The sequence below is a fragment of the Gadus chalcogrammus genome, chromosome 12 (assembly GCF_026213295.1).
Source record: "Gadus chalcogrammus isolate NIFS_2021 chromosome 12, NIFS_Gcha_1.0, whole genome shotgun sequence".
Classification (NCBI taxonomy): domain Eukaryota; kingdom Metazoa; phylum Chordata; class Actinopteri; order Gadiformes; family Gadidae; genus Gadus; species Gadus chalcogrammus.
Window position 1 is genome coordinate 2,877,189 of NC_079423.1, and position 142,351 is coordinate 3,019,539.

At 43.9% G+C, this 142,351-nt stretch overlaps 7 protein-coding genes across 9 annotated transcripts; 4 read left to right on the top strand and 3 right to left on the bottom strand.

The window, feature by feature from the left end:
- Nucleotides 1-10,763: 10,763 nt before the first annotated feature.
- Nucleotides 10,764-52,614, top strand: exoc2 (exocyst complex component 2). The gene is made up of 28 exons (XM_056603350.1): nt 10,764-10,914; nt 18,335-18,512; nt 20,426-20,602; nt 20,702-20,828; nt 23,477-23,590; nt 24,977-25,101; nt 29,927-30,007; nt 31,758-31,903; nt 32,668-32,749; nt 32,902-33,004; nt 34,043-34,161; nt 38,479-38,589; nt 38,717-38,841; nt 39,272-39,340; nt 39,549-39,706; nt 40,699-40,820; nt 41,135-41,196; nt 42,011-42,091; nt 42,351-42,410; nt 42,679-42,734; nt 42,879-42,945; nt 44,626-44,742; nt 45,800-45,941; nt 47,387-47,442; nt 47,836-47,958; nt 48,251-48,312; nt 49,291-49,350; nt 49,731-52,614. Exons 2-28 carry the CDS (start codon nt 18,395-18,397, stop codon nt 49,822-49,824), a joined length of 2,757 nt encoding a protein of 918 aa, XP_056459325.1. The 5' UTR covers nt 10,764-10,914; nt 18,335-18,394; the 3' UTR covers nt 49,825-52,614.
- irf4l (interferon regulatory factor 4 like) lies at nt 50,842-55,053 on the bottom strand. 2 transcript variants are annotated; one of them, XM_056603352.1, is made up of 8 exons: nt 54,856-55,053; nt 54,572-54,758; nt 54,119-54,186; nt 53,795-53,927; nt 53,348-53,449; nt 52,812-53,186; nt 52,346-52,458; nt 50,842-52,234 (listed from the first exon to the last, which is right to left on the bottom strand). In XM_056603352.1, exons 1-8 carry the CDS (start codon nt 55,051-55,053, stop codon nt 52,064-52,066), a joined length of 1,347 nt encoding a protein of 448 aa, XP_056459327.1. In that variant the 3' UTR covers nt 50,842-52,063. The 2 variants fall into 2 exon arrangements, with proteins under 2 accessions (XP_056459327.1, XP_056459326.1); XM_056603351.1 differs by having other exon boundaries at nt 53,348-53,452.
- A 57-nt stretch (nt 55,054-55,110) lies between these two features.
- LOC130392853 (dual specificity protein phosphatase 22-B-like) lies at nt 55,111-61,997 on the bottom strand. Of its 2 annotated transcripts, none has more exons than XM_056603353.1 (7): nt 61,641-61,997; nt 61,450-61,483; nt 60,119-60,201; nt 57,516-57,568; nt 57,308-57,397; nt 56,809-56,980; nt 55,111-56,241 (listed from the first exon to the last, which is right to left on the bottom strand). In XM_056603353.1, the coding sequence occupies exons 1-7, from the start codon at nt 61,725-61,727 to the stop codon at nt 56,095-56,097; spliced, it is 666 nt and encodes a 221-aa protein (XP_056459328.1). In that variant the 5' UTR covers nt 61,728-61,997; the 3' UTR covers nt 55,111-56,094. The 2 variants fall into 2 exon arrangements, with proteins under 2 accessions (XP_056459328.1, XP_056459329.1); XM_056603354.1 differs by having other exon boundaries at nt 55,116-56,241; nt 57,308-57,382; nt 57,519-57,568; nt 61,641-61,995.
- A 571-nt stretch (nt 61,998-62,568) lies between these two features.
- On the top strand, nt 62,569-65,257 carry bphl (biphenyl hydrolase like). Its single transcript, XM_056603905.1, has 7 exons — nt 62,569-62,944; nt 63,317-63,420; nt 63,529-63,695; nt 64,035-64,188; nt 64,293-64,424; nt 64,698-64,821; nt 64,947-65,257. Exons 1-7 carry the CDS (start codon nt 62,865-62,867, stop codon nt 65,035-65,037), a joined length of 852 nt encoding a protein of 283 aa, XP_056459880.1. The 5' UTR covers nt 62,569-62,864; the 3' UTR covers nt 65,038-65,257.
- Nucleotides 65,258-65,466: 209 nt separating this feature from the next.
- Nucleotides 65,467-66,758, top strand: psmg4 (proteasome (prosome, macropain) assembly chaperone 4). The gene is made up of 3 exons (XM_056603906.1): nt 65,467-65,760; nt 65,936-66,011; nt 66,357-66,758. Exons 1-3 carry the CDS (start codon nt 65,584-65,586, stop codon nt 66,476-66,478), a joined length of 375 nt encoding a protein of 124 aa, XP_056459881.1. The 5' UTR covers nt 65,467-65,583; the 3' UTR covers nt 66,479-66,758.
- Nucleotides 66,173-82,531, bottom strand: LOC130393265 (solute carrier family 22 member 23). The gene is made up of 10 exons (XM_056603904.1): nt 81,427-82,531; nt 80,039-80,142; nt 79,405-79,559; nt 72,649-72,835; nt 72,245-72,372; nt 71,430-71,532; nt 70,900-71,126; nt 70,472-70,504; nt 70,148-70,271; nt 66,173-68,716 (listed from the first exon to the last, which is right to left on the bottom strand). The coding sequence occupies exons 1-10, from the start codon at nt 81,853-81,855 to the stop codon at nt 68,287-68,289; spliced, it is 1,920 nt and encodes a 639-aa protein (XP_056459879.1). The 5' UTR covers nt 81,856-82,531; the 3' UTR covers nt 66,173-68,286.
- A 14,015-nt stretch (nt 82,532-96,546) lies between these two features.
- Nucleotides 96,547-142,351, top strand: LOC130393433 (plectin-like; the record flags this gene model as incomplete). The annotated part of the gene is made up of 25 exons (XM_056604116.1): nt 96,547-96,886; nt 98,254-98,338; nt 98,453-98,565; nt 99,011-99,164; nt 100,789-100,914; nt 101,343-101,402; nt 101,491-101,658; nt 101,933-102,037; nt 102,167-102,262; nt 103,140-103,265; nt 103,364-103,516; nt 116,713-116,867; nt 117,329-117,455; nt 117,571-117,781; nt 117,923-118,203; nt 118,297-118,692; nt 119,569-119,747; nt 119,946-120,084; nt 120,408-120,601; nt 120,721-120,883; nt 120,976-121,059; nt 121,152-121,259; nt 125,405-125,503; nt 125,710-127,389; nt 129,401-142,351. Coding segments are annotated over exons 1-25 (18,159 nt in total), but the record flags the coding sequence as incomplete, so codon positions are not given.

A 142,351-nucleotide genomic window follows, 5' to 3' on the forward strand; every position in this document is an offset into this window, starting at 1 on the left:
CGGACAGAACGTGCACGGGCTCGGGTCAGGTCGGGCTTGATTTTCTAGGCCCGATCTAAGCTCTACTACAGAACTAGTGGCCATATTGGATAACTGGATGGACAAACCTTGAAGAAACTTTGGAAACAAATGCATTATTGTTTAAGCCTGCATTGCCAATGCCTCACCCAGGTAGAATGGAGAGTGCACTTAGATTGAGTTCTGTCAAGATTGCAGAAGGTTTATCCACCCAAATGACCAATATGGCCGCTAAGGTGATTTAGTGAACAGTGAAAGACAGGACATGGACCTTCACTGTGGTTGACGCTATCTCACAAGGAGGTTGGCAACAATGTGCTTTTGAAGAGTCACTGATCCCAAGATATACAGAACTGTAAAATATGTATAGCAACAAAGGGACACTATCGAGATAGGTCCCTTTGTTCCATAGGTCCCATAGATAGCTTGTGAATACGTTGTCAGAAGAGGGGTCAATGTGGATGGGGTTATACTCAGTTCCTAATTCTTAAATCTCATTGGTTACGTCATTTTTCCCAGGTCTCAATGCCAAACTTCCGTAGTCCTGAAACCACATTGAAATCAATACAAAATAAATCTGAACCACAATATAACCTTATTTATATTCATCCACAGGTCCCCTTTGGCAGTTTGTAGTACCGTTTGGAGGACAACCTTGTCCTCAGAGTCAGAGTTCAGCTCTCCGGTCCTTTAGTCAAATCAGGAGTGAGCAAAGAAATAGCCCACGGCACTTGAGGGGATAATCTCAGGGTGTGTCTGCACTTTCCAATTCCCCTGCATTGTTTAAGTGACGCAACCTAAACTCTGTGAGAGCTTTATGGTTATTCAATGAGATGAAACATGTATTGTATATCTGGACTTTTAATTCTGCGTACTTTCCGAAATAAAATTCTCAAACTTATATTTCAATGTACTATTCATTGAATAGTTGACATTTGGCTATACAACAATGCTTGATAAGATGTATCAGGAAGGTCTGAACAGCCCTGACTAACACACCTCCCAAGTATTGAAGGGAGATAAAGTCAGTCCATTACAAAGTCAGGTGGGAAACCATTCAAATTCAAATTCTTTACAGCTACAAGTCATCAATTACAGTAACACCTGTACTGATAAGTCATGATAAGTTTTCAAAAGTTTACCTTCTAAAATCTTGACAGACAAAGACACAGAAATGCAAATAGTCTTATCAATGTGTGGATTTTTTTTCAGTTGACACAATGGCTCTAATTGTAACCCTTGACGATGACTAACTGTACACTGTTATTATCGCTGAGCAGCACCCTATGCTTTGGCAGTGTGAAACGATTAGCCATCTATTTCAAGTTTTTTCTCATACCACCCTTTGTATTTCCTCTGATGTTTCATGATTTTGCATCACTGATGTGAATTCAAATGTTTTGTATTATTTGCAGAAGTTGCTGTGGAACCTGTATCCACAATACAATGCAACACACTGACTTTGACTTCAACTTGCCACCTGGTGATTGAATAAACCGCTGAATGAGGCTCTCTTGTGATGAACCAATTAGTCTGATAGTCTAATTTCTACATAATTGTACGCAAAGCCCTGGATCTTTAACAGGTGCATTATCTCTATGAGGCATCTCCTCCGTACATTCAAATACAAGGATAATGGCTTCATTGCTTGGCCCGTGCCCAACATTAGCACTTCATGGCACTCATTATGCGGGGAACGTGTGTGAGCAAAGTGAAAAACAACCAAGCAGAATTAAATAAGTTGTTTCAGTATGTCTAGATCTTGGCATCAAGCATTTCTAGCATTGAGTGGCAGAAGAGAGACATATATTCTTAAGTGCACCGCAATTTATTAAAAGTCTTTCACAATTTATTTAGAAAACGTACTTATCATAGCTTGCTAAACATCCTGAATTTATATTTTGTATCGCTTCACAATTCATAGTTTCTTCGGTCAAAGCCATTTTCAGGGACTGGGTGGGGACAACCGATAACGTTGCTCTCTGTGTTCGTTTTGAGTCGATATTTCTGGAAGTTAGATAAACACAGCTTTAATAGCAGAATCTTTCAAACTTTTGAATAGTAAAATTCAGAAACTATAATTAATCTTTAACCTCAAAACTTAAACCATACACAGAATCTTTAAACTTTTAAATTATAAATTAAAAGATATGCAGAATCAAGATTTTCCGCTACGGGAGTCACATGTTCTGTTGTCCTCACTATGGTAACTTGAATTATTTAAAAAATGGTATATCATCCTAATGGGGCAATTGAATCCTCTTCGATAATCTGCTCATCCATTTGTAGGTCAAATAACTCTCAAATATCAACAAATCATTTCCAGCCACCATCTTGGAATGAAGTCACAAAATAATCGCAAACCCCCTGGCTGTTTTGATATTGTTTTGAATGGTAATTGATTTATCTTTTCACTTATCTTGTTTGGCTTCTTGTGCTTTGCTAATCTTGTCTTTGATGAAACACCGTTACCCCATAAATAAAAGGCCTTTACAACATGTTAATTGTTATCATTATTAGCAATAAACGTCCCTGACAATAACAAGTTGAAGAATGTGGAGATAGGGAATGAAGACGGACAGGCCGGGACAATTAAAGGAGCAAGAGACACCAGGGAAACTCAGCTGCTGCCATGAGTCGAACAGGTTTGTGCGTGCGTGCCCCAGTGTGCGTGCGTGCGTTTGCATTATATCGAGAGCTCACTACAGAGGCAAGGAGTGAGACAACGGAAAGTGTGCCTGTGCATGCTCGTATGAGCCACTGTATTGGAATGCTGGCCTGGGGCACTCAGCAGCTCTCAGCTTCAACTTCTGTAAACAAACTAATAGCAGGAGGCTGGGGACCACACAACCTCCTTCAGTTAAATACTAACTGCAGGCTGTGGTGCCAAGCTGCTGTCCTCCAGATGGGAAGGCCGAGCCATATGTACGGATGCATAGGAGATCAAGAGAAGGAGATGTGAAGCCTAACACGGGGTGGGGAGAGGGGGGGTGGGGGGGGGGACACACCAGCTCTGAGGGTTGTCTGAGCAAAGTGCTCAGTACTCAGTCATAACAAAGCTCACCGTTTCAGGTCGCCCCTCTTTATTATTTTTCAATATGCGTGTATTCACGGGAGTTCCCTGGTTTTGGTGTTAACCTTTATTCCACGCCACGGACCAAGGCAATCCTACAGGCTATCAAACGAGCTATGTGCTGTCAGACTTTCTAAATCATTTCTTTGTATTCCTCCCCGATAACAATCCAACTGTCATCTTATTGTACGATAAACAGGTTGGATGACATGGTCAGCATCTAAGGAACCTCCCTGTGTGCTCACATTCACCAGCAGCATTGCACGCGATGGGCATTCTGTGGTAAGGGCATCGATAGTTCTCTGAGTCATAATGCGTGCGTGTGCCAGCCTGCGTGCACACACGTGTGTATGTTTGTGTGTCTCTGTATTTGTTCACAGTGTGTGTGTGTGTGTGTGTGTGTGTGTGTGTGTGTGTGTGTGTGTGTGTGTGTGTGTGTGTGTGTGTGTGTGTGTGTGTGTGTATGTGTGCGTGTATGCCTCTGTGTGCGTTTGACAGGGGAAATCACAGTGTTGGTGTGTACATAAAATAAACTGTACATGACAGTGCTTTTGGGACAGTGCAGTGCAGTATGTGCATGTGTGTCTGTGTTTTTGCGGATGGGACATGGAAAAGGATCTACTGAGCTGGTGTGTAGATCAACTAAACTGTATATGCCAGTGTTGTGTATTCGGGACAGTACAGTGTGTATTTGTGGTTTGCGTGCGTGTGTGGGAGGGGGAGAGTGGAGTGTGTGCGTATGTGTTATGACGGATGTGCGTTTAGGAAATCGCTATTCTCTAATGACGTTCAGAAGCCAGTGCTTATAAGATAAATGAGCTGAAGTTCTTCTCTAATATTCCATTTCCTATTCCCTACAGGGGCAAGGGGCTGAATCAATTGTGCTTGTCGATGGTATTGATTTTGAATTATCCTATTTGTTTAGTCACCAGGACAATGCAAACAACATGGTAAGGGTTAAGGTTAGCCCCATGCAATTATGTCGCTCTCTCTTGGTTTAGCAAACCCTGAATGAAGAGAGTTGAGAGAGAGATTCCCATTTGTTTGGACTTGTCTCATGACATTATGCAACGTAGTTGTGTCTTTATAACTAATTAACGGAAATATTGCTGCATGCAAAGAATTTGGCAGTTGACGTTAATTCACGCCTGTAAGAGGGTGATTTAACCTGGTTAAAGCCTATAGCCATGTTGATCCCAGATATAGTCCTATACTGTACAGTCAATCTTCAGGTTTATCTGGATCATCACGCAATGACTGTGGTGTAGTGTCACCAAGAAAATAAACATTTTACAATGACGAATGGCATCCCATTATTTTGTTCTGAAAAATAACTTTGCTAAAATGTATTGTCCGAGAGTTGTATAAGCTGTTGAAAAAGGGGACACTCCGTAGGTATTCATTTGATATGGCAGTCCCATGAATTGTGAATTTTACTGAACGCACATACAAACACACCACACAGTTCAAAATTTGAAAAACATACACACACACACAACCACACACACACACACACACACACACACACACACACACACACACACACACACACACACACACACACACACACACACACACACACACACACACACACACACATTCTAGGCTTGTCTACCTTTTTTAATACTATACGTTCTCTAAATGAATTGGATCATAGTTAAAGATATAGATGTCTAGGCCTGAATAACAGGAAGGCATCCCACAAGCCTACCGCCCTCAGTATAGGTCCAACCCCACATGTAAAAAAGGCCAACCACTTTGTTCTCATGCTCTATTGTATTTCAGCTTGTTGTTGCATCCGTCGTCATGTAGGCTTCATTGCTGGGCTTCCACTGAAAAGAAGAAAGAAAGAAAAAACTTACCAAGCCTAAAAGTGCTTTGAAGTGTCCCACACCGAGGGCATAAGACAGCGAGAGCCAGGAGGACCAAAAAGGAACCGGGAAATACGTGACGAGATAGGGAGAACGTCGTCACAATAAATCAATAAAGATTTGCGTACCAAATAAGTTATGAGTTACAATTTTTATCAGACTCAGATTCAGTGCACACATTAAACCATGGATCACACATTGGTAAGCCATTGAGGAAATCCACCAATTATCCTCCTTTAAAGTGTCAACATACATGTGATTCAGCGATCAATGACGGGCTATTATTTAATAGTTCCCATTATTGGTCTTCGTTCCATGGTTTATCTTGGCAGGGACACTGGCAAGAGTTCCGGGCATGTCAGTCCACAGCATAGACCTTTTTATGCATGACCGTACACATGCAAATAATCACACACACACACACACACACACACACACACACACACACACACACACACACACACACACACACACACACACACACACACACACACACACACACACACACACACACACACACACACGCACACACTTTCTATAGAGGTTGCTCCAGGCCTTGAATCATGATCCCTGGCCAGTCCTGGGAGGATCAAAGTTCAGATTTTGATTGTCAGACACAGACCCAGGGATGAGCAGATATATATAGGGTTGACATTATCAGGATTTGTATTGAGACTACAAAACATTTAATAACACACAGGGAAGAAAAGAATGATCGTGGGAGAATATTCACATTTGGCTGCCGCTGGACACTTGGGGATGCCGTATCAAATCATCTTCTTCTATCAAGTTGGACCATCAAAGCCAAAGTTTCTCTCTCTCTCTCTCTCTCTCTCTCTCTCTCTCTCTCTCTCTCTCTCTCTCTCTCTCTCTCTCTCTCTCTCTCTCTCTCTCTCTCTCTCTCTCTCTCTCTCTCTCTCTCTCTCTCTCTCTCTCTCTCTCACTATATATATATATATCCACTATATATATATATTTATCCACTATATTTATATATCCCTCTCTCTCTCCCACTCTCTCTCCAGTTGGCAAAGAGGAAGCAGGATGTCTTTCATCCAGTCCAGTTGAAGGATCAAAGCTCTGAAGGCTCCTTGGCTGAAACTGACCTCAATTTGCACTGCCTCGCACGCCGCGCTCCTCCAATATACACAATTCCATACTGCCCCCCAGTCCCCCAACCTCCCACATATCACCCCCACCCCCCTCGGTTACCCCCCGCTGTGCCTTAACCACGAAAAAATTGCCTCCCCACTTAAAACACACATTCTCCTTCCTTCCCCCCGTGGGCTGCGCCGCCCCACCCACTTAGGAGGGGAGATCTCTCATCAGACCCCCCATCCCATTAGCGGAGCAATTTATAACATCCATGCAGGGGGGACCACTTGGAAGTTTGGAAGTATGATGCTATTATGTCAGAAAATGTTGTAGCCACCCATCACGGAGGGTACCCCCCACACACGGATCAGGTTTGATCCTAGATATCACATGCGTTCCACCTCCTCACACTCAAACACGTAAACATGTGTGCACTTGCACACACGTGAGCACATGCACACACACACACACATGGGCGTGCATAAACATGAATACACGCATATGCACACATACACACACACAAACATGTACACACACACACACACACACACACACATGCATTAGCACACACACACACACACAGACACACACGCATATACACACACAGCCACACACACACACACACACACACACACACACACACACACACACACACATATACACACACACACACACACACAACTCCCTCTCTTGCTCTTGTTTGTGGGATAACTGGCTCACAATAGCTTCACGGTGCTCCTCACTTCAAAGAGAAGTCTGTGTTTAGCTTCCCCTCTGTGTCTTCGGCCCCAGTGTTTTCACTACAAACACCCCCTCTCTACGAACACTTCCCACCCACACACGTGTGTACGCTGTACACATATTTGTATACACATGTATGGTGTATGAACAGAAAACTATAAATACCTATGCGCACACATTGACCTAAAATAGTAAGCTCTCTTAAATCATTGTGTAAGATTGATCTCAGACCATGTTGGTATTTTTTACAACTTTACAACTCGACTGACATTTTTGTTTTTATAAATTATGTAAATAAATAAAATGGTATTCATGGACAGAAAACTCTAGATTGTTTCTTTATGATTTATCAAGAACCAACACTTATAACTTATACAATATTAAGTAAAAATGTAAAATATGGAAGTTTCAAGAAATGCAGATGCAAGTGGAGTGTTATTATAACAGTTACCACTTTATTTTAATAAAAAATGTAATGTGTTTTTTCAACTATATTGAACAAAGCATGGAATGCTTAATTATATTCGATGGTAGCTATGTTAGTCCTCTATGCTATGGGAATCTTGATATCATACGTCACTTACATTACATGTCTTCTCATTAAAGCCGCTGACTTCATGCACATTTAACTCAACAAGATCAGGGTTCAGAAACCCAAGTGTATCGGGATCGATGTTCTCCGGCGCCCCCTTCTGGTTAGCAACAATAGTTTAGAAATAGTCTGAAATATTGACTGCGAATAAATAGTACCTAGTTTCTCTTAAACTCACTGGCCGCCTATTATACTATATTTTCATTGGCATCGTAAATTATATATATAGATATTTATTTCTAATGAACATCTTCTGCATTGATAAACTTAATAAACTGTTTAACCCTGAAGCCTATTTCAGGTCTAATTTAGTTAGGTCTCTCCGTGAGATAGACGGGATGGAATCTGTCAGACTTTCATCGTCATAATTATTCATAATTTTAGTTTTTCGAAAAAGCATAGCAGCATGGAAAGCAATATATAATGCACTGGAAAAAGAACAAAACCTTATTCATTTATACAATTATTTGTATATTTTCAAGACAACATGTTCTTAACTGCTCTGCAAACATTTGTTTTTATATATAGATCTGTTTCAGGTTGTAAGCAATATATATTTAATATATGTATATATATTCATAATGATAGTGTTTCTATTTGCAAGTGCCTTTTGAAATTGACTGAAACACAATGTTGAATTACAAAAATAGATACTGCTCGTCAGTAAGATTACGGTTACGCTGGCCTGACGACAAGAACAGAGCTGAGCTGACCATTTCATCTGAACACAGTGAGATCATGACTTTGCTCTGGTCTCTTCCTGATTGCGTTTGGCACTGGCCCATCCAGTACACATACAGCCCCAATCTGTAATGAGCCCCACCTGTTTATAAACACAAACAGTTATCCGCACACGCCGGTCTGTCAGAAGCAATCATAGCAGGGCTGACAGATGAGCACCTACTACGGTCCTGGGGACTAGCTCAACAAGGCCTCAAGGACCCCTTCAGAGACACTGCATTCTGTAGCCCTTCACATTGAGTTGACTCGGGCAGCAAAAGCCTTGTGCGGACCTGATAAAACAAAAACTGCTACGGGTCAATGTACTTTTCTCTTTCTCCAATGTGCAAAGCCGCACTTTGAGCACTAACTCCTGGTACGCCACAATGTCTCAGGATAATGTTGGAGGTCAAGAAAGGATACAACGTCCAAAAACAGTTGTTAGTCAGATGTTTCACTGTTGTCATAATTACATTATCCACTTCTCCAGCTATAATGCTGGAGAGGTGGATATTTTCTTCTTTCTCCCGCTCTCCATCTCAGCCCATCTGGAGACATGGAGTTTGTTATTCAGCCGCTTTGAACAGAGTGTCAGCAGTCAGACTGAAAGACCCTCTGTTCACCGTGAGGCTCACTCTCTCTCTTCCATGGTGTCCATCGCAATGCTTTTCCAGACTAAGCCTGGTAGACCTGGATTTCCTTCGGGCCAAACACTGAGCCCGGCGAACCAGACTCCTCTGGGAAGCATGCAGAGCATAATGGAGCACAACTCCAAAACAAAACAATCCATGATATTAGGGGGTTTAACTGAAATCTCCCTTACAGCAGTGCTACAGGCTTCTGATTAGCTGCACAGGAGTCATGGTTTTTAAATCTCGCTTAATTTCCTTTGCTACCCACCTTGTTTTGAATTGAGAATTATCAGTAAGAGTTTAGGCCGGGGATTTGTGCATAATGGTAAATTAGTTGGTGCTCATCATAATGATGGTGGATATGTACAAAAGATATGTGATGATCTGCATTCTGAATAGAGGCAATTATTATTCATTACGATCATATTTTGCACTAATATATTCTTTGCATTGTATAAAACCTGCTAGTATGTATACTTAATGAGTGTAAACCTCTGTGAGATTATGAATTACTTTTTTTAAATATATAACTATATAACTCTCTAATATAGGCTACCAACTGCCTCTATTATACAATTGACAAACAATGCAGTGCCAAACCCCATGCCATTTTGAAGAAAACACGAGCCATGTGATCTCACTGCAGTGATCTTTGACATTGATGGATTCGTGGCTGTTTGATGTCGCCTTTTGATTCCGAGCACTGCGTTTAAATACCTCCCACAGGAAGGAAGTGCTCACCCACCGCCGCCTGTTCCTTCTTCAGGAGCTGTTTGGTCGGGGTTGGGGTTCATAGGAGGAGGGAGGGGCAGCGTGTAGTGGTGGGGGCGGGTCTGTGGGGGGGGGGGGGGGGGTTAGTGCAATATTTACAGTGACCTTTTCCTCTGGCTGGCTAGAGGCCCATGGGAAAAAATTGGAGAAGACAAACAATGAACAATAGGGTTTAGAGATGAGCCACGATGCCAGCGCAGCATGTGCCATGGAGGGATGTGGATTACAAAGGTATGGGAGGTCCCAGAGAGAGAGGAGCTGACCGTTAACTGTCCCTTAGAAGTCGACCTGGGACACCTGCTCGAGAGCGCCCGGTGGCTGTTCAAAGACATGCGCGTTGCCACACCAGGACATGTCGCTGCGTGCTCGTATCCGGCACGTCTGACATAATGTACTGAAAGCATTGTCCGCTGTGCTGCTATAGGTTGAGAAGGAGGCATCTAGAAAACACAAGAGGTTACGTGCGGTGGGAAACACAGCAACAAAACAAATAATTGCACTTCAGGGTACTCTGCCATACTGTATATGCAAATGCCTGAAACCCATGGGGGAAGCAAAAGATCTGAGAAGGACCACTTAGTATGCATAATGTGGTGTCTAGTGTTCATTTGAAAAGGCTTCTGCTCCCCTCTCGGGACCAGATCAAAATCATCCAGGGTCATTGACCTGAATTGATGTTTATGCAGCCAAATAGACCCTTTGCTGCATCAGTCAGGGAGCTGAGCAGTGACCAACTGCCCAGATCTTTGATTCATCAGATTAAGCCTGTCTAATTGGAAAATAATGCTTCCTCAGAGATTGGGTCTTGGCTTATCATTCAAATTATTTCTGCCCTGCACAATTTGATGGGATAAATGTAATGGTATCAGTATTATAGAGTGTGCCTGGGTGGTCTGCCACAGTTCTAATGATGCTTTGCCTTTCCCAGAACAAGTGGAAATGCCTTGTTGATGCACCATGAAAAGGGAGAGAAGCAAAGGAGAAAAGATCCCACTGGACCTCTGTAGTTTATATCCGAGGTCTGAGGTTGTGACATTGTAACCTTTTTATAGCTCAACCTATATGAATGCTTTCAACCTCAATAAATAACACATTTATATCAAACTTATAAAAAAAAACTAAAACGAAATGAAAATGTAAACAATAAATACAAATTTAAATACACATACTATAGTTACAGTTAATGGTGGCTAATAATCATTTGCGTTATGTACCTTATACTGATATTGCTTGTACAGCCCACCTTTCCTATAGTTGGCAAGCAACGCTAGTCCAGACCTGGTCCAGACTCATGGGTCGTGGCTAGATGCTGCGCACGAGTCAAGTCTCCATTCCGGAAGTTTATAACGGAAACAGGAACATCTATCTGTCAGCTGAAATTCACTGGTTGTGCACAAAGCTGTAAGTAGTTTTTTTCACCTGTATTCAATTGTGTATTGCTCTGCAAAAGCCGTTTCTGTATGGCCTCAAACATATATTGTTTTGAGACCAATGCCATTCGAGTGCTTCTTCTAAAATGTAAGCTTACGATGTTACCTTGACTGCAGGCTAACGTCAAGCTAGCCACGCTAGCCTGTCAAAATTGTCAACAAAGTGTCTTCTTTTTGATTTCTCGTCAAGGCTTTCTTTAAATTACAGCCTTATATCCATGGTTTTCACATACGTAACCACCGATATAGATCACTAATGAGCGCTGAAATGCTAGGGAAATGCTAAATCCAAACAGCAAGCTATGTTAGCCAAACCACAGTAGCCTTCAATAGGTTTGTGTTCGCAGACATATTTTTTCAGCATTCAGAGGCTTACGTTTGTGACCGTCACATTTATGTAATGTTTTCATTTAAACAATAACCTATTCCAAAAACCGGACATTGTAGAACATGTTTATTGGTTTGTAAACGTTGGATAGACACATTGAAACGTACGCCCATACGATCAAAAAAAGTAAGGAGCTGTCGACAATAGTAAGGTGGGTAACACTTCGTATTGAGGGTAACGTTACCTTAATTATCCATTGATTAACATTAGTTAATACAGTAATGAGAATTTACTTGATAGAACCTAAGCTTAGTGTTCTTTGCCGTAAGATGAGTACACATCTTTCTTATTAAATTGGGTTTATTCATACATTTGAGTAAATTAGGACAAACAGGGATAAAACCATCCGAGGGAAGTCATTCAGCAAGCAGCCTTGTTACAGCTAGATGTTATTATTGTGGATTCTAAGTTTATGCCGGTATTCACAGAAATATATTTTCTTACTTAGCGTAACCATATAGGAATTGGGGTTAATGATGTCAAACATCAGACATCAGATTGTTCAACTCTAGTATTTTGAGATTAAAATAAAACAATTGGCTATTTAACGAAGGGGATATAATGGTTATTTTGTTAGATAGTGAGACTTTAATTTAAATCCAAACATTATTCTACATTATTCTACAAAAAAAGATAGGCCTATCATATCATATCAAATCACATTGTCACAAACAAATAATCTCAGCTATCTACCAAATAGAAGTCAGATTTGTATTTAGGAAACGGGAAGCACATATCGCTGTAGGGGAGATTTTAAAATGAACCCCATAGTAATTTACCTAATGTAATTGGAGAAAGACATTAAAAATAAATGATCTCAAGTTCAACAACAAATCTGATTGTCAAGCACATTTTGAAATGAAAAAAGAAAAATACACCAGAGAAAGTATTTAGATAAACGTAGCTGTCTTCTAGCAGGGCATAAAATATGCTACACAAAATATATCTGTAAGTGGTCAGCGGAGCAGAAAGGTCCACTCGTTAAGTAACTAAAGTGTGTTGTGCTGTGTTTGTATATTCATGAGTCGATATTGTTCTGGATTTGAATTAGGCTTTAAACAAAAGGGATTTAGTACTTGGACATATAAGCTTTGTTTTGTATTTTATGTTGAAATAGGTTGGTATGCCATTGCTTAAAAATATTCAACGTAAATGATCTGTCCAGTTTTGTGTATTTTGAATTACTGTATACAATTTTGCATTTGCCGTGGCTTTGTATTTGCTAAGACAACAGTTATATGTTGTAATAGGAGCAGTCTATGTTTTTACCTTAAATCTAAGTAATTAATTGTGTAAGTAACTAACGTTTTTCAGCATTGCATGTTTTTGTTCACAATGGTTGAATTGCAACCGTTTACAGTGTCAGACTAAGCCAAATTCAGACTGAAAGCCAATGACTCAATGAAAGCTGTGAATAAGTATTTTGTTTGTATCTATTTAGTTTAGGTAACTAATAGTATTGAAATAATGACAATTTTATTCAACATTGTGGTTGATGAGCTCCATTGATTGCTAATGACAATTCTTAAACTTAACGATTTCAGAATCACCTTTAACCAATTATTTGTATTAGTACATTATAGAACCAAGAACATAATATATTGGCATGTGTGAACCGAATGCAGCATTCTATGGTCAGAGGAGCATGCTCTCTTACTTGAACTGCTCACCTTGTTTTTTGGGGAGTTCATCAGATGGCCATACTTAGTGCTTTTTTCTAAGCCCAAATTGTCTTCTGTGTTGTCGTACTCTTAAACATAATCCATACACATCTACTAGTGTTTCCTATTAAGCCTCATTAAGTGTAACTGTTTTCAAACAGAATATAGCCTAAGCCTCGTACTCCCACTTCTGTGGGATTTTGTAAAATATTGTTCCAACATATTTTCTTTAATTATACCTTTCCATGGGGAAAATACCTTTTTTATATGGTGTGTTTGTCTTACTGATAGCTTGTGTGAGTGGGAGCTATTGATTGACAGGCCATGAGCCAGCTGGCGCCGAGCCTCCAGAACAAGTTGTCATTGAGCTGCTCCATCATTCGGGTCTGTGATTATGCTAGTGAGTCCAAGGTCTTTCAGTGAGAGCCTGAAGAGTTCTCCTCCTCACCCTGTGACACACAGCTCTCGGTACCCCCTACGATTGGGGATGTAGGGGGCGAGAGGGGCACAAGCTAGGCGATTTCCTGCTCCCCTTGTGGGCCTCTAATTGGAAAATTTGGGTGGCCCTGTTTGTTTGTTTTAGTGGAATGCAGTGGGCTGTGTTTTTCAGGCATTTTCTCAACACTGCTCCACCATAGAGGCAGGGGTGAATTAAACGACAATATGGGTCAAGGGTGGCCCCATGTGCGCGTTGCCCCTACGCCAGTCCGCTCTCTCCGGTCTTCCTTGACAGTTAGCCTACTACCCGCAGGCAACCTTGCTGAACCACTGGTTATCACAGTCGTGTTTTTCCATGACCCAGTCGGGCAACAGACCTAGGTGGACCACACTGGAATCTCAGACGGAGAGGCGGACATAATGGCAGGCAGACACAAATATTACAGGATCATGGGTTACATTGATCGATGCTTTGTCATTTAAAATCGAGCCATTGCCCCCCCCCCTCCCCCCGCTCCTTGACCACCTTGACTAAGACATTTTCTGGGGGAAACACTGCATTCACATGTTATCTATTATTGAGGTGGGTTCTTCTGTTTTTATAAAGCTCCCCCACCCAAGATAGCGGAATTATAAAAGTTCACTAAGTCTTAAAGATGTTTTCCGCTGCAGTTAGAGGAACTCTGTGTCTCCAGTCACTAAACCGTCTGAAAGCACAATCCTAAATCTCCACGTTTCTATTTGTTGTTCCAGGCTTTTTAAATGAGATGTTGGTTCCTATTTGCTTTAGTTGGGCCTACATTTAAAATGAAACTTGAAACCAACAAACAGATAAATAAGACCCAAGGATAATAAACCCTGGGGGCGGACAGGCGAAGAAAGAGAGTAGGCTGGAGAACCAGGCTGACGCCCAGTAGACTGGTTATCCAGTCCACCATCGGCCACAATGTGGCCTGACTGACTGCATCTCACTGCTCACAGAAGACATGCTGACTAATCTCCATAGCTGATTGACTGGCCAATCTGAATTTCATTTGAGAATGCATTGCTAAACAAGTCAATGCTACTACTGCTTGACTTTTAGTATATTTCCCTTGCACAATATCTTGTCAGTTCATGTGTGCCCTCGTTCTTTGGCTGTTGATTGATCACCCTTCTTTTATTGTCAATTTGATCATTCATTTGTAATGTCCTCCTCTCTGTTGTTTACAGTTTTCTTTCCCCGGTGTTTACTGAAGATCAAATTTAAGGCTTTTGCAGCTGGCCCTGGTGCGAGGAAGAACTGCGGGCGAGCTTTGAGTTGTTAGAAAGCTCTGGTCAAGACGTCTGATCAGACCTGTCATTTTGTGCAAGGAGATGTTTGACTTGCTCTGTGCATTCAGCAGCAAGGGGCGTCTGAGGGGGTCAGGGGCAGGGAGTAGCCGGTGGTGATCTTTGAAGGAATCTGGTGTTTGTGTAATGTTGGGGAGCACTGAGTGGTATGGTGTTAGTGTCCGGGGTTCCATGCCGCCACTGTGGTGGACTAGCACTGATGATATCCTGGGCGACGGGGTGGGGGCTGTGTTGAAGGTAGTTGGGGTGATGAGTTGTCTCAAAGGGTTTCTCTGTACACACACACACACACACACACACACACACACACACACACACACACACACACACACACACACACACACACACACACACACACACACACACACACACACACACACACACACACACACACACACACACACACACACACACACCGCTACCTGCCAATCACTGCCACATGAGTAAGAGAGAGAGGGCCTTTGAGCTCCGGCCACCATTGGATAATCCAATCCCTAGCCATGAACACCTCTTTCTAGGGGCTGACACGTGTGTTGACATGGATGGTCACAACTGTTGTTCAAATACATGTTGGCCACATCTTGGGGATGCTCTTTGGTCCACTGAGCTTCTTCAGGTCACTATATGATTACCTGCTTTGGGGTTACCCTCATGTCCAGGGGCATCCGACAGAACCTCAAAGCCCATTGAAGAAATCCCTTGACGTGACATTAGAAAAAATGCTTTGATGTTAGTACATAGGGTGATGAAATTGGGCGTCTCTTCCAAACCCCTAGCATATAGTTCCACATGGTTGTAAGGGTAAGGTACGCAACAACGGCAGCTACAACTTCTAATGTGGCTTGTGTGTCGGAGCAGAGTAGTCTAGTTTTATGTGGCTGAACATCCAGTGAATCTGCAATTTGCCCTACATTACCGTCAAAGTACGTATGAAAGGAAAGCCTTTCCTCATGGTCAAGCAACACAGCATGGTGAGGCAGGGAAAAGTCCTCCAGCGTTGGCAGCATTGCTAGGAGTTCCACAGCTACCACAAGGAGTAGTTAGAGCCCTGCTGTTTATTAGTCAGCCTCCAAGGAAAACAAACCTGCCGTTTCAGCCCAATTACTAGATGGAGGGAGTGATACAGGGGGTGGGGGATGTGCTTGCCTGGGTGCGTGTGTAGGAAAAGGAATAAACCTGGTTCTGGTTCTGTCATGAATTCAATTAAGCCCATAGTACATTGACATGACCCGACACCAGTTGGAAACAAATGGGTTGATTGGGTTTTTACGTGGATCCTCTTGTGCCCCCTAGAGTTTCAGGTGCTGCATTGAAAGTCCTGTGAATACAGGACAACTTTTTCCAGCCTGACTTATTACAAAGAACGTAAAAAAATAAAATAATCCATGCAGTGTATTTTAAATGCTGGATTCTAAGTTACTGACAAGGTTTTATTTAGCAGAAAGGTCTTGATGCTGTGTGTGTGTGTGTGTGTGTGAGTTAGAGAGAGAATGAGAGAGAGGGGTCTGGGCAGTGTTCCCGTGTCCATGCATGGCCCCCAGAGTAAAGTAAACACAGCGGCTCTTTTCTCATCCCAGCCGTCAGCAGGCTCTCCCCTGGCCTGCGCCAGAGACCACACACCCAGACCACACACACACACACACACACACACACACACACACACACACACACACACACACACACACACACACACACACACACACACACACACACACACACACACACACACTGCCCAGACCTCGCCGCAGATCCCTCCACACACTCGCATGGGCTACACACAGACCACACAGCGCCAGCTCGGTCTCTCGCACGCAACCTAGTCGACCTGTCATTCTGCCCAGCCTCTTGGTGTGTTTGTGTGGGTGCGTGTGTGTCTTGGTAGACAGGCCAGCTAGCTATCTTTGTGCACGTGTATTTCCAATATGGGGTTGTTAGGGTAGGGAGGTAGGGGGGTTTGTGGGTTAAGGATATAACTCCTGGAATCAGCGATTCCATACCATTTTAAATGTTTTCAAAATAAAAGCCTAGCCCTCTGGCCCTCCTTGCTCCCTTTCTAAACATTTGTGATTGATGAAGGATACGGTGGGCACTTGTTTTAGGCCTGTTCACCTCTGAGAGAGAGAGAGAGAGAGAGAGAGAGAGAGAGAGAGAGAGAGAGAGAGAGAGAGAGAGAGAGAGAGAGAGAGAGAGAGAGAGAGAGAGAGAGAGAGAGAGAGAGAGAGAGAGAGAGAGAGAGAGAGAGAGAGAGAGAGAGAGAGAGAGAGAGAGAGAGAGAGAGAGAGAGAGCACGCGCGCTTGTTCTGAGGTATAACATTTCTAGGTCAATACATTCCCCTTTGCACTTGTGTATACAGTCATTCAGAGTCCGACTACGAGGTTTCACCAAAGACAAAAAAGGTTCCATGCTAATTATGCCTATTTAAAGACACACTGCACAATCAGTGATGACTTCCACCCCCATTTCAAGTATGGATCTCACACTGAACAAATAAAAAGGCATCTGCCTGAAGCAAATTGGTAATTTACAAATTTCTCTTTGGTGGTGCTCTGGTTTTTATACTTTTTTTTTTATGATTAAAATGAAAGCTTTCTTTTAATTTAGAGTAGAACAAGTCGCAGAACATCTTCTATTGGTCGACGATACCAAGCGAAAGTTCGTAAGAGAGCCGTTGAGCCGATGTGAACCTGGCCACAGGTCCGAGCCGTGTGAACCCTGTGAATTGTTTGTGGCGAACGTGTTTTGGCTCCGTGGCAGAGAGGGATGAAGCTTCACTCATGCTGCTTCAGACACTCTGGATTAATCAACCCTAGCATGACCTGGCAGTCCTTTTATTAACAAACATCTGTGCCGCTGACATACATCCGTTCATTATTTTTCTTACATTTTTTTTTTCTCTTCGCATTTTGGAAATGTTCCTGTCTTTTTTTCTTGTGTCTTCCAAAAGCGCTCCAGCAGATCTCCGTAAATGCTTCCCTCTCAGGTACCACAAGCACTCAGCCAGCCCTCGATTGTGTTGTAGAGGTGGAGGAAAAGAGGGTGGAGGGGAGGGGGGAGGGGAGGGGGGGGCTTCCATGAAATGATCCGGGAGACTAGGTTTATTTATCCTTCACCGTGAGGTTTACATTCCTCCTTCCCTCCCCGCTCGCTCTGTCCGCTCCTCCATACTTTGCGCCCTACTCCATTTCTCCCCTATTATCTGAGATAACTTTTCCAGTGCTGTGCAAATGGGCCTTCGTTATTGCAAGACCTGCTCTGGCCCTTACTTTTTGTTTTGGCGGTAAACAATATGTATCGCTTGGCGTACAGAAAAATACAATGTCTCTTTGTGTTTGTGCTTGATTTTTGGAAATCGCTCGACGCATGAGATAAAATGTCCAGTAATGTCTGTGAGATAAATTTAGCCAAGAAGCTTTTTGTATTCTCTAAAAATGAATATAAAGGTTTACCATCCCTCTTTAGTTTGTCATGTTTGCGCAATTGATTGTACCTTTCAACATTTTGCAGCTTTCTTAAAATGAAATGGTTTTCCATGTGTGCCTCATGTTGCTTTTCTTCTTCCTTTTTGTTCCAGCTCCCAGGGATAATTCTCCCTGTATGAATATATATATATTTCTGCCTGCCTGACTCCACCATGTCCCGTGCCCGCCCGCCCCCTCTGGTCACGGGTATCTCGCCCAACGAGGGCACCGCCTGGACCAAAGTCACCATCCGGGGGGAGAACCTCGGCATGGGCGCTGCTGACTTAATCGGTAAAGACTTTGTACAGGATTAAACTCCCAAACACAGAAGCACCTTTTACATACCTTTTTATTTGTGCTTTTGACCTATTTATTGGATCAAATTCATAATAGTAATCAAATTAATTACCCAGTGTGATTTGAAAAAAAATACTAACATAAATGAAGACCAAATATTAAATTAGTAAGCTAATAAATACGTATTTTGTAAATACGTTTTTTGGACTTTGAATTTTCTATTTAAACTCATTTATTATTTTGTAGGGTATGAAGGCCAATATTAATAAATGAAAGAGATTAGATAAATGTATTGTTTGTTTGCTCGCTTTGTTTTGCTACAAAGACATATACACCATTTCAAGCAGCGTATTGTAATACGCTGCTTGAATATTTGAATTTCAAATTTTTGTTGGACTAACTTGTGTTAAAGTAAAAATTATTTGACAGCACAAACTCACACATCATCCCAAGCAATTGATGTGTTGTTTACATTTTCTCTGAAGAATCTAAGATTTATGTTATTTTCAACTTTTAAATCAATTTATGAATTACTGTTACATTTTCAGATTTGTGAAGACACAATTAGAATTTACGCTATATATATAATTAATATACATATAATTAATAAATTGGGTAATAATTCATTAAAATAAAGAATTTCTCGACTAAGAAAATACCAAAAAAAATATATATAATTCTGGACTACTGCTATAAATAGAAAAATAAATCTATATTTGTTTTGAATAGCATAAACCTTTTCCTTTGATCGTATGCTGAACATTATGCCTCACTAGCTACTCGTTATTCGCCTACCACACACATACAATGTGGAAATAACCTTCCCACAAATATTTACGCTGCCCCACATAGATTGAGAAATTCAAGAGCTAATCACCTCACGCATATTACATATGTTGAACCTGAAAAACTATAATATCTACAGAGATTTATCATCACCCAATTTGTGAGTACGCTAGGGTTGTACGTTCTCATTTCTGTGGTAGGCTTTCCTTTTTTCCCTTATAGATACTTTCCCTGTTCACTAATTCCCCCATGCTCCATTTCTCTGGCATGTTGGCGGGATGGAGACCAGCCCAGCATGTGGTCACACATACACACACACACATACACACACACACACACACACACACGCACACGCACACGCACACAGAGCGCGAGAGAGAGAGAGACCCATGCTTGGCATGTGGTCTACCCGGCCAATGATGCATCTCTATATCTGACCATGAAACTTCCCCGGGGACTGGATTCAGCCAATTAGATGCAAAGAAATATGTGCTCTGCGAGCGCATATGTATTCAAACAAAGTGGCCGAAGGAGGAGAAAGGAGATCAGAAGCAGGAAGTAAGCTCTAATGGCCATGCTATGGTTTTATGAGCCATTTGTACAATTATTCACGCAAGCCGTTTGATTAAGTATAACCCCCCCCCCCACCCTCCCTGGGAGCCCTCTAACTTCCCTTAGTTTGAAATGTTGAAGCAATCTCCCTCTACCTTAACTCCAATCCACCAATTCTACTGCCTGACACTTTTCAAGAGGGTCCAGAAAACAAAGAAGAGCGATGTAAAGGGGTGATAGTGGCAAGCCGATAACAAGCCACTTAACTGTGAAGTGTCCTGAAGTTGTGGATGTCTTGAGTTAGAGAGCGGGGGGATGGGTGGCGAGAGAGTCACGGCCACCCATGCCCATACACTTCAGCCCCCGCCCAGCCAAACTTCGACCCTTACACTCGCAGCTTGACTAAACTTATCCGCCGTAGCACCGACGCCGTCCACGCGAGCACCTCTTTCACCCAGCACGCTTTGTTTATTGGCCTCGTCTAATGTTGTGTCCATCGCCCTCTCCGGCTCTGACTGCATGAGTAGCTCACTCTTTCTCCTTTTCTCTCTCCCCCCCCCCCCCCCCAGGCCTGTCGATCTGCGGCCATAGCTGTCTGCTGACGGCCGAGTGGATGTCCGCAAGTAAGATAGTGTGCCGTGTGGGTCCAGCCAAGGACGACAAGGGGGAAATCATCGTCACAACTAAGTCCGGAGGCAACGGCACCTCCACGGTCTCCTTCAAACTCCTCAAGCCCGACAAAATTGGTGAGACACCGCAAGCACACGTGTCTCGAGTCGCAACATCTGGGCCGAGTTGCAGGGATTACTGAGCAGATTTGTTTGCCTTCTACTTTGATGGTGCAGGTATCCTGGACCAGTCCGCCGTGTGGGTGGACGAGATGAACTACTACGACATGCGCACGGACCGCAACAAAGGCATCTCGCCGCTCTCCCTGCGACCCAGCAACCCCCTGGGCATCGACATCGACAAGTACGGCACAGGAACACGTGCACGCATGTGGCGCGCACATGCACGCGGATTCAGAAACGGGCCATTTCAGAAACAGGCGCATGCCTTTAGGATAAATCCATGGTGGTCCTCTGGTCTAGCCTCAAGATCCAAAAGTTTCGTTAGTCAGTCATTGAAAACCCAAAAATGATTTACCAATAATGTCAATACTCAACAATGTACCCTGAAAACAACATCGAGGGGAAGAAAAGCTACAACAACTGGGGCTAAACTCAATGAAACAGTAAGCCATTAAAACAAGTATTAAACTTTGAAACGTTCGCAAAGTCATGGCTTCTTCATAAGATTAAGGTTTGGAATATGCTCTGCATCCCATTCCTGTGGACCCACCAGTTGAGAATGGCTGCTCTAAATCAATCAACACGGCCTCGCATAGCCATAAACACGGGCACACGATTCATGTGAGACATGGTTTTCATCCCGAGAACAGAAACAAACTCTTCCCTCTGCTAGTGCCCGGCAGTTAGAGGCTCAGCCGCCTCTTAACGGCTGGCCATAGAGTGGAAACTTGACGATTTATTCACAAAGCGCTGTGAAGGACGGCAGAAAGGGATCTTGGAAACAATAAATTGAGCAACCCGAACCCACCTCTGCCACCTCCCCCCTGTCAGACGGCACGTGGGAGGGCAGTAATGTATGGTTTGTGTAGTCAGGTTCTGGCCTGTCTCGCTTTAATGTTTGTTTGGATTAGAAGGGCCAGAGGGCAAGTGACCACTCGTGGCCGAAACTAGACCTCCATTAAACATGAACGCTGCCCAGGGCTGATCCCTGCTGCTGCCAGGACCTAACCCCTCCCAGCATGTTCAATGTGTACAGTTTAATTTGACAGGCATTTATGAGCCCTCTTCGTGCTCAGTGGAATCTGGTTTTGACAGGAAAGGCTTTTCGGATAAATGAAATCCTCCATTGGCACAGTGTTAGCGAGGGAGTTTTAGTAGGTATTCAGCATTAACCCACCATGATTTGAATGAATATTTCGCCTCCCTTTTAGCTGGTGTTATCCCAGGAAGATAATTCAGACCAGAGGCCGTAAAGAGGAAGCCTTATCCAGTGATGTCAACAACCTGTTTTCATTCCTTTCGGCCCACACGCCGGAACTACTAACTAAAACACTAATGTGTAACCAGAGCCACCCAACTTATTTGAATTTTCTTCAGTTTTCGAACATACAATTATAATGTCTGACTGTCTCTGAAGTATGAACAAGGGACAGGAAGGCTTTAAATATGTGCCAACTTATGCATAAGAATTTGGGTTATGGTTGGAGATGAATGGCTCCTGTTGCTCTAATTATTACATGATGACATTATCTGTATCCATTTTAGTTGTTGTAATGTAATAAATAGAGCAGGGGAATTATAGTCCAAAAATGCCAAAATGTTATCATTTGCAGAAGGTAGTGCTTATGATATTATGACATTTGTTTTAACCCATATACCGGTATTTGTCTTTCAAACCCCAGATTGTAAGCGCTATAAATTCCCTGTTCTTTTGACGTCCTTGGTCATCATCCATTTAGCATGAGAAGAATATAGTATAATATACTTTGAAAGGGTCTCCGTTTGTGTGCAATCTTTCACTTAAAAAGGTACCAGGTACCAGGTACGGCACCTGGTACTTACACAGCGATGGAAACGCAAAGATAGATGGGCCGAGGCGAGTTGAGATGTTACTGTCGGTGGACAAGGGGCATTGGTGTCTGCATAGGCTGCTACAGCAAAATAGATGGTAAAAATGTAACCGGAAAGGTTAACTTGGCATACGTCATTTTTCAAAAGTTGCCTGAACAGTTAAGCTGAATCTTCCACTATGTTGTTTCTAAGAGCATTCCTTGTAAAAACTTCTAACAGTTGTAATGAAGAGCCGAACAAATTTCTCTTAATAATAGAATAACAGATTTGAATCGTGTGTGTGTGTGTGTGTGTGTGTGTGTGTGTGTGTGTGTGTGTGTGTGTGTGTGTGTGTGTGTGTGTGTGTGTGTGTGTGTGTGTGTGTGTGTGTGTGTGTGTGTGTGTGTGTGTGTGTGGTGGAGGGTTTGTTTGTGTAGGCCATGGGTCATTAGGAGAGATCAAACTTCTGTAATGAGTCCTGGGTCCTCCAGGGGCACCCAGGCGTCACAGTGGGCGCTTCCCACGCCGGGGCTTAATAGCTTGGCTTCCACTTGGCTATAGACTGCCTCCTGCTGGAAGTCATGATTCAATAATACATTCCAAATCAAAAACGTAGGATCTCAAGATCGCATTCAAAGCTCAAAACTAAATTTTGTATAAAAGTTGGACTGATTTACATTTGTAGATATGAAAAAACAATTCTACTTGATTTAAAAGTTAATAATAATAATAATAATGATAATGAATCAGTTAACATAAAATAATGCTGTTATTTTGCTTTTTTTTTTATTAATAATAATATCATATACCGGTATTATAAATCCATATATCTATCTATAAAAATAATGAAAAAATCTTGTTCAAGTGTCAGTCATGCATTAACTTGTGCACTCGGTTCATTCATAAATTGTTATTCTTTATCAATCTCATGCACACATTTTATGGTTTGTGTTCATGTATGGATTTTATTATTATCCTTTCATCTTCTCTTCTCCCAAGGGGTAAACTCCTTCAGACGGACATGGAGCAGACGTTTCCGGGGATGAGTGGGGACTTCACCAGTGAGAACTTCTCTGCCACCTGGTACCTCATAGAGAACCACTCGGGCACCGGGTATGTCCTACCACAATAACAATTGTGCAACATGTTGCATGTACTGTAATCTTTAATAGAAAAAACATATGAGGGCAATGGCTTTTTTTTTAATAAGGCTTTAGTGTATGCCACTATGCCGTGTAGGTCTACACGCACTGTGTGGGCTCATCTAACGGATTGTAAAAATAAATAAGAAGCAAACACACATTTTACGAACTTTTTTAATGTTCATTGTTAGCATGTATAAACAATTAAACAAATGTCAATTTATATCTATATTCTGAAATGAACTGAAGGATCTGTTGGTCAACGGTACAGAAACAGAAAACAAAAGAAGCAGTGTGCTGTATCATGTATCGAGACAACAGCCAGCCAATAACAAAGACTAACAATAAACAATGAAATCGCTGTTAATGTTAGCGCAAGCTCCTTTTTTTATCAACCTCCTACATCATTTTGAAAGACAACAAGTCCCTAAGAGTATTGCTTTAAGGCATTACGTTTATTGTGTGTTTGTGGAACTGTACACTTTCCAATGGTCAACTTTCTAAAGAACTCTGCCTTCACCTCTGACCATGCAGGCAGTTGTTCTAAATAGAAGCTATTGTCACAATATATTATCTTATTTTTCTATTCCTGTTTACAAATCATACCTTCTACTTGACTACAATTCATTTCACACTTTTATCCAAAGGATTGTTCTTTGTTTGCAAAGAACCATTTTGAAAAACGAAACATTATAAAATAGTACCTAAATAACAAATAAACACCTATTTGGACCTCGTCGTCTATTAACGCTGCATAGAGACAGAGCCCCTTAAATAGATAGAGGTTGAACTGTTTAAGTCCCCCTTGGGCCTGTTAAATTTAAACCATTCTAACGGTTAATAATTATCAAAACACCTGAACCTGAAATCGGTTCTTTGCAAAAAATATTGTATAAAGGGCCCACTGTGGTTCATTGATTCTTCCAGAACCTAGAGTTGACCCCTTAACCCCAGCGCTCTGTAGCGCGTGTTCTCTGCCATGTCAGCTCGGTGCCAAGCTATTTTGGCCTGTCTTGGCTTCCTCCGTCCTCCTCGGCGCCCTCCCCCTCCTCACGTACCCTCTCGGTAACCCAGACCCCAGGATCCAGCCTGGACAGGGGGGCCCTCTGTTTGGACCTGGCTGGGTGGCTGTTTCTTCCTGCCAAGGACGCCTCACTCAGGACACTGACACAAAGACAAACCTGCGTGTCATTGTTTTTCTCTTTTGCCTGTTGAGCCCATCAAACAAACCCTCGAACTCACACTCACACACGCACACACAGGATCCTCTACGTCACACATTACCAAGATCAAATGCAATCCTAAGAGATCTTTTAATGTGTTCTTTGTTTTTGAACGTTATTATTATTTTTTTCAGATTCGACCAGTTGCGCTTAGCAGCTAACAACCTGAAGAAGCAGGCCACTAAGAAGAACGAAGGCAGTCTGGCTTATGTCAAGGGAGGCCTCAGCACCTTCTTTGAAGCCCAGGACGCTCTGGCAGGTGAGATTTGTATTCCTTCGCGCGTCTGTTGGGCTGGCAGAGCGAATGAGCGCTAATGAATACGCATATTTCAAAACTGTTATTCTTTAGCCCATTTATTTTTTGTTGCTCTTGTTTGGAAAGAGTGCCATGTGTTAGGTAAGACCCCCTTGACTACACCCACAGTCACAACAGTACGCGCTTGTGCACGATCTAAGAGACACATACACACAGAGAAACATAGTTACCCCCGTTCTCCCATACACACTCACATACGTGAGTTAAACACCAGTTGATTAAAGAGCCCCATTTGGATAACATGCAAGGACCCTGCCGCAACGGGGGCGAGGTTTGCCAACTTCAACAGGCTTTATTTCTCGTCCATTAAATGGAGATCAGCAATACCTGCCATTCAGTGCAGTGCAGCTCATCTCTACAGCTGCTCCCGGTCTCTAGACCTACTCCTAGTCTCTCCAGTGGCTGTTGTTCCGCCAGGTAGCTCCAATCATTGTTCCACTTTATCATTCATATGCTTTGTCTGTTTACTTTCCGCTCCCATATTGCCATCCTGTTACTTCCCTCGCACTATTTATAAGAAAATATGCTGCCTCTTGTCATTATTATTATTATTTCTTTCTCTGTTTGTGGCCCGTTTGGGGAAAGTAGCAGTGTTTTCATTGTTGGTAGCTGAATGTAAATAAACTGAGAAGCCAAACACAATGCAGGGCCCAAGCATTAGGACTGATAGGGCTGATAACGGGCGAGATATGAGCAACGGGAACAATACGCAGCCGTTCTCACGACGTCCCCTCTCCTGAGCGTGCCCAATCTGTGCCCATCGCCTCTTGGGAAGCGACAAGGTCAGTCACTGTACCACTGACGGACTCGGATGACCCGTTACCCAGGGAGTGGTTTCATGAAGGTGGTTCAGTGAATTGATTGCGATAATGTTAATGCCTGACCCAAGAGATTTGGAAGAGTGGTAGCGTGCTACCTTGTAGACAGCAGTGTATTCACTCCTAGCCAGGCGCAGTTAGTGTAGAACATGGTTGAATCCTTTCTTTCTCTGTCAAGTGTCTGGCAGTTCTCTCTGCGGTTTTTGAGTCTTCCCAATTAAACCTCAACTCCGGCGCAACTACAAAATACTTGGGGAAACCATACGTCCTCAGCCCCGTGGTTTGGGGTTATGCTCAGTCAGTTTTAAAAGTGGTGCGGGCTACTAATTGATGTTTAGCCTGTAGTGCTTCCAGCCCTCTCAATCACCCCATAAATTCCTGTATTTCTGCTCTCGTCCCATGTTTGTTTTCTCTTCTGCCTGCATGTGAGAATTTTATTGATGGCTCTCAGGAAAGTCTGGGTTTTTATTAATAGTGCAGTGCAGTGCCGATGGCTGGCTGGAAACGTACAGTGGCTGGCCAGATCTGGAAAGCATAACAAGCTACACGGAAGAGAAAAGTCAAAGAAGGACGCAAATAGTTGCCTTACATCTTACGCATTGCACAGTTTCTCTCTTGCTCTCCCTGGCTGTCTTCCCTTTTCATTGATAGTTTCCTCTCGTATTTGCACTCGTTCAGTCAGAGGGCTGATGTGGGTCTCTCTTCCAATTGCATTAATGTGAAATATTTCCATTCACTTTTAGAAACAGACAACTTGCTGTTCTATACTTACCCTCGCCATTCGTTTTAATGTTTGCTACTTCCTATACACATTGCTGTCCATCGTCAGCCAGGTCTAAATAAGGCTACATTAACAAACACAATCATGACTTTTTCTTAATAGTTTATAAAGATACATTGGACCTTCACGACGACGGCAATTCACAAGGTGAATTGCCTCTCCGCAAGAATACGAGTTGGAAATGTGAATAGGGCACTCAGGTAAACTTATTATTGGGGCATGGGAATAGGGGGGTCTTGGAGTCTGCTCGGATTTACAGGGGATCAAAGGTCAGATAGTGAGAGGGGGGTTACACAGGAAACAACTTGTTCTATAAACTCTCCATATGAGCCCCAGCAGAAAGTGCTGAAGGAGAAGGGGGGGGGGGGGTTAGGCAGTGGGGTAGGTTGGAAGAGGGGGGGACTGTTTTGTCAGCAAGCTTTGGGGAACAAATTGAACTATGCTCCTCAGTGTCTCCTGGGACACATCCGCCTGGGCCGATTGACTGACTGACAGACTGTCACGAAGGGGGAGGGGGGGGGGGTCACAAAAGAAATGTTGAAACTGGACGTTTTTTTCTCATTGTTGTGTGAAGAGGAAGTCTCCCGACAATACAGGAAACGACAAGCTACCGTGTTCAAGAAAAATGCCAGATTCCCAGGACCCGCTCCCTCAGTCAAAACATCTCCAGCTTTAGAATCCAGGGACGCTGTATTCTTATTCAATCTTTTTCCTCGGGAGTCTCGACAGTACCAGGAAGTGGAAGCAGAAGCGCCATCTCTTCCTCGGGGTCCGGGCTGCGCGTGTCATCCGGAGCCTGACCCGCCGCTTAGGTTGTTTAGGTTAGCTGTGACGTTGACGCCCACCCACCACCATCCCCCCATTCCCCCCCTCCCCCCTCTCCTGGATGCGTGTGTGACCGCTTGCAGAGGACACACAGCTGGCAGCGGAGTGGGGGGATGCTGGTAAGGGGAGGATGGAGGGGGGCGCAGACAAGAAGCAGACCTACCACGAGGGACTGAGACCGAGATAGTGTGTGTGTGTGTCTCTTCTTTTTTTATTTCATGCATATGTATACAGTGCCTTGGATCCCTTTTTTCCCCTGTATAAACTGACCCTTCCTTACACGTCGTCTATGACTGCTCCACAGAGACTAGACAGGACTTAGAAGGGTGGGGGCTCCAGTGTCTCTGCCGATCCCTTCCTTTCGTAGCTTTCCTCGAGGCTCCAACCTGTAAGATGTGGCGCTGCATATGTACATACAGAATGCTTCTGTTCCCTTGTTGATTTCCCCAACATGAATGCTGAATGCGCAATATTCGATTCTCCCTGACTGTTTGTTATAAAGGTGTACTGTTACATGTATTTTTGTACGGTCGTACAGTGTAGGATCGTACAGTGTAGGGCTAACGATTCGGTGTGCTGCTGAACCGTAGGGTTTAATTAATAATGAATGAGAACAATATATATTGTTAAAATAATAACAAAAGATGTATTGAAACGTGAATTAAATCTTGCGTATGCAGTCGATTTCCTTTTGTTATTTGTCACATTGCTGCTACTTTGACCCAACACGTAAGGCTGCTACACACTGTCGGCCATCTGAAACGTTTGTGGATACTCGGACTAGTTCGGGAACAAATCTTTTCCGTGTGTTCAGCTGTGCTGGAAACTTTTGGAACCACGCGGACAGTGTCTGGTCCGATTCAACATGCAAAGTCTGAGAGCGTTGGCATCTGAGGTTTCTGGCCTTTGATTGGTTGTGTGCTACTAGCACACAACCAATGATTCGCTAGCACACAACCAGCAAATCAGCGGGTGTGTGGGAGGTGCTAGCTTCACGAAACTAGCGCCTGCATCTCGCGCAAGCGCAAAACGTAAACACTACTGTGTAGTTGGCAGTAGTCTGCGTAGTGTGTTTTAATGCAACCTTACTGCCGAACGGTTTAAACGAGAGGCACCAGAGTGGTCGGATATAGGCAGTTGGCTGTTGGTTTGAGTCTGCAGTGTGTAGGCCCCTTTAGTAGGTAGCCAATCACAAAAACTTCTTGGAATGTCAACAAAAGCAAGTTAGCACATCGCTAATGTAGAGCCTGTAAAATGCCAGAAGTTTAGCCAGAGCCTAAAGACCCCTGTTCTGTCTCGGGTCTGGGAACACTTTTGCTTCCCTGTAAACAGTGACAGCATCGGCCAAAGAGTTGTCGATACAAGTGTCACGGTATGTAGGCTCTGCTCGGACAACCCACACTATGACTCAGCTGCGTGCCGACCTCAACCCCAGTGTGTCGGGGGAAATAGGAGAGAACAGCCAACGCAAAACGGGTAGCATATGTGTAATTTGCTATATAAAAAATATGAATAAAGTCAGCGATAGGTATGTTTTTTCGATTTTCCCTGCCTAGTTTGTAATGGCATTACTGAAATGAGAAGATTGTCATCGCGTGGGTTTTTTCTTGGATCGTCAGGTATGTGTTTAGTGCATAGTTGAGCAGGCCTCCCAAACCTCCTCCAGTCCTCCTTCACTCTGTCAATAAACCCACCACTGCCCCTCTCCCTCACTACTGCACATGGTTTATTTATTCATATGGACAGCCAGGGTCTCTTTCTTCGCTCTCGCTCTCCATCGCTCTCGCTCCCCTGCCCTCCCTGCCAGTAAAGTCACATGTCCCCTCTTGGCATCATTTTTGCTTCCTAGCTCTCCTAGGGGGCCATGTTGAAAACCTGGTGTGCTGACCGGGGATGGTCAGGTGAACCCAGGAGGCCGTGTGGTTACGGTGGGAGAGAGAGACATGCTTTGGGCCAGAGTCGCGTGGGAAACTGGCGCGGACCAGAGGGGGGAGGGAGAGGGCTGACGGAAGTGTCTCCAGGCGTCTTGAGATCTTTGGGTTTGGGGGTGGAGGGGGTGGAGGTTATCTACCATCAACCACCGGGGTTGGAGCTGTTTATTGTTTTACCTTCACTTGCCGAAATTAAAATTGTTCCGGAATAGCTGGATGCAAAGCGGAATTTAGCATGACAGTGTGGGGAGTTGCTTCAGAACACAAAGAGAGCCATCAAAATAATTGTTGTAATATTTGTTTTTAATATGGCCTACCCTCTCTGCTTCCCACACACAACGTTTATGAACGCCTACAGTTATGCTCATGTTTATTCCCAATTGATTATTGAATAATAGGGACTTGTGTTTCAGCGATCCACCAGAAGCTGGAGTCAGACGGCACGGAGAAGGTGGAGGGATCCATGACCCAGCGTCTCGAAAACGTCCTCAACAGTAAGAAATCCGTCTCTCCAAGTGCCTAACCTCAAGGATAATTAGAAAGTCTCTTTAGTCTCAGGACAAATAGGCATTCATGATGCCAGCAGATGGCGTGTGGATCTGTTCCAAATATGGTATTGTACAAAAGAACTGGGTTATTTTGTCCTAAAAAGTAGATTCATACATAGACATCCATGTCTATATCGCTTTGTTTTCCTGCTGCAAAGCCCAGAGTTCCTTTCTTGAAGTTATCCATTTGGTGGATTGCTGCAACTTTAAACATTTTCTAAAGTTTTCAGATGTACACATTTTTATTCTCTTGCCACATGGTAGATCCCTCATTTCCGTTGTATTTATTTGCTTGCCATTTGCATACAAGTAAGCAATTGCTCCCACTGCCTATGGGAATCTTTATATAGGCGTCAGCATACCAGAAGGATAATACCATACTCGTAAAAATACATTGGCTATTATGGAATAAAAGGCCGGCAAGAAAAATATATGGTATTTTCTAATATGATAATCTTAATGAATTAACACTTGAAAGCATAGGAAGTTTAGGTTTATTCTAGCAGCATAAGTTCAGCCTCATCCATTCAACACATTTGGATCTCACACCACTCACACACACATTATTAAAGTCCTTTGGCTGCACACCGAGCTTCATGTCAGCAGATCCATGGCCCTGTATGTGACTGCCATAACGGAGGGTCAATAAAGCTGGTTCCTTCTCCTCCCTGGGTCTAGGGTAAATAAACCACCCCGGCAGGACAAGGCTTTTCATCCCACCCGCCACAGTCATGTGGGTCCTCACCACACACACACACACACACACACACACACACACACACACACACACACACACACACACACACACACACACACACACACACACACACACACACCAATCAGCCAATCCCACAGTGTGCCCCGGCCGAATCGCAACCTCATGACAGCTCGTCAGTAATGCCATGCACGAGAAATGTGAACTAGTCGTCTTTCCCCTCAGCCCCGTCTCTCACCTTACAGGGGACAGGGTGGTTTGATTTAAACAATTTGTTATTTGGGGGTTTCCCCCCCCTAGCCCGCCACAGGCCACCCACAAAGCGGAGGCGTAGCATGCATAGTGTGGTCCGGTCGAGGTGGCGGATTATCAGAGATAGCCGTCATATCGGTGCTCTGTGGCTCGGCCTGTCTCCTGGGTCAGACAGTCTGGACCATCAGGAGGAAAACCAGAGAGCCCCTATTTCAGGAGGGAAATATGGTGTCCATGTTTATTTCTGCAGTACCCCCCCTCCCCTCCTCTCCTCCTCCCCTACCGTCACCCAACACATACAATTACCAGCCCCTTGTTTACTCTGTGGCTCCTCCGTCACTCACTCACTTTTGTCGCTCGCTCTCTCTTTGTCTCTCTGTCCCTCTTTCTCTCTGTCCGTCTGTCTGTGTGTCTCTCTCTCTCTCTCTCTGTCTGTGTCTGTCTGTCTGTCTGTCTGTCTGTCTGTCTGTCTGTCTGTCTGTCTGTCTGTCTGTCTGTATCTCTCTCTGTCTGTCTGTCTGTATCTCTCTCTGTGTCTGTCTGTCTGTCTGTCTGTCTGTGTCTCTCACTCTCTGTCTCTCTGTCTTTGTCTCTCTGTCGGTCTATCTCTCTGTGTGTGTTTCTCTGTCTGTCTGTCTCTGTGTGTATGTGTCTCTCTGTCTCTGTCTCTGTGTCTCTCTCTCTTTCTGTCTGTGTCTTTCTCTATGTGTCTGTTGCTCTGCCTGGTAGGGGCGAGCGACACTGCAGACACTCTGTTCCAGGAGGTGCTGGGACGGAAGGACAAAGCGGACTCCACCCGCAACGCCCTCAACGTCCTGCAGAGGTTCAAGTTCCTTTTCAACCTGCCACTCAACATAGAGCGCAATATCCAGAAGGTAAACACACACACAAACACAACTAAGCACACCAGGGTCAGAATTTAATGGGGCTTGGGGCGTTGTGGAAGAAAATATAACTGCCACCAAAAGTGGGATGACAAAGGCTTTTAAAGGCCCCTGTGAATCAAGAAGATTTTCGTTTCAAAGTTATCCAAATATTTGTTAAATGCCCTGGAAATGTATTGCACTGAGGCAAAGAAATGTATAAATATTTGTCATCCATTAGGTGGGGCTAAAGGGGCTAAAATGAAAAGTGATCACAGTTGCTTGGCAGTACAAAAATCAAAATAAAAAAAAAAACTAATGGTCTAGGGCTGAACGATTCGGGGAAATAATCGAATTGCGATTATTTCGACCAATATTGCGATTGCGATTTTCTTTTTAAAGTTCCTTATGTTCCCTTATATTCACTAAACAAGCAATTAATCCTTCTGGTGTATGACAAACATAACACAACATAGGAAGCAGTCAACATATAAACTACTCATTCCTTTTTGCCAGGCCTATGTGTTGAGATGAGTTGATATTATAATACCTTTATTTAACTATTAAATTGTAAAATAAGAATGAATACGAATCTTACTAATCCCAAGTCAGTAACAGAAACAAATCCCCCCCCCCCAAAAAAAACCGCAGCCTTTGCGATTTGCATATCTCGTTCTATTACATCGCAATGTCGGTTTAAATTCGATTAATCGTTCAGCCCTAGTCTTTACCAGCCAAAGCTTGTAATATCCAGTCACAATTCTGTCCTTTCCTAGGGCGATTACGACGTGGTGATCAACGACTATGAGAAAGCCAAATCCCTGTTTGGAAACACTGAGGTGCCCGTTTTCAAAAAAGGTGAACCCGTTTTACCAAAGTTAATTATTTTCAGTATTATAATTTGTCCTGGTTTCTTCCTGAATTATCCCCGCCGACAAAAGACCTACAAAAGGATCACATCCACCTGCCTTTCATTAAACTCTGTTGTGGCTCCCTGTGTCCTTCCGTAGTGTACGCTGAGGTGGAGATGAGGATCGGGGCTCTGAGGAGCCTGCTCTTGGAGAAGCTGTTGGAGACCCCGTCCACCCTCCACGACCAGAAGAGATACATCAGGTCTCTGCACGCATGCGCTCTCTCCGTCAATGTAACAAGGAAACAATATTCACACATCCCTGCTCATGATTCATTTGGTCTTTTCTGAAGCCCTGCAATACATGTTGGTGCCAGGGCACGGTCAACATATTTTTAACCCAGTTGGCCATGACTAGTGTATCCTTACAACTCCTAGAACCACTCCATTGAAGGCCCTCTTGTTTCCTGAACCCCGCCTTTCCATTGTCCCTGGGTCTTCACTGATCCCGTCAACCTTCTGTTCTTTCAGTCCCTCTTGTCTTTCTCCTCCTTCTTGCTGCATGTTTCTTTGTCTTTTCATGTTTTCTCTGCGTTCATTTCGTTTTGTCCTTTCTTTCTCTCATGTTCTGTCTTTTCTGTTCCTACTTTCCTCTCACGTTCTAGATTTTCTCGATCCCACCTACCCGTCCATAGTTGTGGTCTCTGGGCTGGTTTATTATTGTTGAGAGCGATCCATCGGGAACAGAGAGAGAGAGCGGCTATCGACCGCACGGCCCATCTTTCATGCCGGCGCATTTAGCGCGTCTCTGAACGCCCACGGGGCTCCTGTTTACTCTCCTTGTGGCGTGAGTGGGTTGGCGGGTTGGGTGGGTTGGTGGGAGTGATGGACGTGCACGCATCCCAGGCACATGTCCGCGCACAACAGGCCTGTAAGAACTGCCTCTGCGTGCCTGCGTCCCTACGCAAGGATTTTGAAGGACGGCCCCTAACGAGGAACAAACGAGTGAGCGAGCAGAGGCTGCTGCGCCAGGCGACCGGAGCCAAGCCGCAGCCCTGGGAGTGACTCAGCCCTGCGCCCCACGGATCACTGGGGGGATGCCCAGGACGTAAACATCGGCTGAGGGGATGATTAGGGCTGGGATGCGATGAGATGGGATGTTTGATGTGTTTTTCCCTGAGGTCTTGCCATAAGAAAAGAGATTCTGTTGGGAGAAACCCATAGCCTCGTTTTCGATGCGTTTTTTTAAAATCATTTTTTGATTGGTTTTGATATTCTGTGTGTTGTTTTTTTTTGTCCAGGTACCTGTCTGACCTCCATGCTCCAGGGGACCCCGCCTGGCAATGCATCTACGCTCAGCATAAGTGGATCCTGCAGCTCCTGCAGAACTGCAGGGATGAGTTCATTACTGGCCAGAGAGGTAACTTACTATAAACACACACATTTACACACTGGAATTGACTCACCCTCAGAATGTAAAGTCCCTATTTAGCATTTCTCATCAGTGTTGAGTGTCATGTGAATCTCGTTCTGGCTCAGAGTGCCGCACCCCAGCTGCTATTCTGCTGCAGTGGTTCTCTTCTGACCTCCCTTTCCCCACTCTGTCATCCCCCCTTTCTCTCTCGCTCGCTTGCTCTTTTTCCCCTCGCCATGCCTGTGCTGCTAGAGGCCGCAGCATGTTTATTTTCTTACATCCGAATGGATCAGATGAAAGTGTGTGTGTGTGTGTGTGTGTGTGTGTGTGTGCGTTGATGTGGTTGGGGAGGGGGTTAACTTGGATTTAGGTTACATGGCCTGGCATATTAGCGCATACAAACACACATGCGCACGCACATGTACATTGAATGCGGCCGCACAGATGATTTGGAACAATTAATCCCAATTAAGATGTTTCTCGCTTTGAATTATCAGACCAGGGGGGGAAATGTGGATGTAAAACTGTCTGTTCAGGAGAGATCCATGAGATACTCTAGCAATATGTCCGTACACACACACACACACACACACACACACACACACACACACACACACACACACACACACACACACACACACACACACACACACACACACACACCGTAGTTTGACACACAGACTCATACGTACGTGCAGAGTGCGTGCTCTGTGGGTGGCTGGCTCACATAGTGGAGGTGGAATATAAACATGTCAGATGCTAAGGCTAACAGTAGTTTCCGGGGCTCAGGTTGATTGATCAGCAGTGCTGATCCGCTCGCTCACTGCTGTTGCTGCTGCCTCAGTTCAAACAAACCCTCCTTATCATGTCCGGGGAAAGGCCCCCTTGGTGGGGGCACGATAAACAGTCAAATGAATCTTCAGATTGCATACTTACTTACATACTGTACATATATTTGGGCTCTGTGGGCCACTTGTACATACCTAGCTCCCATGCGCACGCAAACACATGCATGCACACGCACACACATGAATGCCACTGTCTTGTAATTTCTTAAAAAAATATTATGCTTCATGCTTTGAATGCCCCCGTAACATAGTTATATATGATTTGCAAAGCCTTTCTGGTTTTATATAATTTTCTTTCATAAATCCCCAAGATTCTATCAAATGGAAATAATAAAAATGCCCAAAATGAATTACAAAGGGGCAAAAAAGCCCATTAAAAACAAATGTGAATCTCCTACCCTGGTGCACAAGCATGTTAACACACATACGAACGCGCGCACAGACACACAAGCAGAGCCCCCTCCCACCAGGTTTTTTTTTCTGCAGCAGCTGTCTCCTGTCGCCCCTCTTGTCACACTCTTCAGACGAGGACCCTCTTTCCTCTAACACATACACACCTGGTAGCTGTTTACCGCACTGTCCCTCCTCGCCCATCCTTTCCCCCTGCCCTTCCACCACCAGCCCTCTTCCCCCGATCTGTCTCCCGCTCTCTGCGTACCCTACCCTGGCCTGGGTACAGAAAAACGCTCTCAGGAACATCCCTCAACCTGAGCAGCCCACAGATACCCACCATTAGAAACCACATCCACCCACCCCACAAACCACACACACACACACACACACACACACACACACACACACACACACACACACACACACACACACACACACATGTTTACCACGCCTGCTCTAACAGAGGGCGTTAATATCTCCCCCCCAGCATTCTCTCCCTCTTGTTCTTCATTCTTGTTCCACAACCGTCTGCAAAACCTCTGCCCAAGCCTGCATTAAAAAGCAGATAAAGGGATTTACAAATTAATATATTTTGACTTTCATCCTTTGCGGACAATGTCCTTACTTAATCTGTAATTGTTGTGAGAGAAAACGGCCAGATAAATGTAGCCAGATGTTATCTTGATGTCAAAAGCCCAGAATGTATTCGTTCTATAATTGAGCAGTATGCACTACATTCAATCCATTGCAGGTGTAGCTAGAGGATAAGGTGGTGTTGTCCAGATCCGGTTCTGCAGCCATGTTAGCTACCCTGACTCCTGGGTCCATCTGTCTCTGTTTCAATGTAAATCCTGAATCTGGGATATGAGGAAAGTGGAGCGGGCCTGGAGTTGCTTCCGAAGTGTCTCTAAATGCTTCCATCGTGCACGCTCTTGTTATGGCAATCTGGCTGTGCCCGATCCAATTATACACTGTGGTGATCTGATTTCCTGTACAACGCCATGCCTGCCAAGGTCAATACAATTAGCGGCAAATTGTGTCTATAGGAAAATAACTTTGTCAATGCACACTGATCCCGGTGTTGATACGCTGTGTCGGAGCAACATGTGGTCACAGTTAAAGGCTCAGCCCGTCCTACTCTGGGGTGAATCTGTTAATTATTACCAATCAATTAGCAAATTATTAAGGTGTGTGTGTGTGTGTGTGTGTGTGTGTGTGTGTGTGTGTGTGTGTGTGTGTGTGTGTGTGTGTGTGTGTGTGTGTGTGTGTGTGTGTGTGTGTGTGTGTGTGTGTGTGTGTGTGTGTGTGTGTGTGTGTCATAACCCTAACCCTGGTAGAATATAATTGTGGTTATCTATTCGCTGTGATATATAGTGTATACAAACGACATTGGGGGATGTGTGTGTGTGTGTGTGTGTGTGTGTGTGTGTGTGTGTGTGTGTGTGTGTGTGTGTGTGTGTGTGTGTGTGTGTGTGTGTGTGTGTGTGTGTGTATATAAGCAGAAAGTAGGCATGTGTGTGTGTGGTAGAATAGGAGTTGTGGTTATCTATTCGCTGTGATATATTGTGTATACAAATGACATTGGGGGATGTGCGTGTGCCTATCTGCATGTCTGTGTGTGTATAAGCAGAAGGTAGGCATGCGTGTGTGTGTGTGTGTGTGTTGGGGGTTGACGACCTTACGGGGAACAGGAAGCCCATCACCCTGCAGAGGAGCATCAGCCCCAGGAAGTCTGCAAAGACAGAGGCTCATTTTTTACACAAATACAAAGAGCAAAGAGATATGTAAATATGTCATTTGATCAATTAGTTCAAGTAACAATTCAGAATACTCCATTGCAATAGAACACGCGCGCACACACACCCAGCCACACCCACCTACACCCACAACCACGCACACCCAAACATTGTGCACGTTGTAGGTTCAACCCCACGTTAAATCTATGCACATGCTAGTATGGAGGACGCCATGTTCAGCCCTCCGACACCTGGATCAACAGCAGTTCTCGGGCATGTAAAAAGAGCAGAGGAACTGCTCCTGGAATGAGAGGACTGTATTGTCCCCTAAGTGGGGTTGCGTGTGTATGGGCTTATGTCGTGATGTGTGTCTGCACTCGCTTTAAGTGTGCCTGTGTTGCACCTCAGTGAAGAGAATGTCTCATGGTCTTTAGCCTGACTCATTTGGGGGTTTCTTCAGAAATCATATCTGCATGCATGAGACTGGAGCACCAAAGAAACAACGTAATTGCAAATCTATTCGGCTTGGTATTTTGCCACCCCAATGTGTGCATTTACAAGTGTACGTGACTCATCGGCTCGCTGTGCATGAGTGCGAGTAACTCGTGTGTAGGAGAGCTGGGAGCCGCCTGCCGCTGGGGTTGCAATAAGGATACATAGGCGGTGTGCGTACTGTAGCCAGTCTCCTTTGGTTTTTTTCTTTAGCTGGGTAGTAAGACGTACGAGTTTCACTTTTGCATCACCATTAATGCATTTCCTCTAGATGCTATTTTCTTGGGAATCATTCCAACGGAACGGGGTAGTGGGAGTGGGAATTGCTGTTGGGATAAGTCCATGCAGCTTTGTTCCACCGTGTGATCTTATATCGCCATCTAGTGGCGCCTTGCTGCACCTCATTCGTGAACGGGATAGGGTCAGATGTTTCCCGGAGCCCAGCGAAGGCGATCAAAAACCAGGCTGACACCCCGGTGTGCACAAACAGCCCAGTTCCCCCCTAGCCTACCCTCCTAGTCTCAGGGTCGAAACAGCGGGACATTCTCTCAACGGCTTGCCAGAGGAGAGGCCGGACCAGAAGACAAATAAAGAGAGGTGGGGAGTGCCTGGGGAGGTCTGTTTGGTGTGAAAGCCTGCCGAGGCTCAACCAGGAATGTGGAGTTATGAAATTGAGATATTTGATTATTTGATATCCAAAGTATGTTATCTTATTAATGCGAGTTCACTTCTCAAATTAATCTCTCTCTCTCTCTCTCTCTCTCTCTCTCTCTCTCTCTCTCTCTCTCTCTCTCTCTCTCTCTCTCTCTCTCTCTCTCTCTCTCTCTCTCTCTCTCTCTCTCTCTCTCTCTCAGTGGGTGTCGGGGCTTTGGACCTCGACGGGGATACCCGACCCTCGGCTCTGAGGATGAGCCACACGGCCTCGTTGAAGAGGGGGGGCAGCCTGCGTACGCCACGTCCCAGCAGTGAGTCCCTGTTTCAGAACTTGTGTTTGGGTATAAAAATGCCCTGTGCTGCACAGCAGGTATACTGTATAGAATGTATTTTTGTTAAAAAGTGGTCTGTCTGTGTGTGCCTGTTTGCGTGCCACAGCCTGGCGTTTTGAGACCCCCCAACAGGTGCAGTTTGTGGAGAAGCTGTCGGACGTGGTCATCGGTCAGCTGCCTAACTTCTGGAAGCTCTGGATCTCCTACGTCAACGGGAGCCTCTTCAGCGAGGTCAGGCCCAAGCGTCTTTATTCATGTGAAGAAATCCATGCCAGACTCAACCAATTGGAAAGCAATGAATGAATGAGTTAATTAAATATTTATTCAGTATATGATGAGTGGACGATCAGTATGTTCAATGAGACACTGTTCAACGCACATGCCAAGTGTGAGGATTGAAGACAATAGGCAGTCTACCTTGCAAGCTACAAGGCACTACCAGACTCCTTAACCCAACACATTCTGTCATGTGTTAAGGACCAAAGGCTCATGCAGCTTATGGAAGTTTATCATGGAACAGTTTCATGTAGTTATTCCGTTAACATAATGACACACTGATAATGTGGCGAACCTGTCTGGAATGAATCAATGGTAGTTGTTTCCATCCTGCTATGACTTAAACTTTTCATATTGGGATCCTATTCACACCCTGAAACTGCAGACCGGAGAGAAGTCCGGCCAAGTGGAGAGGTCCAAGAAGAATGCCCGGCAGAGACAGAATGATTTTAAGGTGTGTTGCACTTTGCACATATTCATTCCCAAAGCATGTTCAGATTCTGTCTGCATCACCTGTTTCTATAGCAAACACAACCGTGTGTGTGTGTGTGTGTGTGTGTGTGTGTGTGTGTGTGTGTGTGTGTGTGTGTGTGTGTGTGTGTGTGTGTGTGTGTGTGTGTGTGTGTGTGTGTGTGTGTGTGTGTGTGTGTGTGTGTGTCTAGAAAATGATAGAGGAACTGACCCACCGGCTTGTGAAGCTAGTGCGGGGGGCCCTCCTGCCGGCCACGCTTCCCCCGGGGGAGCTGGGTCTCTACGGGGGCTGGGAGAACAAGACGGAGCTCACGGGCCTCTGGGTGACGCAGGTCATCCACACCGTCAGGTACGGCACCACCACCACTGCGTGGAAACTGACATGTACCGTGGTTGCTTTTCTGTTTCCAATTGACCTCATCCATCCCGGCAATGTTTTGATATATATATTTTTCAAACTGAACCGTTATTTGTGATTATTCGTAATTGTCATTAAAGGGTAGGTAAGTCTTTTTTAAGCTGGAGAACTTCTGCCTATGAGGAAATAAGTTACATACAAAGCAGTCGTTTATGATGCAGTCGTTATGACTGTCCTTACAGTCATAAAGGTTGTAGATCAACTGAAACATTGGGTGGCATAGGACCAGATGAGCTTGAGATTCTTGAATTCAAACGGGATTTCCCCCTATTATTAAAACATTACTTTAGATTTTATCAAAATAACCCTCAAAGGTTCACCAAGACCCACTTATTCAGTTTTCTCCTGAATTAGCTGTCAAGCGATTAAAATATTTAATCGTGATTAATCGCATTAATGTCATAGTTAACTCACGATTAATCGTGATTAATCGCAAATTATTTTTCTATGCTAAATATCCCTTGATTTTTTTGTCCCATAATTCTTCTCATTTTAATTCTCTTATCAACATGGTGAATTGCATCGGCTTGCCTTGTGCAAATGATTTTTTATTGATAACAACATTGGCATATACTGATCAAAACAGGACGATACAAAAAAAGAGCCTATAGTGCAATTAAACGACTGCTTTGAACAAATGTCATTTGAACATAGCAGTCAGGCTACTGCTTCTTTGTTTTGAGCCAAAGAAAAAAAAAATGTTTTATTTTTTTTAATATAAAATAATTACGTTAATCGCGCGCTAAAATTTTTAACGCCGTTAAATTTGGTTTGCGTTAACGCCGTTAATAACGCGTTTAACTGACAGCTCTAGAATTAAGTGATTATGGGGCTTTAGATTTAGCCATTTCTCTGACTATGGCTCAATGAACCATCTCTCTCTCTCTCTCACTCACTCACTCGCCAACTTCTTCTCCCTCCAGGTGTTGCCATGATGCTCTAGCCACACTGGAGATTCCCAATGATCTGTTGCAGGTGATCCAGGACCTGCTGCTGGACCTGAGAGTGCACTGCCTGCTGGTCAGCCTGCAGCACACCACCGAGGGTGAGGGCCGCCTCACCTGCATCGGATACTTCATCATTTGTACAAGGCCTCAGCGGCTGGTTGCTTGCAGAACTATTGGTTGATAAAAGCGTTAATAATAAAAGTGAATGGTTAATATAATATTACATAAAATTAATTAACCCCATGTCGTAAAGGCTATTATTTTTTTGAATCACAGTGATATAGGGTTGTACATGCGTATGTATGTGCCACTGTGCGTATAAAAATGTAAAATCGAACCACGTTTATTGTTAGGAAACTATCCGTGACTTCAAGGGTAGTTGATCGGATGTTCTTGTTTTTTCCCTCTTCAGATGTGAAGAAGCTTGCTGAGAAAGAGGATTGGGTGGTTGATAATGAGGGACTCACCAGCCTGGTAAGGTCACTCCACCACAACAGACAACCTGTTGTTTGATGTAGAGCAAACCCTGATAACCAGAGAATACATTAGAATAAGGCCTGTTGTTCTTGACTAAGTCAATGAGTTAATAATGCCTTTGCCATCACATCATGATAAGTTGTATACATGTTTTTGATTATCTAAATAATTTAGATAATCTCGATTTATTTAGATGTTAGTTTTGTACTGCATTTCTTTGAAATTAGTATATACTTAATTGTGTAGCATCTGCAGCAGCTGCTATCATTGCTGTACACAGGGAATGGGTTAGCCTAGCGATTGTTAGTACTTGCACTTGGTTTTATGAACATCTTCACTGTACTGACAGCGATATATTGTTTCACTTCTTATGACAAATGTACTTAATTCATACATTTTATTGTAAAGTAACTACCAATAATGAAATTTTACTAACACATTTAAGCTTAACCACTGTGGCTACTTTATAGGTCATACCCTTTTTTTTATGTATTCATTAAAATTACTACTTCTCAAAACTAAAAAAACAGGCAAAGCAAAAGCAATTGACTTGAGTTGCAACATTGCATATGCATAGCCTTTCAATATAATGTCCCAGAGCAAACTAAACTGCTGAGGGCCGAGACATTTCTTTATATTAAACCGTTTGTTTTGTGTGGAAACAGGAAGAGTAACGTTTGTTCTTAATTATGACTCCGACACCTTACACAGATAAATGCTTTGCTGTTTCTGTTCATCGGTGGTATATTGATAGCAAGACGTTATTAATGTCCTCCCTGTTGATGTTCTTTGTGCCTGCTGTCCTGTGCAGCCCGCCCAGTTTGAGCAGTGCGTGGTCCAGATGCTACAGTCACTCACAGAGCCCATGGAAACCAAACCTGGGGAGATCAATGTAAGATTACCACAGATGGTTCGGAGTATCTTCTCAACTAATCATCCTGCCTTCATCATTTTAATCCTCACACCGCCATAAGCAACCGTCTCTCTATTTAATGATATTTAAGAGAGATTCAAAATCTTTGAAGCAAGTAGAAAATACCCAATAGCTGGGTGGAGCCCAAGTCACTTTTTAAACTGAAGCATCCATCCGACTCTTATCTGATGCCACAGAGTGTCTGTTCCATGTGGAACTGTTTTTGTGTCTCCTGTAGGTTCTCCAGCTGGATCTGGCCCAGGACCGTGCATCAGAGCTGTGCGTGGTCATCATGAAGGTAGGCCGTACGCCCCCCCTCCTCCTAGCCATGCATACAGGGCATCCCATATGTTAAACGAGGCTAAGGCTGCCCTATTACGATTGTAACACAGCCATAGTCTTTTTGAGGGGATTCCGATTAAAGACCTACCGCTCGATGATTAATACAAAGGCGAGTCAGAAATTGGTCTCATTAATTCTTGAGACTGGTTGAAAACTAAAGATGCGCTCTTTTATGAGGATGTCTTTCCATTCAAATGAGTAATGTGTCCCATGGTGAAATTCAGGCCTTCATCAGCTGCATGGAGCAGCTGAGTATGAAGACGGACAGCGACAGTTCCCAGTGAGTGCCCCCTGTGTATATCCCTGTCTGTATTCACATGTACATTTGAATGCAGTAGAATCACAAACATGACAATCAAAATAAATCTGCACTCATTTGTGTGGGTGTTTGTGTGTGTGTGTGTGTGCGCGTTTTTACTATCAGCACGTCGGTGGACCTCGCCTCTCCGAACACCTTCAGCAGCGCTCAGGAGGAATTCAGTCCCACGCCGGTGAGTTTCTGGGGGTTCCTCAACAGTGTGCTTTGGTTTGTGTTTCCTGGTCGTTGCATTTCGTGTAATCGGCGTTTGACGCAGAGGCTGAGCGAAGGGCAACGGAGGAAGGTGGGGGAGGGGTGCAGGGAACATCGGGGCGCCTGGTGTTTCTGGTAAGGGGAAGTCAATGGAGGTGGGGGTTTCCCGTGGTCTCATATTCGAGCTGGGGGGTAACAGCACCAGCCGGGCCATGTTGTGAAGGTCTGAGACTCAGACAGCACACCATGATTCCTCACCTCACCGCACTCCTTTTTTATATTCAACCTTTGTATTAGGGCTGTCTCTGAGAAGCAATTTCGTTTGTCATCTGAAAGCAATTCACCCACACTATGAAGTCGACCATTAGTCATACGATAATTTTTTCACAAGTCATAAGCGTGGTGTTTATTATGAAACATTTATGTTTACTTTGTTTCTATGTAATTTTATATCTAACATTTGGATGTCAGAAATACCTCTACAAGTAGGCCCAGGGTTATGGCCTACAGCAGCGGTTTATTTGGTGCTGAAAAATCTGAAAATCTGCCAGAACCCAGAGATTTTCACAGATCTTAAATCAGTTTGAATATACTTTATACTGTCTAAGGGCGTTACACCCACTGTTAGGGCAATTTTGAAACAAGAGACCTATGTGGTTGAACTGCGTTTTTAGTTTGGCTTTTGTTAGGCGCAGGGTACTTTGTAATCGGCCTATTGTTTAGCAGTATGGAACAACACAAAATTGTGTGTTTGTTTGTCACTCTGTTGAAGCCTGCACGAGAGTTCAATGTTGTCATTAGCTGTTACGTCTTCCTGACCAATCGCAGTTCAAGGCCCACCTGGGGTGTACCACTTCGGGAGGGGCCGCTCAGTTACTCCCCTCTAGACAAAATCGACTTGGTTGCGACGTTGACAGTTTGAGTGTTGCATCTGTTGAGGTTGCAGGCGCACAGCTCAGGCTGCCAGACGGCGCTGCAAGGAACTTTTCTGCAATATTGTTATCCCGCAATAATCAGCCCGACAGCCCCGAAACGTTAACGGCCCACCGGGAATTCTCCCGTCTCTCCCGATTACGTGTGTGTGTGTGTGTGTGTGTGTGTGTGTGTGTGTGTGTGTGTGTGTGTGTGTGTGTGTGTGTGTGTGTGTGTGTGTGTGTGTGTGTGTTTAGGCGTTATTCGATAGCCTGGTAATGTGTATAGGCCTACTTACAGTAGGAATATTCATACTGGTTTAAATAATAAATGTTATAGTATTTCCCATCTTTGCTGAGCAAGAGTTTTGTTCGAAAGTTCAGTGATTGAAACAAATAAAAGCCTGGGCTATTGAAGTTTTACGGTAGGCCTACCACTGTCCTGCACCGACCCGATGTCAAGTGGACCGGGTTGAATTCAATGCGGCTCTTCTAACTGTCCTTCTCAACACTCTCTGATCTCACTAAAAGGCTAGCAGCAAGAAATGAAGGGATATTTAGAATAGAAAAAAAAAGTGATTAATCGCGAGTTAACTAGGACATTAATCTGATTAATCGTGATTACAATTTATAATCGCTTGACAGCACTAATATATATATATATATATTATATATAAAACCTATTTATCAAAATAGATTTTGTATGATGTATATTGAATCATCTTCCCTTCCTGTCTATGTGTGTGTAGGAACAGCGTCTGCTGATCATCCTCAGCAACTGCCAGTACCTGGAGAAACACACCTTTATCAACCTTGCCGAGCACTTTGAGAAGCATGGATTCACAGGCACAGAGAAGATCACACGGGTTAGTGAGGGATCAATTGGGTTGAATTGACCGCAAATTACCTTGAGTCTTTCGTCTTGTGTAGCGAAAGAAATGGATAAAAAATGCATTTGTGGTGATGACTGTAGGTTTGACCCGCTGTTTGCATTTGGAGCTTGTGGTGCGACCGGTGCTTCGTGGAAATCACTTTGGTTTAGATTGGTGGGAAATGCTCTGTGTGATGCTGCATGTATGTTGCCAATGAGATGGCATCGCTCTGCCCAGCAAGGGCATAAATATTAGTCATGTAAGTCACATTGAGCTAAAGGTCAGTTGAATCTCATTTCCACTCATCTTCAACTCCCATTTCTCTTCTCTCAAAACACACTCGTTGACACTGCACGTATACAAACACACACACTCAAACATTATGACTAATGGGGGATGAATCGCACAGCAAAAGTGAGTGTCTGTTTTGCCTTCTGGTAAAAGCTCATTTGAAAGTATTTATTTCATTTTGTAACCTAGTAACCTAACCGATTGATAACAATAACAAAGGGTGTGATTTATTTTTCAACAACGGGCCATCTCTGCCTTTTAACAGTGTGTGAATCAATGCACTACAAACCCAACATTAGAAGTGAAATATATCCACCAGTTGTTTCCTCATTGATGGTTGCTGCGGAACAAATGCAATAAAACGCATAGTTGGTCTTGAATATATTTGATGGTCACGTGAATAATGCATCTGGATGCAGTTTTATTGAATTCCTTATTTTATTTTTTTATTTATCAATTTGTTTTATCACTATCACAGCCTTCCTAAGGCTGCAGTTTCAGTCCTGCAACTATGGAAGTATCCTTTTAATGTCATTCCCTTGCTCTGCTGCAACATTCACAACCTAGATGGGTTCATTCATGATGGTTTAGGGTTCCTCCCACACATGGCAGCCGTATGAATGAAAAGGTCTTTGCCTCAAGCACGTCCTTTATGCTGCATCGAAGAGCCAGCGCTCAGTGAATGTTAACACACCGGGAGCCGGTGGGCAAACGGCACGCTGATGCTCTCTAACCCCCCTGTCTGTTGCCGCGGGAGCAGGCCAGCAGGGAGGCGGTGCGTGACCTGGACCAGACCTTGTTTGACGCCTACATCCAGAGGAAGTCTGACCCCATCGTGGGCTCCCTGGAGCCCGGCATCTACGCCGGATACTTTGACTGGAGGGACTGCCAGCCACCTACAGGTACGCCAGGGCAGGGCTTCCCAAACTGCCTGTGAAGAGACGCACGGCCCAGGACACACCAGGTGTTGTTTTTTTTTGCAGTAAAATTAGTACTTCATTCTGATCACAGATTAGAATGACCGAAAAAAACAGGCAACAGGCAATACTAGCCTGCTAATAAAACAGTCTTACCCACTCCACAGTACACCCGAGGCAAATCAACTTTAACGCCAGACGGTCGATGTAAATGTCTGTGTTGATAGAATAATGTTAGAAATAAAACCAACCTTGCATATTTTTCAGATTAATAGATTGATCATTTTTTTTATCATAAGTTCACAACAGATAAATAATTTAGTCTAATTTCAGTCTTCAGTAATAGCTCAAAGCGTGACCAACAGTTTGAATCCCAATAATCCCAAAATAAAATTTAAAAAAATTCAGAAGGGATCCTGTAAAAGTATAAGCAGCGGGGTGTCTCTGATCCAGCAGCCCCACTGTAACAGAAGACGGCACAGCCTGTGCCGTAAACAACAACTTGAAGGGGCGGAGTCATGCCTTTCCTGTTTCATTACGGACATATTTTAAACTCATTTGCACGAGTTAAAGAATCTTTCAGCAAGGCTTTGGTTGAGTGTGTTTCTAGAGAGGAAGGTCTGTCACGCCGTTTATTTGAAACCATTACGAAATGCTCCCATGCAGTTTACTACCATCGGCTGACTTTTTGTTCCACGATCACGTGCTTACAGGCCCTCGCTTACAGAGCCCCGCGATAGGAAATGAAACGTCCTGTTCCCCTAGATCTGAGCTCCTCTGAGTGTAGACTTTCATCTAAAGTGTGCTCCGTGACTCTAGTAGGTGGGGAACTTCTGGGCCCTGGGCTCTGTTGTGGTTCCTACCTGTTGTCATATCTCAAGATGGACTTCTTTTATGTGTTGCTGTAAGGCTTAAGCCAAGGTTGCACTGAGTCACCACCTCCCCACATACACCATACCGTAGGACACTCCTGACCTTCCTCTGCTTTGTTTTGAACCTGTATTGTGGAAATTAGAGATGCACGTCCCTGTTTTGTGTGTGTCTGTGTATGTCCATGGGTGTTCCACCAATTCAGCCTGCGTGTGTGCATTTTTTATTATTGCATTTAACAAAAGAGGAACAGTACAGGTGGATAAACCACAATTTTAGGATGTGATACTTTCAATTGAGTTGAGTTAGTCAGTTGAATAGCTACAATTCCACACCGTTTACCTTCAATAGATTTACAACGGCCAAAGAAAACAAACCTATATGTGTGTGTTTCTATCTATCTTTCTATAAGTATTACACTGGAGACCATGAACCATGAGTGTTCAGTATTTGGCTCAAAAGGGTCCGCCAGTAGTGTCCACAAAACAACGGGCTCCAGGGACATTATCTCTGTCTGTCTCCAGCTCTGGGACTCAGCATGCGTGTTTCTTCTGTCTTAGGTGTGAGAAACTACCTGAAGGAAGCGCTGGTCAGCATCATCACCGTGCACGCTGAGGTACCAGCCCCGCCTACCACAGAATGACCAGATCTCTAACACTCTGCAGTACTTGGGCTGCTGATTACAGCCAGACTTCACGTCAGCAGCCAAACGCTTCACTTAATCCGGTTTCGTCTTTGGATAATTTGTAGTTTTTTTTAGACAGACGATAGTGTCGTCATAATCAGCGGATATCAATAGTGTGTTTCATTACAACGCGTCAGTTTATTTTGCATAATATGTTCACACATGGGTGGCTTTTGTCTGTCTCTTTTGTGTTTTAAACATTGTGCTATACCTTTGCCCTCCATCTCAAATGTGAAACCTCATTCGCCTTTGATCCCTCCCTCTCTGTTACTGTCTCTTACTCGCCTCTGTCTTTCACTCCCTCCCTCAAACACATTCACACAGGTCTTCACTATTTCCAAGGAGCTGGTGCCAAGGATTCTATCCAAAATAGTTGAAGCGGTTGCCGAAGAGATGTGTCGTCTGATGCACTGTGTGCCCTCTTTCAGCAAAAACGGAGCCATGCAGGTATGAATGTCTCACACACACACACACACACACACACACACACACACACACACACACACACACACACACACACACACACACACACACACACACACACACACACACACACACACACACACACACACACACACACCTCTCTGTCTCTGTCTCTGTCCCTCAGAAACTACGCATTAGTGAGCGATAACCTATAACGTCTGAGTAACCCTACAGCACTTGCAGGGGCTTTACCTATAGCTTCTGGAAGTACCAGTGAATCTATATTTATCAGGCCTTTCCCCTCCGTCTCCATCAGGCCCGTCTGGAGCTGTGGGCACTGAGAGACGCGGTGGCCTGCTACCTGACCGCCGACAGCAAGTAAGCACATGTTCACACCTGCACACGTACACGGTCAAACATAAATACCACGAGCCCTGTCACACGCGCACACAGTCACACACACTAGCAAACACCATCATTTAGGAGTCTAGGACATGAACCGTTTTCACAGGTCCTAGCCGACACACAGTACACACAGTACACACAGTACACACAGTACACACAGTACACACACACACACACACACACACACACACACACACACACACACACACACACACACACACACACACACACACACACACACACACACACACACACACACACACACACACACACACACACACACACACACACACACTGAACCAGATTGCTTTCACTTCCTGTTCGTAAGCCACCACCAAGTAATGTTAATGTGACTCGTTGGTGTGCGCGGGCGAGCGTGCATGTGTGGCTTCTGCGTGTACGCCTGCATGCTCTCTGTGTTATGCGGGAGCATGTGTATGTCATGGACCCAAGGTTTTCGGCTCGCACAAGTTCTTCCCCATTTGTCTGTTTGGTGGGCAGTCTGCATAAAAGGCCCCATTCACGGAAGTCGGATGGCATTTTTCCGAGCGACTTTATTGAGAACAGAAAATGGGGTTGAGGCAGGACATGGCTTTTCTTAAAGGGGGAGGGTCTGTCGCGTTGGTTAGCATAGAGTTTAGCCGCAGCAGCGCTTAGCAGTTAGTGTAAACACGCATGGAGGTCTGCAGCATAGTTGACAATAGAGTCATGTCATTGGGCAAACAAAAATGTGTCAGAACCTCTTAATACTACGTAAGCACTTGCACATTTTTGTCTGCAAATATTTCCTACTGAAAGATACGTACATTGAATATTTTTTTATTCTTGTTGGTCTAAATAATGATATGGAAGTGATTCAACTCGATGTAAACCGATTCGGGCCAATGCAAGAGAGCAAACTTTTCATTTTGTGGGAGCTTTAACAGCATAACTCTTTGTGTGACTTTGTAGTGCAAACTTCAGGCAGGCGTTGGAGCCTCTTCCTCAGCTCCACAGCGGAGCCGACAAGAAGTGAGTTTCGCTTACCCATCCACTACATCATGCACACAAGTGCAAACACATTAAAAAAAAATAATAATTAAGTATCTTCTCCTTTCGTACATAACGCCTCCTTATGGTTAACCGAAACATGATTCTGTTTGACTGATTAAAAGTGTATTTGCATTGCTAGTCAAACTGTGAAATGCCGCTATAGTCTCTCTCTCTCTCTCTCTCTCTCTCTCTCTCTCTCTCTCTCTCTCTCTCTCTCTCTCTCTCTCTCTCTCTCTCTCTCTCTCTCTCTCTCTCTCTCTCTCTCTCTCTCTCTCTCTCTCTCTCTCTCTCTCTCTCTCTCTCTCTCTCTCTCTCTCTCTCTCTCTCTCTCTCTCTCTCTCTCTCTCTCTCTCTCTCAGGTCACAGGAGGAGCTCCTCAACACGTTCAAGAGTGGCATGCAGCTACAGCTCACTTGCTTCCAGCCCTCTTCTGTTCAGCCCGTCAAGAGATAGAACCACCAGAACATGTCTCAACTTGCTCTGCTCCACTGATGTGCTTACGGGCAACGATGCTCACTATAATCTCTGCAATGTATCGATGTACCCAGAATAAATCGAAATCAAGTCCCTTTAACAAATCTGCCTCTTGTTATTCCGAAAGATGAAGCCATGAATGCAAATTATTTGGAAGACCACTCATTTCCCTAACTTTCATTTTGCAAGGAAACGAAAACCAAATTAACGTCGACCCTAGAATATTTTGGCCATTTTCACTCTAGGCTTTTCCTCAGCACTCCGTTTAGGTTGGATCTCGGCATTATCTGGTTACAAGGGTCCAAACTGTTTGTAATTCTCATTTCTCTTTTCCATCTCAAATGGCCACCATGATCTGCTCGTCCATCAACATGAACAATTCAAAGCAAAATACGCCTTAGGAGTTGCAGTTATTTAGCCACAGGGGTGTGGTTAGGTGTCATACGTACAAGCAGACTATTCATCTATGGAAAACCTGAGCGTTTGTCTCGCAGGCCGGAGAACGTTTGTGGGCGTGCAAGTGTACGGGAAAGCCTGAAGCCCGTTAGAGAGACGGTTAGACACCATCAGCCACATAAACTGTACACGCATTGTAACCCAGAAAGAATAAGGTAGTGAGTGTCAAAGCAAATCTAGCATCACAATTGTGGTCACTACACTCAGACACCAAAGGGCACATGGTGCCACACCTTTAGGTCCCACGTGAGAGAAAAAACGAACGCACAAATGTATGTACATGATCTTAAGATTGTTGCAGAAGGTCTCTATAGTAACGGTATTCTGTCTCTTTAAACTCAAATCTCTGCAATCATAAACGCACCTTGTGTATCTGTGGGTTTTTTCTCAGGAGGGGAGGATCAAGTTGTTTTGATTCTCTATCTAAAGTTAACTTCCTGTCCACCCACTGATTAATTCAACAAAGGAGGTTCAAAGTAACCACTTTGTGTCATTTTTTCTCCACTGTTTCTCCGTTTACAGTAAAACAACTGAGCAGGGGACTTTTGCGTCAAAGTATTATTTATTTTTTTTAGATGTTCCAATTCTGGAAAAAATTACAAGTCTAGTTATTTGCCCAGACTCAGTTGATTTTAAGTGTGGAATAAGATTTCACTGCATGTGGAAAAATATAAAATGTAATAGATTTAATGGAAGAGATCATCGCAAGCCAAACTTGACAACACAGTGATTGATACATTTTTGTTACTGTACAAAACACTTGTTTTTGCAACTTGCTACCAGATACATATAAAATATATAAATATATCTCCCAATACCAACCAGACATCTGACCCTTTAATAAAATAGAATCCAATTACACTTGGATTCTATTTTTTAGATGCAGAGGTGTGTACCTATACAAATGTGAGCTGGTAGATCTGCAGTGAAGATAACGGGTAGTACTTTAGTGGAACTTAATCTAGTTCCACCCTTGTTTATCCTTTCAGACAAATTGTACAGCGGAAAAGTCTTTAGTTTTTAAAACTTTTTTTTCTTCTTTTTCCGTGGAAGTGGAAATATTATCTACAGCGTTAGAAGAAGGCACTCTTCGGCATACAACGGAAAGAGAGGCCAACCTCTTCCTCTTCCTCCCGTGTTGATGTCATCAAGTTGGTTATAATATCTGTTTGACTAACCAGCCGAATCACACTTCCTGAATGCCTACCTACGTATGTATGAGTGTTTTTTATGCATGTTCAGATGTTTTCTTTCATCCCAAAGCATCCCAATATTGGCAGACCAAGTTTCAAAGAAACTTTGAATTTTGGTCTAAATTTGTCTAAGTGTTTTCCATATGTATACAATCTTCTTAAATACATCATTATTTATACTGTTAATAATTCAACCTTAAAGAAGGTACCTGTGGTCACACTGATAGTGAAGTGGTTGTACAAAGTCTGCCTCAGACAGTTCCTCAGATTCTGTCTTGTTCTGGCGGAGCCTATTTTCATTCATAACTCCCAGTCAGTGCAGCCCAGATAACATCTGTCTCTATACAACCCTGAAATCACGTCTCATACACATTGAGAAAAAAAACAATAGCACATAATACATATTTAACATAACTGTTTTTAGTCCAAGATGTTTGGTCCATGTTTGTTGATTTCGCTGTTACCAACAGTTTCACCGATTTTGCAGCTCAACCAATCGGGATTTCATGTTAGTGACATCCAAACGTGTCTGCTCCTTTATCCATCCAAGTATCCAACATCGGTCGTGATCACTCCTGCATCATACTGCCGTGGTGGTGATGGTGGTGTGAGATTGCCCGCTGATAGTCCTCAGAGGGGCTTATGTGTTCTGGGACACCGTGGTGCTCGTAGCCACGATAATAGTGTCCGCCGGTTTGCTGGGCATAGTAAAACAGCTGCCTTGCAAACAAGGGTTCCACCTGCAGGATGAAAGGAAGCAGGAGTGAATGTGTTGGCATCAGACTGCTGATCATTCAGTGCGTATATAAGGTCAACCCTGTGCATCCCATGTGCGTGCCCAGAAATCGTACCTGCACGGTGAGGCTCCTTCTTGGTCTCTCCGTGTCGACACACTCGTCCCCAAAACACAGCAAGGCCTGGAAAGGAGGTATGGGCCGGCCATGGGGCCCATAACTTTGGATTTCTGAAAAACAGGTAGTGGCATTTTGTCAATGAGTGTTCAGCTGAACATGATCTCACAACCACATCTGGCTAAATGAGCTGAAGTAGTAAGGCTTTCGGGTGAAACAAAAGACAGAAATTCCAATGAAGTGGCATTGACATTTTGGGTTACTATGACTGGAAACTCCAAGTCACATTGCACATGCAAAAGGCTGTCAAAATGTAAAACTGTAGTGCTGTTGGGTGTGGGCTTGAGAGGTGCCTGATGCAAAGGTCACATGACTAGTTGGCCCTCCTTCATCTTTTCCCTGTTCACACTATTTAGAAACGGTTCCATCATCACGCGCACGCAGTTGCTTTGACCCTCATCCTGACCTGTGAGGAAGTCCTGGGTGTCAAGCACTTTGCAGTTGACCTCTCTCTCCATCTCGTTGAGTTTGTCCTTGTAAGGGGATACCCCCTCCTGCCAGTACACACTCTCCTGGCACTGCCGCCGGGCGTAGAGGCCTTCTGGGGTCATCCACAGCCTCACGCCCTGCATGGCCAGAGAGCCTGGGGGACCCTCCTCCCCCGCCATCCTCTGGAGTGTCAGGCCCTCCGGGGGCAGGGGAACCAGGTCCGGGGCCCCTGGGGAAACGTAGGCCTTTTCCTCCAGGGCCCAGGGGATCAGATGACAGCCCTTTGGGTTGGAGATGGTCACCTCCCTCACGAGAGCGTCCCGGGAGAACACGGACACATGCAGGCGAAGGTCTGGGCGTAGGGAGAAACAAATAAATAGCTTAGAGCTCTAAATAAACTGGGTCATGGAGTTAGAATGTGTGTGTGTGTGTGTGTGTGTGTGTGTGTGTGTGTGTGTGTGTGTGTGTGTGTGTGTGTGTGTGAGAGTGCGCGCCCACATGGGCTGCTGTTACCAGAAAGAGGGTCTGCTGGTCTCATGCCGGGGTCAAGGGTGAAGGCGGAGGGCTGTACGTCAGCATGTGTGTACGAGTAAAAGGAGCCCTTGATCTGGTATGCTGCTGGGAAACAAGCAGGGTTCACTAGGTTGCATATAGTATATACTACGGTGCACCAGGCCTGTGGTCAGATGAGCCAGCACTCAGAAGCTCAACGTGCCGATGCTCAGCCAAAAAGCAAATGCATGCAGCAGTTTCAAGAGCATGTGCTCACACATTATCTAACAATGAAAAATACACCACTCTCATTTCAAATGACGCGCGCCCTTATGCACTCACTCAGTAGCTCACTCACTCAATCACTCACCCTGTGACACACACACACACCCAGCATAGTGCTGGGACTGCACCTAATGACTGAAACGACTGCAGGAGTGGTGGTTTCATAATTAGGTTGTGCTGTACCGTTCTCTATGGGGGGGCCCTGCCATGGGTGAGGGGGGTAGGAACATTGTGGGATGTGGAGCTCTGGAAGGAAGGCCTGCTCCGGGTAGAATTCTCTCCAGCCACTCTCTGGATTAGGCATGCAGTGGGGTATCTGAAGAGCGAGCCAGAGAGGGAAAGATGTTAGACAAATTTAAAGTGGGATGTATGAGCATGAGACATATTTTTAGTCACATAGTGTGGCCGTTCAGCACATTCAATATTTCTCTGTCTCTCCCTCTCTCTCTAACTCTCACTCTCACTCACTCACACACTGCCAAGTCGACATATGAGCAGTAGGCCTACCTGGCTGTGAAGGGCAGGGTAGGATGGATAGCTCAATGGACTCAAAGGACTGTCCTCCTGTCTGGGTCCTAAAAATAAATCATTGATTAGTTTTTGTATTACTGAATAAGAAGAAAAACGTACACAAACGTACAGAAGGTCATCTCATGTTTTATTCAGTTAACAATCGGTCTCTTGGTTGGGTGCTATTCTAGTGAGATTGAGTGTGTTCTCGAAGTCATATAAGTAAAAATATATAAATAAATGACTGCGGTTTTAAAGGGCACATCACACACCCAGTATGTGCATTAAGAACAATAGAACCCGATTAGTGTTCATAGTGAGTCTGTCTACTTGGCAAGAAATAAATGCCACATAATTAGTACATGAATATGTATATGCCCCCTTAACTGTGCTTGTATGCTGACATCCATATTTCCCGATTTGCGAATGTGCATTCTGTCTGCAACGTACTTCTCTTGTCGCCCTCTGGGATGATACGGTACACTTTGTAAGGGTCCGAGATGTCCAGTTGGCTTCGGTCGACCAGCTCTTCGAAATCATTACTTTTATTCAGCGCGCAACGTAAGCGCGTCTTCCAGGTCGGCGGGTCCGCTTTGTCGATACCCTCCCGAAACTTGCCCTTAAACAGTGCCCAAGCCTACAGACACACACCAAGAGAGGGCCGGTCAACTATACGTGCCAAACATTGCCGATCGATAATTTGGCTGCATTGCCGATGCACCTCGCTTGCTTACCTTGAAAAGCGCGGCGTCTTCATCTCTGTTATAGTCCTGCTTCCCCGCGTGTTTCCATGGTATCCTGAAGATGCTCTTCTCGTCGTTCTCCCAAATCAGACCGGGATACGTCCCACTGTCCACCTGATCTATGAGCCATTGACGTAGTTTTCCGTTCCCGCTGCTCCCCGTCGCTGTGTAATCCGCTTCGAGGTTCATCTGTCCGTCAGTAAAGTTCCCAGAAGAACCTTTCTGTTGTTATATTTATGTTGTTTATTTCTTAATCGAGCAATCAATTCCAATGTTAATGCTATACACTGTCAAACACAATAAATGATTTTACTTTCAACAAAAATAAGTTACCAAAAAACTTCCGAAATTCGACACCAGATCAGATCATTTTGAAACCGATTAGTCTTATAAAGCCGTCGATTTGGCAAACCCTCTTAAATGAACTCTTGAGCTACAAGGGGCGGGGGCAGTGGGGTTGCGACGATGCTGCTCAGGCACCTGCCCTTATGTTTAATCTTATCTCCTGTGAGCTGCGCTCCTCCAGTAACGCTGCAGGGGGAAAACCCTGTGTCAGAGTTGGTAGGCTATCATTGATCGTATTCTACATAACACCCGCACACTTGGAAAACATTTTCAACGAAGATTGAGGCAAATGCATTTCTTTGAAATGAAGTAAGCCTAAGTAAAGTAAAATGTGTGGGCACTAGTATTTACACGTGAATTGAGAAACTATCGATCACTCGGTTGAATTGCATAGTGTCATAACATAATAGCCGACCACACACGGCAGGCCGATTGGACAGACGTCCACTTTAATAAATGACTCATGTTTCACGATTAATTGATTATTCTACAAGTGATATAACCGTGTATAACCTATAACATCTCGCTTTCCAATCTACAAAGAAAAACTATTCTTGATGTTAACCTTGACTGCTCTAGCATGTTGTTTCGATGTTAGGAGCTGTCTAACCACAGTCTCTTCTCTGGCCTATTCTCAAAATATCAAAATAAATGAATGATTAATAACACGCCATTACACAATGAAAACCGGTTTTGTCAGAGAATTATTGTTTTTCAAGACAATATTTGAATACCATTTTGTATGTATCTATAAACACACATACACACCCACACCCACACACACACACACACACACACACACACACACACACACACACACACACTGGCAAGGTCAGGCCCCTCCTACATCCATGCATGACTGCATTGGATGGTAGTTGATGAACACTAGGTTCTACTGGTTGCCATAGGCGCCACTATACTGGTTGCCATGGCGTCACTGTTGTCCTGGGATTTCCGGTCCAAAAGAGCCTTTATTTCCTCGTGGTCGTTGAACGGGTTCTTCCCAAACTGCTCCGTCCACCATGTCCTATACTGTAGCGGAAAAATAGATACAATGCATTGAGCTGAGAAGAGAGACCAACACTCAAATCGACCCGAGTATCAGGAAGGGTTGATAGGTACGTCATGCATTTAAAAGTTCTGGGTTCTAGCTCCAATGTTTACAATCGACCTGGAGGCATCCCTGGGACAATGCCTTACCCCTTTACCTGCTTTGCCTTTAGGTTCTCAGAGTGGCTAAGGTAAGATTTGAGAGTTGTAAAGATTGAGGGAGAGCGGAAAAGAGCAGAAGAGTGCCATTCTGAAAATGAACAACCTCAAATAACACACCCTCCATCTCTGCTCCTTCCCTCTCCAAGTTTTCCCGCCATTGACGTGATAACGCAAATGTGATTGATAGGAAATATGGATTCCCCGAACAAATCAGGGAAAAGATGCCCTGAATGGTCAGAAAAGAACCAGAAGCTGTTGAGTTCAAACTGAGGTTGGTGCGCTTAAAATCAGCAAAGATATTCTCAAGGAGCATTTGGATAGCTAACGGATGGCTCGGTAGAGTCTGCAGTAGAATCTTACCGACATCCCCTGGTGGATGGGACTCACCTGGGCCAGGTCTAGATTTTCATACTCCTCCAGCTGCCGCAGGAAGCCCAGGTTTGGTCTGGCGCAGGGCCTGGCAGCCCTGACTGCAGCCAGGCAGTCCACCCAGCCCAGGCCCGTCACCGTCATGAGGTACGCCACCACCAGGGTAACGCTGCGGGACACCCCCGCCACACTGGAGGAGAGGAGGACATAGTCACCACAAAGTGTTCCCTCCTTTCTCTGGTTTCTTTAGTGGATCAATGAAGGCTACTATCCGTGGTTGTGCTCTACTGTACTGTTAAAGGGATACGCCAAGGTATTTGTAAATTGGCGTTTGCCTGTCTCACCCGGATTCAGGCGACTTGTTTGATCCCCAAATGATCATTGTTTTGTTTATAGGAAATATAAAGAAACAAACATCTCAATTCGAGTCACTGTTTGACCAAAAAAATACATGTTGGAGCTGTGTCTTATAAAAACAGCCATAGGGTCTTCATCATGGCCCCTGCTTCTGACTCACCAGTGGACTAGACAGCCTCCTCCCTGCAGTCGAGACTCGTGGATGAAGACGATGCTGTCCTTGAAGTATGGCATCCTCAAAGACAAACGACACCCATAGTAAACAATAGCATCAGGTTATCTTTTGAATATGATTGTGGGAGGAATAACATAAAATCATTGAAAACGTTTCAGGTTACTATGATTGACCAATCGACAATTGAGCTACTCACAAGTTTTGCTTGGAGTGATCTGAAGCAGATATACAACGGTATTTCATATCCTGCCAGGGGAACACAATGTTTGATAAGAACATAATATTAGTCTAATGTGTTTTTCAAAGCCCCTGCATGCTGGATTGATATCAGAAAAAAAGTTTGTGAAAGTCAGAGAATGTCTTTGTGACAGCCACCAGTTTGCAACAACAAATTCCCCATGGTGGACTATCCACACTACCTGGGGGACAGCACCTAGCGCACCCCCCCCCCCCCCCCCCCCTCGTGACCCAGGGTTCATCCTGCACCTGCCAGCAGATGCAGCTCACCCGGCCCTAACAGACAGAAACCACCAGGTCACGCAATGACTGCACCCGTAATCCCTAGGGAAATGTGGGTGCTGTTGGGGGGGGCGGGTTACACATGCCTGTGTACACATAGCGGCCTCCTACTCAGATGTAGAGCTATTTTTCTGTCATGTCCTAAAAAGAAAGCCACTTTGTGTTATGCTCAGTCATTGGTATCACAGGTTTCCAGTTATGTGTGTGTGTCTTGTGTATACTCTGATCAAATAAGTCACATGAGCAGAGTCTTTCTGTGAAATCCAAACCAAATGGCAGCATGTGTGGCCTTTTGAGAGTTGTTATGAGAATCATATATTAAAAGTAACAGCCGAATGGATTGCGCAATCGATGAATCAACTTTACAGAGGGGAGAAGACCTATTGAACTTTAAGAAAAGCTGTACCATTGATAGTAACACATTGAGGGACCCAGGTGACGAATCACTGTGAAACCTTCCAAGAAATGGGGATGTTGGCTATGCAAATCATCCATCTGCTCATTAGTCGACAGTTATAAGAAAAAAAAACACCTGAGTCATCAATATGAAAATGTTTTCTATTTATTTTCATTTTTCACAGAATAGTGGCTTGGAGTTGTGATTAAGGTTATTGCTTCGATCTGCGAGAACAGAGACGTGGCAGCATAATGTCCTGAACCTCCATCTTAGATCTAGGATGTCTCCTCTGGACGAACCGAGTAGGGTTTGAATGAATGGACAAAATGGTTTAGCGGTCTGGGTAGTGATACTGGAGGAAAGGTACAAGGAGGACTAGGGTTTCTCATGAGTGTTCTTCTGTGTTGTGAGAATAACAACGAATGGTTTGAGGGAGAAAGTGGGTCGGAGTATCGGCAGGTCTTTATTGAGGGCCTGGAGACTTTCAAAAGTTATAGTCGAAAGTTTTGAAAGTGGCCATTGTATCACTTGGCCATCTATTTGTGATTCCCGAAACAACGATTGAAACGTACTTATATGGTGCAGAAGTTGAACAGCCCTGTCTCATTAAAATGTATGCGAGTGCATGCGTGGTATTGAAACCTCCCATCCAGGAAGGAGAGATGAAAATTAGCATGCATTTATTTTCTGGTGCAGTAGGCCTATATGTGTTTGGCATTGTTCTGGGAAATAAACGTATAAATAAATGACATTTATATTGACCTGAGGGTTTCCTTAACCAGATGAAGTTATTTTATATTCAAAATGATGACATTACACTATATTAGGTTGGGAAAATACTATGATGTAGTGAGAGAGATCTTTTCGACTATTATTCTTTGAAAATATTATTCTCGCAATGAGGGACCACAAATCAACACCCGACTGACTTTCCTCTTCAGGACCTCTCTAACTTCGTCGCGCTATGAGATTAATTTGTACTTTTCAAATCAGCCACAAAATGGCCACCTACTATCTCAAAACATCTACTAGTAGTTGGACATGACCAGATGAACCAAAATTTACAATATCCTCTGCTTAACCCCATTAGCCACCCACAAAGAGATAAGCCATTTAGCCACTGATGTATGGCTCATATCCATTAACAATTGTATTATATTAGATAATCAAATATCCAATAAAATGTGTATAGATAGGGAAATTATTTAGAATCGAAATCTTTATTTAATTAATTCTTTAGGTAATTATAATTTCACATATAAAACCACTGTATATGATCAATTAGACAATTATTAACACTTAAGGTAAATTCTAAGTCTTTTTGATATTGCAATTCAGAACTACGACCCATGGCAAAGAAAATATGAAGATTTGCCATTATCCACTCTTCTGCTCAGGATAAAATTATTACCAATTTGTGTAATTTTGTTAAGATTATGTGACATTCACTTGTTTGTTTTTGTTGAAGCAAAAAGTGAACAAACATTATGATATGATGTGTTTCTCTAATACCTTTAGGAGCGTATATGTTCATTTGATTGAAGACTGAATTAGACTTTGTATGTTGATACTGTTTCTGAATGAGACCAGACATCGGTCATTTGGTTGTTCCTCAACAACAACCAAACAGTGTAGATCTATGTCAGGGGAGAACTTTACAATACATTACATTCAATCGCATTGCAGTTGACATACCTAGAGTAATCATGCAAAAAAACTCAAAATACATTTTTTTCTTACAATATTTTATCCATAACTAAATGAATACCAGCCTATGGCCTATAGGGGGCGTAGCATGCTAACCATTGTCCAGTAGTGATAGACTTGGGCAGGATGGACAGACAGAACTGAGACAGACACACATGGACTCAGCAGCTCACCTCGAGGACGGGTTTGGCTGTGTCGTGGATGGAGAGGATGTGTGTGATGTTGAACTTGGCTAACAGATCCTTGTCTTGAGAATCTGCACAGTTCAAATAACTGTTCATGTTAAAAATGCTTCATTTTTTATTCAACCCATCACAAATGAACTCATGTAAACCGTGCCCTCGTTTAATCCTTACCCAATGACACCTGTTGCTACTGAACTGCTCTCCCAGGCAAATATGGATGTATAGATAGATTTGCTCTCAATTTTGAACCGAAAGAAAAGAACGGAAAACCTGGGTTTCTAGAAGGGACTAACACCTTGGCCCCAAAAGCAATAAATAGTACATTTTCTAATCAAATTTGGTTCCTTAAAGGAAGCTAAATGTATTCTACCAAGGACAGGTGTGGTCAAGGCTTCTCTTTGCTTTGCAAGTTGGCAGGAGGCTGTGGCTTGTATGCACTGTTTAATTTACCTGTGGTGAATAAATATCTATAAAGTGAAATAAATGCATTAAATGAATAATGATATTATGGTTAAATAGGTAATATGTGACAGAAATAGATTTGACTGCAATAACATATGTGCATTATGTTAAACAATAACATAATGCATTAAAATACCTATAATAATAATTATAATAATAATAAAAGATTGTTACATCTAATGTATAAATGTAACTCATAAGCCTGCAACCATCCTTGTATGTAGGACTTAACATAGCATAGTGTTTAGTCAAACTTGAGCTGGTTTTGTGTAGCAGCTGGAGATAGGGTGCTGCCATGCAATAAGATACAGCCATCGAATGGCCTGGCCTGTGGTCTGTATTTCTGCATGTCACCAGTACACAGGCCTCACTGCCTTCTGACAGCGCATACACAAAAGGCTTGGAGTAATGTTTTCTACAGTATTTTAATAGTCTCAGGGGTACACAGAATAACCCAATCACTTGGTAGTTTGTTCTTCTTTAAAAAGACAGGGAATTCATGACCCCTAAAGTAGAGGGGGGGGGGGGACTTCCCTTTTATACAAAAACTCCATGTCACCCTGGCATTCCGTCCCCCTACAAACAATGTTCACAAATATACAGGTTCATATGGCCCGATATTCAGCGGACATGCGAAGGGCAAACAGGCAATCCGAACCTAATGAGATTAAAATATGAGTTCTACTTGTGTTTCTCACGGTCATAACCTCCCTGACGACGCTCTATAGAAACCCTGCCTAGCGTAGCATCCCACCACATGCCCCTGCAGCAGAGGAACTGAAACAAATGCTATTGTACAGCCCCGATGACAAATCACTTCTATTCAGAAATCCCACCAGGTGGGTGAGTGTGTTTACCTTTCAGGTTCCCCAGATAAAGGCCTGGCAGGATCTGGAGTTGAGCAGTGGAAGATGTAAATAAGTCAGATCAATATTTAAAAAAAAAACACAATCTGCAATAGTTAACACACAGAATCAATTGTAGGAAAAACATTAAAATCTCAGGGTCAGATGTGTCATATCGACCATATCCTGTCCAATTGGCCTACCTTGTTTATTCCGTTACCCATATCCTTCAGAAATATTGATGAGCAGAGCAAATCGAGGAAGAAGCACTCTCTGTTTATAACGTGCATAGGACGATTGTCCTAAAGGTAGTCAAGGTAGCAACAGCATTATATCCGTAGAGAGGCGAAGTTGTACGCCAGTATTGTTTGGGTGAGATCAGGCACCCTCACAAGTTGCTGCAGACAGTTGTATCTATTCTGGGCCCTAGAAATGGGTCTCAGGGACACATTGTTTCCAAGTTTTCCTGTCAAGAAGCAACAAAGCTCAGTTATGGTGCCAGGCTCCCGTCTGCCTGCTGAGTGAGAGTTGATGGATAGTTGTTTCATGGAAGTTGACGTAATGGGACATATGGGTTAAACCATCCTCTGGGTTTTATTTTTAGACTCAGCATAGGTCACGGGACCATAGACAGCCACATACCAACCAACCAGACAACCATATCACCTGCCATCCTGGCAGCTCTGAGCAGGGCCACGGGACAGACCGGGTTCCAATCGATTACCGCTCGCAAGTCATTGGCTAAGATGTGCTCACCATATTAGGTGCACTGCTTTCGAGAACGTTAGGGTGATAATAGTTATCGCGGCAAATGATGCTTTCTGTATTCTGCTGACACTGGATCATTTGATCATCTATCTCATCTATGATTTATCTTAATTTATGTATAAAGCACTAGATCAGACTAATATAACCTATTCTCAAATAAAGTCGACAAATATAATAATATTATATTTCAAATGTTAATTTTATATAATTGTAATCATTATTTAGATCATGAAAATCGAATATATAAGCCTATAGGCTCAGCATATGCAGTGCCAGTGTCGTTTTACTAACGATGGGGCGTCAATAAGAAACTTTGAGTGGGTCATTTAAAAATATATATATCAGCGTGAAGCTTGATTGGAGGTACCTAATGCGGACGAGGAAGAGACCTTAATTATTTACTATTTGATCCATCGATGTATTTTATAATTATTCCTACAAATGGAAGAATCGTAACGATAGCATATTTACATTTAGTGTTCGAACTTTCGTCGTTTTGTATGCCACATAATCGATGGTCGAATGCTCCACGATCCACTGGATCGACTGGATCCACTGGACCCAGACCTACTTTCTAAAGTCTTTCAGACGCTGTCACTTTTGCGCTGTACTTAATGCACTATAGTTGACAGTATAGTTGCTAGTGTTTCATTGGACAAATGGCGTTGATAGGCCTACTAACAAGGCGTCTTGGCGCATTGCGAAATTTATCACAAAAGAAGACGATTCAGCCCTACTGGTAAATGTTTTTCTTGTGCAAGTTAGTTATTGCATATCGTTACATCAAACAGCTGAACAATTCGAGAATCAAATTTCTCTGAATTTATGTTTGGAATATGTCTACAGTAGGCTATGTTTACTGTGCATGGTAGGCCTATGAACTTTATTTTCCTGCTGTATTTTCTTCTTCCTTTAGGCTAGTTCTTTCCATGGTGTACACTAGATGGCATCGATATACCAAACATGTACAACAACATGTTTTTTTTTGTTTTTTTTACCACATTCGATATTAAATCGTTGTCTTATATTGTTTGGTTGAATGCTGTATGGAATGCATACATTGGATTGGGGGTCTTTTTATATACCTGCTATGGATGGTTTTCCTGTTTAGCTCTTCAGTAACAGCAGGCAGACAACACATAAATGGAGTCCAACTGTACTATGAGAGGACTGGCATAGGAAAGCATGCTGTGCTTCTGATCCCTGGAGCTCTGGGTAAAATGCATCTTCAAATATATTTTAATATATTTATGCAATCATTTTTTATTTAATCTTTACAACATAGCCAGGTCACAGTCTCAAATAATGTGTTTGTTTGCTCAGGAAGCACTCTGACCGACTTTGGTCCTCAGCTGAAGTCTCTGAACAAGGAGATGTTTACCATTGTTGGTTTCGACCCCCGTGGTTACGGGCGTTCTCGTCCTCCTGAAAGAGACTTCCCTCTGAACTTCTTTGAGAGGGACGCAAAGGATGCAGTAGACCTGATGAAGGTCTGACCATTCCACTCACCAGATTGATCCTAATAAACCTAATTCATGTGTCTGACCTGTATAATTCATATGCATCTATATGATTAAAACTCCTTTGTTTAATTAAATCTGTAAAACGGGTGGTGTGTTGAATCTCATAATTAATGAATCCATTGATATTAACGTACTTTCAATGTTCCCCCTTTCTGTTCAGATGGGGCACTCATGAGAATTCAATTTCAATTAGTTTCTGTACTGTTGTACTGTTGTCTGTACAGTAGTAGATATTTGTGAATATGTTGGCATAGACTGTTTTGTTTCTCAGTGTTGCTCAGTACTTATAATCCATCGATGTGCCAGGCATTGGGCTTCAGCAGGTTCTCTCTGCTGGGGTGGAGCGACGGAGGAATCACAGGTCTGGTGTTGGCAGCCAGGAACCCAGAGCTCATCTACAAGATGGTCGTCTGGGGATCCAACGCCTACGTCTCCCAACAAGACCTCAGCATTTACCATGGTTACAGCCCTGCTGCCATTAACAAGTATTTTAATATAACATAACTGAGATTGTAGCTCTGTGTGTGACTTACTCCTGGCCGTGTGGATTCTTCATGTGCCTAGCGATCAGCGATGTGTCCAAGTGGAGTGCCAGGATGAGGAAGCCCATGGAGGACATGTATGGAGCAGAGGTGTTCCCTAAGATCTGGAAGGCCTGGGTGGACGGGATCTCACAATTCACCCACAGACCAGAAGGTAACCCATAGAAGTGTAAGATTCTGTACTATTATTTAACCAGCTGTTCATATCGGGGGTAGACCCAGAGAATTATTTTATATTAGATTGTATTGTTTGTTTGAGAGTTGTGAAAATGTAAGGGTTTCATTTAAGGGTTTCCCTTAAAACCACGAAGATCAAACAATTCCTTGTCTTTGGGCATAGTAGAAATGTGAAGTAGAAAACGATTATTATACCAAATACAACATAGATGGGAACCAAATCTATGCATAATTTGGTATCCTGTTACAGGGAGCATCTGCATGGAGCTTTTGCCCCATATCTGCTGTCCTTCCCTCATCATCCATGGCGAGAAAGACCCCATGGTGCCCAGCTTCCATCCACAATACCTTCTCAAACACATCAAGGGATCACGGTGAATTGTCCAAAAATGTTAATGTATTATGTTTATTAATGTAGAATAATATTTATTATAACATTTAATATGTTAAGTTGATTTTATTCACTGCTTGACGTTTTCTTTTTTCTTTTTTATTGTAGTTTACATGTGAATCCAGAGGGAAAACATAATCTTCACCTGAGATTCGCTACTGAATTCAACAAAATGGTGGAAGACTTTTTGGATGAATGACAATCTTATTTTCTATGATGAATTTGACATGGATAAATGATTTATGAAATGTGAATTAGGCTGGACTGTCTGACAACTCTAATTCTAATGGTAATTAAAATGATTGATATGAGGATTCATACCATTTGGTTATTACTTTCATTTGTGTCAGAAGTTTAGATACCTGAATAAACACCTGTATTCCTATTTATTCCGATACCTATAAACATTTTTGATGATTATGCTATGTATCGTGTATGCATATGTAATTTATTGTTTTGTTTATATGTTGCAAAAAAATTATTTGGTTTATTGTCTTTAACTTCCTGCAAAAATGATCAACCTACATTTTTAGTATTGTAACATTCTCATATCAGAGCTAGCAGGACTGCTGTATCGATGCATCGATTGCTTTCGTCTCGCTTCTCGTCATAGAACCCGGATGTATGCGCCAAGTCAGGTTTGAGAATGCAACAAACCGATAGTAACCGAAGCCTGAGACTAGCCCGTACATTCGTAACGCATGCTTTTTAATTGTTTATAAACATTTAAAACTCGTCATTCAATATGAGTGGAGCCGAACAAGGAGATGCATTTGATGCCATTACCGTTTACAATTTTTGTGAAAAGATTTCAGAGCAAACGATACACTTTCATGTGATGAAGATGAACGGCGGCTTCTTCCTCTGGGTCGGGGCGAGTCCAACCTTGTCCAACTTGGCAGTTTCGATGATTAGCAAATTTGTAAGTTTATCATAAAAGTCGATGTGTCGACCATTTAATGTTCTGCACAAAGTAAAACCAGTCAGTCTAAGACCGTAAATTATTCATTAAATATGTAATCAAGAATCAAGTATATTATTTCTCATCAATTCTTAAACGATCAACGAATGTCGTGACCCATGTTTTTCATTTACAGGATTCCGTGCCGTTATCAATGCTCCTCATGGGAGATAAATCTGAGACCGCTCCAAATGCATTGGCACAGAGATTAGGTAGTTATATGAATGTGTTTCTACCTAATGTTCAATGTGGCAAGCTATTAGGATTTTATAAGGGAGGATAACCAGTTGAATTATTTTAAAGATGTTTGGTCGGATAGTTTATAATTGCCAAGTAGTTAATCCAATTTAACATAACTTTTAAATTGTAACGATCACAGAACAATTTGGCTGCATCATCCATTCGTATTGCATTTCTCCTATTGTGTAGACTGATAAAATGTACATTGATGTGGGTGAAGATAAAACAACGTTGTCTTATCAGTCAACCAAATCTAAAATAACATGTTAATTCTCAAAAAATGTTCTGAAATTGTTTCTCCCTATTCTAATTTGCAGCAAAGAAGACCAATAAGCAAGTGTTTGTGAGTTATAATCTCCCAATGGTCAACACTAACCTGGCCCTGCAGGTGGAGGATAGGATAAAAAAGGAGATGGGAAATCACCCGGAACACTTTTAATGATTTATCCTCCTATCAGTTATCTCATAGCCCTCTTTTGTAGTTAGCCTCTGACAGGAAGGAAACCCTGTATCGTTTTTTGTTTCTTTTAATGCAACTTTGCTTTCTTTATAATACAAAAACTGAGGCTTACATAGATATTTCATGTTCTGTAATCACACGCAGACCCCTTTGTTACATCAAATCAGGTGTTAATTTATTGACATTATCAATAAATTAAATGGTTTATTATCAAAACATGTAGGCCTATGTCTTTTTGTACAAATGCATCGTATTATAAAAACACTTAAAAAAGAAATCAGTGGTTGGGATTTTTTTTCTCCCTTCCAATTTTTTCCTTGTTGAAAACAGAAACTAGCAGACCACATAAGATATTGACATTTGTAAGGAATATTAAATAGGTGATAACAACGTGGAGGACGTTGCATGCATGGCTATGCATTAGTTTTGGACCCTGCTAAAATTGTTCTTGGTGTTCTCTGTATTCTAAAAAAGTAGATGGCCCATATATTGTCAACAAATGGCACTGTCACCTTACATTTTGTCTCCAGTCCAAAGGAATACCTTACACAGTTTGTACACATGTACAGTATACACTACTAGGACTAAGCAGAATGCTGCTCTATTCTAATTCTCAAACACATTTTTAAAACCACTATAAACATTGTGCTTTTTTGGCATGGCCAAACACATTATGTCAGCCTAAACTTATACATTGTAGTTAAAGGATAAACAACCAATAACATTACCACAACACACAGAACAAAGGGAGTGTGAGAGTATGGGAGAAATTGTAATACAATTAGGAGGTATCTCAGCTAAAGCAACAAAAACGCCCTTGGCGACATGACAAAATAAATAGCTTTTTTTAATTACATTGTTAATGTTTTGTCAAAGAACAAAACCATCATAAAGCCATACAATTTCTGAGACGTATCATAAGACAGAGTAAAGCTGATTACTTTAATGTCTGTTCAACTCACAGGTACTTCATTATTTTGGCATTGCTCAGTTTTGGCATACCGTCCATGCAGTTTGCCATAGTCTCCAGCTGCTGTTAAATCAGCCATCATACAACCTTTACTAAGATAATTCAAAACGTGTATACACTGACCATACTAACTTACTAAAAATAAAGTGCCAAATGGACTTCTAGTGAAGGAACAACACATCAGAGTAGAGGAAATGCAGATCATAATATAAACCCATTTATGCACGGTCATGCAAAAATAGTTGTAGTGGTTCAGCCAATCCCTGGATTTTAATTGTGTTGGCTGGAAACTTACAAGCACTTGATTGTGTCTTGGACTTAAGTGCAAAATGACCCAAAAATAAAATACAATGCAGTGAGCTCCCCTCTCTCACCAGGTCAAACTCCAAACAACAGAGATCATTATTGAGTGCTAGTCTACTCTCTGGTCTTCTCATCTCCCCTTGTACACTGGCTCTGCTGCTCTGTGGCAGGAGACAAGGTTGACAGTACAGTGAGTCCAAATCATCTTAAACCTACACCACAACTGTTTGGTTTGCATCAGTAGTGCGCACTGACTTGAGATTTAATGCACTGCAGTCCTTGAAGTCACAATCCGCACAATCACAAACCCCTTCAACATTGAGCTGCTGGCTCAACACAACCCTCCAGTCTGTTCCCCATTCAATCAGAGTTGTCATTTCATTACACAAATTTTTCCTTTTTTTTTGGTTTAATCTGAAATGTAATTCCCTGGGCACCTACCAGCTCATCAACCCCACAGGCTAAGAGGTTACATTTTTCCACATGATTAACAGCGTGACCCGACCGCTATCCGCTACGACGCCTTCACCCCATTGGCTACGGCACAGTTGTCGAGGAGCTCTCCTCCAGTCGCCAGGGCGTATGAGGCGGGCACCGCTGCCAGAGCGGTGGCCGCTGCCACGGTGGCGCTGCCTGTGGCTGTGAGATGGATGGGCGTGTCGTGCACGCGGGAGTAGTCCCTGTCTGTCTTGGCCAGAAGGAGGTGCTGCTCCCCGGGCCGCAGCAGGGTCTGCCGGGTGAAGCTCTCCCCGTCTGCCAGGCTCTCGGGCAGCGGCTGGCCGCGCGGCTCTGGCAGCAGCAGCAGGCAGATGATGCACAGCAGGGTGCAGCAGGCGAAGATGACGTGGTGCAGGAAGTAGCCCTTCTGGTTGTGGAGCTCCATGATCGGGGCGGTGAGCATGCCGAAGCCGGCGCTGGCCAGCACCAGGCCAAGGCCTCCACCCCTAAAAGGATAAGACCAGACGGATGGACAATGGTGGGTCATTGTACACACCGATACACAACAAAATGAGAGGCGAAAGCAGGACACCAACTCAAACGTTCAATGGTAGATTCAGGCCACCAGATGGCGCAAGTGGGCAAGTTCAGCAAGCCGATTTGACATAAATTCGCTAGACTGGATATGTGTTGCAGATATCTGCAATTCAGTTTCGCCTGGTCAAATCTAACATTTCGAATATCCGCAACTACATTCCTCCTATCCACAATTATCATTTCAGATATCCACAAAGACATTCCTCCTAGGCGAAATGACGTCATTTTCGCCATTCATGTCTATGGGGTTTCTCATTGCAGATACAATTCAGTTGCAGATATCCACTTTGTGAATTACGGATATCTGCAACTGAATTGTAGATATCTGTAATTCCAGTTTGAGATATCTACAATTTGATTCTGACTAGTCATAATTCCAGTTCAAGATATCTTTAATTCACCTCAATTCAAGATATCTACATGTCCCTTTTCAGATATCTGAAATTAAGTTTTGACTAGGGGAAATGACGTTGTAGATATCTCTAACTGGAGTTACGGCTAGTCAAAATGACGTTGTAGATATCTATTATGAAGTTATAGATATCTTGAAAGGAATTTTGATTAGAGATATCTAAAATTGAAGATATCTGTAACTTTCATTCCGCCCAATCATAATCTAATTACAAATATCTTGAATTTGAGTTTTGACCAGGCAAAATGACGTTTCAGATATCTGTAATGACAAATTATAGGACCGCCTCCCGCTTTTAGGCGGGAGCGGAGCAGGTCGTTGTCGTTCAAATCATCATTCACTCGTTCAATTTCATGGCATTTTTTTGATGTTTTTTTCAATTACAGCCAACGCCATGACTGCTCCTTTCTCATAGAAATAAGGAAATTAACCAACTTCTTCTTTGATTATGGCGGCATGGGGAAATTACGTATTTCTGGATATCTAAAATGTCACGCCATATAGCCTATTTCACACTCAAATTACGTTTGAGATATCTTTAACTTTCATTCTGCCTTTCAAAACTGAATTACAGCTATCTGCAATTGTCATTTAAGATGTGTGACGAGTTGAATGTCTTTTTCCGATCTGTAATTCAGTTTCGCCTAGTCAAAACTGAATTACAGATATCTCTATCAGTCGTTTCGACTAGTCACAATTACGTTACAGATATCTTGAATCAAAATTCCAACTATTCAAAATGTAATCATGACTAGTCAGAAAGAAGTTGTTGATATCTATAATGTTAATTCCGGATAGTCAAACTTAGTTAATAAATTACAATTCGGCTTGCCATATGCTCGCACTTCTAGCTACCTCCTTGGGCAAGGCGTTGGACGTGTATGTAAGTCATTAGGCAGCACTAACTCAGTGGATTTAAGAAGCTCACCTGATGACCGTGGGCGTGATTTCGGCACAGAAGAAAATGCTGAGCGTGCTGACGGCGTGAGACGAGAACATGCCGATGATGGAGAAGGCCACAGAGAACTTCCGGTTCAGTGTGTCTCGCAGCACTAGACACCAAAAATGAAATCCCAAACTCATCAGACAGAGAGAATATACCGCTCACTCCACATCCTTTTAATGTAAAGGCTGGCGCTAAACAGTCCACCTTAATCCCGCCAAAAAGGGTGTATATATACTGTATATATAGGGCTAAATAGAAATGTCTCGAAATCACTGTTCTATTCCAAGATCAACATGTGAGACATACCTGTGTCGTGACGAAGGCTGTACTTCCCGATCACTGGATTCCATCAGCGTGTCGGTGAACATTGAGGAAATTGAACAGAAGGGAACACGACATTAGATCCCACACAGAGAGCAAGCCAAGCAGAAATCAATCGTCAAGTGTACCGGGAAAAGCCTTTCGCAGAAATCTTTAGGGGGTTTAACTGCCAGCCCTGAAACAATGTTCAAATAGCCTGGATGTGGGTCAAGAAAAGGGAGGAGGGCAGTGTGTACTCCACTATACCGAAAGGTCACAGTACGCGTACCCTAAACGAGGACGTACACATTCCTCCATAAGAGGCGAGGACAGACCGATTGCATGCATGGTTTGTCATATATAATAGCGTCTAGCCTCCCAATTTCCAGTGATCCCCATCGCCACCCGGAGAGCTGTACGACCGTGTTACTCACGGTTGAGCAGACCCAGCTGCAGCAGCGAGGCCAGGGCGGTGATGATCATGAAGGTGAGGAGCCCGCCCCGCCTGCCCATCAGCGCCACCGCCGGACACACCGCCAGGCAAGTTGCCAGGGCGATGCCCGCCATGGTGTAGTAGTCGGTGTGGCACATGGCCGTCAGCCGAGCCTCAGGGTCCATCATGCTGCGCGAGAAGCAGTGGTGGATCCCGTAGCCCGTCAACCTAAGGGCGCACGTACAAAAGCACACATTTATAGAGACATCCGCATCCTGCCGACCAGCTATGTATCGTGTGTCGCTAATGCAATGAAGGAGATGTTAGGGTCAAGTACATTCAGACTCGAAGGCATCTGAGACGGGAGACGGGAGACGGGAGAGGAGCATGTATGTAATGGATATTCAGTCAAAAACAACAACATTGAGTTATGTGGGATTTGATTAGCAAGAGGGACTGGCACAAGCCAACCCCCCCCCCCCCCCCCCCCCCCCAAACCCCGTCGGCTGAGATACCCACGGCCAGACTTACGAGTTGACACAGAGCACCACAATGTTTTTCCACAGGTTCCTGGTGCTCATCATCTTGACGATGCAGGTCCTTTGGGGTTTCTTGTGCAGTTCCTGTTCCAACTCTGATTAGGTAAAATGAAAGCGGGAGACAAAGTCAGGCCTCTTTGATCAGGAAGGAAGTGAGAGACCGTGGGCTTTAGGGCTTAGGAAAAAACTGCTATAATGATTGGAAGGGGACCATCAAAAGGGGAAGATGATAAAAATGCTCAGTGTGCAGTTATGTTTTGCCAGTGTTTCTCAAATGGTAAAAAACAAACAAAAAAACATGTCATTTTCAAACATGCAAATACATTATTTATATTCTTATATTCTCATAGTACTGGGCTTAAAGAAACATATTGGCGGGGGTAAAAATGGTTTGAGGACCACTGTTTTATGCTATATAATAGTACAATTTATAATAATATAACTGTTAAAAGGTGTATTCAAAATGAGTTTGGGACCTTTTCTTTATTAGGACATTATAATTCGCCAGAGAGAACGACGCATGATTGGTCAAACACAGCCTGTGTGTGTGTTTTCATGGTGTTGGACCTCATCTCATAAGCAGACAATGCAAGGTTTGATGTGTGTGTACATTGTATTGCATCCCGATTCCATCACCCAAGCAGAGGAAGGCTTTTGGGGGGGGCCCTCATCGACAGCCCAATGTGCAAAAGGACAGATCCTGCCGCAGTAAAACTAAGCATTATCATAAAAGCCCTGTTGTCGGGGCCCGACGTAGCGGCCGTTTGATCAGTGATACCCCAACCACAGCCCCCTCGACCCACTCACCTATCAGAACCCCGCTGGGCTCGGTTGTCATATCAACCTGGTTCTTCTTGGCAATGCGTAGCATCATTACTTTGGACCTTCTGTAGTGCTGGGTAGCCAGCAACCAGCGGAGAGACTCAGGAAAGATCCTGGAATAGATGGAGGTGGCAGAGGAGGAGGCATTGAGAAAGTAGAGACGAAAGAACCAAGGACAACAATAGGCCCAGGGTGTCAGTGCAAGAAGGGAAAAAGGCGACAGAAGGAAGACAAAAACAGGGACAATAGAAGAAAGAGAGCTTTGTCCGAGCGTCCAAACAGAGCGCGCTGTGTACTGCTCCAAAACGGCGTAATACAAGCGTGTACTGTACAAGCTATTGCCTGGCTCTGAACGCAAAGAAAACCCTCGCTCGGAGGGTTGGACTCACCAGACGTAGGGCAGCATCAGGACGAAGGGGCTGATTATAACGATTTGGAGCACCTGCCAGTCATCCCGATCTGGCCAATTACGACACAAAGCTGCGACTCCTGGCATCAAAAGCTGCCCTGCCACCATCAGAAAACTGGCCACCATAGTCATGGAAAAGCGCCAGTCTGGCAGACAAAGCTCAATCCCTAAATAGGGGGAGACGGAGGGTGAGGGAGAGAAAGTAGAGTCAATGTTAGAAATGGATGGAAAACAGGAAAAAAATTAAACAGCCCTATAGCTTAAGCACAGGTTCAGCTTTATTGGTGAGAGTGGAATGAATGTGGCTGTGGTCATGTGTATTAACATCATTAATCAAAACCACAGCCTTAATGGCCTGGCAATACGTAATGCGACATGTTGGTAATGCCGAGGCCAATATCTAATTTACTCCATAAATAATTGATTCTTCTCCATCACTGAACATTCCCACGAGAAGCCGCTAGTTAAACGCCAGGCCGCATGCCGACTTATAATTAAGTACCCTCCCTGCATAGCATCTGCAAATGGTTTGGCCCATCTACTGTACCGTTGCATAAAGCTCCCCCACATCCTACTCCTGGTAACATAGTACAGCCCACAAGGCAATGACCAGATGGTACGTCCTTTGTGAAGGTGACCAAAGGGGGGTGGAGGGTGATGTGCAGGGGGTGTCGGGAGGAGGGGCCAATGGCTATGCACTGTCACTTTTTATTGCAGACACAAGTAAGAGAGAGAGAGAGAGAGGGGGTGTGGGGGGGGGGGGGGGTTGCTAGAGAGGAAGATGCAACGTATGAATTGAATGCAAATGGGGCTCAACTCCCGAACTCCCTCCATACATATTCATAAATTCCAATAGATAAGTGAGCTGGGGAGGGTTGCTAACAGAGAAATAAAGAGGGGAGAGAAAGAGAAGAGAGAGAAAAAAAGAAGAGAGAAATAGATGGCGAGAGAGAGAGCAGACAAGGATACTGCTGTGTATCATGGTTGGTTGAAACGGGAGCAGCAGTGTGCAGGTGCACAGGTTCAGGCTAGTAATATCAGAGGCAGGGTAAATGACAGGGGAGAATGTGAAGAAGAATGACTGCAAATCCCCTTTGGGATTCCTGGTCTGAGCCTGGTGGGGATAGCTGATGTCTCAGCACCTGAATGCGGAGAAAGCAAATGAAAGTGACCTCCCGTGTAGCTCAACACTAAGCTTCTCTATATTCTCTCCATCGGTTTCTTAAGACTCAGAGGAGAAAGAGAGACGGAGAGAGATGGAGACATAGAATTAGCTTCTCTTTCGTCAAGCCATATTCAGGCTGAGACTTTAAAGGGGACATATTATGATATGAGTGTGATTAGCCTTACAAGCCGTTTCGAAAATCTGCCCCATATGACATCACTAGTGGGCGTGTCCACCTAGATCTGTGCTGGATAGATGAGCAACGTTTACTTCAGTCCACTGGGTAGGCTGGTAGACTGATCTATCCATTACAGATCAAGGTGGACACGCCCACTAATGATGTCATAGGGGGCAGATTTTCGAAATGGCTTGTAAGGCTAATCACACTCACACCTGGTGGTATAATATGTCCCCTATAATTATCCTCTGTTTGTGTGGTGAAATGACGTGAAGAGGTGAAGTTTAAGTGTGTGGATCCCCACTGAGGGGCCCGGTTCTGGCCCCACTGTGGCTGTATGAGGCCCAGCCAGACCAAGACCCAGACCCATCGGTTTTAACCTGGGTTAAAACAACACAGCACTCTCCCAGGTCCCCCAAGAGACAGTGTTTGATAGCACAGACTCTACTGGGAGGTTGCCATCCACTCATACACCTGGGCAAACACACTCAGACACACACATACAAATGCACACACACACACACACACACACACACACACACACACACACACACACACACACACACACACACACACACACACACACACAAAAACGCAAACAAACGCACGCACGCACGCACGCACGCACGCACGCACGCACACACACACACACACACACACACACACACACACACACACACACACACACACACACACACACACACACACACACACACACACACACACACACACACACACACACACACACACACACACAAAGGAAGGTCCCTTTGTTCCACTCCGGCATGATAATGGCTATGGCTCTTGTTGTGTTGATTATCTCACTGCCCCCCCGTACTCTAACCTTCTTTGTCCTCCTCTCACTCTTTCCCCTCGACCATCTTATGTCCCCAGTTCACCCTCTTCAGACCCAACCTCACTCTTTCCTCTCACCGTCTTCTGTCCCCATCTCACTCTTTCCTCCCATCCTCTTCTGTCCCCATCTCACTCTTTCCTCTCACCCTCTTCCGTCCCCATGTCACTCTCCCCTAACTCCGCCCCTGCTCATCAGGCCTCAAGTAGCTCCTTTTGCTGCTCTGTACCATCCCCCAACTCTACCGACCCCATCCTTTGGGCCCCTTTTCCTCTGCTCTCTTTCTCCCACAAACCCTCCCTCCTTCCTCCTCCTCCTCCTTCTCATTCTTCTTCTACTCTGTCCTGTATGACATAATCTGCTGCAGCTGAAAGGGAGCAGCTAACAATGAGGAAAGGAAAAGTTCAAAAAGAGGGAACTCCGTAAAAGGCTGGCAACAAATGGGCCAATCTGTCATAACAAGAGAGAGCAGGGGAGATAGACACACACAGACACAGACACACACACACACACACACACACACACAGACACACACACACACACACACACACACACACACACACACACACACACACACACACACACACACACACACACACACACACACACACACACACACACACACACACACACACTCCAGCTTACTTTGCCCTGGGCCTGAGAATAGAGGGAGGCTGAAATATCACACAATCAGTGTGGGTCAAAGGGTAAGAGTGGGAATACAGTGTGCGTCTGTGTGTAGGGGGTTGGTGGGGATTGTGTTGGTGTGTGTGTGTGCGTCTGTGCGATGGTGGTGGGTGTGTAATGGTGGTTTTTGTGTGTGTGATGGTGTTGTGTCCGTGTTAGTGGTGTGTGTGTGTGTATGTGTGTGTGTTTGTGTGTGTGTGATTGAGCGTTTACAGCTTGGTACAGGGCATCAGAGAGATGCAACATACGCCCCTTCTTGAGGTCGTGAGAGAATAGGATGATAGAAAAGAAGAGACGTGGGAGTGAGTGTGTGTGTCAGTATGGTGTGGGAGGGGGGCCTCAACAGATAGACTGCTCCAGGGCAATGGGGTAACAGCTACTCCCCCCACTTGAATCAGCATGCGGCAACTCTAGAAAATACCTGCAAACATGCACATACACACACACACGCCCACACGCCCACACACACACACACACACACACACACACACACACACACACACACACACACACACACACACAAACCGGCGTTACCTAACAGTCTCCTAGGAGGGGGTGGGGGGGGGGGACAAAGACATTAACCTTATGCAATACCAACAAACAAACAGCCATCAGAGAACCCAAACCTCCAGGCTCCTGAACCCCCCCCCCCCCCCCCCCCCTCATAGCCCCACCACCACCCCCACCAGCCCACGCAATGAGTTACATGATAAGGATTTTATCATAAACACATCGCCCCTCCCCCATATGCAGTCTGTGTGTTAACGAGATAACGGCAAACAAGATCACAAACTTTTTCCCTCACCCCCGAAATTTTGAGAAAAGCAACGCACATGTGCACGTTACAGCCTGTACATTATAGGACGCACAAATCAAGCGTACCCCTCCTTCTCAACAAGAAGCTCCCTGAGTTGGGGTAGATGTAGTATGACACCATAAATAAAAAACATTAACATGCACACACACAAACACACACACACACACACACACACACACACACACACACACACACACACACACACACACACACACACACACACACACACACACACACACACACACACACACACACACACACACACATTAACCCACACAGACATAACTCATCTAAAGTGTGGACATGACTGGAGACCTCTCCATGCAGCAGGGGACCCCATGCGGTGCCGCAACATTTTAAAGAGCAATGTGAGACTTTAAATGAGCCTCAGAAATATAATGGAGTTTGTTTGTGTGTGTGAGACACTATGTGGAGCCTCACACAACAAGCAGACATGGTAAATCTGGTTTCCTATTGCGTTAATTGCTTGCCATAATCCTCTGTTGTTCATATTCCCTTCTCTTGCTTGTATCCCTATTGGTCGGGTGTGTCATTAAGCTAGTGAGACTTCATATGACAGGGAGGGATTTCCAACGCTGTATTCACATGCATGCTCTCAGGGACTGCGTGATATTGGTGGATTCTGCAGCACAACTCCAGTTTGAACCACTGGATTCACATTAAGTCAGTCACAGCAGTGTGACTTCAGCAAGCCAGAGGTCAAAGCACGCCACTCTTTCGTCTCCGGTCCTTATATCGTAGGCGGATTGACTCCTCTGTGCGAGTATGTTTAAAGCAGCTCCACTCCCCAACATAACCACTGGCATATGCACCTTACAAAGCACAAGCATGCGTTTAGTTTCTCACATACACAGGCTACAAAAACACTCCCTCCAAGCCCACTGAAACTAAAATCAATGTGACCAATCAGTACAAATGCTGGCACACCATTAAAAACCAGTGTGAAAAGACCCAGGGTCGGTGGGGTGGGTTGATGGGGTAGAGTGCGTGTGCTTGTGCATGTGTCTTCTGGTGAAAGGACAAGGCAAGAAGAGAGGGAAAAGGGGAGAGCTAACTGGAAGGCGAGCCACTCTATAAGGCTGGTCCATAAGGGCCGTTTGGCAGAATGCTGATACAGTGGGCCCCGAAGTGATCAAGGGGAAAAAACACCAGGTCAACGATTTCACAATGCGTGTCACATACACAGAAGTCAAATAAAAGCCCAAGCTTCGTCAGCCCTCCTCTCATCCTCTTAAGTAGTGACACATACACACACTCACCATCACACAGCCGCTACCACGCCCACATACACCCACCCACACAAAAAACAACTTGAAACCAAGAATCTATGCAGAAAGAGGTTCTGTCAATAAAGGACAGACTGTGATCGAAGCGGTATAGAACCAATGGTAGACGCTTTAAGGTCAGACACAACAAACTGCAACCGAGCAGAAACCCAATTCCCGTCGCTGCATCGGCTGTGGATTACAATAAACCTTATGCTGTGTCCCTGCAAACGGCTCAGAGGCATCCATTTTGTTTATTTGCTGTTTGAAAAGTCCCATTCAGCTTTGCTTTATCAAGACGCCCCACAGTGAGGATGAAATTCCCCCCTCCCCCCTATTCACACACACACACACACACACACACACACACACACACACACACACACACACACACACACACACACACACACACACACACACGCATAATGTATGACTAATCTCTTTCTGGGCAGCTAAAGAGATGGGGCCCGGGGAGGGTGAGGGGGAAAGAGGGGGAGGGCGTGGGCAGCAGAAGGCTGATGGTACTGAGATAAAATGGAAGAGTATTTAAAAACCAAGGTGTAGTTTGAAATAAGAAAAAATCTACATTGGAGAAAGAGATGCATATAGGTTTTTCAGTGGGGGACAATTAAAGATATTCTGTCATTGACAGTTAATTGTATTTAAAAAGGATACCCAAAGCTGACAGTTGGCTCCCTGGAGACTGCTTAATAGGTTTGAGAGTCCTTTTATAATTAGAAGGTGGACAAGGCGACGAGGCTTGGCATATGCATGTGTGTGTGTGTGTGTGTGTGTGTGTGTGTGTGTGTGTGTGTGTGTGTGTGTGTGTGTGTTTATGTTTTTGTGCAAACTTCCCAGAGTAGATAGTGTGTTTGCATATGCATGTGTGTGTGTTTGTGCCTGTGTGTGTATTTATGTGTGTGTGTGTGTGTGTGTGTGTGTGTGTGTGTGTGTGTGTGTGTGTGTGTGTGTGTGTGTGTGTGTGTGTGTGTGTGTGTGTGTGTGTGTGTGTGTGTGTATGCCCCCGTGTTGTTTTGACACTTGTTTTACATCGAGGCTGCCTAGATGAGACCATCCCTGGAGCCGTCACTCTGGGCTCACAGAGTGACAACAAAAGAGCGGGGGACTGAATGTCAGTGATGGTGGTGGTGTCACATCCCAGGCCCTATAACCCAGTGCGCAAGAGATGACGGGGGCACGAAAGCGGATGATGCAAAGGAATGAAATGTACTTGGGAAAATGCGCTAGCCTCAGGACACCAGGCAAAATCTACCAATTTGAGTTCTGGTTTTGCCCCGAGTAAGAGGCTTGAGCCAGACGAACAGTGCAGCTTGGCTCCCAAACAAGATCTGGTCAGCTAATCAGTAGACACCGGCAATTAATGTAGAATGAGGTCGACTCCGGGGAGTGTATGTGTAATGTTGGACATAATGTTGGTCATATCTGTGTTGCTGTGGAATTAGTTCAATTCGAACAAAAGACATTTTTACTTCTAGGAAAATGATAGCTGTAATGTGCATGTGCAATACCAGGCGGTTCTGTGGCTGTGTGAAATTAGGAATACATGTGTGTGTGTGTGTGTGTGTGTGTGTGTGTGTGTGTGTGTGTGTGTGTGTGTGTGTGTGTGTGTGTGTGTGTGTGTGTGTGTGTGTGTGTGTGTGTGTGTGTGTGTGTGTGTGTGTGTGTGTTTGCTTGTGTGTGTGTGTGTGTGTGTGTGTGTGTGTGTGCGTGTGGGGGATGTCCTACTCACGGAGCACGTAGAGGGAGAGCGTGAGGCCGGCGAGGCAAAAGCCCTCGAAAAAGCGCAGCGTGCTGAACATGGTGGCGTTGACGGAGAAGGACACGCTCAGGCCGAACACCAGCATGAACAGCACCGAGAGGATCAGCACAGGCTGCCGGCCAAACCTGACGGAACATCAATGCATCACATAAATCAATCCAAACCGTCCATCAATCCAGTCGATTGATGGAAGGATGTGAGCCGCAGCCAATAGGCAAAGTGGCTTGATTAGGAAGGGGGGACGACGACGATGGAGAGGACGGGAAATAGAGGAGAAGAGGGTTTGTTGGTTGTAAAACACTCGGAATTCTGACTGCTAAGGAGTACAGGCATTTCTATTGAGGCTATGCAACCACTGTGTGTATGAAAAGGGACGGGGGGAGGTCAAATGGGCACCGGGTCGGGTCAGGATTGGGAGGCGCATTTGTATACATTGTCGCCACAGTAACTGATCCAATACAATGACAAGCTTTTTTCCCAGATTGCAGAGGGGGGGGGGGGGGGGGGGGGGGTCTGGGAAGATGTCAGACAGACAGAGAACATCATGGAGGAGGTGGAGAAGATGGAAGAGGAGGAGGAGGAGGAGGAGAAGGAGGAAGCGTACCAGTCAGCCATGACACCCATCACCAGGTAGCCAAATATGGAGCCCACCAGTAGAGAGAACTTGGCAATGTGGACCTTCCAGGCAGAGTCGCACACTAAGTTCCACTAGAAGAAAAACAGATAGACAGACAAAAGAGTGGAAGAGTTAGGCAGTTGGGGAGAGAGAGAGAGAGAGAGAGAGAGAGAGAGAGAGAGAGAGAGAGAGAGAGAGAGAGAGAGAGAGAGAGAGAGAGAGAGAGAGAGAGAGAGAGAGAGAGAGAGAGAGAGAGACTGAGGAATAGATTAATACAGAAAAACACAGAGGCTTCTTCATTGATATAGCATGAAGCAGTATGGAATTAATCAATAATAAAAGCTTGTTATAGGTTGGTAACTAAACAAGGGTGACATGCTGCCTGTGTTCGTACAGTTTGTAAAGCTCTAATTTGAACTGTGACTCACAATTTGACATTGATTGGAATGAATGCTGAAGTAAAGTGCAGTGGTTTAAAAAATACAGCACCATAGAATAATGCACAACCTTATTCGTATCGTGCTCAGTCCTACATCCAAGTAAGATGAGTGTTCAGTCTATAGGTCTACCGCATTCAACACCTACAATGGCTTATTACAAACCAACTTGTGGGTGTGTGCACGTATGTGTGACTGGTATCTATGTGTGACTGGTATCTATGTGTGTTTACGTGTGTGTATGAGTGTGCATGTCTGTGCATGCATGAATATGTGTGTGTGTGTGTGTGTGTGTGTGTGTGTGTGTGTGTGTGTGTGTGTGTGTGTGTGTGTGTGTGTGTGTGTGTGTGTGTGTGTGTGTGTGTGTGTGTGTGTGTGTGTGTGTGTGTGTGTGTGTGTGAGAGAGAGAGGATCTGTGCATCATGGGGTGTGTGCAGGACATGTCGATAGCCAACCTCTGCAGCACTGCCACTGTTCACCCTGCTGTTATGTCAACAGTGTGCAGGAGCACACCAAGGGGACCGAGGGTCCAAGAGTATATAAGAGCTATTGGTTTTTGCAGTGGACAGTTGGAGTTTATAATCCTGTGGTGATATGCAAAAAACATCTAACCAAAAATAAAGACCCTTTAAGCTAAAACGTGTAGAGAGGTCAGGATTAAGAGAGATCGGGGGTTAGAGAGGAGCGGGGTAAAGAAGGTTGGGGGAGGCAATCATGTCCTCTCACAATTAGGTCAGTGGGTAATATGTCAATCAACTGTTAATTTGTTGGAGCCTGTATCAGCCGACCCACATTTACAAAATGGAGGTTATCTTTAGTATTACCGCAGAATGGGTGGGATGAGGAATTGAGGATTATGAACACACGAATTATTATAAAAAATAAATAAAATATATCAATGCGTGAGATGCAATGTGGGGCTATCTGTAGGTTCGTTACCTTGGTAACAACATTCTGACTGAGTCCCGTCAGCAGCTCCAGCTTCCACTCCTTGCAAGCGCAGAGCATGGCCATGCCTCCGCTGTAACTCTCGCCGGTCTCATTGCTGCCGAGGTGAAACGCGGGCGTGCCGCCGGGGGCTGCCAGCAGCGGCGGCGCCCCGGTCCAGCTACTGTCGTTGGCCGGGGGATGCACACACGTCCCATTGGGTTGCGCCAAAAGAAAATAATCGGAGAACTGACTAAATCCAATAAATAAGGCCGGTATCCAAGTCAAAACCACGAGCTGCTTCTGGTGCTTTCCAAAACCCCCCAGGGACGGCAGGACCGACGCATCTATCTTGGGTAACAGTCTGGGTGGCGTGTGATCCAGCGGCGTGAATCCGTTTTCAGGCTGATGATCCGGCGCCTCTTGCCGGCCGGCTGCCATCTCTGCTGAGGGTCACAAAGACAGAGGACCTGGGTGCAACGGTGGACTCTGTTTTTGGAGCCCCAGCTCCAAATGCACCCAAAAAAAGAAAAAACCTTTGACACAAAGGAATCCTAGTGCTGAGACAACGTGCACGCCGATAATTCCACACGGCACGGAGCTCCCCGGATCCCGCAGGGGCGCAGTCCAAACCGGATCACCTCAAAGTCGCCCTCATGGCTGGGGCTATGGAGACGAGCGGCAGATGGTGATGTTCAGGTGGAGCTTCTCCGTCAGGGGAGGTCTGCTGGGACGCTCCTTCAGAGGTGTGGATTCCCGCAGCCAGACATGTTCACCAGCGTGCTCTTTGTATTCCATGGGTACCAGTCCGAACGAAGGATCCATCCATATGAGGGTGAACTGTGAACCCTCCGCCGTATGTACGCAGTGATTTTAGGTTGAAATAGGCCTATTTGGTTACCCTTAAACACTACACATGCACTCAATAGACTGCGTCCTCCATCTATCCATCCATGCGCACGCCACAGGTAAAGCACCGGCCCCAAATGCAAACCATACAAGACAAAGTGATGATTCTACCCCATGCAAATTAAAAGATTCTCTTCTAAAATCCGAGGGCCGAATTCCAGCGTAATATAGAGGGGGTTCAATAGAGGGGGCAATCCTCGGTCCCTGACCGGCAAACCGTTGGAATACCCTATCTCAAACCGATGGTAAATTAGACCCCGCCTTCACTCGGTCGTGCTATGCGCCGTGATTGGCTAATGTTTAGAGGGTGATGCACCACTGGCGGGCATCTGCAGTCAACAATAACTGCCTTTGTGCCCCTTCCTCCATCGCGAATGAATAATACTTCGTGTTCTCCTAACATTTTTAGGAATTCCGTTTTGGTGAATTGTTGTAACAAACGTTTTTAATGGGTCCCTGAATTGAGCCAATGTCTGACGTAGACCCCCTTTTTCATTCAGCGCAGAAATAGGCCGATAACGAAGTAGCAGTATTAACAGTAGAATAAGCAGTCCTGCGGAGACAATAGGAGGTGGACGACAATGTCTTCGGGTAATACCAACTCTATCCACTAGGGCGCGACAACCGACCACAGACCGATGCATATCGCCCAGCATTATAGTGCATCGTAATTATTATGATTAACATGTTATGGTTGACATACATACAAATGAGGAAATAAATAATTAAAGTAAAATCTTAAAGCATCAGAATTTTGGGTGGATGTGTGTTCATGAGTTTGTGTTTGAGTGTGTGGGGCCTGCTATACATAATCAATAATGACCTTGAAATAGGCCACAGCATTGGGATGACAAATACATAAAATCAGTCGGTTTACGGTTTACGCCGGCTGCCTATGAGATACAAGCATTACAGTTAGTGTTTATGTGTGTGTGCAAGAGAGAGAGAGAGAGAGAGAGAGAGAGAGAGAGAGAGAGAGAGAGAGAGAGAGAGAGAGAGAGAGAGAGAGAGAGGGGGAGAGGGAGAGGGAGAGGGAGAGGGAGAGTGAGAGATTGAGAGAGATTAAATGTTTGCAAGTATGTGTGCTTGTGTGTCTATGATGTGTACGTGCGTGTATGTATTTTAGTGTGTCTGCGTGGGGAAAAATAAATGAATATGTTACTTACTATGCGTGTGTGTGTGTGTGTGTGTGTGTGTGTGTGTGTGTGTGTGTGTGTGTGTGTGTGTGTGTGTGTGTGTGTGTGTGTGTGTGTGTGTGTGGCTATATGTGTGTAAGTGTGTGTGTGTGTGTGTGTGTGTGTGTGTGTGTGTGTGTGTGTGTGTGTGTGTGTGTGTGTGTGTGTGTGTGTGTGTGTGTGTGTGTGTGTGTGTGTGTGTGTGTATTTGCAAATGTCAGTGCGCCTTTCCAGGCACGATGAGGTGAGTCAGAGGATGCCTCAGACACCTCAGCTCTCATGCTGTTTGTAGGACTGTGGGATATCTTCACAGCCTGGCACTCAGGCTGCATAACACAGGGCGATGGCAATGTATCTTACTCTGTGGCTCCACCAAGTCAAGTCACAGCAATTTTATATGCAATGTCCTTAATCACAATTCCAATCTCAAAAGGCTTAACAGGCCATTTAGTTATGACACCCCTAACCCTAGCATCTCTCTCGCGCTCTCTCCCTTTCTTTGGCTCTTTCTTTGTCTCGCTCTCTTTATTGCTCTCTCACTCATGCGCTCCCTCTCTCTGTCTCTCTTTCCCTCTTTGTCTCTAGCTGTCTCACTGTCCAACCCGGTATCACGCCAAGGCGTAAAATAGATACGTCTGTCCACATCGCAAGGCGTGTTCAGGGTCACGCTTTGCCTGACCAAAGCGTCACCCTGAACACGCGTCCTTCTCCATTCGAAATGAATGGGGGAATAGCACCAACAGGGGGCGATAAGTTCTCCTAGCATTTGGTGAAATTGTTGCGTAGCCATATTAATCGTTATTATCTGAATGGGAAATGCAATATTTTAGGACAGATACACCATTAAACGTGTTTCTGACATTTCTAGCGAGAAATGTACATTTTCCTTGCATAATCTTCAGTCAGTGATTGTGTCTGATCTTTAGTTTTATAGTTATTAGGAAGATTTAATCGACTCGCTCGCATTTTTCAACGACGTCAGGTTGCTAGGGACGCTGCTTTCGCTAAACAAGCAGCTCACGTGTTTCCTGCGTTTGTGTTATTAAACAGTTACTTTATGTAACTTTTAAGGATATTGTAATAACCACAGGCGAGGTATTGAGCGAAGTAAGCTTGATAGCAGGTTTATTGGATTCCACAATCGGACAGGCAGGCACAGCTCCACCGGAAAACTACAACAACCAAAACTCCCGCCCGGAAGGAAACCCCCGGAACCCCCTCTCAGAAGGCCCGCCCTTTCCTCCCAAAGCCTGTGACGCTACAATATCATCTTGTTTTAGAAACACGTTTATCTGAGAGCCAACCCAGTCGCCAAAAGCATACGTTGACAGTGTACGTTTTCGTGAACACTGGATTACGTCGCATTTCAACATAAAATAGCGTGTTAAGCACACGTACACACACACACGCACACGCACTCGCACACGCACTCGCACACACACAATGCATTTCGCTGCTAAAACAACAACTTGGGCTGCTTCTAGGACATTTTGGGTGGATTTTGAACGGTATGTGGGCAGGACGTTTTTTGCATGCAGGACCTGGCAACCCTGCGCTGTTGCCCGAGGTGCAGAAATGCTCCGGAACAGATCTGGATCCACCATGGCCAAAATAATTGTCTGCCTCCCCTTAAATAAATACTATGGCAGAATAAAGAATAGATTCATGGATTATCATTCAACTTGAACATGTGTTTTTACAGAATCGAGTGGTGGAGGGATGACGTATGTTGGCCAACCCGGAAGTGAGCGTCGACCTGGGTTTCCCTTGACAAAAAGCCAACGGGTTTTTCCATTGGATTTGGATTATTGCAGAAAAATTAGCATCTTTGAAGCACCTCCACAAAAACTGAAAATAATTAAATAAATAAAAATAACTGCTCCAAAGAAAGAAATGTAAACCAATGCATTCTGAATGGGAGTGTTTCTCAGATTTTTCCATGCTACACAGAACGAAATGCAAACCCATGCAAATAAAGACTTCATGGTCATAATAATTTAAATATCATTATTCTCCTCAGTGTGTAGGGTGGTATTCTATTTTTTTCAACGGGGCTGCATCCAGTCACTTGACCGTCATGGTCATAGACATCTTATAGGTAGACGGAGCATCGAATGCTACCGCCTACTGGCGCTGACGAGACGCGGGGCCGCCATCTTGGAGTGGTCATCCGCTCCACTCAGTGTAATCCGTTTGGCTGGAGCAATGAACTGTCAGCGCATTTAATTACTCATACCTCACTGAATACCACAGATTTTCATGCGGTTTTTTGTCATACGTGTAGCTATGATAAAGGCCACATGGTTTGGCGTGTTTTATTATTCAATACTAATTATACCAATAGTACGGTAATGTTAAATCGTGCATGTGAAAAGTAATCCCCCGATTCCTATTATGGATTGTCCGCCGATGTGAGCAGGAATACGCTGAACAACAGCCCGGCATCCTGTTTATGCTGCTGTTGCTGCTCCCGGTTGACCACTCCAAGATGGAGGCCGTATTTCTCGCGTCCCAGCAGCCAATGCTCCGTCTACCTATAAGATGTCTATGGTCATGGTTGCTATGGTGGTTGCTATCGACCAGCCCCTCTAATCCTTACATGGCTCTAAAAACCACGCGGCAAAGGAGCTGCCGTAAATTGTGTTGTTTTTGTCGTAAACTAGGGTCCGATGGTTAAAAAATAGACAGATATTCCAAGGTATCCTTAAAAGGCAGCTTGGATGTTTTTATTTTCTGCAGTTTAGACTTCTTCTATAACCTATAACCTATAACCTATAACCTATAACTGATCAGAGAAGCCTGATTCTCAGATATGCATGTTGGATGGCTAGGGTGTTGGTCTGGGAAGAACTTCAGGCCAAAATCTTGCAAGCGAGCCGCTGGGTGCAGGTGCAACGAGATGGAGCACTTGCTGAGTCATTTCCTGTAGCCACAGGTTGAAGCGTATGCGTCCTTTGAGACCCCCTTTGATATATAAGAGACCTCAAAGTACAGCTTACTTAAATGTTGTCGACCCAGTCACCTATTGCATCACTTCCTTTAGGGATTCGGCCTCCTAATTGATCATTGTAGTATAATTGAATGCCCTCTTTCATATATATGATACCTTAGGCTGACCAAACGTCCTCTTTTCCCCGGACATGTCCACTTTTTACGTCCCGTCCGGGGCGTCCGGTTTTTTTTTATTAATTGATGATAATGTCCGGTTTTCGGACATTATCTCGTCGCATATTTGTTTTTGCCTCGTCGCATATTTGTGTTTCTGGGTCTTTCACATAACCTACTAGTTATTACCATTGTATATGTCTATGGTTATTACGGCCTTCCAAGTTCTGGAAATGGTATCTCCCTTACGTTCCACCTTCTTGCGCGAGCTGACTGTAGAGAGAGTCTGTCATTGGGCGACCGATCTCAGGGTTGCCAGAGCCACGATAATTATCCTCCAAATACGACCATTTTGAGCCTTTGGTACGTTACTTTGCCATTTCAAATCTGGCAACATTGAGCACCTTGCCGCTTCCACTCTGTTTACAACAGCACATTACATCTGCAGCCATGCCTAAACTTAAATGTAAGTTCACGGACGAACTAAAGAAAAAATACTTCCCCCCCCCGCGACGAAGTGTCCTCTTTTTCACAAACTCAAATCTGGTCACCCTATGATACCTCCACCACTGGGACGTGGCAACAATTCTCCAAATCCATATGGGGAGGGGGGGGGGGGGGGGGTGATGCTTGTGGACAGTAGGGTTGTACACTAGATATAAATAGGAAGCAAACTCAGGAGAAGGAATGACCTCTCATAAATATTTATTTAATAAATTGTTTCAAATAACCCTGCCTCGTTAGATCAATGAGCTTGTTGTTTTGCTTTCAAAAATAGGTTATAGAAGAAGTCTAAACTGCAGAAAATAAAAACATCCAAGCTGCCTTTTAAGGATTCCTTGGAATATCTGTCTATTTTTTAACCATCGGACCCTAGTTTACGACAAAAACAACACAATTTACGGCAGCTCCTTTGCCGCGTGGTTTTTAGAGCCATGTAAGGATTAGAGGGGCTGGTCGATAGCAACCACCATAGCAACCATGACGGTCAAGTGACTGGATGCAGCCCCGTTGAAAAAAATAGAATACCACCCTACACACTGAGGAGAATAATGATATTTAAATTATTATGACCATGAAGTCTTTATTTGCATGGGTTTGCATTTCGTTCTGTGTAGCATGGAAAAATCGGAGAAACACTCCCATTCAGAATGCATTGGTTTACATTTCGTTCTTTGGAGCACAGTTATTTTTATTTATTTATTTATTTTCAGTTTTTTTGGAGGTGCTTCAAAGATGCTAATTTATCTGCAATAATCCAAAATCCAATGGAAAAACCATGGACATAATAAAGGATGGACCACGGACTGGAAAATGGCCGCCCATTCATTCCTATGCAAACTGCTCAGTGGCGCATGGTAACATACAGGAGCGATTTGCTTCCGCGTTATGTGGCCAGGACACGTGACCTAGTCCGTGACGTACCGGATGCAGAGATCTTCTTCTTCTTCTAGTTTAGTGGCGGATCATAGTTTTTCCCCATATACCGCGACCTACTGGACTACTACACAGGAGTTTGTGACAAGGACGTTGACAAGGACAAGGACGTTGGCAAATCATACTTTAAATCATACAAATAAATTCAAAGAAAAAACCAAACTAACGAAACAAAATAAAACAAACTAACAAAAGAAATGAATAAATAAAAAAATAAAATATATATACTTAAGGTTAAAATCTTCTAATTAGGTTAGTATCTTTTATCTAATTTATCAGCAATTTCATTGCCATATATTCCATGGTGGGCTGGAATCCAACAGAACTGAATAACTAAACCAAGGCTTATAATATTTAAAAGAAGATGCTTTACCTCTATCACCAAATCTTCACGTATTGAATTATTTGTTATAAAACTTAGTATCTACAACCCATCTAAGAGCGGTTATTATTGTGGCCATCTCGATTGAGTATACTGATAAAGTCACCCACTCTATATCCAAATCCTTTTTCAAATTCTGGAATATATATGCCAATACCACATTGTCCTTTGGGATCTTTAAAACCATCTGTAAATATTTTCAGATATCCATAGAATGAAGTATTTAAATAACTTGAGCAGGCATTAGCAAAACTTTGCTTGGTGAGATGGAGTTAATGGAAGTTAATTCGGAATTTAATTTAATTCGGAAGTTAATGGAACCGTGCACTTCAAAATAGGTCCATAGCAAGGAGCCGTTTGTTTCAGTACGGCTCCTTTCAGCTGCCCACCCAACATCAACTGCTAATAAAACGCTTGAGGAGGCGTTTTGAAAAGAAAAAAATTAAATTTTTATAGAACAGGGTAGAAAGATAATTATGAGCCTTTGATTGATATCCAGACATTTTTTGGGGAGACACAATCCTGTTCCCCACTTGTATTGGAGTGGACGGCGATATCTACTTCTGGGCCACATGAAATGACGGACCCCCGTCCACTCCCAGCTAAAACAGCTGCAATACCAGGCTTGGCCTCTGAGCACGGGTGGATTGCGGAAGTATATGCCCGTTGGCTTTTTGTCAAGGGAAACCCAGGTCGACGCTCACTTCCGGGTTGGCCAACATACGTCATCCCTCCACCACTCGATACTGTAAAAACACATGTTCAAGTTGAATGATGATAATGCATGAATCTATTCTTTATTCTGCCATAGTATTTATTTAAGGGGGGGCAGACAATTGTTTTGGCCATGGTGGATCCAGATCTGTTCCGGATCATTTCTGCACCTCGGGTCCTAGAAGCAGCCCAAGTTGTTGTTTTAGCAGCGAAATGCATTGTGTGCGTGTGTGTGTGTGTGTGTGTGTGTGTGTGTGTGTGTGTGTGTGTGTGTGTGTGTGTGTGTGTGTGTGTGTGTGTGTGTGTGTGTGTTGTGAGACTGGTTGTTATAAATGGAATGTGTATTGGAAATGCTCAGGTGAACAGGAGTACTTATTGTCACGCTATTTTATGTTGAAATGCGACGTAATCCAGTGTTCACGAAAACGTACACTGTCAACGTATGCTTTTGGCGACTGGGTTGGCTCTCAGATAAACGTGTTTCTAACAAGATTATATTGTAGCGTCACAGGCTTTGGGAGGAAGGGGCGGGCCTTCTGAGAGGGGGTTCCGGGGGTTTCCTTCCGGGCGGGAGTTTTGGTTGTTGTAGTTTTCCGGTGGAGCTGTGCCTCCGTGTCCGATTGTGGAATCCAATAAACCTGCTATCAAGCTTACTTCGCTCAATACCTCGCCTGTGGTTATTACAATATCATTAAAAGTTACATAAAGTAACGGTTTAATAACACAAACGCAGGAAACACGTGAGCTGCTAGTTTAGCGAAAGCAGCGTCCCTAGCAACCTGACGTCGTTGAAACATGCGAGCGAGCCGATTAAATCTTCCTAATAACTATAAAACTAAAGATCAGACACAATCACTGACTGAAGATTATGCAAGTAAAAAGTATATTTCTCGCTAGAAATGTTATTAGAAACACGTTTAACGGTGAATCGGTCCTAAAATATTGCATTTCCCATTCAGATAATAAAGATTAATAAAGATCATACACATTCACTGACTGAAGATTATGCAAGGAAAATGTACATTTCTCGCTAGAAATTTCATTAGAAACACGTTTAATGGTGTATCTGTCCTAAAATATTGCATTTCCCATTCAGATAATAACGATTAATATGGCTGCGTAACAATTTCACCAAATGCTAGGAGAACGTATCGCCCCCTGTTGGTGCTATTCCCCCATTCATTTTGAATGGAGAAGGACGCGTGTTCAGGGTGACGCTTTGGTCAGGCAAAGCGTGACCCTGAACACGCCTTGCGATGTGGACAGACGTATCTATTTTACGCCTTGGCGTGATACCGGGTTGCAACGTCTCTCTGTCTATCTTTCTGTCCGTTGGTTTTTCTCTCTCTCTTGCTCTTGTGCAACACCTTCCAACCGTATTCCTGTCACACCACTTAATATAAATAATGTGACAGTAGACATCACTGTCAATCAGCCGCACCCTGTTATTTAATCATGTCTTTGTTTGGTGCCTAAGAGAAAGTCAGTTTCTCAGTAGCTAAAGTTATTTATGTCCCGCCCCCCCAAAATAAATACATTCTGTCCTAAAAACAAACCTGTAGTTTGCATTCGCTCGAATACATAGAATAAGCTACACTGTACTCTGTTGAAGCTAACCTATGGATTGAGCATGATGTCCAACTGGTCCGCATAAACAGTAGTGACGGACCTAGAGAGTAAGCTCATACATTTGTATTGCAACAAGAGGATTTAGGCGACCCACATTGGGTCAGATGTCAAGAGACAGCTGAGAGCTGGCACACATACACACACACACACACACACACACACACACACACACACACACACACACACACACACGCACGCATGCACTCATGAACGCACACACGCACGCACGCACGCACACACACACACACACACACACACACACACACACACGTACAAACACACACACACACACACACACACACACACACACACACACACACACACACACACACACACACACCCTCCCTTCCTTTCTAGGGAGGGCATATCCATGTCACTTGGCGTCCTCACACACAGGTAGTCTACACTCACATGATCAGTCAGCCATTCACCCCAAAACTCCTCCCACCTCACCCCAGTCATGGACCCAACACAAAGCTTTTATAGAATAAAGAGACGATGCAAGTCTGTGTGTGTGTGTGCAAGTGTGTGTTTGTGTGCGTGTGTGTGTGTTTGTGTGTGTGAGGACTTCTGTGGGACTGTTAAAACAGAGACAGAGTCCCAGTCTGATGCTGGAGCAGTGAAATAGGCTTGTCCACACGTATCAGATAACAGCATAGCGCTTGCCAATGCTGATAGCTGTAGCCTCGCCCTAAATGTCAATTGGCTTATAAACCAAATGCTGCACTTTCACTCCTGTCTTGAACAAGCATGCCTTTTTTTGTTGATTTCTCATGCTCTCACACTCACAGACACAAACCCAGGTGCACATGAAAAATGAAGTGCTTGAAAGTGTTTGAGTGTCTTCTATCCTTTTGTTGGGCCATTGCCTTTTCACACAGGTGCAGGCATTAGCATGCCATTAACCTTCAGGGGGTTGGGCAGCATTCGCCAAAGTCAATATCTATTATCTATCAATCTATCCATCCATCCATCCATCCATCCATCCATCCATCCATCCATCCATCCATCCATCCATCCATCCATCCATCCATCCATCCATCCATCCATCCATCCATCCATCCATCCATCCATTATATGGCTGGATGTATTATATTATATTCTCTCTCTCTCTCTCTCTCTCTCTCTCTCTCTCTCTCTCTCTCTCTCTCTCTCTCTCTCTCTCTCTCTCTCTCTCTCTCTCTCTCTCTCTCTCTCTCTCTCTCTCTCTCTCTCTCTCTCTCTCTCTCTCTATCTATCTATCTATCTGATGGTCTGTCGGTCTATCTGTCCTTCTGTCTGTCTAGCAATGTCGGCCTACCTGCTTGTCCGGTCAGATGTCAGATAAGCCTAACTCTGCCGAGACACGCCCTAAAATAGCGTTATCAGTGTTTCCCATTAGGGCCCCTTTGCAGGCACTCAGCTGTCACTCACATTTTCCCACATGCATACAAACAAACACAAAAACACACATATACAACGCAAAGCCGGGCTGCACATATACAATGCAGGCTGTGACAGTCAGAGTCCCAGGGAAGAAACTAAACACAAATATCAACCCCCTGCTGCAAGGCAATGTCAGGCAAAGTTATGTTTCTGGGAACCAGTAAAGCGACAGCGTATGCTGAGCCACCCAAGGTTCTGGAGATGCGGCTGCATGTGCATTCTTGCTCGGGTTGCTTGATTGTGGGCAGGGCAGGTCATTAATTCAACTTCGAAGCCTCAATTGATAGATTATCAACTGTCAGCATTCACTTTATGCCATCAGATGAGGATCGGGTGTCAGTAGTTGCATAAGGGTGTGGCAGGGTGTATCCCTCCCTGGGGATGCCCCTAACTCACCTTAGTTCACAGATAGTATTTCTGTAAGGGTGTGGCTGGCTGCTCCCAATGTGGTTAGGGAAAAAGTGTTTGCATCAAAACCATAGCGTACCCCTGTGGTAATAAAGCCACTTAGTAGGATCAATGCCATTGATGTATAGCCAAGTGTGGTGTGTTATGGAAACGTGTTAATACCATAATCTATTGCTGATCCTATGATCAGTTGTCCTTGTTAGTTTACAAAGGAAAAGTATACTAGATGCCTATCTATCCCCCATAATTTCCTCTCAAACACACACACACACACACACACACACACACACACACACACACACACACACACACACACACACACACACACACACACACACACACACACACAACTCACATTCGGAAAAATGGCCGCGCATAGACACCTACAAACACCTATACACATGAATGCATACCATTATACCCATAAAATGGCACTTTGAAGTCAGCTAAGTGCAATGCATTGGTACACCGATTACTCACGCACGCAAGACTCCAACATAAAATAATTACAGATGTGCATAGATGTTGACGTTTAACAGACACATTAATGGGTCACCCTGCAAGCCTTATCCTGCACCAGCTCAAGGGCAGGAATGAGGAAAGTCAGGGTGTTCCCATCGCATCTGACACCTCTGTTGACACCAATCCAACACACTTATACCCAAACCCACGCCCCCCCCCCCCCCCCCCCCCCCCCCCCCCCAAAACACACGCACACACATACACATTCATACACACATACAATCACACACACACAAAAATCCAAACAGTAATGTAATACAGAATATTATATGCCGAGCATTCACAAAATTGTGCCAATTTGCTTGCTTGTAACTTTACTGTAGTGAATCCCACCATCAACCGAGGCCTGCAAACAAGCTCACACATGTGTTAAAACCTTCCAACAATCTCTTCACATCTAAAGAACACTTATTTGGCAAAATAAATGTTTCTGTGTCTGTTTCATTGGTTAAAGACAAGCATAGGCGTGTTAACAAAGGGTGGCAGCTTCAAAGTATATCGTGAGCATTTCGGTGAGAAGAAAGCGTTCCTTTGAGAGAATCCGGGCCCAGACTGTTGTTTAATGACTCACTGCTCTCAGGTAGTTTCGGGGTTAGCTTTCTTTTTACCATGCCAACTAAGGTAGAATGATCGGCATCCTCTTCTTCCTCATTATCATGATATATGTATCATGTACCTTATTATACACGGATGAACCTTCCTCTAGGATCCTGTCATTTAAATATAAGGCCATGCCTTCAATCATGGGTATTATTTAATGGAAAACAACCCGGGATCGCATGGAGAATACACACACATACCAACACCCCATTCACAGACAACCACATACATGAACACACACACAAACACACCCACACACACACAGACACGTATAACCACACCCACATACAGCCATACCCCCCCAAAAACATACACACACACACACAGCCCCCCCCACACCGATTCGCTAATGCACACACATATACACACATTCACAAACTCTGTGATACAGAATTACAAGCTGCACTACATATCCTGTTTACCTTGGCCACACACACACACACTCTCACACACACACACACACACACACACACACACACACACACACACACACACACACACACACACACACACACACACACACACACACACACACACACACACACACACACACACACACACACACACATAAGTCCTTGTGCTATATGAATATTGCATTTTTTTGCTGTGGGAGACAAATCTATTGTGGGATTTTAGTACGTTAGCATTAAGATGCTATTCAGCTTGGCTTTATGAAGTCCTAGGGTGATGCAGGTATTTATTTTATTTTTTATTTGTGTTGGATTATACATTTCTTCTTATCTTGTTGTAATGTCTTAAAATGATTGCCCCTTTAATATTTTGTCATGGTGCTATACAAATATACTTTCCTTGCCTTGCCTTACAAAGCCGATCACTGACCCAATCCAGCACTGAAATCCTAGTTCACTCATTTGTCACATCACGCATAGACTACTGCAACGCCCTCCTCACCGGACTCCCCACCAAACTCATCAACAGACTGCAGATCATTCAGAACTCAGCCGCCCGGATCATCACCCGCACCAAATCATCTGACCACATCACCCCTGTCCTCATTCAACTTCACTGGCTCCCAGTACACTACCGCATCCAATACAAAACCCTACTCCTCACCTACAAAGCTCTCCACAACCTAGCCCCCAGTTATCTCTGCGACCTCCTCCAAGAATACACTCCCTCCCGCTCCCTCCGCTCAACCTCTGCTGGACTACTATGTATCCCCACATCACGACTCACTTCAATGGGTGCCCGGTCATTCAGCTGTTCAGCACCCAGGCTCTGGAACTCCCTCCCCCCACACATAAAACAGTCAGACACCATTACAACCTTCAAGTCACAACTCAAAACTCACCTGTTCAAACTCGCACACAACGTCTAACTGATCACTGTTTTGATTGGTTTTTTTTGTTTTGTTTTGTCTTGTTTTTGTTTTATTTATTTCTTATTGCTTGTTTATTTATTTATTTATTTATTTATTTATTTTTTCCACAATGTTTTTTTTTTTTTTTTTTTTTTTTTTTTTTTTTTAAAATATGTATGATGACTATATGCTCTGTAAGGTGACCTTGGGTGTTTTGAAAGGCGCCTCTAAATTAAATGTATTATTATTATTATTATTAAAGCTGAATAATATGCAATAACATAACAAAACAACTTCAATTAGTGTAGCTGTAAGAGAACATCTGCTTTTATAGTTGAATAAGCAGGGCAATACTCAGCGAGGCCATTTATACTTGTTCCACATGGCCGTGAGAGAAAGTCAGTCAGGAAGAGAGCTTGGAAATCTTCTCTTCACACTCATCTGAAGAATTCCTCTGGATGCATCTTTTTAGATCTTCAGTACAAAGCTATCAGCCTGACGGCCTGCGGAACCATATCAGTCCTTTAATTGAGATCTGTCTTGCGAAACATCTCTATCCGTCACCGTCAGGCGAATAGCACTGTTGGCACGCTTGGCAGACAAACTCGCGTTCAATAAAGAAACCAGCTTCTGGAGAAGGACAATACTTAATGGGCAGAAATTGAATGTTTACAATGAACAGGTTATGAAATGCATAGCATATCACTTTTTTTTGATGAAAATAATGAAATTAGCCTCAAAGCAGTTCAGAAAGCGAAAAAAAGAGAGAGCTGTCATGAAGAGCACGTCTAACTAGCCGATCCCGTTCACCCCACCCATGTTCGTCTGTGTTTGAGCAGACTGATGAAAAGCAGAAGTTACGACTAGAAGTTGGGGAAGGATGCTGCCACGGGTGGTCGTGTGTGTGCGTACACGCTCGTGCGTGCATCAATGTTGAGGAGGGCAAACTGTTCTATTAGACTGTTGTTTGAAGCTTATTGTTTTAAGTAGTGGTTCGGGTACACTGCACGCCTATCTACGATCCTAATGAGATGTCAACTACAATAATTTAGGCACAACCAACCTTAGGCTACAGGTATTACACATGCATTTTAATGCAACAGACCATGCATTCTCAACTAGCAAATGCATCATGTCTTCTGAAATATATATCATAATGTGATCATCTTTTTCATATTTTAGACATTACCAAACAATGTTATGTAACTCAAAGGAAAGGGGACAGTGTTGCACAGTAAGCATTGTTGGGACGTGCGGTATCGTTTTAAAGATTCTAAACTAACGATGACATGGTCTTCACGTAGCCTAATTCTTAACTTTTTAAATAAAATAAAAATACTGCTCAAACCCCTCTCCGGAAGACAGTAGATGAAGGAGTTGGGTCGGTATGGGGCACGTCGTCATGGATATATAACCCTTCCTTGCAGGTTTGGAAGGGGGCGTGGTAACGATGGTTTATCAAAACTGAGCTCCTCTTGCCGGACTTGTAGTCTGCACCAAGTTGGTGCTCGGGGCAGACAGGTGGAGGTAGATAGGGCGTCTCGGCAAATTGTTCCGCTGCTCCTTTCTACTGCAGCAGCGCGCACTGCTGCCTGCAGTGAGGCTCAATTACCGTTGTAGACTACAACGGTAATCAAAAATGAGTATGTATGGATCCCAAAAGGGGATTAACAGCAATCGCAAGGGCTCGGCAAGGAGTGACGTGACTGGAGGTGGAAACTACCAGTACACACGCAGCGAGGCCGGACAAGGCGGCGGTAATGGATACGGGCCTGCAGACCCCTTCATGGACGCATACTCCTACACCTTTTCTTCTGGAGGTGGTGCAGGGGGTAGCGGACATGGGTAGGCCTACACATGTTTTTCAATTGTTGTTGACGTAGGTTTAAGCCTTGGGAACTTTGAATGTCGCTGTTTACTGCAGTCAGTTAAAAAAGTGAACCGCCGTATCAGATAAAAATCCCAGGCATTAAATATGTAATGGATATATCATCATATCTACCGTCTGGTTTGACCGCAGGTCATGCACTCCGCAGAAACGAAAGATTCCCAACATACTGGTCAATGCAATGCCACACCTAATATAATCGTTGGATAAATCTTTGATCGAACACCGACCATGAATTGTATAAAATATATTCTGAACAAATGACCAACTTGGAAATGAACTTGATGATAACTCTTTTTGATGTTTACGCAGTAGGCCTAATTTAATGTCTATATATTAGGCCTATAGTTGTTTGCACATTGTAATTTCAAATATTGATCTAATAGGCGGGTCTATAATGAGCAACAACCAATGTAGTAGATTCGAACATTTGGCAGATAGAAAAATCATTGATCAAAATGTACATTTGAGAAATGTGTATGAAGTTTGAAGTTACAGATGGGGTCAAGGAAAAACAGCCGTTATTGTGTTGCTCTGATCATGTGATCACGCCTCAGCCAAGCCGACACTATTGAAGGAGAACTGTGGAGCCCTGGAGGCCTGACTGTTACCTGGGAGTAAGGGGCGATACAATAATAAGCCTGACAGCATTCAATACATATCACACAGCAACTTAAATCCAAAATATCCTCCATTTCCATTGAGTTGACACATGGATATATTATTCCGTCGGCTGCAGGCTGCTGCTCATTATTCAGCTTCTCTTCGGCAGAGCAGCTCCACATTCCTCTATTCCTCCCCTGGTCTGCGGTGACATTCTGAGAGTGATTTACAGTTTGACACCCAGCCACCACTGCATCTCTCTCGCTTCACTCTCAAGGCCTTCATTGAAGACCAGAAAGGCAAATATGTTGTTAATTAAAACAGAGCGGTTGCAGAGAAATCATGCCTATAGGAAGAGCAACATGTTTGCAATATGTGTGTGTGTACAAGGGTATAATTGTAACTTTTTTAAACAAGACAGACCAATATTCAATGAGTCCAATGAAAACAAAATTCTGGACCCGCTCTGCAACTACAGAGCTCAAACACAGGCGTTAACATTCATTCAATCATCATCTCAATTTGGAGGGCAATTACAAAACATGCTTCAGAAATGCAAAATGCCTCTGGCCTGTATATTTTGACCATAGTGTTTACTCTCCGATAGTCTTTCCAAGGCCAAACAAATACGTATGTATCCTGATGTGGATCATGGTGGTTGTCGATAATTGCGTTGCCCTATGTGATAATGACGGGCGACCCCCCTGATGGTTTAACACAGGGGCTCTGGCCTGCACCAGAAGGCCATGATCCTGCAGGAGCAATGTCAGGATTTCCTGAGGAAGGCGGAACACGCCATGCAAACTGTAAGCCATACCACTCATTCGTCTTCGTTGTTTTATTAATTTGTATAATTACATTTTTAATAATTGCGCAAAGTCTGGCACTTGACCTTTGACCTCTTGCTGTGTGGCGTGCAGGGTGGGGATGCAGAGCGCTACATGGCCATGGCCAGGGAGACCATAGATCAGCTGAAGGGCTGTGCGAGCCAACTACGACAGATCGGCCAACCCAATGACAATGTGGTCAGAAGGTCAGTGCCTCTCTCTATTTCTCTCTCTCTTTCTCTTTCTCTCTCTCTCAAACCCTCAGTTAGAGCTGCACATTTGTTTGATATTAACCGAAATTCGATGCATTACCTGGTTGCATTCATTTACTCCCAAAAAAGTAATTACGAAGACATGAATATTTTTTTTTACGGCTGTTAAATCAAAACCTTATTACAAACAGTTAAAACTCAGCAAAAGCTTGATGTTTATACTTTTCTTAATACCGTAGCCGCCACAGAATATGAATTGAATCCCTGATCTTTTAATCGCAGTAAATTAATAATCACAATATTGGGCAAAATAACCACAATTATTGCCATGATGCTGCAGCCCTGCACTAAGTCACAGTTTCTTAGACCGAATGCTCTCATGTCATATGTTCCCCACTCGAGGCTAACGGTTCTGTTCTGCCCAACACGTGCTCCCCAGTGTTGAGGTGTGCAGGGACCAGCTGAAGGGAGTCCACATGGCCATCAGTGAGACCCTGCATAGGAGAAGGAAGAGCACCCGAGGCAACTCGGGAGTCTGGGAGGATCCCGGACGGACTTACGTGGATGCGATGGGCTGGATTGGACAACAGAAGGTACACATGTGTACTTCTCTTTCCCCCTTTATTTCCCCTTTTCTCTTTCCCTCTCTCTTTCTCACTCACGCTTACTCACTCACATTGATGAGTAAGGAAAGGATTATTTGTGAATTCATTTGAATTAATGTGCCGGGATCCCTTTGATGGTACTAGACTCATTGCGGATAATAGTGTTGATCATCAACAGTCCTCGATAACAACAATTTGTGCACAGGCAAATAAAAACTCACACTACAGACACTTTTGACACTAATGCACTTCTGTTGAACTATGACTTTGGTCATACACCCGCTCTCATTGCACAGAAAATCATGCAGTTTAAGTGCAATGGCGCAGTTAAACCTTTTTTTAGCAGGGTTTACTGTTACTGACAGTCATGCACTTTGGGTAATGAACACCTTAAACACATTTATGCAACATAACTATACTGTTGAGCCTAAAGGGTTTCTTCTCATAGAAAGTTTCCAGGAGAAAATAAGTAATAAGCTGCCTTCTCATTAATTCCTCAGATGTTGGTGAACATGTTTTAAGCCAGGAACTCACGAGAAGATGTAAAGCCTGATTGGAACCCTAAATAAGCGATGTCGATGGGTGAAATGTTGGCATGCAATAGTCTTTGTAGTGTGTAGGCGTTCAGGCCTACCTGATTGACCTGAGAACATTCTGAGCATTCCATACTTTCAGCTACAGAAACCATTCAACTATTAAAACGTTCAGCTCTTTAACGACATGATGGCTATTATTCATCGTTTTTCAACTTTCTTTTTGTAGTGTGTAGGCGTTCAGGCCAACCTGATTGAGCCTGAGAACATTCTGAGCTGTCCCGATTCCAGTACTAGCTCTTTAACGACATGACAGCTATTATTCATCGTTTTTCAACTCTTTCTTGAGTTGAAAAACGAGCCTGAGAACATTCTGAGCTGTCCCGATTCCAGTATTTGTGTTGTTAAATAGATATTTACGTCTGGAACCGGGAGCGTAGTTATCCTGTAGTTTTGGCTACCAGTGGTCGTGTTACTTGTGCCGTTAAATGTGTTGCCATGTTTTTCTACATTCCCTTACGATTTGTAAAACTCTTCCAGTGCAATTGGTTTAGAATCTTCCTTTTGGTGTGGTTGAAATAACTTGTATCTCTGACTCCCCCTGCTGGTGCTGCTGATTAGACTCATCTGGGGGTTTACTTTCCTAGAACTCCTATGTGCTGTGAACTGAATAAAGGAAATGTCTAGTTAAGTTAGCAATTCTACTCCCTAATTAATTTGTATCCAAACAGAAAACAAAGAGTTTGATCATTTAAAATCGTACAACTAAAACCTGGAGTTGAAGTCAGGGCAGGGCAGACAATTGCTGCTGATTGAGAAACGGATAGGTACGTATATTAATTATTTGCCTGTTAAATTAATATTGAATACCTCTTAAGTATTCAAAGTACATGCAGTACCACTCCATTCATACATTGCTATTTCAATAAATGAGCAACCTAAAGAACCTAAAGAACAGATGTGATTATTATCAGTCAGAGCCATTAAAAAAGATGGCAGAAGGAGGGGTATTACCATGAAACTCATCAGACTAAAGAATGGAGGGCGACGCCTTAAAATGTGCGGTGGTTTGCTTCCAGCGTTTGATCGAGACCTCTCCTTGGGGAGACGACCAGGAGACTCTCCAACAGCAGCTGGTCAAACACCAGATGTTCCACAGCTCCATCCAGAGGAGTGATGAGATGGACCGCGCAAGGGATGAGCTGGTGAGGCCTCCCGCTTCTCATCTACAGGCTGCAGTAAACCCAGAAGTATCAGTAGTCGTGGAGCAAGTGAAACATGTTGGATTTGCGGTGGAATACACCAGTTCTCTGTTGCTACAAACCCATGTGCATTCACCTCAATGACAGTCATATCATCATTCAGTCACCCGTCCTATTGGCCCTGCATCGATCCGACGATAATTTCCGGATGGAATGAAATATAATTATTTTAGTTGTGTCTATTTCTTTATTTTGCTAAAATAAAAAAATTCTGTTAAAGTAAAAAAAATCTTGGAGTGGAGGGTATGGGGAATATTGCCCATGCCCCCCCAAAGTTCAGAGCAGACCCTGGTCCCATCTGAGGATACTTTGAATGAACATTCTGAATTATTAATAATGCCATAATGACTGATGTGACCGTTACTCCATAGCATCAAAATGGCGACAAGGCTAGCCTCAATGCCCTGGACCAGGAATGGGACAGCCTCCAGGTGAGGGGACATTATCCTCAATCCTCTTTGGTGTGATTCTCACTTTCACTGAGCCCATGAGCTTTAATTGAAACTCATACCCATGCAGAAAATGTCCTTCAGTCGGAGCGAGTGGCTGCAAGAGCTGCAACTGATCATCGAGGACATCTCCAAGGAAATCATGTGGGTGAACTACAGGGAGGAGGAGGAGCTGGTCTTCGATTGGGGAGAAAGAAACATTGACCTGTACATCCCTAAGAAGCAGGAGAGCTACTCTGTGAGTAAAACCTGCTCCTTTGGTTCTACTGTTATCTAAATTGTCCAATGACATTGCTTGAGACTTGACCCTGTATTTGAGTTCAATTTGCCTGGCAAAAATTCATGAGTTTTCATGAGAGCGGGCCATTTGGTTGAGATTAGGTCTGGCCAGTTGCTGCTGCCAAAGAACTTTGGCAACAAAGTTGTTACAATGTGTTCCCTCTAACTGCATTTAGAGGCTCGGTTGGGCTGTTTTATGTTGCTAAGTTTCCTCTCATCATGTTGTTCCACAGCAATTGATGAGTGCCCTGGAAGGGAAGGAGAGGGACCTGAATAGACTCAAGGTCAAAGTAGACGTGGCCCTGAAAAACAACCACCCCGCCTCGGACAAGATCGAGGTGTGTACAGTTCCTCTGGATGTGATAGCCAATAGATGTACAAAAAAAGCTGTGACTAACATATTGTTACACAGTGTCACTTCACTATCAGCAGTACAATGATCTGTTTGCTATGGGTGTCTACCTCAGGCCTACATGGACACTCTGCAGACACAGTGGAGCTGGCTCCTGCAGATCACCAAGTGCATTCATGTCCATCTGAAGGAGAATGCAGCCTACAGCCAGGTACTAAACCATTACACACACACATTCAAAAACTCTAAACTCTGATACAGAATTCCCTGCTTCACGATATATAAACCTATCCTGACACACACACACACACACACACACACACACAGACACACACACACACACACACACACACACACACACACACACACACACACACACACACACACACACACACACACACACACACACACACACACACACACACACACACACTTAATTGAGGCAATTAATAAATGCAAACAAATAACATTTCTCAGTGCTACACAAACAAACAATTATCAGGGGGAACAAAAAGCAGCGCCTCTTCCATATAGAGTGGACTGGCATTGCCAATGATAGTGAGCAGTAGTTACTTAGCCACCTGCGTGAACAATGATACATTCCAAAAAAGGCTTTTGCATATTTTGCATGGAAAACAGAATTCAACTAGAAAATGCATTTCCTGCAGAAAATGCGGTGAGTGCTGTAGTACAAAGTGAGGTTGAAATTTTTAAATAAAGCCACATAGATTAAGACATAAAGAAACGTTAAATGGCTTAAATCAAGTGAAGAGATTTGAACAAAAGTTTAAAAGTCTTAATCAAGTAAACAATGTGAACATGCTCACCATTTAAGAAAAAGTAAATGGTTGGAAACAAATAAAGTTACCACTGAATGAAAAATGCAAAGCATTTCTAGTATAAGATATTTTAAGAATCTCTACGAGAAAAATTGAGGGAGGAGATAGGTCCCAAAGTTCGTAGAGAATAATAAAGAAGGAACGAAAGAAAGAAGGAAAAAGAAAGAAAGAATACAACTTATGAAGAACAATAGTTGAGCACTGCATGCAGCACTCACCTAATTAATTGGTATCATTTGTGCGCTCAAGTTCTTCAAGGAGGCGAATGAGACGTACGGCGCACTGCAGAAGGAACATGAGACCATACGCAAGAAGTTCACCTGTGACAAGGACACCTCCCTGGACAGCCTGCTCGAGCTGCTCGCGGAACTAGAGGTGGGTCAGAAAAACTGTAGGAACTGCCCATCATTATGTTGAAGTACTTCTCTACACCTCAGTCGATTTGCCCCTTCGTGTTCGTGTTGACTTTCTAGAAAGAAAAGGAAAAAATCCTGGAGAACAAGAGGCAGGTCCAGCACCTGGTCAACATGTCCAAGAGCATCGTGAGGCTGAAGCCCAGGAACCCCGAGGAGAAGAGCAGCAGCACCGTCATCGTGCGAGCCCTCTGTGACTTCAAACAAGACCAGGTGAGTGGTCAAATGTTGTATAGAAAACTTCCACCCTGAAAAAGCCTTTTTAGGTGAGTGCTGCATGCGGCGCTCAACTATTGTTCTTCATACGTTTTGTTCGTGTGAGTGTTGTAGCATTCACACTCTAGATATTGAAATCTTTATTAGTGTGAATGCTGAATTCGATTTTTAACACTTTGATCTGTGTTCAAATATCTCACTTGATTAAAGCTATTCAACATTTCTACTTCCTATTACTACTACTACCACTGCTACTACTACTACTACTACTACTACTCCTACCAATACTATTACTACATTAGTAATAGAAACGCAATTTCTAGTTCTTATTTTTTTTCTTATTCCTCCTGTTTTTTGGTCTTCAACTCCACTACTATTCTTTCAGCTACAGAAACCATTCAGATATTACAACTTTCAGCTCTTTAACGACATGATGGCTATTATTCAGCGTTTTTCAACTGTTTCAACTTTTTAAACTATTCAGCTTTTTCCACTTTTTTTTAACATGGGACTTCCTCTGGTACTTCAACTGTTTAAGACGTAACTCAATCGATTTTCAACAGTTTATCTTCATTCAAACCATTTAACAAATCTACACATTTCACGTCATATTCTACAGTTGGTCCCATTGAAGCCGTCTGCCCATTCTTCATACGTTTTGTTCGTGTGAGTGTTGTAGCATTCACACTCTAGATATTGAAATCTTTATTAGTGTGAATGCTGAATTCGATTTTAACACTTTGATCTGTGTTCAAATATCTCACTTGATTAAAGCTATTCAACATTTCTACTGCCTATTACTACTACTACCACTGCTACTACTACTACTACTACTACTACTCCTACCAATACTATTACTACATTACTACTCCTACCAATACTACTACTACTATTACTACTACTCCTACCAATACAACTACTACTCCTACCAATACAACTACTACAATTACTACTACTACTTCAGCTACTACTACTACTTCAGCTACTACCTACTACTACAGCTAATACTACTTCAGCTACTACTAATACTTCAGCTGCTACTACTACTTCAGCTATTACCTACGACTTCAGCTACTACTACTACTTCAGATACTTCTACTACTACTCAAGCTTCTACTACTACTTCAGCTACTACTACTACTTCAGCTTCTATTACTACTTCAGCTAGTACTACTACTTCAGCTACTACCTAGTACTTCAGCTTCTACTACTACTTCAGCTACTACTACTACTTCAGCTACTACTACTACTTCAGCTACTACCTACTTCTTCAGCTACTACTTCTACTTCAGCTACTACCTAATACTTCAGCCACTACTTCTACTTCAGATACTACTACTATTACTACTTCATCTACTACTGCTAATACTACTTCAGCTTTTACTACTTCAGCTACTACTACTTCATCTTCTACTAGTACTTCAGCTACTACTACTACTTCAGCTTCTACACAGCACGCACACACGCAGACAGTCCGACCTGAGGTCCCTCGGTGGGCCTAACGAATGTCCTCGTGCTCGTAGTGCGGCGCCGCTGGGTCGTTGGTGCACTTGGAGTGGGGGAGGGGAGAGGGGATGAGTCGAAACTGCCGGATACAAAGGGGGGCGTTGGAGAGGGGGGACACCTCCCTTGTAGTTGGGGTGAAGATCGGCGGTGCTGCCTGGTAGGGGGCTTGAACCCGCCTCACGAACCTCGTCTGGATCGAGGGAGACCAGCCTCTTCCTGGGTCCCTCTGGCGACTGGGCCGCGAGCACGTGCTCCTGGATAGCACTCTTCACGAGAAACGCTGGCGGGCGAACGGACGGCAAACGCACCTCTGTCTGCCGATACACCGTGCTGCCGACAGCACGAAACACCACAAATATTCTGATTCGCTATAGTTTGGCTTTACGTCCGCACCGTGCGGTTTCCAACTGCTGGTTACAATACAAAAACCTTCCCTCGTGGCCGACTACGCGAGACTGATAATTGACTGCGCGAGTGACCGTATCACCCGTGTATTAAATCACTCCGCGCAGATAGGTCTCATTACGAACAATACACAACATGCCCGAACTGACATAATAAAAGGGCAAACAAAGAAATGAGTAATACAATACCCCATTAACATAAAATCAATTAGTACACAACAGATAAAATGCACATTTAATCCCTGCAAGTATGAACTATAATTGCCCTTATATGCAATTAAAGGGACGACAATATTAACATATGCAAACCTTCAGAACAACTACTACTTCAGCTACTATTACTACTTCAGCTACTATTACTACTACTTAATCTACTACTACTACTTCAGCTTTTACTACTTCAGCTACTACTACTTCATCTTCTACTACTACTTCAGCTACTACTACTTCATCTTCTACTACTTCAGCTACTACTACTTCATCTTCTACTACTACTTCAGCTACTACTACTACTACTTAATCTTCTACTACTACTTCAGCTACTACTACTTCAGCTACTACTACTACTACTTCAGCTACTACTACTACTTCAGCTACTACTACTTACACTTCAGCTACTACTACTTCAGCTACTACTCCTACTTCAGCTACTACTACTACTAATTTCAGATTCTTCAGTTCATTTGATTTTACATTTCTTCATTTTCAGCAATGCTTTGCGCTTTTCATTCAGCCGTCCGCATTAACACACGTTTTCTGCAAGAAACGCAATTTCTAGTTCTTATTTTTATTCTTATTCCTCCTGTTTTTTGGTCTTCAACTCCACTACTATACTTTCAGCTACAGAAACCATTCAGATATTACAACTTTCAGCTCTTTAACGACATGATGGCTATTATTCAGCGTTTTTCAACTGTTTCAACTTTTTAAACTATTCAGCTTTTTCCACTTTTTTTTAACATGGGACTTCCTCTGGTACTTCAACTGTTTAAGACGTAACTCAATCGATTTTCAACAGTTTATCTTCATTCAAACTAGGGATGCAAATTATCGAGTAATTCATTAATCGATAGTTGTTTCATCTTATCGATCGATGATCGATTAATTGATAAGCGGCAATTCTTCTGAGAAGCTGAATTTCCTTCTGAATGTGACACATTTAGGTGGTAATTCAACGAAGTCGTTTAGTTGTTGTACTTTAAAATACTTCCACATATTGTGCATTTGGCGTCTTTGTCGTCATTAACCAACTTAAAGTGTCTCCATACTGCACTCCGTTTTGCCCTCTTCATCGTTTGTCTTGTCCTGCCGTGTTCCAATACCCATACTGTCCGTACTTACTAGCCAAAATTTGAGTACGCAGTACTCCAATTCAGATCCGGCGAAAAGAAGTATACTTCAAGGACCCGGATGCCGTACTCAAAACGGGCTAATCGTGAAGTGTGGGTCGAAGGACACTCCCCGTACTCAACGGCAGCCTTCTTAGCTACGTAGCAGAAGAGGCGGAGCCAGGCTGAGCCAAAGTCGGCGCATTTTCCACATAGCCTGCATTAATAGTCATTTTGTAGTTTTTATAGTTTTTATAGCTTTTTATAGCTGCTAGGCGTAAAGAGTTCACCGTTCAAAGCGGGATGTTTATTGCGGGGGAGGAGCCACGGCGGCAGTCGTGATCGTAATTTCCGGTTAGTGCACCACGGAGTACTCGATTTGGAACAGCACTCACATCTGAAAAATTAACGTAGTAGCCAGTGCGGATAGTATACTTCCTTTAAGTATACTCATGGAAGTACGGGTATTGGAACACGGCCCTGCTTTGCTTGTGTTCCCGCGTGTGCGTCAAGTACGTCTGGCGTCAAGTGCGCCCTCACGTGGACGGTTGGGGAATTACGGGTTAAAATGCGATTAATTGCAAGTAATTTATTTTAATCGAGTAATCTCTTATCGACAATTAATCGATAATCGATTAATTGTTTGCATCCCTAATTCAAACCATTTAACAAATCTACACATTTCACGTCATATTCTACAGTTGGTCCCATTGAAGCCGTCTGCCCATTCTGACACTTAAATTACTTCCGATATCGTAAGTCGGTCAAATTTAAACTTTTAACCATAATTCAAAACATTAGACAAATCTACACATTTGTATCTTCCATACTATGCAAACGACATTTCGATAGCGTTTATACTTTTTCAGAATCACAGTTTTAGTTTCAAACCGGCATAGTTGTCAGTTGCTCTCATTGATTTCCGTTGACGTCAGAACGTGAGGACGTTCAGGCACACACACACACACACACACACACACACACACACACACACACACACACACACATAGAGTTGGCTCGGTCGCAAACGAATCAGTTCGAATGAACAAATCTTTAAGACGAACGAACCAAACTCTTTTTGGTCTCATTCATCTCGTTCGTCTCGTTCGTTTTCAGAGTCGACTCCTCCCAGACCCCCTAGTTGCTGACTCGCTGACAGAACAATTGTTGACGGGGGGGGGGGGGGGGGGGGGGGGGGGGTTGTATCGTGAACCTACGGACTTCAGTGGGGGTTTCATTCCGTCTGCGCACGGCACCTTCTCAACGATAATCAATAATCTTCCTCCCACTCAGGGTGAAAATAGTAGGTCTTAGCTTGTTTCCCCTCAGCCATGCCAACGTTTAGGAGTGTGTAACTACTGTTGACGGCTTTCAACTGCTGTTAACAGCACATGCGCTACCGCACGTATATGTCCCGCGCAAATTTAATTTTATTAAAAAAAAAAAATTAAAAAAAAAACTTTTTTTTTTTTTTTTTCTTCACCCCTCGCGATCGACTTGGGATCTGTCGGCGATCTACTGGTAGACCGCGATCGACTGGTTGGGCACCCCTGCTCTAGAGTCTAGGGTATATAGCATATAACCGCATTCACATTTTAAAGGTCCCATGACATGCTATTTTATGTATTCTTTAATATAGGTATTAGTGGGCAACTAACACAGTATTCAAAGACGTTCCCGAAATTCAGCCGTGGTGCAGAGTTACAGCAACTTCGAGCCAGTCGCACTTTGAGCATCCCCCAAATGCGCTGTTTTTGCGTCTGTGGCTATAATGCAAATGAGGAGGAGCGAGGCGGGTCAAGCAGGAGGGTGGGGGTGTGGCCCTGAGCAGCTTACAGCCACGGTACCATGCGCTCTGTTTACAGTGGATGTATCGCAATGGCGAGGCGCACACAGCCTTTAGCCGTGTTCTGTAAATATTCTAGAACACACGGGAGTCCTGGAGCTCTATATCTAAATATAATCTTATAGCCTACATAGATATCTATATCATATAATATATATTATACAACGGGGGACCTAAATCCAGCGATCTGATTGGTTCCCAACTGTTGTATAATGAGCGTATACATAACTGCTATGACGCCCGATCATTTTGTGAAAGTTTGCATATCACTCCGCGCCTGGAAGTAGAAACAGTTACAAAGTAAAACATATGTTGGATGATGGAGAGCGTGTAAATGTTGTTACTCCGGGAGTGAGCAAGGCGATGGAGGGACTAACGAAAGCTTAGGCACACGGCGAGTGAACTGCTCAAGAGGATAAATTGCCGGCGAACCGCTCTATCGGAGCCTTCTCTCGGAGGGACGCTAAAGTGTGTTGCATAGCGCTAGTCGATGCATAGCGGCAGCCAGGAGGGACTACTTTTTTGTATTCTTTAATAAAACGGCTATTTTGACTTTCTTGCTTTCTTTTTAAATGTAGTGTGTCTATGACTTTCGTTTCGCCATAATAGTAACCGTTGTATAAAAAACCGTTGTATAAAAGGGGGTCGCCGGCCCTCCGCTGCGCGTCGGGGCCGGACAACGCCCCTTAACAGTGGTATAATGAGCACATACCACAGCCTGGCGTGATCTATTGCTTAATTATTACGGCCAAAAGCTGTGTGAGCCGATATTATGTATCTCAAATGACCGCGTTGGGTTCTCCGACGTTCCTGGTTCTTCCACGTCCACATCAATGTGAAGTAGACTGAACCGCAACAAGGAGGAGAAAGGGATTGTTGCCGGGCAGCGCTTAGGCACCTCCGCCTCCGGCGGTGGTCCCTCAGCGGGGCTCGGGCGGGAGACATTCGCCGCCAACAATCCCTTTCTCCTCCATGTCGTGGTTCATGTTCTTGAGGGAGTCAAAACCAAAGTTCCTTCCCCCCAATTCATTCTCAACCTTGGCTGAGATAACCCCCACTACGAGTATCGTTGTAGAAATACCAGGGTTCTGCGACGTCTCTGGTTCTTCCACTTTCACATCAATCTGAAGTAGACTGAACCGCGCGCTGCCTGCTGCCGGCTGCCCGCTGCTGGGCGATGGTGCCTCGCGGCAACCGGCGGCATGTCGTTCATGTACTTCAGCGAGTCAAAGCCAAAGTTTCTTTCCCCCAATTCCTTCTCAACCATGGCTCAGATAACCCCCACTACAGTCTCGTTGTGGAAATACAAGAGACGTCAAAGAACCGACAAGAAACACTTGCGTTACAGTGTGTGTTTTCACACACACACATGTGGCGCTCGCACGGTCGTGTCTCATTGGCGGGCCAACGTCTCTTGGCGGGCCAGGCAGAGTAAGGGGAGGAGCTTAGATGCTTTATGACGACATAAATAAAGACATTCCAAATTAGCACGCTTGAGCTTCTGTTTTTTCAAAGGCGAGCAGAACAGCTAGTGCTCGTTTTACACCGAACGCAAGTTTTAGTCACTGGGGGACCGCAGGCAGGCTAGGGGAACTCATATTTATGTTCGAAAACCTCAAGTGAGATTTTCATGTCATGGGACCTTTAACAATCAGACGAGTGTTAGTGTGTGAAACCGGGCGACTGGTTCACCTCAATAGATTTGAAGGACGCATACTTCCACGTCACAGTGATCCCCAAACACAGGAAATTCCTGCGTTTCTCATTCCAGGGGTCACACTACCAGTACAACCGTCTCCCGTTCGGCTATTCTCTAGCCCCACTAACGTTTACCAAGTGCGTGGAGACGGCTCTCCAGCCGCTGCACGCAACAGGAATGAGAGTACTGTTCTACTTGGACTATCTACTTTTGCTGGCTCGCTCCAAGGTGGAAGCAGCTATTCAGACAAAAAAGCTGGCAATTCACCTGTCAAATTTAGGCTTCGAATTAAATTGGAAGAAAAGCTCCCCCCTCCCCTCAGAGTTTGATGTATTTGTGGTTACACCTGGATTCAGCTGCAATGAGAGCACGGCTCTCACAGCAGATGGAGACGCTGTGTTCTCTCCTCCGCCGCTGTTCCCCGGGCAGCGTCGTGACAGCCCTCTCTGTCATGAGGCTGCTGGGCATGATGTCAGCCGCTCACACGGTGGTGCCGCTGGGGCTGCTTCACATGAGGCGGCTGCAGAGATTATTTTCTCGCCTGCGCATCGAACCGGTGCGCCAACGGCGGCGAAAAGTGACCATTCCCCTATCAGTGGGCCCTGACTTGACCCACTGGGGCGATCCTCGAACCCCCATCTCAGTGTTCACGGATGCTTCTAGTGGGCGGCGTTTGGCCGCCCCCCGTGACCATGCATATAAACGCATTGGAGCTCCTCACTGTGTTGAAAGTCATCCAACACTTTGCCCCAATGTTAACGAATCAACACGTAATGATTCGCTCAGACAATAAGGCGACAGCAGCATACATAAATCGCCAAGGGGGCAGGTACTCGGCACAGCTGCTGAGCATAGCGAGACAGCCGTTACGCTGGGCGCTCACACACTTGCTCTCCATCAGAGCAGTGTACATCCCCGGTGTCCTGAACAGAGAGGCAGACATAATGTCGAGGGGGGTCCCCAACCAGTAGACATGGACTCTGCACCACCACCATTACAGTTTAATTCATTTTTAAAAAGCTCTCATTGTGAACTCGCCATTCGTTTCAATGGGAATTGCGACGGTCCATACTTTCAACATTTACATATTTGTAATTTGTAATTCGTCCCAGCCTTTTTACCACAGATACTATAGGGTCTATAGCATATAACCCCGTTATCTGATTACAATTTAATGCATTTTTCACAATTAACCGTTTTTAAGGCAGTGTTAAATTTGGCAGCTAGATATAGTCTTGGGCTGCACAGGGTTCTGTTTATGAGAGCCTAAAACACCCGGGACCCCCACCATCATTGCTAAATCAAGTCTATTATTTTGCTGATATAACATCCAATAATCAACCACGCCCCCATCCCGCTGCGTTTGGTTAAAGTTGTAATGTTGACGTTTGAGAATGAGAACGAGGTTCTGAGAACTGTGCATTCCATGATTCGATTCACCGCTACCGGAAACTTGACTGAACGAACGAACGAACGATTCGCGAACGACTCCTCGTGGCGAACTGAATGACGCAAACTGAATCACGGAAACGAATCACTAAATCCAACCCTACACACACAAACACACGCAATAGCTCCGCCCTCCTCTTAAAGAGACACACACACACACACACGCAATGGCTCCGCCATTCTCTTAAAGGTCCCATGACATGCTATTTTATGTATTCTTTAATATAGGTATTAGTGGGCAACTAACACAGTATTCAAAGACGTTCCCGAAATTCAGCCGTGGTGCAGAGTTACAGCCACTCCGAGCCAGTCGCACATTGAGCTTCCCCCAAATGCGCTGTTTTGGTGTCTGTAGCTATAATGCAAATGAGGAGGAGCGAGGCGGGACAAGGAGGAGGGTGGGGGTGTGGCCCTGAGCAGCTTGCAGCCACGGTACCATGCGCTCTGTTTACAGTGGATGTATCCCAATGGCGAGGCGCACAGCCTTTAGCCGTGTTCTGTAAATATTCTAGAACACACGGGAGTCCTGGAGCTCTATATCTAAATATTATCATATAGCCTACATAGATATCTATATCATATAATATATATTATCACGGCCAAAAGCTGTGTGAGCCGATATTATGAATCTCAAACGACCGCGTTGGGTTCTCCGACGTTCCTGGTTCTTCAACGTCCTCATCAATGTGAAGTAGACTGAACCGCGACAAGGAGGAAAAAGGGATCGTTGCCGGGCAGCGCTTAGGCACCTCCGCCTCTGGCGGTGGTCCCTCAGCGGGTCTCAAGCGGGAGACATTCACCGCCAACAATCCCTTTCTCCTCCATGTCGTGGTTCATGTACTTCAGCGAGTCAAAGCCAAAGTTCCTTTCCCCCAATTCCTTCTCAACCATGGCTGAGATAACCCCCAATACGAGTCTCGTTGTAGAAATACCAGAGACGAGAGTCCGACGTGTTATGCGCCATAACACAAAAAGCAGAACGGTTATCCAAATAACAAGGAAGTGTACAACACTTTCGTTACAGTCCTGGATCTCTATATCTAAATAATATCATATAATACATAGAAATCTATATCATTGAATACATATTATCACGGCCAAAAGCTGTGTGCGCCTCCAGACGATATTATGAATCACAAATGACTTTGTCGGGTTCTGCGACGTCTCTGGTTCTTCCACTTTCACATCAACCTGAAGTCGACTGAACCGGGCGCTGCCCGCTGCCGGGCGATGGTGCCTCGCGGCAACCGGCGGCATGTCGCAGTTCATGTACTTCAGCGAGTCAAAGCCAAAGTTCCTTTCCCCCAATTCCTTCTCAACCATGGCTCAGATAACCCCCACAACAGTTTCGTTGTGGAAATACAAGACACGTCAAAGAACCGACAAGAAACACTTGCGTTACAGTGTGTGTATTCACACACACACACACACACACACACACACACACACACACACACACACACACACACACACACACACACACACACACACACACACACACACACACACACACACATACACATGTGGCGCTCGCACGGTCGAGTCTCATTGGCGGGCCAACGTCTCTGGGCGGGCCAGGCAGAGTAAGGGGAGGAGCTGAGATTCTTGGTGACATCATAAATACAGACATTCCAAATCAGCGCACTTGAGCCTCCGTTTTTTCAAAGGCGAGCAGAACAGCTAGTGCTCGTTTTACACCAAACGCAAGTTTTAGCCATTGGGGGACCATAGGCAGGCTAGGGGAACGCATATTTATGTTAGAAAACCTCATAAAGTGAGATTTTCATGTCATGGGACCTTTAAGAAACACACACACACACACACACACACACACACACACACACACACACACACACACACACACACACACACACACACACACACACACACACACACACGCACACACAGCTTTATTCCAATTCGATTTTAACATTTTGAACTCTCTTCAAATCTCTCACTTGATTTTAAGCTATTCAACATTCCTACTGCCTACTACTACTACTACTTCCATTTCTACTTATAATACTACTCCTACCAATACTACTACTACCATTTCTACTCCTACCAATACTACTACTACCATTACTACGACTCCTACCAATACAACTACTACAATTACTACTTCAGTTACTACTACTACTTCAGCTGCTACTACTACAATTACTACTACTCCTACCAATACAACTACTACAACAATTACTACTACTACTTTTTCTACTACCTACTACTTCAGTTACTACTACTTCAGCTACTACAACTGCTTCAGCTGCTACTACTACTACTACTTCAGCTACTACCTACTACTTCAGCTACTACTACTACTTCAGCTACTACCTACTACTTCAGCTACTGCCTACTACTTCAGCTACTACTACTACTACTACTACTTCAGCTACTACCTACTACTTCAGCTACTACTACTACTTCAGCTACTACCTACTACTTCAGCTCCTAGTGTGGTAGAAAATAACCGAGTTCTATCACTTCAACTAACTAAGAGAGCAGGAGGAATCGGGGAGTCCGGATCAAGTATTGACAGAGACTTTATTGTTACCCGCAAACGAGAAACAACAATATGATATGACCGCCCTCGGTACATGCTCAGAATTGCCTGATATGGCAAGGACAGTCAGCCATACATTCCTTTAAGTATGTGGTCATCTTCTGCAGTTAATCTAAACAATGGGAGGATGTCAGTACGCCTTGGCCCCAGACTCTCTCGCGCCGTATGAGTCCCTCCTCTGAATCCAGGTGGTTTTGCTGCTTTCCACGATTAATCGATATACCTGATATATAGGCCCGATAATACTCATAGTTAATATAAAAGTAATGGTTATTTCTCCCATGCTAGTACTACTTCAGCTACTACTACTACTTCAGCTCCTACTACTACTTCAGCTACTACCTACTACTACTTCAGCTACTAGTACTACTACTACTTCAGCTATTACTACTACTTCAGCTTCTACTACTACTTCAGCTACTTCTACTACTTCAGCTACTACTACTACTTCAGCTACTACCTACTACTCCAGCTACTACCTAGTACTCCAGCTACTACCTACTACTTCACCTACTACTACTACTAATAATTCAGCAACTATTACTACTAATACATCAGCTACTACTACTTATACTTCAGCTGCTACTACTTATACTTTAGTTACTACTTCAGCTACTACTACTACTTCTTCAGCTACTACTTTTCAGATTCTTCTGTTCAATTAATTTTACATTCCTTCATTTTTTTGCGCTTTTCATTCAGTCATCAGCATTCACATGCGTTTTCTGCAGGAAATGCAATTTCTAGTTTGTTCTTTCTTTCTTTCTTTCTTTCTTTCTTTCTTTCTTTCTTTCTTTCTTTCTTTCTTTCTTTCTTTCTTTCTTTCTTTCTTTCTTTCTTTCTTTCTTTCTTTCTTTCTTTCTTTCTTTCTTTCTTTCTTTCTTTCTTTCTTTCTTTCTTTCTTTCTTTATAATTCTCTACAAATTTGGGACCTATCTTCTTCCCTCACCTAGAGACTCCATTCAAATTTTAAAATATTCAGAATAGCTTGGAATCGCGCGCTTCTTTTCCGTTATATTCCATTATATTTTATACTTTTTAAGATTTATTTTAACATGGGAGTCAATTGGAGGTCTCTGGTACTTTAACTGTTTAAGACGTAACAAAATCAATTGATTTCTATGCCGTAACTATCTTCAATGATATCTAAATGGAATTTCGATATCATTTAAACTTTCTCCAGAATCACAGTTTTAGTTTCAAACCGTCATATTTTACAGTTTGTCCCATTGAATACGTCTACCATTTCTGACACCCCAAAATTACTTAAGACATCGTTACTCTGTCAAATTTCAACCACTTACCATCATTCAAAACATTAAACAAATGTACACACTTGTATCTTCAAGAATATCCAAAACAAATTCAATATCATTTTAATTTTATTCAGAATAACAGTTGGAATTTTCAGTTAGTCTCATTGATTTACGTTGACGCTGGTGTGTGTGGACGTTCAGCAGTGTTGCCAGATTGGGCATTTTTTCCCGCTGGATTGGCCTACTTTTGGAGGACGTTCAGGCAGTGTTGCCAGATTGGGCTGTTTTTCCCGCTCTATTGCGCTTTTCATTCAGCTGTCACTTTATTTGTTTCCAACTATTTACTTTTTCTTAAATAGTGTGCATGTTTACATTGTTCACTCCATTTAGACTTGAACTTTTGTTCAAATCCCTTCACTAGATTTAAGCCATTTAATTTCATAAAGAAACATTCAGTTTCTTTATGTCTTAATCTATGTGGCTTTATTAAAAAATGTTTTCAACCTCACTTTGTATTACAGTACTCTGCAGGAAATGCATTTTCTAGTTTCTTCTCAACTTTCTACATTTTAGTCAAAAATAACACTGATCACTTCTTGAGCCCCTACCCAAACCATTTTCAACTGGATTAAGGGATTTATTGGATCCATTTTGTCGGATGAGTTGTAATGGCTGGGTGAACAACAGGGGAAATCAGACTTAATAGCAAGACTTGGGATGCAAAATGTCTGGCCTGTGTAGAAACAATGGTCTTTACTAGCAGATAGATCGGTACACAGGAAATCAGTTGACGATCAAGGCAAACAATCCGGCATGGAGAAGACCAAGGCGTAGTGGGTCGGTACATGGATAATCAGTTTTAGATCAGAAAACCGGGAGCCGTAAATACCACTCGGAAAATGCTAGGACACTTGATATGAAGAGCAGAGGAACAGGCGCAGAGGAATGTTGGATGTTGACTAAATACACTAGGAGGGGAATGTAAATGAGGGACAGGTGAAATCATTGAATGTGAGTGAGGACAATCAAAGATGCGAGGAACAAAAGGAAAGGGAGTAAAATTATCAACGAAGGGGGCGAGATGTGACATGACTGACTTTACGTAAGTAAAATCGTATGTGTGTGCTGTGTGTTGTCCACAGAAAGTAATCTGTAAGGACAACGAGGGCATCCTTAAGGACAACAGCCAGCGCAGCAAGTGGCAGGTGACTGGACCAGGTGGCCTGGACATGCTGGTGCCCTCTGTCTGCCTGCTGGTCCCACCTCCAAACCCCATCTCTATCTCCATGGCCAAGAAGTAGGAACACTCACATACACACGCAATGATGATGGATTTTCTTTTCTTCATATAATTAAAATAATTATTTCCATTATAATACTAATAATAAGAAGGGCCAATGGAAGTTAAGTTCTTAATAGCTTCACTTTTGTCACACAATTTAAATCCATGTATTTGCCTTAGCTTTTTCTTTGGGGGTTAAAGATTTAAAGAGGCAAATGGCAGCAGCGAGCCAGTGTCTGCTGCACACGTGCTCCTTATGTATAAATAACTAACAATCATTGAATACGTTTCAAAACAGATGTTACAGGTCTTTAATCAATGTAATGTATTGATGTAGGTCTGTGATGTAATTTCACCCATTTCTTTCAAAAGGAATGACCAGTACTATGAGGCCATTCTCTCCATATGGAGTGTTAATGAAAAATAGAAGCTAGAAGTGTAGGTCTGGGATCTAATGTAACGCGTTTCTTCCAAAGGAATGACCAGTACTACGAGGCAATTCTCTCCATATGGAACCAGCTGTACATCAACATCAAGAGCCTCATCTCGTGGCAGTACTGTTGCATGGATATTGAAAACATAAACTCACTCACCGTCGCCATGGTAAGGCTAGGCCTGATTGCATGTTCATCATCGTCTTTAATTGTTTGTGTAATTAGTAGTAATTGTTTGCGTGCATGTGTCTCCATCCGTGTGTGTGTGTGTGTGTGTTCCCCAGCTGTCTCGAATGTCTTCTGAGGAATACCGCAGCCTGATTAAACGATTGGAGACTCACTATTCAGAGTTTAGAGTCAACTCCCATGGCTCCCAGATGATTGAAGAGGAGGACTTGATGACCATTGAAAGCCAGTACAATGGAGCCCAGAATCACTATGAGCAACTGGTGGTGCAATTGCCTTCCTACACCCAGTATGCCTCAACAGACTACGGTAAACAACCGAAAATACTTGAAATAAATCATCTAATAAAGTCATTGTCAATATTGCCAAGTGTAAGACTAAAGGAGCTATGGAGCTATTGGGTCCGATTTTCTACTAGCTAAACAATATATTGCATATTCTCCCCCCCAGCTGTACAGCTACAAAACATCGAACCACAGAAGGTTGAACCGAAATGGCAACTGGTACACCAACCAATGTATCTTATTCAGCAGCCAAGCCAGCAGGTAGTCATCCAGGAGGAGCAGCAGATACGAATGGAGAGGATGGAAAGGATGAGGGAGGTGGAGGAGGAGGAGGAAAGAAGGAGAGTGGAAATAAGGAGACTAGAGGAGAATAGAAGGATGGATGAGGAGGCCAGGAAGAGGGAGGAGGCATTGATGCTAGAGGAGGAGATGAGGCAGAGGGAGCAGGCGAAGAGACGGGAGGAGGAGAGGAGAAGGACGGAGGAGGCAGCAAGGAAGAGGGAGGAGGCAATGAGGCTGGAGGAGGAGGTGAGGAAGAGGGAGAAGGCGATGAAGCGGGAGGAGGAGAAGAGGAGGATGGCGGAGACGCAAAGACTGGAGGAGGAGGTGAGGTTGAGGGAGGAGAAAAGGAAGATAGAGGAGGCGAAAAGGAAGGTGGAACTCAAGAAAGTAGAGGTGAAGAAGGACCACGTGATCAAGAAGGAAGCGGTGCGAACGATCAAGGCTGAGTCTGTGAAGAGGAAGACGTCCTCCTCCGCCTTTTCCTCCACCTCCTCCTCCTCCTCCTTCCATGGGTCCAGCTCCCACAGCCTGATGGAGCTCCGCACCCTTAGGACTAGGATGGAGTCAGCGGAGGGAGCACTCAACCAGCACATCCACATCAGTCTGGGGGACGACAAAGTGCGGGAATGTGGCCTTCGTATTACAGAGCTGGAGGTAGATGTCAAAACCCTTAAGCGACACGCACACACACAACCATTGCAAGCGCACAAACACTCACACACACAAACATGCATGCACACTCATTCAGGGTGCCTCGGTTTTGGAACGACCTACCCGGGGAGATAAGGCTTGCTGAATCAGTAACCTCTTTTAAATCACTTCTTAAAACCCATTTTTATACACCGTAATTTTCGGACTATAAGCCGCACCTTTTTTCCCATTTTGCGATTCTGCGGCTTATACAACGGTGCGACTAATCTTTGAATTTTATAGCTAACAACCACTAGGGGGCCTCCTAAATCTATGGATTTTTAAGTTGCGGGCTCCAGTGCAGTTTATATATGTAAACATCATTCAATTTAGCTGCTGCGGCTTATACTCCGGTCCGCCTTATAGTGTGGAAAATACGGTACTTGCTTGACGTGATGCCGTCTTTTTTTTCTCTTCCTAGTGTGAGTGCTGCATGCAGCGCTCAACTATGGTTCTTCAGAAGTTTTATTCTTTCTTTCTTTCTTTCTTTATTATTCTCTACAAACTTTGGGACCTATCTCCTTCCTCAATTTTTCACCCAGATACAATTTTTATTCAGAATAGCTTGGAATCGCGAGCTTCTTTTCATATTTATTTCATATTTTACACTTTTTAAGATATTCTTCTTTTAACATACTATCTGTTTTAACATGGGAGTCAATGAAAAAAAAAATCAACCTCACTTTGCACTACAGCACTCACTGCATTTTCTGCAGGAAATGTATTTTCTAGTAATTATTATTATGTACAGATGACATACAAATAAAAATATTCCCAATGATTCCACATCTCAAGAGCATAGGGAGTGACAATGTGTGCACGTGTTTGTGTTGTGTTCAGATGGTACAACGAGACATTGACGACATCCAGGGGGACATCCTGCGTATCAAGGACATGATTTTGATGGAGGTCGAGGGCATGGCAGATGCTGACAAAGCCCAGTTCCTACGCAGTGATATCGGGGGAATCACCCAAAGACTGGGTGTTCTGGACTCCAGCCTCTCAGCTTACCTGCAGAGGTACAATGACACGCACAAATGCTCTCACATGCACATCACAATTAACATTAGCCACTCCTAGAACAATGCAAAATACCATACAAAGGTCCAAATATGTCAGTAGGTAGCAGATTTAGAATTTGAGTACATTAACAATCCACACCTTCCTAATGTTATTTTTCCTAAACTGTACTTTATTCTTTCATTTCTCAAACTCAGGCTGCGGGCCCTCAGGAACCTGCTGGAGAGTGTGTCACACGGTGAAGACATAGTGAAAGTGCATGAGGCCAGGCTGACAGAGAAGGATACCACTTCCCTCTCACCTGGAGAGGTAGAGGACTACATAATGTACCTCAAGGTAATGCTCTATGTTCATCATTGATTCTTATCATCCAATGCCTTTTAAAGTATTTGATGAGGATTCTGTTACAAGTCATGCCTACTGCGCACATGACAGGGTCTGGCATGGGAGTACAAAGACATCTAATTGACGTCATCTACCATCATTTTGTTTTGTTAATCTGGTACCAAATTAAAGCCCCTTGCCGATGCTTGTAGTAAAGCATGTTATGAATGTGCTAGGAACACTCCTGATGATATTTTTCCTTGCGGCCCTGAATCACTCAATTCATTACTCCTCTCCCACTACTCATTGACACTTCACCATGTCGTCGGTTGTAGAATATGAAGGTTGAGTTGGACCAGAAGAGGGACGTTTTTGACTCCATGGAGGCAGAGATGGAAAAGGCGAACAACTGGAACAGCCAGGTGGGCGACTCCTCCCTTAGGTGTGACATGACCCTGGCCACATACAGCGAGCTGGTGGGCCAGTTGACAAACCGCTGGAGACGCATCCATACCCAGATTGACTGCAGGTGTGTTCTCAGCCCCTAGTCACATACACAAATACATGATCGCAAACACTTTTGCATCAATGCATGAACTATGAATCTGTCTTGTGTATGTGTTTGACCTTGTGTTTTTCCTCCTTCAGAATGAAGGATCTGGAGTTCTACGTTCCCCAGCTGCAGCAGTACAAGAAAGACAGCACATCCCTTGATGAGTGGATCGACTCCACACAGAAACGCCAGAAGGCCCTGCAGTCCACCAAGATAGAGGACCTCGAAACTGTCGTCCTACACATCAGCCAACAGAAGGTCTTTCACCTGCTCATTTTATGGTCCAAGACGTGGGTGTTAATCATAAGAAATGCAACATGACCTAACAGAACTTAATTTCCGTTTCCCAGGCACTGAATTCTGAGATCAAGGAGAAGAGAAGGACATTAGATAGTGTGTTGACCGAGTCTGGGGACTGTGTGAGCTCCATCAAGGTAATCAACAGACATCACATACACTGAAAATCCATTGGAACTCTATTCTGTTCATTTTATTATTGTTTTCAATGTAAACTTTTGTCTTATAGGACTACGAATCAGACCTTGCCGCATACGGCTCTGGATTAGAGACTCTTCTCAACATCCCCATCAAGAGGACCATACTGACGTCTCCATCTACAGAGCTTAATCAAGAGGTAGTCTCATACATCAGACTTTAGATTAATCTAAAGCCTTGGTGAATAGGGCGTTTCACTTTCTTTCGCTTCATCTTTCGACCCATCATGTCGCTGAGGGCAGGGATTATTAAGCGTGTATTTCAATTAAATTCAAAGCACTTTATTCATCCCCAAGGGTCAATTAAAAGGCACAAAGAGCAGTGTATTCAACCATATACAGAACATCATCAGTATTTTAATAAATAAAAAGTAGCATATAAAAAAGGGGGAAGGGGGATGGGATGAGCAGTGGCGGTTTTAGGCACGGGCGAACCAGCCAGCCGCCCAGGGCGCCATATTTGTGGAGGGCGCCAAATCACATGGGGGGCGCCACGAGCAGTAAAAAATAAAACGTGCCGCAAAGCGGTTTTCAATGAGGTACATAACATTGTGTGGGGATTTGGTTTATTGGCGCCCCCTCTGGCTGCAGGGGCACACCTCTGAATTCTAAGCACTGAATATTTATGCATTGAAATAACGTATCTGGATTTTTGCCTCTGAATTTAACAAGAATTTTCAAGAAATCATTTTCAGCTTTATTATTCAATGTTAAAAAATTCAAAATTAAATACTTAAATACAATTTAAATATTTTCAACATCACCAAATTCAACATGCCAAAGTCAGCTTAAAATTTCAATGTATGAAATTCAGCGTTAACATCGGGTCACCCAAGGAAGGGCAATCGATCCTAGATGCTAGATTGCGGTCAATCAAGGAGAGCGAGTGTTACACAGAACACTGCGCCACCGAATATTGTGACCCCAGGGGGTGCTGTTGCACATTTTTGCAACATGCACAAGTTTGAAGCGTAGGCAGTAGGGATGAGTCGGTCGCAACCGATTCGTTCACAACGAACGAATCCCGAACGTGAACGACAAGAACTGGTTCCCCAAAACAAGAAGAACTGGTTCTTTGATTCTTTTTTTTTTAACATAAAACAAAAATATGGTCACGTAAATAAAATCTACAAACGAACAGAGCTTCGTCTCCCCGCAACCTTATATCGATTGAATCGACAACGTTCTCAAAGATTCAGCCAATCAGAGGTAGCAATGGTGTTGCCATGGCACCTGGGTAACCAAATGACAAGGTTGTACCGTCGAATTTGCGCGCTTTCTCTGTCTGACGTTTCTTGGGTCATACCATTCGACGTGGGGCCACTCATATATCCCCCTACATTTCTGAAAATTGACTTGCCCTCCATCTGCTATTGGATAAACGCATTTCCCAATCCCAGGAGTCTTTGCTCCATTCTACGTCAATTCAAGCACAAACAAAGAAATTAAACTGCAGTTCGTATTTTTTATTTATGACTAATGAAGAATTAAATGTAAAAAAAAATTTTATAAATATAAAACCATGAATGACATATAGAGAGTAAACAAGTGGTATAAATATTGTTGGGACGTTTGTTTATACTATATAGTGTATCTTATCGATTTTCACGGGGGTAGAGCCTAGACATCGATTTAATTTTGCTCAGGGCCGTCAAATGACGTAATCTGACGTAACGAACGAATCAAAACGAACGAATCAAACGAATCGTTATAGTGAACTGAACTGAAAGAACTAGTTCCCGGAAAAGAATAATTTTGCCCATCCCTAGTAGGCAGGCATGAAGTCGTACATGTGCGGAAACATGCAGCAGGCCCGTTCGTCTCCCAAACGGCTCTTCATATTACCACTTATACCTTTTATAATCAAGCCAAATGTAGCCCGTTTTATGATTTGTATGTGTAGGCCTATATATCACTTAAATTATTCAATATATCCTATTATTATTCAAAAGTATAAATTACATTTTCTAATATCAACAAATTGCTGTAGCTGATTGTTTTCATTGCATATGAGCGCAACGCGCATTCCCGCCCCTCGCTGCTTGCTTAAGGGTATGATCCTTGTCTATCGCCACTTTATTGTTTGCATGCATGCACGTGGCGGTTGATATGCCTCTGTGGTGGCATAACAAGAGCGCAACGAGCGAGCAGACCCAACACTATTCCAAACATTAAAAGCAGGTTGCTATCGGGCGCTTCTTCCCGAGGCCCGCCGTGCTTCCACTGGAACTACAAGCTGCTGCCGCTTCAGTTGCCCAATACCGTCGGCACTGCGCTCTCGTTCCACAGTGGGCAGCGGGCTTCAGATCGCCCCAGCATCACACCAAATGTAGGCAAAGGGACCTCGGATCGCCCCAATTTGGTGCCCTAATAAATTGGGCTCCTTAATCCACTACAATTACCCTTACACTGCATGTAAATCCAGCCAAGTCACTGCAGTCACATACACACTTCACAAACAGGCATTAAATTAGTTCATTGTTTATTTCATACTGCAGTAAAAAAACTAAAACGGTGTGCATTACAACAAACACATAAATAAAAGATAAGACCCCCCCCCCCACCTCACCTTGATATTAAATGTGCTTAATAAATACTTTTGATTTGATTTGATTTGATTAGCATTTTACAGGCCGATTCAATGGATAGGCCGTTTAGTAAGGTCCACCACCTTGCTTCTCTCCCCATAAAAAGCTACAGTGTTTAATGACGTTGATTTACCTTTGAGCATTTCTTATTATAGGCTACTGTGTAAAATGCTGTTTAGAATTAACGTTTTTATCAAGAAAGAAAGAACCAGCGAGTGATGCTCTTATTCCCGCTCTACTTGCTTGACCGCGATCTAGCATCTAGGATCAATTGCTCTTCCTTGGGTCCCCGGATGTTAACACTGAATTTCATACATTGAATTATGCAGGTTACTTTGGTAATTTGGAGACGTTGAAAATATTTTTTAACATTTAATATTGTATTTAGATTTTTTTATTTTTTTTTTTTCACTTACATTTTTATTGCAAAATTCACATAGACAGTCCACAGTCAAAAATAACACAATAAACAAAAAAACAAAACAAAAAAACAGCAACCAAACAGAAAGTTTGGCTTGGGAGTTACATTTCTAGCAGTTCTTATTTTCTCTTCGTGTCTTCGTCTAAGTAATTTGTTCCTGTCTATATTCCACGTCGCTGGTTTTGGTTCTGAACATGATCCATTTCTCCCACTTTTCTTCGAGCTGTGCTTGTTGTAGTCTTAGGCGGTGTGTCAGTCTCTCCATGACATAGATTTCCTCCACTATGCCTATCCATTCTTCCTTACAAGGAGGCTCCACCTTACCCCATTTCCTAGTTATAGCCTTCTTACTAGCTATCAGTAGTATTTTAACCAAATATTTATCTCTCACTCTTATACTCTCTTCGGCAGAATTGAAATTACAAAGGTATAGTATCATATAGCTCATTGGAATATTGTAACCTAGTATCTTTTGTACAGTTTCATGTACAATTCCCCAAAACTTAAACACTTTATGACATTTCCAAAATATGTGTGAGTGGTCTGCAGCATCTCTCCAACATGTTAAATTTGTGTTATTATACTTGCTCTTGACCTTGGCCGTGATTAAAAAAACGAACCAGATTTTTCCAAGAGAACTCCCTCCATATCCGTGAATTAGTGGTTGTTTGATGTGTTTTCCACATGTCTTGCCAATCATCATCCGAAATTTTCGTATTAAACTCTGATTCCCATTTTACCTTTATGTATTTAGTTGAATGTTTAGTTGTTGTCAATGTTTTATATAAAGCAGATATGATTCTTATCTTCTTCCCTTTGTATGTATTCATTATAATTTGGATCACACCATTCACTTCTGTGGAGGGGTCTATATTTAGATATTTTTTAATTGAAAAATAAAGGTGAGTGCTTAGAATTCAATGGCTTTTATTTTCAAAATCCGATAGCAGATTTACTTCCATATCCTTGCTTACATCAAATGATTTTAGTTTCCTAAGCAGATACTGCAGATGATGGCATTTCTTCAGAATATCCTCTGAAGAAATGCCATCAGCAGTATTTGGCAAACCCAAATTCAGCCAGCACTGGTAAAGTGTAGATAAGTATGTAATGGTTTACAAACAATGTGTAAACTGGAGGCTGTAGAAATATACTTATTTTTTATAGCCTTATAAAATCAACTTCTGAAAGCTTTTTCCCCTCATGCTAATTTGTTTCTCTCTTGTAAAATATCTCTGTAACAAATACAACAAACATTTTGTGATCTCTTCTTCAGGCTGTGGAAATGCAGACTCGCTACATGGAGCTGTTCACTCTCTCTGGTGACTACTACACATACCTGGGAGCAATGCAGAAAAATATGGAGGAGCTCAAGGTATCCTAATATGTTAATTATATTAAGATAATATTCTTACTAAACTCACTTCCAACATGTTTGTTCCAGCACATCAGTGCCCAAATATTGGTCTTTTACAATGTTCATTGTTTAAAACATGACATTATATTGAAGAATATAAACTCCTGTCCTTTATGGGGTTTCGGCAATTTCTTCACACATCTTTGTGTTATGTCTCGCATTAGATTCGTAATACCAGAATTGATCTTCTGGAGGAGGAGCTCCGGCTGCTGAAGGGGTCGATCGAGAGCAACACCACCAAGAACCGGCAGCTGCAGGATGCTCTTGCCCGTTATCAGCTGGAGCTCTCCAATTCCAAAGAGCAGCTGCTGTCGGTGGAGAACGGAAATGAAGACGAGTCGCGGAAAAGGAGGCTGGCAGAGGATCGCTACAACAAGCAAAAGGAAGAATATGAGATTCTGCTGAAAAGAGCGGAGAAGAACATGACAGATAAGGAGCGTGAGGCTGAGCAGCTGCGACAAAGGCTGGCCGACGAGTCGGCAAGGGTGAGAGAACTGCAGTTGGAGACATCAAAGGTAAGGGCTGTTTGCATTGCTGAGATGAGAAGCTTAAAGCTCAGCTATGAATCCCAGATCCAGGCCAGTCACGCAGACATTGAGCTTCTCGCCACCCAGCGGGAGGAGGCTGCAAATGAGCAGAAGCTACAATGTGATCGCATGGAGGCGGAGAAGAAGGATCTGCAGGAGGAACTGACCAGGCACCGGCTGTCAATCGGCGAGGCTGAAGAGGGAAGGAGGAGGGCAGAGCAGCAGGCTCTAAGTCAGCTCTCTGTTATCGCGGAGGAGGGATGCCAGAGGAGAGACCTGGAGGAGCAGCTGGAGTCGCTGATAAGGCAGAGAGAGGCAGACGATGCCCGGCACAGGGTAGAGCTGGTTGAACTCAAAAAGACGCTGGAAGACAAGAGTGCCCAGGTGGCATACGTCACACATAGCCTGTCGGAGGAGACACGTAGGAGAACAACCATAGAGGAAGGCCAGAATGTTTTGGAGGAGACCCTGGCCAAGCTACACATGGAGCTGGCTAGCTCCTCCGTATCTATCGCAGGGTTGAAGGAGTGTGAAGAGGGACTTGAGAGGATGCACTTTGAGATTGAGAGGCAGGTTAGCGAAAGAAGCAGAGCGGAACAGAATATCATCAGGTTACAGGGCCGCATAAAGGACCTTCAGTCCGTAAGAGATGTGCTGGAGAGCCAGGTAGAGGTGCTAAGGAAGTCCAATCAAGAGGAAGTGAATAAAAGGAAGATGATAGAAACAGAGCTGGAGCAGACCACAATCACAATAAGGGAGTATAGCAGTAACCTCAACTTGCTGCTTAAAAGCCAAGAAAAGGCCACCACTGCAGAGAAAAGAGTTGAGGAGGAGTTACTAAGGTTGAAAGGTGAACTGGACCAAAGCTTGAGACAAAACAAGATCTCTTCAGAGCACCTGAGCAAGTTAAGTTTTGAACTGATGGCCCTTCAGCAAAACCTTCTTCAAGAGCAGGCATTTGTAAAGGAGGCCAATCTTTGCAAGGAGAACCTTTACAAATCTATCGAAGAGAAGAGTGAGGCGTTGAACCAGAACTCTGTTGAGCTTCAGATGTGGAAGGAGAATACAGAAACCCTGACCAAAGAGAGGGTGAGATTGGAGGAGGTGCTGCTAGTCGTAAGCCATGAGAGAGATGAGCTTCTAAGATCCAAACTGGGAAATGATGAAGAGCTGGTCACTCAAGTCTCTGCCTTGGAGCACCAGTGGCAAAGTAGTAACCGCAGAAGTTTAGACTACAAGCACCTCGTCACAGAACTTTCCACAGAGAGGGAAAAATTCAAGCTGGAGATAGAGAAAACCCAAAAGCAGTCGATTGAGGTACATAGAAACTGTAGTTCTGGACTGCTTTAATCTTTCCAGATAGTCTATTCCGTATTTCTAGTAGTGAATGACCGTCAGTCATCCCTTCTTCCGCATGCATGAACACCTGCTGATGTCTGAGTGAGCACTCTAATTTTGGGGGAATTATTTGAACACAGCTACCATTATGTGTTTAAATATGATTGCATGCAAAACATTTGCATGTTATCTGTGGCTCTCCCTATCCCCTAGCTGCAATCCTAGCTCACGACCTCAAGTGTATTCGTTGTATACTGTATACACTATTATCTGCATGTCTTTTTCCTTTTGTTCTGTTTGGAATCATGCTTTTGTTTCTCCTTATTCATTTATCTATAATTTCACTGGTCCACACATGCAAAATGAAAAATTTCAAAGCTCCAATATGGAGTTAGAATCATGCCAAAACCCTGCACACAAGCAAAACGTGTTTTGCTCACGCATAACGATTCACACGCACACAAAACGTGTTTTACTCACGCACAATGATTCACACACACGCTCAGTGTGGTTTGCAAATACAAAACATCATTCACAAACTAATGCATTTTGCTTCAGAAACAAATACAGTATGTTTTACACAAAGTACAAAGAAATATCCTTCAAGTACACAAAACAATTCTACAAGTACGGAACACGAAAGCTGCGCGTGGATCGGAATGCATTTGCGCACGGATCAGCAAGGCGGATCAGCAGCACGGATTCCGTACGGTTTCCGTGCAGTTTAGCACTTTTACCGCGCCATTCTAGGGCCAGTTAGTGGCCTTCTTGGCTTTCCATAGAATCCACACACGGTTGGCTGGCATTAAATAAAGATTTTGGGGAGAAAAAAAGATCGTCCTGGCGGCCTTAAACTGACTCAACAGCGCCACCTGCTGTTGTGTAGGGTGAACCACAGGACATTTGTTTGTCACGTGACTTTTGGCACTAATTTTCCGCCTTGCTGATCCGTGCGCAAATGCATTCCGATCCACGCGCAGCTTTCGTGTTCCGTACTTGTAGAATTGTTTTGTGTACTTGAAGGATATTTCTTTGTACTTTGTGTAAAACATACTGTATTTGTTTCTGAAGCAAAATGCATTAGTTTGTGAATGATGTTTTGTATTGGCAAACCACACTGAGCGTGTGCGTGAATCATTGTGCGTGAGTAAAACACGTTTTGTGTGCGTGTGAATCGTTATGCGTGAGCAAAACACGTTTTGCGTGTGTGCGGGGTTTTGGCATGATTCTAACTCCATACTCCAATCAGCTATTTGAACACTTGTTTAAATTGGTTTACTTTACTGAAAAAAAGACTTTGACAGAACAAATTGTCGTTCTGTCAAATTGCAGAGTGTGAACTGTAGTTTCTTGTTGTAGTCTTGCATAGTTTTTTGTCTATTAGTTTTTTTTTTTATTATTATTTTGCGAATTATCACACTATGTTGTAATTTATACTAAGACGCGATTGTTGATGTGCAAGTTGTTTATGAAAATGAAATATGAATTGTACATTTGAAATGAATGGATATCCTATGTGTCTGCTTTGCCATTAGAAATATTGGCACTATACTTGCTAACTTTGGAAAATCATGTAACAACATTTTAATCATACGTTTTCAACTTATTTTCTCATCATTATTAGCATTTACTTAAAGTGGCAATCTCAAACGTTTGGTCATGGTTCTCTTTTTGGTTCATACATTTTCCCATAGTTCCCTACAGTGTTATCATAGACACCCAGTTCATGAGAATACCTGTACTCCAAATGAAGGGCTTTCAATCAACATTGTTCAATCACCTCAATAGATGGTGACTTATGTGAAAATCTTAGTTTGCCATTTTAACAAAAACTTTTTGTAAAAAGCGATTTTATAACATACACATACATTTTGAAGTGCACTTTAGTTATTTTTGGAATTATTTTAATTAATTTATCTTTATACTCTTATCTAATTTTACCCTTATTAATGCTGCTATTTCCATTTCTCCCTTTATTTCCTATTTGCAGACTACGGAGGATCTTGAGCGCATCAAGCTATCTCTGGAATCGGAGTGCCACATCAAACAACGTCTACAGGAAGAGAACGATAGGCTAAAGAATGAATTTAGGTTATTGAAGGACAAATATGACAGCAAGGAGAGCCAAACAAGACAGCACGACTCTGACAAGGATCGCTTTGAACAGGAGATAAATGAACTTAAAGGTGAGATACAGAGGCTAAGAAAGGACTCAGAGGTGATTATTTCAAGAAAAACAATGGCGACTGACCTAAAGGCAGTGAGAGAGCCTCCAAACCTTATCTTTGATGGTGTACGCAAAACAGTCACAGCAAAACAGTTACATGATTGTGGTGTGTTGGATGAACTAACATTTAACAAACTGTTGGAAGGGAAAAAGAGGGTCCCGGCTGTGTCTGTTGACAAAAAGGTAATTCTTAAAGGGACTGGACCCATTGCTGGGGTAGTGATTGCAAGTCAGAAAGGTACATTCTCCTTGTCTGGGCCCTTAAGTAAAATGTCCCTGACTGAAGCCAAAAAAGGAAACCTTATTCCTCTGGATTGTGCTGATCTTCTTTTGGATGCCCAAGCTGCCACAGGGCACATGATTGATCCTAGACTGAATCAGAAGTTGACAGTGGAGGAGGCCTGCGACCAAGGATTGGTTGATGAAAATGACCGGCAGAGATTGCTTGCTGCTGAGGCAGCTGCTGTGGGCTACCATGATCCTGGAACAGGGCAACCGCTATCAGCATTCCAGGCAATGAAGAAAGGATTGATTGACAAAAGCACAGCACTGCGTCTACTTCAAGCACAGGAGTGTACAGGTGGCATTCTAGATCCCACGCTTAGTGTATTCCTCCCAAAAGACATTGCCATTGAGCGTGATCTGATCAATGAAGATATTTATCGGGCTTTGAATCAGAGGCCTGAGCTCTACATGGACCCAGAGACAGAACTGGGTGCCAGCTATATATCACTGAAAAGGAGATGCCAAAAAGAGCCAAACACAGGATTACTGCTTCTTCCAGTCTCCAAAAAGCTAGACCCATCCAAACTGGTGTTTGACGGTGTACGCAAACCAGTTACAGCAAAGCAGTTAAATGATTGTGGTGTGTTGGATAAACCAATGTTAGATCAACTGTTGAAAGGGGAAATAAGCGTCCAAGATGTGTCTGTTGACAAAAAGATAATTCTCAAAGGGACTGGACCTATTGCTGGAGTAATTATTGCAAGTGCAAAAGGTACAGTGTCCCTTTCTGGGCCCTTAAGTAAAATGTCCCTGAGTGAAGCCAAAGAAAAAGATCTTCTTCCTCTCGATTGTGCTGATCTTCTTTTGGATGCCCAAGCTGCCACAGGTCACATGATTGATCCCATAACAAATCAGAAGTTGACAGTGGAGGAGGCCTGCGACCAAGGATTGGTGGCTGAAAACGACCGGCAGAGATTGCTTGCTGCTGAGGCAGCTGCTGTTGGCTACCTTGATCGTGGCACAGGGAAACCGTTGTCAGCATTCCAGGCAATGAAGAAAGGATTGATTGACAACAACACAGCACTGCGTCTGATTCAAGCACAGGAGTCTACAGGTGGTTTTCTAGATCCCATTCTTAGTGTTTTCGTCCCAAAAGACATTGCCTACGAGCGTGATCTGATCAATGAGCAAATGGACAAGGCTTTGAATCAAAGGCCTGCACTCTACTTGGACCCAACAACAGAGCAAGGTGCCAGCTATGGATCACTTAAAAGAAGATGCAAAACAGAGCCAAACACAGGACTACTGCTCCTTCCTGTCCCTCAAAGGCTAGACCCGTCCAATTTGGTATTTGATGGGGTTCGAAAGCCGGTCACAGCAAAGCAGTTGCTTGATTGTGGTGTGATAGACAAGCCAACATTTAAAGAGCTATGCACGGGAGAGAAAACTGTATCAGAGGTGTCTACCGACAAAATAGTTAGTCTTAAGGGGAATGGGCCCATTGCCGCTGTGATAGTTGGCAATCAAGTCAAAATGTCCTTTGCAGAGGCCAAAAAGCAAGGTCTTGTTCCACCAGAGAGTGCTAATATGCTACTGGAGGCCCAGGCTGCCACAGGCCACATCATTGATTCTAGAACCAATCAAAATCTGACTGTAGAGGAAGCATGTGACAAAGGGGTGGTAGCAAGGGAAGATAGAGACAGGTTGCTGGCAGCAGAAGCTGCTGCTATTGGCTACTATGATCGTAGAACAGCTAAGCATCTATCAGTGTTTGAAGCCATGAAGAAGGGAATTGTGGACAAGAAAACCGCACTTACTCTGCTTCAGGCGCAAGAATCTGCAGGAGGCATTCTAGACCCTGTGAAGAGTGTGTTCCTCCCCAAGGATACAGCCATAAAACATAAACTTCTTGATGAAGAGCTGAAACACGCTCTAAACCAGCAACCTGAGTATTACATTGACCCAGAAACTGAGATGGGTGTTCCGTATGAAGTTTTGAGGAAAAGATGCAAGACCGAATCTCACACAGGTCTGATACTGCTGCCTATATCTGAAAAGCAAGACCCAAGCTTAATCATCTTTGATGGTGTCCGCAAGCCAGTCAACGCACAGCAGCTGCTTGATTGTGGTGTTCTGGACAAGCCAACATTTAAAGAATTAGTAAAAGGAGACAAAACTGTACCACAAGTTTCTCTGATCAAGAGAGACAGTCTAAAAGGTACTGGATGCATTAGTGGGGTAATCGCTGGAAAGGTAGGCAAAATGTCCTTTGATGATGCCAAGAAACAAGGGCTACTTTCAAAAGAGAGCGCTGATCTGTTATTAGAGGCTCAAGCAGCCACAGGCCACATTATTGATCCTAGAAGCAATCACAGTCTGACTGTGGAAGAAGCATGTGATAAAGGGGTGGTGGCTAAGGAAGATAGAGAGAGGTTGTTAGCAGCAGAAGCTGCTGCTATTGGCTACAATGATCGTAGCACGTCAAGGCCTTTGTCAGTATTTGACGCCATAAAGAAGGGACTGGTGGACATGAAAACTGCGCTAACACTGCTTCAGGCCCAAGAATCAGCTGGAGGCATTCTAGACCCTGTGAAAAGTGTTTTCCTCCCCAAGGATACAGCCATAAAACATAACCTTCTTGATGAAGAGCTGAAACACGCTCTAAACCAGCAACCTGAGTATTACATTGACCCAGAAACTGAGAAGGGTGTTACCTATGAGTCTTTGAAGAAACGATGCAAGACCGAATCTCACACAGGCCTGATACTGCTGCCTATTTCTGGCAGACAGGACCCAAACAAACTCATCTTTGATGGTGTCCGCAAGCCAGTCACCGCACAGCAATTGCTTGATTGTGGTGTGTTAGACAAGCCCACATTTAATCAGCTATTGACGAAGGAGAAAACTATTCCAGACGTATCCAAAGACAAAAAGACTAGTCTTAAGGGTACTGGGGCCATAGCTGCTGTGATAGCTGGCGATCACGGCAAAATATCATTTGCAGAAGCCAAGAAGCAAGGACTAATTCCAACCGATAGTGCTAATAAGCTATTGGAGGCGCAGGCTGCAACAGGCCACATCATTGATCCTGAAACAAATACAAAATTGACTGTAGAGGAAGCATGTGTCAAAGGGGTGGTGGCTAAGGAAGATAGAGAACGGTTGTTAGCGGCAGAATCTGCTGCAATTGGTTACAATGATCGGACAACAGCCAAGCCCCTTTCAGTGTTTGAAGCCCTGAATAAGGGAATTGTGGACAAGAAAACCGCCATTACACTGCTTCAGGCTCAAGAATCTGCAGGAGGCATTCTAGACCCGGTGAACAGTGTTTTCCTACCCAGAGATACCGCAATAAAAGGCAAACTTATCGATGAGGAGCTGAAACGCTCTCTAAACCAGCAGCCAGAGTGTTACATAGACCCAGACACTGAGAAGGATGTTACATATGAGTCATTGAAGAGAAGGTGCAAGACTGAATATGACACAGGTCTGCTACTTTTGCCTATTTCTGGAAAGCAAGACCCAAACAAAGTCATCTTTGATGGTGTCCGCAAGCCAGTCACCGCACAGCAATTGCTTGATTGTGGTGTGTTAGACAAGCCCACATTTAATCAGCTATTGAAGAAGGAGAAAACTATTCCAGACGTATCCAAAGACAAAAAGATTAGTCTTAAGGGTACTGGGGCCATAGCTGCTGTGATAGCTGGAGATTACGGCAAAATGTCATTTGCAGAAGCCAAGAAGCAAGGACTAATTCCAACTGATAGTGCTAATAAGCTAATGGAGGCGCAGGCTGCAACAGGCCACATCATTGATCCTGAAACAAATACAAAATTGACTGTAGAGGAAGCATGTGTCAAAGGGGTGGTGGCTCAGGAAGATAGAGAACGGTTGTTAGCGGCAGAATCTGCTGCAATTGGTTACAATGATCGGACAACAGCCAAGCCTCTTTCAGTGTTTGAAGCCCTGAATAAGGGAATTGTGGACAAGAAAACCGCCCTTACACTGCTTCAGGCTCAAGAATCTGCGGGAGGCATTCTAGACCCGGTGAACAGTGTTTTCCTACCCAGAGATACCGCAACAAAAGGCAAACTTATCGATGAAGAGCTGAAACGCTCTCTAAACCAGCAGCCAGAGTGTTACATAGACCCAGACACTGAGAAGGATGTTACATATGAATCATTGAAGAGAAGGTGCAAGACTGAATACGACACAGGTCTGCTACTTTTGCCTATTTCTGGAAAGCAAGACCCAAACAAACTCATCTTTGATGGTGTCCGCAAGCCAGTCACCGCACAGCAATTGCTTGATTGTGGTGTGTTAGACAAGCCCACATTTAATCAGCTATTGAAGAAGGAGAAAACTATTCCAGACGTATCCAAAGACAAAAAGATTAGTCTTAAGGGGACTGGGGCCATAGCTGCTGTGATAGCTGGAGATTACGGCAAAATGTCATTTGCAGAAGCCAAGAAGCAAGGACTAATTCCAACTGATGGTGCTAATAAGCTAATGGAGGCGCAGGCTGCGACAGGCCACATCATTGATCCTGAAACAAATACAAAATTGACTGTAGAGGAAGCCTGTGTTAAAGGGGTGGTGGCTAAGGAAGATAGAGAACGGTTGTTAGCGGCAGAATCTGCTGCAATTGGTTACACTGATCGGACAACAGCCAAGCCTCTTTCAGTGTTTGAAGCCCTGAATAAGGGAATTGTGGACAAGAAAACCGCCCTTACTCTGCTTCAGGCTCAAGAATCTGCAGGAGGCATTCTGGACCCGGTGAACAGTGTTTTTCTACCCAAAGATACTGCAATAAAACGAAAACTTATCGATGAAGAGCTGAAACGCTCTCTAAACCAGCAGCCAGAGTGTTACATAGACCCAGACACTGAGAAGGATGTCACATATGAGTCATTGAAGAGAAGGTGCAAGACTGAATATGACACAGGTCTGCTACTTTTGCCTATTTCTGGAAAGCAGGACCCAAACAAACTCATCTTTGATGGTGTCCGCAAGCCAGTCACCGCACAGCAATTGCTTGATTGTGGTGTGTTAGACAAGCCCACATTTAATCAGCTATTGACGAAGGAGAAAACGGTTCCAGACGTATCCAAAGATAAAAAGACTAGTCTTAAGGGTACTGGGGCCATAGCTGCTGTGATAGCTGGAGATCACGGCAAAATTTCATTTGCAGAAGCCAAGAAGCAAGGACTTATTCCAGCTGATAGTGCTAATAAGCTATTGGAGGCGCAGGCTGCAACAGGCCACATCATTGATCCTGAAACAAATACAAAACTGACTGTAGAGGAAGCATGTGTCAAAGGGGTGGTGGTTAAGGAAGATAGAGAATGGTTGTTAGCGGCAGAATCTGCTGCAATTGGTTATACTGATCGGACAACCGCAAAGTGTCTTTCAGTGTTTGAAGCCCTCAATAAGGGAATTTTGGACAAGAAAACCGCCCTTACTCTGCTTCAGGCTCAAGAATCTGCAGGAGGCATTCTAGACCCGGTGAACAGTGTTTTCCTACCCAAAGATGCCGCAATAAAACGAAAACTTATCGATGAAGAGCTGAAACGCTCTCTAAACCAGCAGCCAGAGTGTTACATAGACCCAGACACTGAGAAGGATGTTACATATGAATCATTGAAGAGAAGGTGCAAGACTGAATACGACACAGGTCTGCTACTTTTGCCTATTTCTGGAAAGCAAGACCCAAACAAACTCATCTTTGATGGGGTCCGCAAGCCAGTCACCGCACAGCAATTGCTTGATTGTGGTGTGTTAGACAAGCCCACATTTAATCAGCTATTGACGAAGGAGAAAACTATTCCAGACGTATCAAAAGACAAAAAGACTAGTCTTAAGGGTACTGGGGCCATAGCTGCTGTGATAGCTGGAGATTACGGCAAAATGTCATTTGCAGAAGCCAAGAAGCAAGGACTAATTCCAACTGATGGTGCTAATAAGCTAATGGAGGCGCAGGCTGCGACAGGCCACATCATTGATCCTGAAACAAATACAAAATTGACTGTAGAGGAAGCCTGTGTTAAAGGGGTGGTGGCTAAGGAAGATAGAGAACGGTTGTTAGCGGCAGAATCTGCTGCAATTGGTTACACTGATCGGACAACAGCCAAGCCTCTTTCAGTGTTTGAAGCCATGAATAAGGGAATTTTGGACAAGAAAACCGCCCTTACTCTGCTTCAGGCTCAAGAATCTGCAGGAGGCATTCTAGACCCGGTGAACAGTGTTTTCCTACCCAAAGATGCCGCAATAAAACGAAAACTTATCGATGAAGAGCTGAAACGCTCTCTAAACCAGCAGCCAGAGTGTTACATAGACCCAGACACTGAGAAGGATGTTACATATGAGTCATTGAAGAGAAGGTGCAAGACTGAATATGACACAGGTCTGCTACTTTTGCCTATTTCTGGAAAGCAAGACCCAAACAAACTCATCTTTGATGGGGTCCGCAAGCCAGTCACCGCACAGCAATTGCTTGATTGTGGTGTGTTAGACAAGCCCACATTTAATCAGCTATTGACGAAGGAGAAAACTATTCCAGACGTATCAAAAGACAAAAAGACTAGTCTTAAGGGTACTGGGGCCATAGCTGCTGTGATAGCTGGAGATTACGGCAAAATGTCATTTGCAGAAGCCAAGAAGCAAGGATTAATTCCAACTGATAGTGCTAATAAGCTAATGGAGGCGCAGGCTGCAACAGGCCACATCATTGATCCTGAAACAAATACAAAATTGACTGTAGAGGAAGCCTGTGTTAAAGGGGTGGTGGCTAAGGAAGATAGAGAACGGTTGTTAGCAGCAGAATCTGCTGCAATTGGTTACACTGATCGGACAACAGCCAAGCCTCTTTCAGTGTTTGAAGCCATGAATAAGGGAATTGTGGACAAGAAGACCGCCCTTACTCTGCTTCAGGCTCAAGAATCTGCAGGAGGCATTCTGGACCCGGTGAACAGTGTTTTCCTACCCAGAGATACCGCAATAAAAGGCAAACTTATCGATGAAGAGCTGAAACGCTCTCTAAACCAGCAGCCAGAGTGTTACATAGACCCAGACACTGAGAAGGATGTTACATATGAATCATTGAAGAGAAGGTGCAAGACTGAATACGACACAGGTCTGCTACTTTTGCCTATTTCTGGAAAGCAAGACCCAAACAAACTCATCTTTGATGGTGTCCGCAAGCCAGTCACCGCACAGCAATTGCTTGATTGTGGTGTGTTAGACAAGCCCACATTTAATCAGCTATTGAAGAAGGAGAAAACTATTCCAGATGTATCCAAAGACAAAAAGATTAGTCTTAAGGGGACTGGGGCCATAGCTGCTGTGATAGCTGGAGATTACGGCAAAATGTCATTTGCAGAAGCCAAGAAGCAAGGACTAATTCCAACTGATAGTGCTAATAAGCTAATGGAGGCGCAGGCTGCGACAGGCCACATCATTGATCCTGAAACAAATACAAAATTGACTGTAGAGGAAGCCTGTGTTAAAGGGGTGGTGGCTAAGGAAGATAGAGAACGGTTGTTAGCGGCAGAATCTGCTGCAATTGGTTACACTGATCGGACAACAGCCAAGCCTCTTTCAGTGTTTGAAGCCCTGAATAAGGGAATTGTGGACAAGAAAACCGCCCTTACTCTGCTTCAGGCTCAAGAATCTGCAGGAGGCATTCTGGACCCGGTGAACAGTGTTTTTCTACCCAAAGATACTGCAATAAAACGAAAACTTATCGATGAAGAGCTGAAACGCTCTCTAAACCAGCAGCCAGAGTGTTACATAGACCCAGACACTGAGAAGGATGTCACATATGAGTCATTGAAGAGAAGGTGCAAGACTGAATATGACACAGGTCTGCTACTTTTGCCTATTTCTGGAAAGCAGGACCCAAACAAACTCATCTTTGATGGTGTCCGCAAGCCAGTCACCGCACAGCAATTGCTTGATTGTGGTGTGTTAGACAAGCCCACATTTAATCAGCTATTGACGAAGGAGAAAACGGTTCCAGACGTATCCAAAGATAAAAAGACTAGTCTTAAGGGTACTGGGGCCATAGCTGCTGTGATAGCTGGAGATCACGGCAAAATTTCATTTGCAGAAGCCAAGAAGCAAGGACTTATTCCAGCTGATAGTGCTAATAAGCTATTGGAGGCGCAGGCTGCAACAGGCCACATCATTGATCCTGAAACAAATACAAAACTGACTGTAGAGGAAGCATGTGTCAAAGGGGTGGTGGCTAAGGAAGATAGAGAATGGTTGTTAGCGGCAGAATCTGCTGCAATTGGTTATACTGATCGGACAACCGCAAAGTGTCTTTCGGTGTTTGAAGCCCTCAATAAGGGAATTTTGGACAAGAAAACCGCCCTTACTCTGCTTCAGGCTCAAGAATCTGCAGGAGGCATTCTAGACCCGGTGAACAGTGTTTTCCTACCCAAAGATGCCGCAATAAAACGAAAACTTATCGATGAAGAGCTGAAACGCTCTCTAAACCAGCAGCCAGAGTGTTACATAGACCCAGACACTGAGAAGGATGTTACATATGAGTCATTGAAGAGAAGGTGCAAGACTGAATATGACACAGGTCTGCTACTTTTGCCTATTTCTGGAAAGCAAGACCCAAACAAACTCATCTTTGATGGGGTCCGCAAGCCAGTCACCGCACAGCAATTGCTTGATTGTGGTGTGTTAGACAAGCCCACATTTAATCAGCTATTGACGAAGGAGAAAACTATTCCAGACGTATCAAAAGACAAAAAGACTAGTCTTAAGGGTACTGGGGCCATAGCTGCTGTGATAGCTGGAGATTACGGCAAAATGTCATTTGCAGAAGCCAAGAAGCAAGGATTAATTCCAACTGATAGTGCTAATAAGCTAATGGAGGCGCAGGCTGCAACAGGCCACATCATTGATCCTGAAACAAATACAAAATTGACTGTAGAGGAAGCCTGTGTTAAAGGGGTGGTGGCTAAGGAAGATAGAGAACGGTTGTTAGCAGCAGAATCTGCTGCAATTGGTTACACTGATCGGACAACAGCCAAGCCTCTTTCAGTGTTTGAAGCCATGAATAAGGGAATTGTGGACAAGAAGACCGCCCTTACTCTGCTTCAGGCTCAAGAATCTGCAGGAGGCATTCTGGACCCGGTGAACAGTGTTTTCCTACCCAAAGATGCCGCAATAAAACGAAAACTTATCGATGAAGAGCTGAAACGCTCTCTAAACCAGCAGCCAGAGTGTTACATAGACCCAGACACTGAGAAGGATGTTACATATGAGTCATTGAAGAGAAGGTGCAAGACTGAATATGACACAGGTCTGCTACTTTTGCCTATTTCTGGAAAGCAGGACCCAAACAAACTAATCTTTGATGGCGTCCGCAAGCCAGTCACCGCACAGCAATTGCTTGATTGTGGTGTGTTAGACAAGCCCACATTTAATCAGCTATTGAAGAAGGAGAAAACTATTCCGGACGTATCCAAAGACAAAAAGACTAGTCTTAAGGGTACTGGGGCCATAGCTGCTGTGATAGCTGGAGATCACGGCAAAATTTCATTTGCAGAAGCCAAGAAGCTAGGACTTATTCCAACCGATAGTGCTGATAAGCTATTGGAGGCGCAGGCTGCAACAGGCCACATCATTGATCCTGAAACAAATACAAAACTGACTGTAGAGGAAGCATTTGTCAAAGGGGTGGTGGCTAAGGAAGATAGAGAACGGTTGTTAGCGGCAGAATCTGCTGCAATTGGTTATACTGATCGGACAACCGCAAAGTGTCTTTCAGTGTTTGAAGCCCTCAATAAGGGAATTTTGGACAAGAAAACCGCCCTTACTCTGCTTCAGGCTCAAGAATCTGCAGGAGGCATTCTGGACCCGGTGAACAGTGTTTTCCTACCCAAAGATGCCGCAATAAAACGAAAACTTATCGATGAAGAGCTGAAACGCTCTCTAAACCAGCAGCCAGAGTGTTACATAGACCCAGACACTGAGAAGGATGTTACATATGAGTCATTGAAGAGAAGGTGCAAGACTGAATATGACACAGGTCTTCTACTTTTGCCTATTTCTGGAAAGCAGGACCCAAACAAACTCATCTTTGATGGTGTCCGCAAGCCAGTCACCGCACAGCAATTGCTTGATTGTGGTGTGTTAGACAAGCCCACATTTAATCAGCTATTGAAGAAGGAGAAAACTATTCCAGACGTATCCAAAGACAAAAAGACTAGTCTTAAGGGCACTGGGGCCATAGCTGCGGTGATAGCTGGAGATCGAGGCAAAATGTCCTTTGCAGAAGCCAAGAAACAAGGACTCATTCCAATTGATAGCGCTAACAAACTTTTGGAGGCCCAGGCTGCCACGGGCCACATCATTGATCCTGAAACCAATAAGAAACTGACTGTAGTGGAAGCATGTGACAAAGGGTTGGTGGCTAAGGAAGATAGAGAACGGCTGTTAGCAGCAGAATTCGCTGCCATTGGTTACACTGATCGAAGCACAGCCAAGCCTCTTTCCGTGTTTGAAGCCATGAAGAAGGGACTTGTAGACAAGAAAACTGCACTAACTCTGCTTCAGGCTCAAGAATCTGCAGGAGGCGTTCTTGACCCAGTGAATAGTATTTTCCTACCCAGAGATATTGCAGTAAAACGTAAACTCATTGATGAAGAGCTGAAACGCTCCCTAATCCAACAGCCCGAGTGCTACGTGGACCCAGACACTGAAAAGTGTGTAACCTATGAGTCATTGAAGAGAAGGTGCAAGACTGAACCGGAAACAGGTCTTCTGCTTCTGCCTATCTCTGAAACGCAAGATCCCAAGAAACTAATCTTTGATGGTATCCGCAAGCCAGTCACAGCACAGCAGTTGCTTGATTGCGAAGTATTAGACAAGCCAACATTTAACCAGCTTTTGAAAAAGGAGAAAACTATGCAGGAGGTATCTACGGCTAAGAAAGTCAGTCTTAAGGGTACTGGGGTCATAGCTGCTGTGATTGCTGGAGATCGAGGCAAAATGTCCTTAGCAAAAGCCAAGAAACTGGGACTCATTCCAATTGATAGTGCTAACAAGCTTTTGGAGGCCCAGGCTGCCACGGGCCACATCATTGATCCTGAAACCAATAAGAAACTGACTGTAGTGGAAGCATGTGACAAAGGGGTGGTTGCTAAGGAGGATAGAGAACGGTTGTTAGCAGCAGAATTCGCTGCCGTTGGTTACACTGATCGTAGCACAGCCAAGCCTCTTTCCGTGTTTGAAGCCATGAAGAAGGGACTTGTGGACAAGAAAACTGCACTAACTCTGCTTCAGGCTCAAGAATCTGCAGGAGGCGTTCTTGACCCAGTGAATAGTATTTTCCTACCCAGAGATATTGCAGTAAAACGTAAACTCATTGATGAAGAGCTGAAACGCTCCCTAATCCAACAGCCCGAGTGCTACGTGGACCCAGACACTGAAAAGTGTGTAACCTATGAGTCATTGAAGAGAAGGTGCAAGACTGAACCGGAAACAGGTCTTCTGCTTCTGCCTATCTCTGAAACGCAAGATCCCAAGAAACTAATCTTTGATGGTATCCGCAAGCCAGTCACAGCACAGCAGTTGCTTGATTGCGAAGTATTAGACAAGCCAACATTTAACCAGCTTTTGAAAAAGGAGAAAACTATGCAGGAGGTATCTACGGCTAAGAAAGTCAGTCTTAAGGGTACTGGGGTCATAGCTGCTGTGATTGCTGGAGATCGAGGCAAAATGTCCTTAGCAAAAGCCAAGAAACTGGGACTCATTCCAATTGATAGTGCTAACAAGCTTTTGGAGGCCCAGGCTGCCACGGGCCACATCATTGATCCTGAAACCAATAAGAAACTGACTGTAGTGGAAGCATGTGACAAAGGGTTGGTGGCTAAGGAAGATAGAGAACGGCTGTTAGCAGCAGAATTCGCTGCCATTGGTTACACTGATCGAAGCACAGCCAAGCCTCTTTCTGTGTTTGAAGCCATGAAGAAGGGACTTGTAGACAAGAAAACTGCACTAACTCTGCTTCAGGCTCAAGAATCCGCAGGAGGCGTTCTTGACCCAGTTAATAGTATTTTCCTACCCAGAGATATTGCAGTAAAACGTAAACTCATTGATGAAGAGCTAAAACGCTCCTTAATCCAACAGCCCGAGTGTTACGTGGACCCAGAAACTGAAAGGGGTGTTACCTATGAGTCATTGAAGAGAAGGTGCAAGACTGAACCGGAAACTGGTCTTCTGCTTCTGCCTATCTCTGAAACGCAAGATCCCAAGAAACTGATATTTGATGGCATCCGCAAGCCAGTCACAGCACAGCAGTTGCTTGATTGCGAAGCATTAGACATGCCAACATTTAACCAGCTTTTGAAAAAGGAGAAAACTATTCAGGAGGTATCCATGGCCAAGAAAGTCAGTCTTAAGGGTACTGGGGTCATAGCTGCTGTGATAGCTGGAGATCGAGGCAAAATGTCCTTTGCAGAAGCCAAG

Bases quoted from the DNA above. Each gene is read 5' to 3' on its own strand.
- exoc2 (XM_056603350.1), top strand. From the start codon at position 18,395: ATGTCCCGTGCCCGCCCGCCCCCTCTGGTCACGGGTATCTCGCCCAAC. The intron at 38,842-39,271 runs GTCAGGCCCAAG...CTGAAACTGCAG, and splicing joins ACGGGAGCCTCTTCAGCGAG to ACCGGAGAGAAGTCCGGCCA. The intron at 48,313-49,290 runs GTAAGCACATGT...GTGACTTTGTAG, and splicing joins TACCTGACCGCCGACAGCAA to TGCAAACTTCAGGCAGGCGT.
- psmg4 (XM_056603906.1), top strand. From the start codon at position 65,584: ATGAGTGGAGCCGAACAAGGAGATGCATTTGATGCCATTACCGTTTAC. The intron at 65,761-65,935 runs GTAAGTTTATCA...TTTCATTTACAG, and splicing joins TTTCGATGATTAGCAAATTT to GATTCCGTGCCGTTATCAAT. The intron at 66,012-66,356 runs GTAGTTATATGA...TCTAATTTGCAG, and splicing joins TGCATTGGCACAGAGATTAG to CAAAGAAGACCAATAAGCAA.
- bphl (XM_056603905.1), top strand. From the start codon at position 62,865: ATGGCGTTGATAGGCCTACTAACAAGGCGTCTTGGCGCATTGCGAAAT. The intron at 62,945-63,316 runs GTAAATGTTTTT...TTTCCTGTTTAG, and splicing joins AAGACGATTCAGCCCTACTG to CTCTTCAGTAACAGCAGGCA. The intron at 64,189-64,292 runs GTTACAGCCCTG...TCATGTGCCTAG, and splicing joins AGACCTCAGCATTTACCATG to CGATCAGCGATGTGTCCAAG.
- irf4l (XM_056603351.1), bottom strand. From the start codon at position 55,053: ATGAACCTCGAAGCGGATTACACAGCGACGGGGAGCAGCGGGAACGGA. The intron at 52,459-52,811 runs GTCAGGATGAGG...CCTGTTTTTCAG, and splicing joins CACCCAGGACTTCCTCACAG to AAATCCAAAGTTATGGGCCC. The intron at 52,235-52,345 runs GTACGATTTCTG...TTCATCCTGCAG, and splicing joins GAAGGAGCCTCACCGTGCAG to GTGGAACCCTTGTTTGCAAG.
- LOC130392853 (XM_056603353.1), bottom strand. From the start codon at position 61,727: ATGCACGTTATAAACAGAGAGTGCTTCTTCCTCGATTTGCTCTGCTCA. The intron at 60,202-61,449 runs GTAAACACACTC...TGAACTGTGCAG, and splicing joins TTATCTGGGGAACCTGAAAG to ATTCTCAAGACAAGGATCTG. The intron at 56,242-56,808 runs GTGAGTCCCATC...TTTCCGCTACAG, and splicing joins AAAATCTAGACCTGGCCCAG to TATAGGACATGGTGGACGGA.
- LOC130393265 (XM_056603904.1), bottom strand. From the start codon at position 81,855: ATGGCAGCCGGCCGGCAAGAGGCGCCGGATCATCAGCCTGAAAACGGA. The intron at 80,143-81,426 runs GTAACGAACCTA...TTTTTCTTCTAG, and splicing joins GTCAGAATGTTGTTACCAAG to TGGAACTTAGTGTGCGACTC. The intron at 72,373-72,648 runs GTGAGTCCAACC...CATCTATTCCAG, and splicing joins CTGATGCTGCCCTACGTCTG to GATCTTTCCTGAGTCTCTCC.